This window comes from Rhineura floridana, chromosome 8, assembly GCF_030035675.1.
Source record: "Rhineura floridana isolate rRhiFlo1 chromosome 8, rRhiFlo1.hap2, whole genome shotgun sequence".
NCBI lineage: Eukaryota > Metazoa > Chordata > Lepidosauria > Squamata > Rhineuridae > Rhineura > Rhineura floridana.
In genome coordinates this window covers 54,111,650-54,255,828 of record NC_084487.1, presented here as the reverse complement: position 1 = coordinate 54,255,828, position 144,179 = coordinate 54,111,650, and the positions used below count along the sequence as shown (strand labels likewise).

The 144,179-nt window shown below is 41.8% G+C and overlaps 1 long non-coding RNA gene across 1 annotated transcript; it reads left to right on the top strand.

Moving 5' to 3' along the window:
- Positions 1 to 60,535: 60,535 nt before the first annotated feature.
- Positions 60,536 to 136,807, top strand: LOC133390596 (uncharacterized). The gene is made up of 4 exons (XR_009764433.1): positions 60,536 to 60,635; positions 130,140 to 130,278; positions 132,561 to 132,634; positions 133,871 to 136,807. It is a non-coding gene; the product is annotated as an uncharacterized LOC133390596 (long non-coding RNA).
- Positions 136,808 to 144,179: the final 7,372 nt, after the last annotated feature.

Here is a 144,179-nt window from a genome sequence, read left to right as displayed (position 1 = left end):
GTGGTTGAGTTCCAGATACATTGGTGGTGATGGTGGGGGAAATGGCAGGCAAGAAGGCTGCCATGTTTCCCTCCAACAATTCATCTGGAATTATGCTATTTCACAATGCAGCACAGAACTGTTTAGTATGGCGGAGAAGACATGACTGCCATGCTGTTTGCAAGAGCTCTGCTGATACCACTGTGCCCCCCCCCCAAAAAAACCCACACTTCAAAAAAAGGGAGAAAGACTGCCTGGGACAGAGGACTCAGAGCCAAGTGGGGAGATTTGAGGGCCCCCCAATTAGTGTAGTGACGGGTAGAGGGAGATATGGCATTGTGATGAGGACTTGCCAGGTAAGGGGAACGTGGCCCGGGCAGTTAACGGCTGTGCCTTGTTCCGGTCCTCCTCACACCCACAGGCTTGTTGGTTGCCCTATCAGCCAGCTCTCAGACTTCTGGATGCTGCTCCTAAATGCCAGATCGGTGCATAATAAGATCTGCCTCATTCATGATTTCATTGTGGATGAGGCAGCCAATCTGGCATGTATAACCGAGACCTGGGTGGGTGAGCAGGGAGGAGTCAGTCTCTCCCAGTTATGCCCACCAGGGTACCTGGTTCAGCATCAGGGTAGACCTGAGGGTCGAGGAGGGGTGGTTGCAGTCGTCTATAGGAGCTCCATCTCCCTCTGCAAGCACCCTGTCCATGTGACTACTGGTCTGGAGTGTTTGCACCTTGTGTTGGGTCAGCGGGACAGACTATGGATTCTGTTGGTGTACCGCCCACCTCGCTGCCCAACAGACTCCCTAGCTGAGCTGACGGAGGTAGTCTCGGGTGTACTGTTGAAATCCCCCAGACTGTTGGTTCTGGGGGATGTCAACATCCATGCCGAGGCCACCTTATCCGGGGCGGAACAGGATTTCATGGTCTCCATGACAACCATGGGACTGTCCCAATATGCCATTGGCCCAACACATGTAGCAGGGCATACTCTAGATTTGGTTTTTGCATCTGGACATGGAGTTGGTGATCTGAATGTGGGGGACCTTACATCAGTCCCTCTGTCATGGACAGATCACTGCTTGCTGAAGTTTAGACTTACAGTGGCTTTTCCCCTCTGCAAGGGTGGGGGACCTATTAAGTTGGTCCGCTCCCAGAGACTAATGGATCCAGATGGTTTCAAAAGGGCTCTGGGGAGTTTTCCGGCTGATAGGGCTGGCGCTTCTGTCGAAACTGGTTGAACTGTGGAATACAGAAATGACCCGGGCGGTTGACATGATTTCCCTCTCCTGTGTAGAGCTCGTACGGCTGCATGATATACCCCAGAGCTGAGAGTGATGAAACAATATAGGAGACTGCTTGAGTGCAGATGGAGACGAACTCCTAGTGGATGCAATTATACACTTGTAAGTGCCTATGGTAAGCTGTATTTAGGGGTAGTAAGGGCAGCAAAAAAACAATATTTTGCTGCCACTATCAAATCATCAATCTGTCGCCCAGCGGAGCTCTTCAGAATTGTCTGGGGCTATTGCACTCTGGCCCCAGGGACATGGTAGAACCATCTGAGGCCCGCTGTAATGAATTTGCTAGGTACTTCCAGGATAAAATCTTTAGCATCCGCCAGGACGTAGACTCCAGTGTTATAGCAGGTGAATCAAACGAGGTATCCAGAGCACAGCCTTGTCCCGATTTCTTGGATGAGTTTCAGTTGGTGCAGCTTGAGGACGTTGACAAGGTGCTTGGACAGATTCGTGCAACCACTTCTGTGCTGGATCCTTGCCCTTCCTGGCTAATAAAAGCTAGCAGGGATGGAACAGCCGGCTGGGCCAGGGAAGTGATTAATGCCTCTCTGCGAGAGGGGGTAGTCCCTGGCTGCCTGAAAGAGGCAGTAGTGAGACCACTCCTGAAGAGGCCCTCCCTGGACCCAGAAAATTTTAATAACTATAGGCCGGTAGCAAATGTTCCATTCCTGGGCAAGTTCCTGGAATGAGTGGTTGCAGGCCAGCTCCAGACACTCTTGGATGATACCGATTATCTGGATCCATTTCAGTTGGGTTTCAGGCCTGGTTTTGGCACAGAAACAGCCTTGGTCGCCCTGTATGATGACCTTTGTCAGGAGAAAGACAGGGGGAGTGTGACTCTATTGATCCTCCTTGATCTCTCTGCTGCTTTCTATACCATCGACCATGGTATCCTTCTGGGGAGACTGTCTGAGTTGGGAGTGGGAGGAACTGCATTGCGGTGGTTCTGCTCCTACTTGGCAGGTCGCCTCCAGAAGGTGGTGCTTGGGGAACATTACTCGGCACCCTGGACTCTCCAGTATGGGGTTCCGCAGGGGTCAGTTCTGTCCCCCATGCTGTTCAACATCTACATGAAACCATTGGGTGCGGTCATCCGGAGCTTTGGAGTGTGTTGCCATCAGTATGCTGATGACACGCAGCTCTATTTCTCCTTTTCATCTTCTTCAGGTGAGGCTGTCAATTTATTATTTATTTATTTATTATTTCAATTTATATACCGCCCTTAGCAGAATAGCTCTCAGGGCGGTGAACAAACAAGATAAAATACAATATATCATAATAAAAATCATAAAAACATATACAAACAAACAACAAAAACACTACAAAAACACAATACGACAAAAATTAAAAATACGGATTAAAAGATTAAAATGGTTAAGAAAATTAAAATGCCTGGGAGCATAAAAAGGTCTTTACCTGGCGCCGAAAAGATAAAAGTGTAGGGGCCAGGCGTACCTCTTCGGGGAGGCTGTTCCACAACTCAGGCGCCACCACAGAAAAGGCCCTAGATCTAGTAACCACCCTCCGGGCTTCCCGATGGGTTGGTCCCCGGAGGAGGGCCTTAGATTCTGAACGAAGTGAACGGGTAGGTTTGTATCGAGAGAGGCGTTCCACAAGGTATTGAGGTCCCACGCCGTGTAAGGCTTTATAGGTAAGAACCAGCACCTTGAATCTCGCCCGGAAGCAAATAGGAAGCCAGTGCAGACGCGCCAAGACAGGTGTTATATGCGAAGACCGACTGGTCCTCGTCAGTAGTCTGGCAGCTGCGTTCTGCACCAGCTGAAGCTTCCGAATTGTCTTCAGGGGCAGCCCTACGTAGAGTGCATTACAGTAATCCAATCTTGAAGTTACCAGAGCGTGAACAACGGAGGCGAGGTCGTCCCTGTCCAGATAGGGGCGTAGTTGGGCTACCAGACGAAGATGGTAAAACGCATTCCGTGCCACCGAGGCCACTTGGGCCTCGAGAGACAGGGAAGAGTCGAGAAGACCCCCCAAACTATGTACCTGTTCCTTCAGGGGGAGTGTAACCCCATCCAGAACAGGGTTAACATCCACCATCTGAGCAGGGAAGGCATTCACCAACAATGTCTCGGTCTTGTCTGGATTGAGTCTCAGTTTATTAGCTCTCATCCAGTCCATTATCGCGGTCAGGCAACGGTTCAGCACATTAACAGACTCACCTGAAGAAGATGAAAAGGAGAAATAGAGCTGCGTGTCATCAGCATACTGATGGCAACGCACTCCAAAACTCCTGATGACTGCACCCAGCGGCTGCATGTAGATGTTGAAAAGCATGGGGGACAAAACTGACCCCTGAGGGACTCCGCAATGGAGAGTCCATAGTGTCGAGTGATGTTCCCCAAGCACTACCTTCTGGTGACAATCCGCAAAGTAGGAGCGGAACCACTGCCAAGCAGTGCCCCCGACACCCAACTCCGCGAGTCTCCTCAGAAGGATACCATGGTCGATGGTATCAAACGCCGCTGAGAGATCAAGGAGAATCAACAGAGTCACACTCCCCCTGTCCCTCTCCCGACACAGGTCATCATACAGGGCGACCAAGGCTGTTTCGGTGCCAAAACCGGGCCTGAAACAGGATTGAAACGGATCTAGATAATAGGTTTCATCCAAGAGTGCCTGGAGTTGGCTGGCAACCACCCGCTCCAAAACCTTGCCCAGAAAAGGGACATTCGCCACCGGTCTATAGTTGTTTAAATTATCTGGGTCCAAGGAGGGTTTCTTTAAAAGAGGTCTCACTACTGCCTCCTTGAGGCTACCAGGGACCACTCCCTCCCTCAAGGACGCATTAACCACCTCCTTGGCCCAACCGGTGGTTCCAGCCCTGCCAGCTTTCACTAGCCAAGATGGGCAAGGATCCAGAACAGACGTGGTCGCCCGAACCATTCCAAGCACCTTGTCCACTTCCTCGAGCTGCACCAACTGAAACTCATCCAATAAAGAAAGATAAGGCCGTGCTCCGGACACTTCAATGGATTCATCTGTCACAACATCAGAGTCAAGGTCCCTGCGGATACATGCAATCTTATCTTGAAAGTGTCCAGCAATTTCATTACAGCGGGTCTCAGATGTTTCCATAGTATCGTGGGGGCCAGAGTGTAAGAGCCCTCGCACGACTTTAAAAAGCTCCGCTGGGCGGCTTAAAGATGATCTAATAGAGGCAGCAAAATAGAGCTTCTTTGCTGTCCTTACCGCTTTTGTATACAACTTATTGGTGGCACTTACCAAGGCATGATTGTATCCACTGGGAGTTTTCCTCCATCTGCACTCCAGCCTCCTCCTCTCATGTTTCATCGCTCTCAGCTCCGGGGTATACCACAGAGCTGCATGAGCTCTACAGCGAAGGGGACGCGCAGGAGCGATCGTGTCAATAGCCCGGGTCATTTCTGTATTCCACAGTGCGACCAGGGCCTCGACAGGAGCACCAGTCCTATCAGCCGGAAAATGTGCTGAACCGGTGCCTGGCTGCGACATTGGACTGGATGAGGGCTAATAAACTGAGACTCAATCCAGACAAGATTGAGATGCTGCTAGTGGGTGGTTCTTCTGACCAGATGGTGGATGTCCAACCTGTCCTGGATGGGGTTGCACTCCCCCTGAAGGAGCAGGTTCGTAGCTTGGGGGTCCTCCTAGAACCATCTCTGTCACTTGAGGCTCAAGTGGCCTCAGTGGCACGGAGTGCCTTCTACCAACTTCGGTTGGTGGCCCAACTATGTCCCTATCTGAACAGGGATAACCTGGCTTCAGTTGTCCATGCTCTGGTAACCTCCAAATTAGATTACTGCAATGCACTCTTCGTGGGGCTGCCTTTGAAGAAGGTTCGGAAACTGCAGCTTGTGCAAAATGCAGCGGCCAGATTGGTACAAGGGCCCAGACGGTCCGAACATATAAAACAGATTCTGGCCCGCTTGCATTGGCTGCCTTTATGTTTCCGAGCTCTATTCAAGGTGCTGGTTTTGACCTATAAAGCCTTACACGGCTTGGGACCACAATACCTGATGGAACGCCTCTCCCGTACACTACGTTCAAGATCAAAGGCCCTCCTCCGGGTGCCTACTCCAAGAGAAGCTGGGAGGGTGGCAACAAGGGAGAGGGCCTTCTCAGTGGTGGCCCCCAAATTATGGAATGAATAATATGATGAGGTGCGCCTGGCACCAAAACTGTTATCTTTTCAGCACCAGGTCAAGACTTTCCTTTTCTCCCAGGCATTTTAGCATGTGTTTTAAATTGTTTTAAATTATTTAATTGTGTTTTAAATTGTTTTTAAAATATGTGTTTTAAATTGTATATTTGTTTTAATGTTTTTGGTTGCTGTAAACCGCCCAGAGAGTTTCGGCTATGGGGCGGTATACAAGTGCAATAAATAAATAAATAAATAAATAAAGCTCTCCACACCTTTAAATAAGTTGTAATTTTTTCCAGCCCTCTCTAAACATGGAAGAAAACACATACACCCTTGTGTGGCCTGTGAGAGGGCCTACGGAGGTGGGACAGGGTTATTTTGGCACAGCATTAGTATGGGTGCGTATATTAAACTAATAAGAGTTTGTGATGGTCTGACAGCAAAAGATTACCTTACTGTGAACAGTGGCTGAAGCAACCGTGTAAACTTTTCCTTAGGTGAAATAGCCTGTCTTGCAGGTGAAAGTACAGCTGCAAAGAATCTGAAAACTAAATTGCATTTTTACATCAACACTTATATAGAAAATGAATCATTAAGTAATTGCTATTGTGACACAAGCTTTCTGCTTTAGTTGAAGTTTTTTGGCAGTGTTTTAACCACAAGCTACTCTGAGATCTATCCCATTCTTTAATTTTCTGATTGATTAAATGGATGATTTGACAGTTTCGCAGAGCTTCGAAATCACTTTGAAAGGCTCCCTACCCCTCATTTTTCTCTCACTCTCAGGATTTGTGAGCTGCTTCCACAACAAAGCTTTAGGATTCCATGAGCAAATGTGGGATTTGTTCACACACTTATTTGTAATGTTACATTGTCTGCAGTCCCTCACCTCCTTTCATCACAATGGCGAAAATGCAATTTTCTGATGTTACTGCACAAGGTACAAAGGAGATTACCTTCGAAAGACAAGCCTTTCACATTTACATCACTTAGTGCTGGTAGAAGAATTGAGCTGTATGAAAACTTGTCACTAGGCATGTTCTTAACACTTGACTGCTGGCATTTTCTAACCAAATGAATCCCTGAATAAATGTCCATGTGTGCCTGCAATAATGCTAATGACAATCTTTAGCTTCAATTTTCTGTTGTCCACTGTTGTCAGTGGGAGAAGTGGATGACTTAATACTAAGTATTTATGTAGACAACTTAATGGGCACAGCCGAGATGCTGCCAGCTGGGTTTGGAGGTCGTTGGTTTTCACCATCTTGACACTGATGCATCATCAGAATATATTCAACATCAGGTAATGAGAAGCAGCTGGGGTAGAGACTGCAGGGTCTGAATATGACTGCAGAGGCCAGGTCCATTAAAAACTTGCAAGCAATGGTTGATATCTAAACGTGCAACCTCTTCTACTGACGCAAACAGGCTGCAGCTGTGTAGGGCAGGAATAGAGACTCTCTAGGAAAGAAAATGGTGTTAAGGCAAGCAAATTTCATCTCTGCAGACCTTTTTTTCTTTTCAGAATTAAACATTCCTAAAACTGAAGGAGTTCATCAAGGCATTCAGAGCAGGCAATTCCCAAACAGTCGCCAAGCCAGCTTCCTTCTCTATTTACCACAGGCATTTTGGAAAATGGGGATGGACAATGCAGAGTAAGCCAAAGGGTTGGTGAGTACATAGGAACATAAGAAGAGCCTGCTGGATCAAGCCAGCCATCTAGTCCAGCATTCTGTTCACACAGTGGCCAACCAGATGCCTAAGGGAAGCCCACAAGCAGGACCTGAGTGCAAGAGCATTCTTCCCTCCTGCAGTTTCCAGCAACAGGTATTCAGAAGCATACTGCATCTGACTATGGTGGCAGAGTACAGCCATCATGGCTAGTAGTCATTGATAGCCTTTTCCTCCATGAATTTGTCTTAAAGCCATCCAAGTTGGTAACCATCACTGCCTCCTATGGGAGCAAATTCCATAGTATATCATATGTGCTGTGTGAAGAAGTACTTTCTTTTGTCTGTCCTGAATCTTCCCACATTCAGCTTCATTGGATGCCCATGAGTGCTAGAGTTATGACAGAGGGAGAAAAACTTTTTTCTATCCACTTTCTTCATGCCATGAATAATTTTATACACTTCTGTCACGTGACCACTTATTCGCCTTTTCTCTAAACTAAAAAGTCCCAAATGCTGTAACCTTTCCTCACAAGAGAGTCACTTCATCCCCTTAATAATTTTGGTTGCCCTTTTCTGAATCCTTTCGAGCTCTACAGTATCCTTTCTGAAGTGAGGTGACCAGAATTGTATATAGTATTCCAAATGCAGCTGCACCAGGGTATGAAAAGATCATCCTACTTTTCCCTCCCTGTCTTCTTTCTCTCTGGTCCCATCTGCACTATACATTTAAAGCAGTATCATACCACTTAAAACAACCATGGCTTCCCCTATAAGAATCCTGAGAACTGTAGTTTGTAAATGGTGCTGAGAGTTGTTATGAGACTCCTATTCCTCTCACAGAGCTACAATTTCCAGAGTTCCCTCAGAATAGGGATTTATTGTTAAACCACTCTGGGAGCGTTCCACTAAGTACCCTAGAACCTGTATTATTGTTGTTGTTGTTGTTGTTGTTGTTATTGAAATAACAAGGTGGTTCACAAACAAGTAAAAGCCAACAGCAAAATATCAAGAATAAAACCTATTATAAAAATGCAGCTATGTGGTGTAGTGGTTAAGGTGTTGGACTATGACCTGGGAGACCAGGAATCGAATCCCCACATAGCCATGAAGCTCACTGGGTGACCTTGGGCCAGTCACTGTCTCTCAGCCTCATGAAAACCCTATTCATAGGGTCGCCATAAGTCGGAATCGACTTGAAGGCTGTACATTTACATTTACCCATAATTAAAATATATAGTAAAACAACTACATTAAAATATCCATAATTAAAATAAATAATTAACAAGCCCATTAAAATGGCATAATAGTTTAAAAAGGATTCAGAGCAGGAGATTTAAGTGGGGAGATGAGGGAAATGCTTGTCTAAACAGGTTTGTCTTCAAGAGGCGGCAGAATGCCAATACCGAGAGGCCCTCCTGTATTTCAGCAGTGAGAGCATTCTACAACATAGGTGTCAGTGTAAACAGTGAAAAAGCCCACCTTTATGGTACCACAAGCTGATAATCATCAGGCAGAAGCAAACTAATTGGGTTCCATTTGTTGATCTTAATGCTTTTACCAGGCAGTAAAGGGGAAGACGGTATTTCAGGTCCAGCATTGTTCAAGGTTTCATGGGGGGTTTCAAGACAACATGGGAGGTGAATGAAGCAAGCCTGCCCAAGGCAGAGACAAGGGAGTATTGAATGATGGCGGAATGGAGTCAAGTGATGGTAGGGAGGGAAGTGCTCAGAGCTAGGGAGAGAGTGGCATAGTAGTGTGAGTTGTTAATAGAGATGGGTAGAAATTCATTTGTTTCACATTTTAATGTGAACCTATTTAATTTGTACATCCCAAACCAATACACAAGCTGAAATGCAGCTAGCCTTCAATATTCACACTTCTCAGAGTTTTATGATGTAGTTCTTCAACCCCCCACCCGCAAGAAATGCATACAAAAAGGTGTATATTGGCGGAAAGTGCACTAAAAATACTTATATTAGCAAAAATAATGTACAAAAATGCATTATATTAGGGAAAATGTCTTGCTATAGTGCATGTATTAGACACAATTGCATACAAAAAGGTGAACATGTGTGAAATGCACATGGAAATGTGTGTGAATTTACATGCAGACTTTTTTAAAATTGAAACTGATGTGGAACTGGAGAGAACTGAATTTAAGCTTGGAAAAATGAGTGAGGGAAACCAAAATTCATCCAACTAAGGTTGCCAGGTTCAGGGCCTAAGACTGATCCTGTATCTTTAGGAGAAGAAAAAGTCAGCCAAGTGCAGGTGTTCTTGCAACACTGTAATGGAAAAAACCACAAGGTGGAATTCTCCCTTCCCCCTGCATAACTTTTAAAGATACAGAAAATTTCTTGGAGGCCAGGCCTGGCAACCAAGAGGTCTTCTGTGTCTTTAAAAGTTGTGCAGGGAGGACGGAGAATTCCACCTTGTGGTTTTTCTCATTACAGTGTTATAAGAACACCTGCACTTGGCTGACTTTTTCTTCTCCTAAAGATACAGGATCATTCTCTGGCCCTGAACCTGGCAACCCTACATCCAGCCCTAATGGTCAGTAGACCAGTGCTCAATGAAAGTTTGATTAGTGGAGCTCACAAGAACACTACTCTATGGAAAACCAAGTAATGGTCAGAGAAGGAAAGTTGAAAGTCAAAGCAGATAGAAAACAGAATTACCAGATCAGCATGGATTCATAAATCTTTTTGGATTCATAAATCTTTGTTTCTGTGGGCAACAAAAAGACTGAGGTCAGATCCCTTTGTTCTCAGCTGAAGCATTGTGACCCCTATTGGGGTACAGGGGGTGGGGCAGATGGAAGGCCTTAAATAAGGCTTGCAGATATATGTTAATCTTAAATGAGGTAAGCAGATATTTGTAGTAGGGGTGTTAGTCCAATAACATATGTAAGTTTTGTTTTTAACAACATTAATAGCATTAATCTGCATTGCAGATTTCGGTTTGTAACGCAGCACTCTGAAGACACCAAAGCCCTTGTGGTTAGGCATCTCCAAAATAAAGAGAAGCATATGAAATCTGTTATTAACAAAGCTGAGGAAATTACCTGAGTAATTTTAGTAAATAATCCAGCAATTCTCAATGATTTATCATGCATATAATGATACTTTATATCATGTGAAGCACAGCCTAACTTGTTAATTATAGGCACTCAAGGGACTTGCAAAGAAGTTGTTATAATGATGATGTGTCATTAATTCTACAGAAATACTGCTTTTCCAGCAGAGCACCTGCAGAGAGAAATTTAAAAGCCAAGTCAACAAATATATCTATATTTAAGTGTTTTCACTTAAGCAGTTATGACCTTGAAGTCTTTGCTAGTGCAATATTTCTCAAATTCTGATATCCATTGGTTGCCCATGGCAATGAACAGTTGGTAGATCAATCATGGCATTGGGTACTGCGGTAACAGTTGTCATACAGCTCATTGGGAGCATAGCAATTCTGGCATTAAAGGGATAACATTTCAGAAAGGTCCAAAGGTCACCTTGTCCAACTCCATGCCAACATAATAATCTACCCACTAGCTCCCTACCAAAGACCAAATTCAGAAGATAGTATATTACAGGCACTGAGAAAGTGCACTGAACAAAAAGGGCATGCACTCAAAGGGAGCCAAAAGCTTCTAAGGTCTTAAACTTAAGCTTGGCGTAGGCAAATCTCTATGCTACTTATATACTAGTGCACAGATAACTCTATGACAGCTAATTGGAAGAGGGTAGCCCCTTACACATCACCCCAAAAGAGAAGATGCATCTCCAAGAAGGCAAAAGATGATATAGATTTGCATAAAATTTGCATATGACAATTTATAATAATAATAATAATAATATACCTACCCTTTAAATTTATATCCTACCCTTCTTCCTGAAGGAGCCAAGGGTGACACACATAAATGAAACAATTTAACAAGACAAAGAAAAACATAATAAAAAGAGTTACAAACATTCCAAAACAACAATTCCATGAAAAACATTCTAATGCACAGTTTAAAACATTCTAAAACACAGTAAAAACATTCTTTCATAGGTGAACTTTGGGTTGCCAGAAACAGTCCCCTTCAGCTATCAAAAGCCTGGGTAAATAGGAATGTTTTCAAATTCCTCCTGAAAGTCAGCAATGATGGAGACAGATATACCTCATTTGGGAGGGCATTCCACAAATGGGGAACCACCACTGAAAAGTCCTGTCCTGGGTCAGTGTGAATTAGAAATAATTGTTGTAATGTGAATATAAATACAACCCAATACATCTCACCATGGGGAAGGCTGTGACCAGATGACCTATGTGCTTGCTCACCCTCCTCTCCAGGTGCTAACTGTTGATGGGCAACTTTAAGACCTCTGCTCTACTATCTTAGGGTTCTTTGTCTTTCAACCAGACTCAGGCCTTCAAATAGAGGCCAGTCTTCTATATAGTTGGACAGATAACAACACTGAAATCTCTTTCTCTGACAGTGCAAACATCTGTAAGGAGGCCTTCAAGGCTTTCACAGAATTTCATGCCCTCATCATTCAAGTGTCCACATTCTGGGGAAGCCTTTGCATGAACAGCTATATATGTGAAGGCCCCCTCCCTAACGTTGTTGGTGCTGTATGCATGAACATCATGTGTAAGGCTGGATGCTTCATTATGTTGGGATAAGGCTACTCAGCATGGCCCCGCTTCTTATTCCCTATGCAGCAACACTGGAGCTAATTGTTATTGGCAAGACTACCCCCTTGCCAGTATATGCATAGGATTGAGGGTTCTTGCTTTCTCCCCCTGTATCTACACAGAGTCCTTGTATATCAAATGCTAGGTCACCTAAGCTCACAGGTTATGAACAGCAGTCGTCTAGTGTAGGTGGAGAATAGAAGAGACCACACTCAAGAATTCTTGAGTCTTGGGAGGTACCAGAAATTTTCTATTTGGGAGTCAGACTTTAGACAGCAGAACAGTCTTTATAATATATGCTATTTATTTATATCTTGCACACTACAACTAATAACTTGCATTTTCATTGCAGAATCAGAAAAGAGAAAAAGAGAAATATATATATCTGCACAAAAGAAATTGCTGGATATCCATTTAATATCAAACTATAAAACTCCGAAGGCACATCTTAATTAAAACAAGTTACAATAGTTGAAGGACTGAGTTAAACTTTAAGTCATATCACAGAGCCAAAGTACAAAGGATATAGGAATACATGTCACGATACATCACCCATCAGAAGTTATGGATGGAATAGATGGATGGTTCTCCTGCTTTCTTTGACCCCCTCCCCCACTCTAGCAAAGTGGAGGGGGCCCTGAGTGCTATGAAACCTGGCTTTTTATATACTTTCTTTTCTATGGGAATGTGTGTTCCCATGGCCTTTTTTCATGGATTCATTTCCACAGATTTGTCATAAATATTCTCATGGGACAGTCTTACAAACACCTTTCCTTTCTCATAGTTATCTGTTTTATAAACATAGATGTTCTCAGAGATTCATATAAGTTCATAGGTGAATTGGCCAGGTTACTGCTGGCCATTCAGAAAATCCTACTAAGATATTTTCCTGATCTCTTCCTTGTTTACATTCTAACTCAAACTTCTCAGACTTGTTGATGTAGAAGCTACTGTCTTGGCTGCATGCATAGACTTCCTGGAGGGGGAAAATGGGTACAGAAACATTTGTCTTTTTTAAAATGATTTTTCTCCAGCTCTGAAGGAGGGGGCAATTTCAAACTACTCCTGTTGTACTGTTTGGCTCTTGTACCTATAGCCAACTTTGTTCACCAGTTCAATAAGTCTTAAGCATCTTCTAAGCAAATTAAGCATATGTAAATGATTTCATCACATTATATGCATATTTTAAGCCATTTTCTGGATCTTACCATTATATAAAGCCTGGACAGAGATGTAATCTGTCATTCATCCCACCAATCACGTTACCGTTAATAGTGCAGAACATTCCAAAGTAGGCTTTCTTGAAAGTGAGAAAAACGCATACTATAACACTTATGGATATAGGTTAGGATCCAAAGAGACATGATGTAACCAGTTCCACCATCACAAAAGGGTTTTAGATTTGTTTTGAGTTCTTTTTCTCAGACAACAGCCTCAGTTTCAGGATTTGGGATTCAGCCATAGCTTAGTGGCAGAGGACATCATTTGCATGCAGAAGTTCTCAGGTTCAATTTCTGGCATCTCCAGGTAGGGCTGGGAAAGGCTCTTGGCTGAAACCCTGGAGATCTGCTGCCAGTCAGTGCCAACAATATTGAGCTAGATAGACTGATAGTCCAACTTGGTATAAAGCAACTGCCTATATTTTAGTTAAGGGTAGGCGAATGTGAGAATTTTGGTTTTTCTTAGTTTCTCCTTTTTCCAGCTTGAAGTGCAGTTCTTCACATTTTGAATTTAGTGTTTTTTTAAGGCTTCATAAAAATTTATCAGCATTTTAGTATGCATTTCTCCTAATAGGTGGATGTTTGTATGCAATTTACCCAAATATACACAAGTTTGCAAAGCAATTCTGAATACTTTGTGTTCATTATTTTCACTAATATATGCATTTGTTTACACACTTTGCCCTAGTATATGCATTTTTGTACACTCTACTTGGCTGGAGAACTGCAGTGCAAAATTTGAAATTTCAAAAGATGGCAAATTAAGTAGGTTTGCCTTTAAATGCAAACTTACTAAATCAAATTTCTCCCCTATCCATAGATGACAAACTGCTATTGAAACTGAGGGAAGCTAATGCATGCCCCCTTGTGTGAACCTAAGCATCTTGTTGGATCCAGCTCTGGTCTTACATAGTTCTTACATACAACATTCACCATTCTCCCTGCTCTCTCTCCTTTTTGATTTGACTTTAGACTTCCTTCTCCAGGCTGAAATGGCAAAACTGGGAAGTGGTTGTAAGTTGATCAAAGCATTTTGGCATCACATTGTGCTGTTCCAGCTTTCAAAAACTATTAAATTCAGTTTTATATGTTTCAGAAATTAGAAGTCAGTCATGTATCTCTTCAGAGACTCTAATTTTCTTCCTCTCCAGCATCACTATCTGAGATGAATTTGGCTGTTTCACAAAGTTATTAATGTACAAACTTTTCTTCTTGATTGGAAAGCATCTCCTGATTTACTGGCCCATGGATGAAGCATCATTTATGGGCATTTGTCTTAACTTAATCAGTTGCGCTCTCCTTTGCAGGATTTTTCAGGATGACGATGATAAATGAAACTACTCCTGGAAAAACCTCATGTGAAGCTGCAGAGCTTTCCCTGTCCAAAAAAGGAGAGATTCAGTATTAAATATCTTATTCAGTAGCATTTGATGACTATGCCTATATGGAAAAATCATGTTGAATTCATGTCTAACCGTTATTTATTTATATCCTGTCGTTCTACTAAAAACATAGGGTTGCATTCAATGGTGTCGCTCAGCTGGTGGTGTGCCTTCTGTCAGTGGAACAGGGAGGGAAGTAATATTCAGCAATTTCCCTCCCCCTTTCAGCCCCTTTCCACCTCTAATACACTCCGGAGGCCTCCCAGTGCTTTAGAGCAGATTTGGGGGTGGGAGTTGCAGGGAGAACAGTGGGATTTAGATGGCTCTACCACCTCCCTAGAGCCAGTATGTAATAAGCTCCTAGCCACTCTAAACAGTTTTCTTCTCTGCCTTCACTGTCACTGAGTAGGCTCAAACATGAGCATACACCAGCATTTGATTACATTTGTTGGGAGTTTTTATGCACCTCACTCAAGCTGTCTCTCTTCTCACTTCATTGCTCTTAGCTTTGGGGTATACTATGGAGTTTTCTGAGTTCTGCCAGTTGTGAGAGGACAATCAGGTGCAACTGGCAATTGCCCAGGTCATCTCTGTATTCCACAGATCAACCAGGGTTTCGACAGGAGCTCCAGCCTTATCTGCCGGAAAACTCACCAGGGCCCTTTGAAAACCAATAGGATTCATTAGTCTCTGGGGGTGGATCATCTTAATAGGCCCCTTACTCCTGTAGAGAGGAGAAAGTCCATTGTAAGTCTAAATCTCACCAGCACGGACTGTTGTTATGTCCCCCACCTTCAGATCACTGTCTGATATACTCCAACTGACCCTATTTACCTGGGATATTCACTATATTTTTGGTTCTTGTCATTACTAAATCATAGTCTTTATTTTGTCTTTATTTTGTCCTTTAGGGGAAATACATTAAAACATTTTGTTAATGTGAGTTGCCATTCATAAGAACATCTTAAATATTTCTAATAATTCCAGGCAATTTTATTTTCAGTATGTTTTTTTAAAAACATCCATTGGCAGAGATACTTCAAGTGGCTTAGGAACTGTATGCCATCATCACTCAATAAATTGTAGGATTTTGTCTACAATATTGCTAAAAACACCTTGCTTCATTTAAGGTAATCATTTTCTTCATCTACCCTCAGTGTCAATCGTAAAAACAAAACTACTAGGAGCTCCGCCTGTGCTTGCTTTGCTCACCAACCCTAGCTACTGTTGGCAGCACTCCCCCTCCTTTCCTCATGTGGGTCACCAGTGCTCCCCCTCCCTCCCACTTCTGGGTCACCAGCCCTCTCACCCTCCCACTTCCCCCCACATGTCACCCTCCCCCCCTCCCCATGTGTTGCCCTCCCCCCATGGGCCTCCCTTCCTCCCACCAACCAACCCACCAAGGGCCAGGGCTAGCCACCACAGCTGCGTCTGCCCCTCTTGCTCAGTCACTCAGTCACTCATTCACCCACATGCCACAGCCAGCAGGCACCTCATGTGCTGCTGCTGCCATTGGGCACCTCACGCCCTACCGCCACCTGCGCAGATGCATTCACGGGTAGCATGATGCTTAGAAAAATATTATATAGTAAGATAAGATTTAGACAATCAATTAGACATGGAAATCATGGTTTCTTTTTTTGTGTACACACAGTAAAAAGTTGGTTATGGCATCTGTTAGTCTTTTCAATTGATTGGCAACAGTCAGAGCAAGGGATAATGGACATGGTCATACTTGCTGTCTTCCAGTATCTTTTAACATACACGTAATTTAAAGCCACTTTGAAAGCCCCATAAGGCTGTTGTTGACAGTTGTAGAATGCAAAATACCTATTAACTGTTGACTACTGAAGGTGATTGAAGTATTGCCTGAAGAAAGACTGCAGTTTTACAAGCTGCATTGGTTTTTCATTTGCTGAAGGAATCTAGATTTTTAATAAGCTGCACTGACTTCACGAACTATACTTAGAACTTATAAAGATATGGGTTGGCTTCAAAATCACATGTAGATATGATAATAATTTCATTACTGGTGTGATTCAGAAGATTAAAATATCATCATTTTGCGAAGATTTATGAGCACGGATCCTATAATTAATCTTTTAAAAAAACTCTATTATTAAGAGCTGTTTGGAAGATAAGGATGAGTAGTATGTGTTTCAGCATAATGCAGAATGAACTAGATTGTTTCAATCCAAATGAACTTTCTACTAATCAGATGCTTAATTGTTTTCCATTAAGGATAATTTCCTCTAATTCAGTATGCTGTATACAGACTGGAAAACACTATAGCCACATGCAAGTTTAAGTCTGTTGAAATCAAAGGGTTTAACCACATCAAAGCCTGTGTTGGACTGTGGCCAAGAGGTGCAGAGTGGTCACTATGAGTTCCATTTCCAAGCAGTAGAGATAAGAGTCTACTAAAACAGCTGATAACATTGTATTTGGTGCATTGCACAGTAGGAATGGTGGAAAACATAAATTTGATACTGGATGTAAAGATGATACATTCCATTTTCCAAATCATTTCATGTCTATACATGATTTTAAAGTCTTCACCCACTCACGGATCCCTTCTATATGCCAGTTTAAAATAACTGATTGTATATTGTACCTATCTCAGATATTTTGCTTGCTAAAAGAAGCATTTTCCAAACACTGCCAGAATATCAATGCTTTAATATATTCTAGTCCAACGTGTTTACATTCTTGGTTTAGAACAGATACAGCTATCTCTGTTGTAACAAATAAAGGTTCCCATCTTATAAAAAATATTTATTTACTGCATTCTGGGGCTCCAGAGCCTAACAGTCCAATTATTAAGAACTACTTTGTCTTAACTTCAGTATCATTCTGACAGTAGCTGTTTTTTTTAAAAAAAAAACACATATGGAATTTACATTAAGATACATCCATGTCAATTTATGTATATGTGACTTACAGGGCATTCACATTCACTTCAGATATTGCCTTCCAAGATTTGAGCTTTTTTCCCTTTCTTTTTTTAATATCCAGCAGCTCTCTGTCTCTCAGTACCTTATCATGCAGTCAATTATCTATGTGCAAAAGCATGCTAGATATCTTATCAGCTGGAAAGCTGGATTAATGAGCTGCATTAGGCATAGTGGTACAGTGACCATCATAGTCTGTTCACTCATAGCATGGCCTTAGAAATTGAATTAATAGATTATAAATCAATAGATTTGATACAACCCTAAGAGCAGCCATGAATGAAAATGTCTGAAATGAATTGGTTTCTCCACAGACGTTTATATGATTTATATACAAAGAAGATTTTGAAATTGTATGTATTTATTTAATTTTATTTATTTATTAATTATTTGATTTATATCCCGCCCTTCCTCCCAGCAGGAGCCCAGGGTGGCAAACAAAAGCACTAAAAGCTCATCAAAGCATCATAAAAAAAGACCTTAAAATACATTAAAACAAAATTTTAAAAAACATTTTTTAAAAAAGCTTTAAAACTATCTTTAAAAAGGGGTTAAAAACATATTTTTTTAAAAAAAAAACATATTAAAAGCAATTCCAACACAGATGCAGACTGTTATACGCCTATTACAAAAAGGTTTTGAGATGGCTTATAATACAAAAATACATTGCAACATAAAATATACAAAAGATTAAAAAGAAAAGAACAAGCACTAGAATAATCACACACCAAGGGAGCAATCCAACTTGAGTTTATGCTGGTCTGGGAGGAGTTGGATGTGGCAGACCCCCAGATGAGCTGGCAATCTCCTGGTGCCACCAGGCTCTGCTGGGCTCCATTCTGGCTGAGTTGCAGAGATAGGGGGAGAAAAACCAGGATGTCAAGAGACAAATGTGGGTGAATCAAAGTCTGGAGATTTATTGTAAAAATATTTTTAAAAGGTATGCCCAACATTTGCCTCTTGACATCCTGGTTTTTCTCCCCCTTTTTCCTGCTAATTTGGATGTCAACCACTTTTGCTCCATTTCATTGAGTTGCGGAGATGCCAGGAGCCTGCTGTCACTGTCGGGGGTCTGCTGGGGATGGCAAGCTCGGGGGATGGAGCGCTGGCATAAGCTAGTGGTAGTCCCCAAAATGGGATGTTCTGGGGGTGTGGTGGGGGAGGAGCCATTGGGGGACTTACGCAGCATCCAAGTCCCTCTCAGAATGCTCCCACAGGTCCTGATCTGGCCCAAAGTTCTGCTGGCAAAAAGGCCAGCACAGTAAAATTATTCTAATGGTGGTCTATGGGGAGCAATGACTCCCTGGTAGGCCTGTTCATGGGAGCTGGCTCTTCCCTTCCAGCTCCCACACTCAGCTCCCAATGGAGCCTGCATTCAGCCAGGCCAGCAGCTTCCGAGCGGCAAGTAGATGCCACAGAGCTTTCTGCCAGCTCCTTCTCTGCTGGCCCCCCGTCTGCTGGCTACCTCTAAGTTTGATTGCTCTGTAATTCTTCAAGAAACCTCACCTTCCTTCAACCACATACACATGATCATGATCACCAAGAAATTAGCAAGCTAAAACATTCACAGAGATATCAGAGATGTTAACAATCAAACAAAATTCTTTGCCTAGTGCTGAAAATATTTTTTGCAAAAGATGTTCTTGCAAGCACCAGGTGAGTCTGCTTGGGGAGAGCATTGCACAAATGGAGTGGAGACCACTGTTGAGACATCCTTTTTTGCCACCTGGTGAGCTTCTTTTGGAGAGCACATTTGGAGGAGGGTTAAAGGAAAAAGCTAAAGAAAAGTTTGAAATTTGGATAGCCAAGGGAATATCTTGATCAATTAAAATATTTGATTTGTTCAATTCAGATCTAAAACTTGCATTCCATTGCACTAAAATTTGCTACTGCTATTCTAGTATCAAAGGCAGACCCATGATGTTTGATCTTCTGCTTGTTCTATAGAGAATATTGTGGTTGCAGAAGGATGGGAACTAGGATGAAATTACAAGAGCCCTGTGCTGCAGTGTCTGACACATCTCATAGGATCCTCATTAGGAACAGAAGCTTTGCTTTGGCTACCTAGTTTGCATTTTCTGAAACAATATGTGAACTGAAATGCAGCTGTCTTTTGAAACTTGCAGTTTTGCAATGCAGTTTTCCAGTCATATAGTGTGCACATAAATGTGTATATTAGGGAATATATAATATATAATAGGGAATATATATGTATAAAAATGCATATATTCATGAAACTTGCATACAAACATGCATTATATGAGGGAGAACTGCTTGCAAAAATGTGTATTTTAGACAATACTGCATACCAGAAGATTAGGGGAAATGTACATTAAACTGCTGACAAATTTTCATGAGGACTTTAACAAAATTAGCAAACTGATACAGATATGTGGCAAACTGACTGGAAAAAATTAGAAACAGAGAGAAACAGAAATGGATAGGTTTGTCCATCCCTATTAGAAGCCCTCCTTAGATCTTTTCGAATGGTGTCCCAAGTTATAGACATATACCTAGCCTAATATAGTTGAGGAAATGCGCATGTAAATGTTTCACCAGGATGAGGGTCCAATCCAGCAGTGTGTTCAATATTGCTGATCATCTGTTTACGGAAGAACTTTTGGCTCTTGCTTTCAGCCTGGGGGGGATGCAGCAAATGCTAGAAAAGAAGAGAGAAAATCTCCAGGTGCATAGAAGTATGTTTATTCAGCTCAATGCATTTTGGATATATATATTTTTTCAGGGGTATTCTTAAGCACAATTAACTTGAATCTTTGGTCTCTGTTCTGTTTTGCAACAGAGCTGGAGATGATCCAAGACTCAAGTTCAGGACTTCAGGAGCAACCAGCTCAGTGGGGTGCTGCTACTGAGCCATCCTCGTGACAGTGGCAGTAATGCTGCTTATCTGGATGGTGTAAAGTTGTATGGGTGCACTGGTGAAAGCGCTGGATAAGCTCTGCTGGTGTTCCTATGCAGCCCTGACCTGGCCACTGCCATGCCCCACCCTTGCTGCACCCAGGTAAGCAGCAGCACTGCCAGTGTCAGGAGGCATCACCCCACCCTCCTGGTCACTCCTGCTGCACTTGGAGGCTTGTTCCCTTTCATTCAGTCCAGGGAACTGCACGTCCAAGCCCTCTTTGGCTACATGTTCTCCCTATTGGATCGCCTATTTGATGCTTTTGATAAATCATACCAAATAACATCAGACACAAAGCTACACTAAATTCACAATGGGAATTGCAGGTTTACTGTGGCAATAGAATTGGATGAATTAAAAAATAATAAAAAAGATATATGTATGTTCTTAAAAACCTGTCTATAAACAAGTTGGACAGAAAGGCCTTATCCAGAGATCCATGCATCAGGCAAAAGATGAGCCAACCAAAAGTTAGTGCTCCCAGTCTAACAGGAGAAGACACAGGTGCTACTTGTGAGGAAAGACACCCAGGAATTGCATGCACAACCCTTCTTTAGGTGTGTGGACCTGATCTAAAATGAAATATGTGATGTTCCTACTGCATATGGATCACCTCCATGGACTAAAATAAGAAATATAAATTAAAAGATCATCTAGAATGTTGCCAGACACCATCATAAGTGAGCCTCCAAAGCAGGGATACTTGGGGAATTCTGTTTTTGTGGATTCTGATATAAAATTACCTGGTCTTCACTGACCACACCCTGAACTAATATGTAGATCAGACCTCAGCTGTCTTCAGACTTTTGCATCCTCCTAATGTTCCAACACATTTCTCAGCTCAAAAACACAGTTACCAATGCATGTTTGAAGTGAAAATACATTTAGAAATGTGTATTTTGAGAGGAGCTTATGTTTTAAAATATGGGTTTAAATGTGGATTTTAAATGTAGATTTTCAGATAGATTTTCAGAAAATTTCCAGATTAATGTGGAAAGTGGATGGAATGGATTTATGAATGAACACCTGCAAAAGTAATCACCCCACCTTCCTGGTCACTCCTGCTGCACTTGGAGGCTTCTTGCCTTTCTTTCAGCCTGGAGAACTGCACATCCAAGCCCTCCTTGGCTACATGTTCTCCCTAATGGATTGTCTGTTTGATGCTTTTGATATGTATCTAAGAAATAGATTGTTTCATGATTCCCTATTCCAAAGATCATCCCATATTTGGGATTGGAGCACCCACATACTCAATTAGCCATGTAGCAAGACTGACATAATTGTCACTCAATTCACTGCAGTTTGCAAGCAACCTAGGGTAAGCAACAGCAAGGAGTGGCACAACATCATTTGTGCTGTGATTTGTGTTGTACATAAGGTAAGGCATTTGTTGAGAAAAACCACCTTTTTCTTTCATTTTCTCTACAAAATGTTCAGAAAGTAGGCTAGATGTTTCTGCCAGGTTTACAGTCCTTTAATTAGAGAAACAGTCTTTATGCCAAGGCTTGAAGCCACTCATTCAAATGCCATGGAATTATTGTTAGAACAAAGTGACTCTATTTTTTACATTGAACATAGCTACAAAGGAAGGTGACCTGTTATCTCTCTTCCCCTTTGACTTGAAAATCTTGAATAGCTCTCAAGTACATAGTCACATTTTAAATAGGGCACTAAAAAAATCATATTATTTTGTACCATGCTCTTTAAAAATCAGCCGTATTTCTCGCTTGCCATCATTTCTTTGTGCACAGTGCTTGAAGAAAATTGGATTATTAACTATGGTAATCCAAAAGATTTTATTATTCCATTTTCCTCTGAAGAGCTGTTCTTTAAGGGACTCTAATTCCACACACCCACTAATTTCCTATTGTAATCAGTGATTTGTTATGTCTTCACCACAATAGAAACAGACCTTGGGGATGTTTTAGATAGATTTTTTTTTTTGCAGTTAAATGACAGTTTTCATTTCAGTGCCATTAACAATCCAATCCTTTACATGTTTACACAGAAGTAAGCCCCACTAACCTCAGCGCAGAAAATTTTACATGGTGTGGAGAAGATAGATAGAAGTTTTTCTCCCCCCTCATAATACTAGAAGTTGAGGCCATCCAATGAACCTAAATGTTGAAAGATTCAGGACAGACAAAAGAAAGTACTTCTTCAGACAGTGCATAGTTGATTGATTGATTGATTGATTGATTGATTAGGTTTATTTATAAGCCACCTTTCCACAGTGACCTGTGCCCAAAGTGGCTTACAACAAACACTCAAAATAAAAGCACTGGGGCAGGGGAGAGAAGTCAGTTTACAAAACATAGCAATACAAATAAGACAAAAATAAACAATTTAGCGAACATAAAATAAATTCAGTATTACAAAAGAAATAATCTAAACTTAAATACATAAGTACAATCCATCTCTTTGGCCTTTGTCAGTTCAGTTATGGCATTATCTCCCAAAAGAGGTAGTGATGGTTACTAACTTGGATGTCTTTAAAAGATTAGGCAAATTCATGGAAGATATGGCTATCAGTGATTTCTAGCTGCAATGGCTATGCTCTGTCTCCCTTGTTGGAGGCAGTATGCCTCTGAATGTTGGTTGCTGGGGATCACAAATGGTGAGAGCACTGTTCCACTCAGCTCCTGCTTTACGGCTTTTCATAGGCATCCAAGTTGGCCACTGTAGGAATAGGATGCCAGACTTGATGGACCTTTGGCCTGATCCAACAGTGCTCTTAGTCTCTTAAAACGAGGATAGGTTTGCAGCCTAGTGTTATAGGTATAGAGCCTCCCTTCCACTCCAAGTAGTTGTTTCTTATTGGCAGTGTTTACTCACTTTATTATTCTACTAAGTGAAACATGGGAGAAAACTGTTATGTGTCACTGCAGGAGTTGTTCGAAGTAGGAAGAAGGTAAGGGGGTGCCTGTCTCAGGCGATCTACTTAGCTATCCACTCAACAGCTGAAACAAAAAATAGAAACAGTTTGTCTGCACTCTTAATGCATGACCAGCATTGCGTTAAGGATCTTCTCGCTTTGTTTTTTAATGCACAGGTCAATTTGCAACATCAGTGCACATTGAACAAACAGTTTGTATGTGAGTGATTGTGATCAGATGCATCCATGCATATTTATCATATGACAGGGATAAATTATATACACAAATCTTACATCAAATGTGTGAAAGAGAATACAAATGCAATAAGAAGTAGGTGTTTATAAGTAGAAAAAATTGAAGGTGGTGATGCAAGCTGGAGACACTCCTTATCTGGAGCACCATTTGGTCTAGGGCCAGTCCTGACAGTATCCATTGTCTCTGCCATAATTCATCCATCTCTCCTTCTTTCCCTCCACTCACATGTATGTAGAACCCTACCGCATCCAGAGGGGGGAAATGTCCATATAACCCATTATTCTGTTTTCAACACTGGCCAGCCAGAAGCTTCTATACATGGACACCTATCATTTCCTGCTGTGTGGACCCAGCACCTGCTATACATAGGAACATCCTTGTCATCTAGGACAACATTTTACTTAGCTCAAGAGCCCAGAATCTTTGTGTTTGCTTGTCCCTGTGGTCTATGAATGTCTATGTTCTGTGATTGACGTGATGCAGTGTGCAGTGGCTCTCTTTAGGATTCCAGCCAGCCACATCATCTTCTAGGATACTCAATTCCATCCCCCATCCCCCAGATTTCCATCCCCTGCAACAGTTGGCCAGCATTCCATGCCGACCAAGTACTCTCAGACCTGCTGATATGTCCCTCTTGCCTGTGGATGGTACCATTTTGCATCCACATGAGGATCCATACTTGGAGAATGAGTTTGCTCTTATATAGTATGCTAAACCAAGTATCTCCATCTCATTCATATCACAGCAGGGAGGGGGGGAAAATCAGTATACATATTCAAGGAGTACCACTCAGCGCACATTTATGGCACAACTTTTTTTCTCTCTCAAAAGGAACACCTCACAGATGATATTCAGCTCTCCTGGGCTTTGGTGTGATTGCTGCTAAAGTGACCATTTACAGCTGGATTATAGTTTTATATTTTCACCTTTCAGTTTTAAAGGCTATTTAGAGTATTACATGCTAGCCCATAAAAACCAAACCTGAAAGGCAATGTTGCCTGCAATAATATAACCCAGTGAAATAACAGGTTTTTCCTGTTTCCTAATAGGTAAAGCTTCTCCCGAATGATGAAAATGCTCTTTAAACTCTGAGCTTTTCCTGTCAGTTGGAGATTTGACATTGGCTTCCATCATATTCTTATGATAACATTACTAGCCCAGTGGGGCTGTGTGTATATCAGATCTCTCATTTTTGAAAAAGTTTTGTATGATGCAAGATATTAAAATTAAGGATGATGTTTACTGTTCAGATGCACATATTCACACACTCACACAGCTAGATATTGTTTCTCTTGGAAATGCTGGCTGTCGCTTGCTAGTTACCAAATGCAATCAGATAGCTCTGCGTGGGCTGGCATACCAATTAAGGCCAATGTCTGGGTTCTCGGCTGTTCCTTCCCTCTGAAACTCAATAGTTTATCTTTAGATAAACAGGAACTAATGATGATGATAAGAAGAATAAAACCTTTCTCCACAGTAGTAGAAGAATTTTTTTCTTCAAAAACATTTTCTATGGGATGCACTGAGGGAGTAAAGAGTGTAATGGCCAAAAGAGTTAGACAGGATGAAAAAAAGATTAATGGCAAAAAGGATCAAGGAGGGGAAAAAAATTCAATTAGGATTTCACAGCCGTGCTGCAGATCACCCAGTCTTACTGTATATCTTGCCATTCCCTAAATCTGTTAAGATAGTTGGCATTTATACATTAAAATAGAACAAATAAAATTGAACATTCAAGAGGTTACCAAAATAATGGGATAAATAGTCTGACGTTATCAGTATTTAGGGGTGTGGGTGGGCGAACACCTTCATTTAAATTATTGGTTTGGGGAATCTGTAACAAACACATTTGTCAATAGACCTGGCTTCATTTTTTCAAGTCTATGCTTCCCTTCAAAAAGAATTTAAAAATGGAACCATGGAAACCATGAGGAGTGAAAGTCCAGGAATCAGAATGGTCAGTGGGCAGATCCCAGAAGGGTAAAAGGATGGATACAATGCACCCTGGAATGGGCTTTCCAATAAAAGGATGAAGCCCACAAAAACATGTTTAATGTGTTTACAACTACCCTGCCATCAGACAGTGCATTCCTTCAAGATACAGGAAAGGATTTACCCATTTTGCAGATGGGAAATGCTGAGGAAGAGAGTTTCTATTCTGAGGGACCATTCAAAGCTCATGGAAGGGAGCCAGTTTAGCCACAGACACAGCTCAGCACAACGTGCATAAATGTGGTCCAAGAATTAAGCAACTAGTAACCATTTACTCACACCCCTTACAACGCTTGGCCAGTAATCTGATATTTGTGCAGCCCTTTCCATGCACATAGACTGCATGCAGGTATAACAATAAATTACAGTTTATTTTGTTGCAGGAATAAGCTGCAGTGAGTATTCGACTCATGCACTCTGCCTTCCTCTCCCCTCCTCTGGCATGGCTATGAAGAGGACATCAAAAACATTCACTTCTGTCCAGAAAGCACAGAAGCAGATAGTCACTTTTTTGATTGCATTTTAGCATAATGTCTGAATGCAAAAATGTGTTAGTCCTAACTGATTTGCTGAAACAAACCACAGTCTGAAATGGTTTTCCAGCTGATTGACACCTGAACTGACCACATGACAGAAGGCATGGTTCGCAGAGTTCAGCAGTGCCATTTGTACCTTCTTTTTTTGGAGGACTTCCTCTTGTACCCTATGATGCCCCTGTATTTTGATAACTGTAAATATGGTAAGTGCAGGTTTATTAAAGTATACATGGTAAGTGGATTGAGTGAGAGGGGGGAGTACATGGGCTAGAATGCTAGAGAATGCTGTATGAAGATTGGCTGAGCGTTCGAGTGGCTGAAGGTATAAATGAGAGGTCGGTTGGTTGGGTCGGTTGGTTGTGGAGTGTGGATTGGAGTTGGTTGTGAGTTGGATTATATTTGGCTGGTATTGAGACAGATTATATATGTCTGGAAACATAAAGAGTGATACTATATGAAACCATATGCTTGTTAAATATAACTAAAGTAATCTTGTTATTTCCTGGTGTTTATAAATATATATTATTCTTGGTTTACCAAAAGCCTGATCCTTGGCTGGGGCTTTCACAGACCAGAAGGGTGGGCAGGGTAATTACCAAGGTGCAGAAACAGTATCAAATGGTGGCAGTGGTGAAGAGATAGTGTACCATCAAGTATCCAGGGCAACCCAGGGCTGTATGCTTTATAGGCACAAAGATACAGGGGGGTTGTGGCCTGCAAGTGCACCCAGACACAAAGTAACAATAAGCCAGAAGGGGACTAAGGCAAAGTCCTAAGGCAATATTGTGAAACAGGGAGTGGCTGGTGGTGCTGCCTAGCAGTGGGATCTTGCGAGATCTGTGCTAGAGCCGGTGAGAGAACAAATAAAATTGAGGATCCTGACTGGAGGGACCTGACAGGTGGTGGGCAACAGGTTGGGATCCTCACATACCCATAACCTCTGAGGCAGGGCCCAGTTTGTTTGATTTACTAGTAAAACTTGTAATTCTGAGAGAGGGGGGAGCCATTATAGTAAAAACATTGTTTTATCCAGTGATCTTTGGGTTTCCAGAAACAGTCTGCTTCAGTCATCAAATGCCTGGGAAAATAGGAATGTTTTCAAATTCTTCCTAAAAGTCAATAATCATGGAGATAGACACACCTCACTGCGGAGGGCATTCCACAGATGAAGAGCCACCATTGAAAAAGCCTTGTGATGGGTCAGCATCAGCCGATCAGCCCCTGGTGGCACCACCACCAATTGCACCACCTGTCGATTGTAAGGTTCTAGATGGTTGATAGTTGATGGGAAGCTGATGCAGGGGCATTCCCACACCATTTTGTGGTTCAAGCTCTTTTTTCTGCTCTTTTAGATGTGGCAACCATTTTTTTTGTTATGCCACATACCCATGGCAGCCATTTTGTCACTGGTACCCATGGCACTTTCTCAAAATTCCAGATGTGCCCACTGGGTCAGCAAGGCTAGCAACTTCCAGAGTAGAGAGTTTTGCATCCAATGAATTTTAATCAGCAATGACCGAGTTGCATGAAAGACAGAAAATGCTACTCTATTGACAATAACCGCAATGGCCATGCCCTTTATGCTGTTGCTTAAAGGAAGTAAACCACTGTGGCATTGATTTACCACTGTATCTTTTTATCCTGCCCTGCCTAAAGTCAATTAGTAATGTAGTCTTTCTTGTTATTCAGGAAGATGCTTCAGCATTTTTATTTTCTTCTTTGTCTGCTTAATATGGTTTCAGTCCCCGACACCCTTCTTCCTTTTCTGGACATGGCACACTTCCTGACTGTAGATTGCTCCATAGGTCTGATGCACTATCCATAGTCCAATGCTTCTCAGTCACTTTCTTCCTCTGTCTCTCTTTCATGGATGGAATTTATGTCAGCTGAAGGAAAACAGAAAATACCACCATAGTATTAATAACATTTTTTGAGATGTACATCCTTATTGATTTTAATGGGAAGCATAAACCAATACATAATGACCAGATAGGGATGGGGGAGAAGCTCAGTTCAGTGTGTGTTTAAAGGTTAACCTATCTAGCTTGCATGTTCTGAAACCAAATGCGAACTGAAACACAGCCACCCTTTGAAATTTGTACTTCTTGAATTTTGCAATGCAGTTCTCCAGCTAAGTAATGTTTAAGAAAATGCATATAATAGAATAAAGTTTGCCTAAAAATGCATATATTAGCAATGCATATATTATGGAATAACATACAAAACATTATTTTAGGGGATAATTGCTTTGCAAAAATGTGTATACTAGGCAGAATTGCATACAAAATGTGCATATTAGAAGAAATTCACACTAAATGTAAATGTACTGCCTTCAAGTTGATTCCTACTTATGGCAACCCTATGAATAGGGTTTTCATGAGGCTGAGAGGCAGTGACTGGCCCAAGGTCACCCAGTGAGCTTCATGGCTATGTGTGGATTCGAGCCCTGGTCTCCCAGGTCGTAGTGTTGGGGAAATGTGGAGAACTGAACTTAAGATTGGGAAAATGAGAAACTGAGAGAAACCAAACCCCACACCTATGGCCACTGCATTTTCTTAGAAACATATATAATATTCTGATTAGCAAGCTAGCTAAATGTGGGCTGGATGGAACAACTATTAGATGGATCCACAGTTGGCTCCAGAATCGTACCCAAAGAGTGCTTATCAATGGTTCCTTCTCAAACTGGGGGGAGGTAACGAGTGGGGTACCACAGGGCTCGGTCCTGGGCCCAGTGCTCTTTAACATTTTTATTAACGACTTGGATGAGGAGGTACAAAGCATGCTTATCAAATTTGCAGATGATACAAAATTGGGGGGCATAGCTAATAACGTGGAAGACAGAAACAAAATTCAAAGGGACCTTGATGGGCTGGAGCATTGGGCTGAAAACAACAGAATGAAATTCAACAGGGATAAATGCAAAGTTCTACACTTAGGAAAAAGAAACAAAATGCACAATTATAAGATGGGGGATACTTGGCTCAGCAATACGACATGTGAGAAGGATCTTGGAATTGTCATCGATAACAAGCTGAATATGAGCCAACAGTGTGATGCCGCTGCAAAAAAGGCAAACGCTATATTAGGCTGCATTAACAGAAGTATAGTTTCCAAATTGCATGAAGTATTCAGCACTGGTTAGGCCTCATCTTGAATACTGCGTCCAGTTCTGGTCTCCGCACTTCAAGAAGGATGCAGACAAACTGGAACAGGTTCAGAGGAGGGCAACAAGGATGATCAGGGGACTGGAAACAAAGCCCTATGAGGACAGCCTGAAAGAATTGGGCATGTTTAGCCTGGAGAAGAGAAGACTGAGGGGAGATACGATAGCACTCTTCAAGTACATGAAAGGTTGTAACACAGAGGAGGGCCGGGATCTCTTCTCGATTGTCCCAGGGTGCAAGACACGGAATAATGAGCTCAAGTTGCAAGAAGCCAGATTTCGACTGGACATCAGGAAAAACTTCCTAACTGTTAGAGCCATACGACAATGGAACCAATTACCTAGAGAGGTAGTGGGCTCTCCGACAGTGGAGGCCTTCAAGAGGCAGCTGGAGAGCCATCTGTCAGGAATGCTTTGATTTGGATTCCTGCATTGAGCAGGGGGTTGGACTCGATGGCCTTGTAGGCCCCTTCCAACTCTACTATTCTATGATTCTATGATATGAATATGCTTCAAAAAATTGCTGGGACACAAAGAAAATGAGAAACTACAGTCCCATACAATTGATCCTAGGAATCAATCTCAATAAACCTTTGGCTTATGTCCCACATCTGAAAATAGCTTGGAGGCCATCCACAGGATTTCAAAATCCAAAGATTTCTCAAGTAGGGAAAAGAAAAAGAAGAGTGAACACAGGGGATTTAAAAGGGTGGATTGGAAGGCAGGAGAGGAGAGGTAATTAAAGGCAAAGGAATCGCTCCAAGAGTATCCTGTGTAAGCGAGGCGTGGTATAAACAGGTCAATGAAAAAGAAAAGATTGAATGCTGAATGGATGGCCAGTTGTGAGGTCTGTGGTGTGCAATAGGACTGCACAGCCAGAGTTAATTTATAAGTGAAACCATAAGAATGAATGAAGGCAGCTAAAGAGAGGGAACAACAACAACAACAATACCCCCAGAACCAAGCACCATTATGGTCTCCTATGAGGAAGTGCTACGCTTAGAGAATGAGGGCATGTTTAAATGTATTATCTTTTCAGGGCTTTGATGCACTCTTTCGGTGCATTTGATCTTTTTACATACACAACTTCTATGAACTGCCTGCACTTATCAACATGGAAGAATTTGGGAAATTGTAGAGGAATTGCAGGGCCAACATGGATAAACCTGTGCACTCACGCCCACCCACATATTACTCCACACACCTTTGTGGTGAGGGACTGCTTCCTGCATGCCCAGGTTTTCACTGGGTGGCTAAAATAGTCCTCTGGAGGCATGAGAATAAGCTGTGTGGAAATCCTCAAAGACAGAAAGGCTGAGATGGCAAGAAATTTGGAGAAGTCAATATAATGGACGTCCAAGAACATGAGTCAAGGAAAGCATGTTGATCTTCTTTAAAGCTGGCCATCTTGTGTTACCTGCATAGGCTCAAATTGCGAGGTGATAATGGTGGTGAGTAGGGATGGGGGAGAATTCTGCCCACTTTGGATTTAAAACCGGAATTTGAAAGAGTTCAGCATGCTCATTCTATGTGAGGAGCAAGCATGTTTGTCATGAACTCAGAGGCTTTTCTGCAACACCGGATTAGCTGCTACACACCCCTATGCTGCCAGCCACACATCCCTTGCCTTGCCTGGGCCCACTCCTTCCTCACTAATGGGGGCCTGGAATCTAACCTAGCTTGGTGGAGCTGCAGCTGCCATGCTTTCCTTTCAGCTGCGGGGGCACATCTTCTCCTGCCTCCTGCTCCCCTTCCTGCTGAAGGGGTGAAGAAGTACAGCAATTAAAGGGTTAATTAAAGAGAATAATCTGGGAGTCTAGGATCCCATTAGTCTCTACAGTATTAACCCATTAAATGCCTTTTCTATCTCCTTCCTTCATCAAAACAGATCAAACCTGAAGCTGCTGGGGAAAATGAAGGCAGCTCAAAAATGCATTCCAGTTCGACAGAATGCTTGTGGATCAGGGCCAGCAAGTGGACTCCAGCCATAGTGGTGAGTGATTATTTATCAAAGACATTGTTTAAAACAGTCACTTTGTGGGGAGAATACTCTTAGGGCTCATCCAGACGACTGAAAAATGTGTGACACGCCCGCTATGTGTGTTCATTATTTTTTGGTCGTCCAAATGACGTCTCGCGCTGTTACGCATTTTCGTGGGTTAAATCCTCTCCTTGCAATACCGGCAAAAATGTGATTTGTTGTTTAAAATCGGGAATCATCTACTGTGCCTTCAGGAGTTAGGATGCAATACCGTGGACTTTACAGCTGATGGGTGGTTCTTGGGCGTTTCCCCTTGCTCCTTCTCCTCATTCCAGCCAATCACGTATCTGCACTTTTGCGCATGTGCGAGAATAAGCCCAGGAAAATAGAACCAATCATCGCAAAGGTGGGGTGGGGGTGGGGGTCTGCAACTACTGCGCAGATGCATTTTATTTTTTGCCAGCCTGCAAACTGGGCGGCCGCTCTGGGTGAGATCTGCAATGCACAGCAAGCGAGAAAGGGGTGTGTGGTTGGTTTCAGCCTGCCTCCGGAAAGCTTTGTCAATTTCATTCTACTTGCTGGGTTTTTTGCCTCAAATCAGAAAAGCACACATTTGTTTAAGTGTAATATCGCAAATACAAACAAGAAAAGGGCTGCTGGTCGGTTTCACACCTCCTCCGGAAAGCTTTGAGGGAAGGAAAGGGAGAAGGAGGTGGGGTGACATGTTTCTTGCTTTTTTTGGAGAAATAAGTGCAATTGCCAGCGTGTGTATCTCCTTAAATTTCAACAAAGGCAGAAAAGCATACATTCGTTTAAGTGTAATATCGCAAATACAAACAAGAAAAGGGCTTATGGTTGGTTTCAAGCCTGCTCCAGAAAGCTTTGTCAATTTCATTCTCCCTGGGAAGGAAAGGGAGAAGGAGGGGGGGTGACATGTTTCTTGCTTTTTTGGAGAAATAAGTGCAATTGCCAGCGTGTGTATCTCCTTAAATATCAATAAAGGCAGAAAAGCATACATTCATTTAAGCATAATATCGCAAATACAAACAAGGCAAGAGTGAAACCGACCAGCAGCCTTTCCTTCCGAGGCAAGAACTCCTTTACAGCCATATTGTGCTTCATTGCAAAGGGGGAGAGGAGCATACGTCATTTTTTTGCTGACCAATTGGTTGATAGGGGGAGGTTTTAGAGGTGGAGCTTGGAAAAAGCAAAAATAGGACTTCCGGGAAGGGTGACTTCGCTTGTGCCTGCTTTTTGAGACGAGCTCCCGTCTCAGAAGAAGCTTTTTCAGTTATAAAATCAGTCAGAACGTTCTTTTTGACTGGTAAAGATTTTCTCCCGAGCAGGGAGAAACGTAGAGATTAACCTCAAAAGCCTGTTTTTGTTGGGAGGACTGGATTTCATTAATTTATGAGAGAAGGTTCAGCCAGCAATGCCGGACGGACTTCCAAACAAGCTCTAACTGATTAATGCGACACGTTTATCTTTTCTTCAAAGAAAAATGGACTTTAACAGGCAAGCACCCTTCTTTCTATTTTTTTTTCACTTGGTTTAAATTGATGCAGCAAAAAGAGATTTGTCAATGAATCAGCTATAAAGAATTCCTGGGTGAGTTATAACTCTTCTCTGTTATTCACGAAATTAAGGAGGAAAGAAATTGAAAAAGCTTATCTTTGTTTCTATTGCAAAAAGCTGTCCTGGAAGTGCATTCTAAAGATATAAACGGAAGAGGGATTTCTATTCCGAGGAGAAAAAAAATAAATAAATTTGATTTATGAACTTTGGAACATTATATGTCTGGGACTATTTTCTTTTTGGTCTATTTCATTTTGACGAATCTGCTTGTTCACGACGCCACTAACTGTTTTGATGCTGGGAACTAAATCTGTTTTGTATTCCTGAACATATAAGAGATAAGGCAGGCTGTTCTGTTTACACTGTGATGTCATCAAGCCTGGAATATTAACCCAATTGTTGCTGAAATAAGAAGTGGTTTTTCTTTATTTTTGTTTTGTTTTGTTTTCGTGGTTTTAAGAATGGCAATCAAGAAAGTGGCTGAGAATCTGGAAGTAATTATGTTTCAGAAAATAATGGATGAGATTGAGATAACAAAACAAACCCTGAGACAGGGTAGAAAGGAGATGAAAATTGAATTGGGTAAAATGACGCAGGAGCTTAAAGAAATAGGGGATCTTGTGAGAGAGGAGAATGAGATCAGAGATGAGAAAAGAAAAAATAAAGGGAAGATACAAGCCCTGGAGATTGGAACAAATGTGGAATTGGAAAAAGATCTGGAGTTTATGGATATTAGAAACAAAATCTACTGTTTGGAATTCAACGTTGTCTCTGAAGAAATTAATGAAGATATTAGAAATAAAGTTATCAATGTCTTGGATAATTTTCTGGACTGGAATGATGTGATGGAGCTTGACATAGAGAAAATCTATGGAATTAACTACAGCCATGTGACAATGGAAAAACTCTCAAGAGACGAGCCAGTGCATTTTGTAAAAAAGAAGAACAGAGATATGACTTTACAACAATATTTCAGCAACATATTCAGAATTGATGGCAAGGAAATATTTGTGATAAAGGAAATTCCCATCAGACTCTTATTATATGACTATGGCTATGACAGCAAGATTATTATGGGATACTGATAATGGAAGAATGGACACTGAAATTACTGGACTTAACAGGACTATTGAAGATGGAAGATGGAATTAATATTGATAATGGAAGAATGGCTATTGAAATTATTGGACCTAACATATTTGATGAGATGGATTAATCGATATGTTTATTTGGACTATGGCTATGACAATAAGATTATTATGGGATACTGATAATGGAAGAATGGCTACTGAAATTACTGGACTTAACAGGATTAGTGAAGATGAAGATGGAATTAACATTGATAATGGAAGAATGGCTATTGAAATTATTGGACCTAATAGATTTGAATGAGATGGATTAATCGACATGCTTATTTGGAGAAAAAATGATAGATATATTTCTCAAAGAATTGAAACCTCTCTTTGACTTTTTGTGGAAAGAATAAAGTAATGTTTATGAGATTTGATGATTAATTAAGATAACTACTGGAGGAAAGTAATTTTATAATATAATTTAAGAGACAGGATTGTTATATATTGTAGACCTATAACTGATCTGCGACAAATCGGAAGTCAACATTTTATTTTACTGTTTAATCATTTTTGTTTTGTTTTGTTTTTTGTCTTTGAATGTTTTATGATTTTGTTTTGTTTGTTTCATGAAAATTTGAATAAAAATTATTGTAAAAAAAGGAAAAAGCAAAAAGAATGTAGGGGTCTTACCGCTGCGTGTGCGTGTGCAAAAAAGCATTTTTTTTAATTGGGAAAGAGCGAACTAAAAGGCAAAGTGAGGACTATCAGATGACAAACTGAATATGGAAACCGTGGATTATCCCACTCCGTTTGGATAAGCCCTTAGACCAGCCTTCACCAATGTGGTGCCCTCGGGATGTTTTAAACTACAACTCCCATCAGCTGTGCTGGCTGGGTGAATTGCCAAAAAGATCCAGGTAGGCAATGAAAGAAACACCAAGTTTTATTCATAGGCCTAAATATGGTAAAGCAAAAGCAGATAATCTTAGGGCTCTTTCAGTTGCTGGAGAATCATCTCTGGTTAGTAATGATTCCAAACTCCTATCACTCAAGGCTCATCCTCTTAAGGCCTCTCTTTCTCCAGATATGCAGTGGGTTCTCTTTCTAGGTGCACCATCTTAAGGCCTCTCCTACTCAAGGCATACAGCATGGGTTTCTGGGATCTCACTGAATTGGGACACTGTCAGGCTTATATACTATTTCACTATGCTACTGAAGCTTTGCCATTCATATTCCATTCTCATGATCATATTTTTGCCAAGTCATAGCCTAACTTCACTTCAGAGGGGTAGCAGCTAGCCAACAGACATAACCGTTTGTTCCTGTGCTATCTTATGCACATAGGATGCTTGGGAAGGAACCTGAAGCCTCCGGCTCTCTGAGCTATATCTTCTCTCTCTGTGGCCTTAACCTGCAGTCCACAGCCCCTCTTACTATGCTTTCTTATGACATCATGCATCATTACATTTTGCTGGTAAGAGAACAAGTAGTAATTTCATTACTTTTGAGCTGTAACTAATGTTTCCAGAGTTACTTTTGGGAGATACTTGGGGGAGGGGAACAGGGGAAGTCTCCTCCTCTGATTTGTAAATAAAAACCATGTGCTTCAAATTGGGCTTTTGTGCAGCGTCACTCTTCCCTCATGCTCTATGGGTGCTTAGGAGGCAACGAGGGAGGAGGTGGAGAATGAGATGGGGTAGAGAGAACAATTGTTTAAAAATGGTCAGGAATGGAGGGAAAAAAGAGCCGGAGGGCAAAGAGGCAGCAGAAAAATGGACATGAAGAACTGACTGTGGAGGTGAGAGACAACAATGTATGTGTGTGTCGCGCAAAGCTCAAGGTGGCTTCTGCCTCTCTTCCCACCTCTCCTCTCTTACCAGTGGAGAGAGACACAAGCCAAAAGCCACAGCTTCAGGGTGAGTGAGGGGCAGGCAGAAGTTGCAACAGCAAGCAGCCAAGGTCCTAAAGACCTGCTGCTTCCAGGAAGCTCTTTTGTGCAAATCCTCCTCCCCATGGCAAATACAAAGAGTTTCAAACAGGCACTTGTCCAGGCACTTGTTAAAAATGATTGTATAGCTGACTTACAGTACAATATATACACGTCTACTCAGAAGTAAGTCTGTTTATATTTAATGGAGCTTACTCCCATTTGCAGGGAGGGAGAGAAAAAATATGACCCTTTATAGTACAAAGATGCATCAATCTGGTTAATGCAAGTAAAATTTGATGCATGTAATAAAAGGACTAACCTGCAATGCAGTACATGTCTAAGAAGTAAGTCCTATTGGGTTTAATGGGACTTACTCCCAGGCAAGTGTGTATTGTGTACACACTTACCCTGGGAGTAAGTCCCATTGAACCCAATAAAGTTAACTTCTGAGTAGACATGTACTGCAGTGCAGCCTTAATCTCCTTCTTTCCCATTTTAATTCTGCCTTCTGTATCTTCACAACAGCCTTGTGATGTAGGTTAGGCTGAGAGTTAGGGATGGGGCCAAGGCAATAAATAAGCAAAAACAATGATGAGTAAAAATTTAAAATGTGAAAATGCTCATGCTCAGAGTATTTTTGTCACTCTTTGTCAAGGCTTTGTGTGGGGTTTTTTATGTCTACTGTCTCATAACTTTTTGCCTGAGAATGTCGTATTTCATACTGCTACAGATGTTCTTTTTAAAAAAAAATTTCCCCAAATTCTGTGGTTGTTTTTTTTTTTACTTGCGTTCTTTGCATGGTTTAGGGTTGGCATTGCAGGAGGTCAGGCTCATATGGACAGCTGTGGGGCAGGTAGAAATTAAATGGAGTAAGCCTTTTTTGTATGAAAATACAATTATGGAGAAAGCTTCACCTGTTAACATTCTATCTGTCAGACATCTTATTACTTGTGTGTGTGTCCCTCCCCAGATTTATTTTTGATTTGTGAATGCCATGACCATTGCCATGCCCTCCCCCCATTTATATTTGCAACAACCCTGTGAGGTAGCTTAGGCTGAGATAATATATGTACATAAGCTGCAGTTGGTAGTTGTAGTTGGTACAGCATTAATAAAGTATAGCCCCTGAAATGCTGAAATGTATTCTGGTGGAGTCCAGTCCTATATATGTCTACTCCAAATTAAGCCTCATTTAGTTAAATGGATAAGTATATAGGATTGCAGATTGTTTACCTCTGAAAGAAACGCACTGTCAGACATAGAATTTAAGAGATACTTTTCTAGATGTGTTTGAAATAGATGGGTATGTGGGAAGGGAGTTTTGTTAATCTAATTGGGTCTTCAACATAGTGCCCTCCAGATGTTGTTGGACTACAACTCCCATCAGTCTCAGATAACGACACTGAAGTTGGTTCCTAGTTCCCAGTTCCTTATTTGTTGAAAGTTCAAAACACTAAAAAGACAAGTTCACAGCTACAATAACTCCAAGACAAAGTTAACATGTCTCTGAACCCAAAAATATATGTTGGGGTACCCCATATCATATATCACTGTGATCTGGGGACTCTCCCTGGCAAGAATAACAACAAATTTATTCAATCAAAATGATCAGGCTTCTGAAATCTCATAATTGCATAATGATGTCATAAAATCATAAAAAAATAAGTAACTGGGTGTGCCCACCCCACAATCTGTTCTGAGCCATGACACCCCAGGGAAGGGGAGGGTGTCCTCTATGCGATGCCAGTGCATCCCGCCTGGCCCAGAGGTTTTGCTGGGTGCAGGGCAGGGATAAGGGCATCTATGCACAACCCAAAGGGACAAAAATATGCAGAAAACAATAAGAAACTCAGGGTGCCCACCCAAAAATCTGCACTGTGCCAGGCAGCAGTGTAGTGGCAAATTCAGAAGTGCAGGGTCCCTTCATGGTAGTCTCAGCCACAGCCAGACCCCCTTCCCTCCTTATTTTGCTCCTGGGTTCAGAATGTGGTCCTTGTTAATGCTTTCTCCCACAACAACTGATGTCCCTAGGAGATTATCAGTATGAAAGGGGAGAGCATTAGCTACTGAAAAGAGTCTTCTCAGTGGATGACTCACCTCCTTTCACTCTGATTGACTCCAATCAGCAGGAAAGGACAAGGAAGCATATTAGAAGTCTCTTCTCAGTGACTAACATACTCCCCTTTCATGCCAATCAGCTCATATGATGCTGGAGACATAGAGACCCTGCTCCAAAAAAAGTAAGGGGTCTAGGATTCCCTGAGCACCTGGACAACTACACCCCTGCTGCCAGGACAAATCATACATCCCAGGAAGGGGGAGGGTGGTCTCTACATGATTCCAGTACTTTCCACCTGGCCTATAGTTTCTTCTGGGCACAGGGCACTCATAAGGTCATCTGTGCAGAACTAAAATAATGAAGAGTAAGTAGAGAAAAATATGTAATTTGGGGTGACCACTCCAAAATCTGCTGTGGGCCATGAAACATCATTCACCTGAGCAAAGGGGAGAGTGTCCTCAATGAGATGCCATTGTATGCTGCCTGGAATGGATTTTCTTGTGGACACACGAAAAGGATATGTGCATCTATGCACAACAAGCAACGTAGAATGTACATAAGGAACTGCAGGTTTCCACCCCAAAACATGCTTTGGGTACTACAAGTCATACATCCATGCATGCAGGAGAGGGTCCCCACCCAGTTCAGAGCTTCTTTTGTATGTATGGTACAGGCAAGGGCATATATGTATTAGAAAAATAGCGAATATTTAGAGGAAAGAAAATAAGAAACTGGAGTGCCCATCCTAAAAGATTATTTGGGGCACCTCTTCTGGCCAACTCCACTTTTACTGAGGACAAATTCCCTCCGAAAGCCACCTCAACAATATCAAAAGAAGAAAAGCCTCACAAACATAACTCAAAGAAAAAGTATTTTAGAAAACCGCAAAAAACAATTAAATCGAAAAATATAAAAAATGTGAAGCGCCTTAAATATCGGAAGATGAATTTCCATAGACTGTTTAAACTACTCGAGGAATTACTTGCTTTAGAACGATCTAAAGGAATTTCAAATCGGACTGACCTGTCCCAAGAAGCAGGAGCACATATTTTAACATCTCAAGTCCCTGTGCAGCAGGCAACTTCCCAAGCTCCACTTCCAGTTCCTGATGTTTTTTCTTCTTCTCATCGATCCTCAGTTGACCCTCTCATTGAGGAAAAGCTAGATGCTCATACACACTGGAAACTACGACTTAGCCCCAAGACTTTAGTCTTGTCTCAAGTACCATATCACCTTTCATCTAATCGATATGACAATCACAACCCCTTCAATATCAAGACATATATTCATCATTTTTTGCAGACTCAAAATTTACATCTGTTTAATTTAAATGACATAATGAAAGCTGAAATTTTATCTAAAGCGCAGCCTGGCATGTCAATCCTACTCACTTTTAAAACTAGTAATACTGTGATCTCGCTTTTGAACAATAGACGTCGCTTTAGCAATCTGGGCATTGGACTGCATAGACATTTCATTAATGTTGCCAGCCCTCACCCTTTAATTTTGAAACGCACTTCTATGAATCAACAACCAGTCTTGACAGACCATTTAGCTGCATTGCCATCTAAACCTATCATTCCAGCTGACACCCCCAGATATACTGCTTCTATCTTAGATCCCCAGAACATTCCCCCAGCTACAAGACAAAAAAAGACGGCCAATGAAAGATCATCACTAAATTCTGACCACTACCAATTTCAATCTCCAAATTTTTTGGAAGACAAAGTTGATGACTTAACATCTAAATTCTCCAGTTTCTCTGATAATGCTCAAAACGACATCATCGACAACCTTCAAAACCTCTTGGTAACTTTACAGAATAAACAATCTTTGCCTCATTTTGAGACCGACACTGCTGATATACCCTTGGAAATTTCCCCTAACTCCTCGCCCTTGACCCTCGAACTAACAATAGAAAGACGTACTAATTCTATACATCCATCATGCTGAATCACTGAGCCAGGACCATATGAATCAAATGGATCCTCCCTAATATCCCCCGGTCTCAAAAAGGCACGGCCCAACACTAGTGTGATTAGATCTATACCCACTGTGCTAGGTAAAGGGAAACACAATCGTCAAAACAGTTCTTGACTTCAAATTAGCTCTTGTCCATCTCGCTGCTTAGCCACGCTAACTCGAGTGCATTTAAAAAAAGAAATATGCTACTGTGAAAATAAACTAACACATTCAGACTACTCAGTTTTATTTTTTAATGCGAGATCAGTTAACAACAAGACTGCCATTATCTATGACCTTATTAAAGACGAACATGCTGATCTCGTATGCATAACTGAAACCTGGCTGGAAGATGCAGGGGGTGTTAATCTAAATTGCCTCTGCCCCCCAGGATATTCCGCCTTCCATCAATCTAGATTAGATAATCGTGGAGGGGGTGTAGCCATTATTCACCGCAAAGCTATTTCTCTATCTAGGCTATCATCTCAGTACCATCCTGGTTTCGAATCTCTCGGTTTAAAATTTAATCACCAGAATCCCACTGTAATCCTATTAATCTATCGTTCACCTCACTATTCAACTACCTCCCTATCTGAACTACTTGACCTAATTTCAGGATTGATGCTGGAATCCCCGAATCTTCTAGTGTTAGGAGATTTCAACACCCATGCAGAATCTTTCTCCCTAAGATCAACAAAGGACTTCATGACTTCGATGTCAACTCTGGGGTTCCAACAATTAGTACTGACCCCAACTCACACAGCTGGCCACACCCTTGACCTTATTTTTCAGCCAGTTTCAGATACGAACGACTTTCAAATTGATGATATTGTCACTTCCTCATTGTTTTGGTCTGACCACTACCTGATCCAATTTAAGTTATCATTTATGCCTTCTCCAGCTAAGGCGCCGCCTCCTATCAAATTATATCACCCCAGAAGATTATTAGACCAAGATGTATTCTTATCCAGACTCAAAGACTACCCCAATGTCCATTCGGGAGAACCAATTGACATTCTTACCAACATCTGGAATAATAGGTTGTCTGAAACAATAGATACAATTGCCCCTCTCCGTCCATTGAAAATGGCCAGACCTAAACCTGCTCCCTGGTTCTCAATAGAACTGTTAAAAATGAAGCGTGTTTATCGGCAATTAGAGCGTCGTTGGCAAAAGACAAAGGATCCACTTGATCGGGTTGCTGTCAAAAAATTCGTTAAAACTTATACCTCAGCTAGACATGGAGCCCAAAGATCCTTTTACTCAACGGAAATTGCTTTAGCGAATAATCAACCAAAAGAACTTTATCGCATAGTGAATAATCTCCTGCATCTGCCACACTCCGCTTCGCATACAATTCATTCTCAGGCTCGCTGCCAAGAATTTGCAACATTCTTTGAGGCTAAAATTGATCAGATTCGTTCTATCTTAGATCATACCACCACAACAGACGAAAATAATACTACATCTGAAACTCATGACTCCTCTCTTTTTTCTACCTTTCAATTTGTTTTCCCTGAAGACATCTCCCAATCTCTGAAGGGTATGAATCCCACTACTTGCCCACTCGATCCATGCCCTTCCTGGCTCATAAAAATATCTAGAGCTGAATTAGCTAACTGGCTCAGTGTAATTGTCAACTCCTCCCTCCAACAAGGCTATTTACCTGAATGTCTGAAGGTAGCTATTATTACCCCATTATTAAAAAAACCTTCTCTTGATTCCGCACTGTTAAATAATTTCCGTCCAGTATCAAATCTGCCTTTTTTGAGCAAAGTCATCGAAAGAGCTGTAGCCACTCAATTACAAACATTTCTAGACTCCACCTGCGGCTTCGATCCCTTTCAATCTGGCTTTAGGCCGAATCACGGAACTGAGACAGCTTTAGTTGCTCTAATGGACGATCTTCGGCTAGAACTAGATAAGGGTAATTTATCCCTGCTAGTTCTATTAGATCTATCTGCCGCTTTTGATACTATCGATCATGACATCCTTTTAGATCGCCTATATCAAATAGGATTTAGAAGTATAGTCTTACAGTGGCTCCGCTCCTTCTTAGGGGGAAGGACTCAGAGAGTTGCCCTTGGGGATTATCATTCCACACCCTGGCCGCTACGGTTTGGCGTCCCACAAGGTTCTGTCCTGTCCCCAATGTTGTTTAACATTTATCTGAGACCTTTAGGTAAGATTATTCAGGAATTTGGAATTCATTATCACCAATATGCGGACGATACTCAGCTGTATTGCTCTTTTCCACCGAATGCAAAAGATGCTGTCTATCCCCTTAATCAATGTCTTGTGGCAGTACAAAACTGGATGAACAGGAACAAACTAAAGTTCAATCCAGAAAAAACAGAGGTCATTCTCATCAGAAAAAGTCCTCCACAAGAATTAGGCAATTTACCTTCACTAGATGGAGTTCTCCTTCCCCTAAAGACTCAAGTCTGTAGCTTGAGCATAATTTTGGATTCAGCTCTGACCTTAGAACCCCAGATTACGGCTGTTTCTAGAACGGCTTTTGCTAAATTAAAACTCGTTCGTCAACTTCGACCGTTTCTGGGAATGTCTGATTTAAGAAAAGTTACTCAAGCACTAGTGACCTCACAATTAGACTATTGTAATTCCCTATACATCGGACTACCTGCAAAATCGCTCCGACCTCTTAAATTAGTTCAAAGAGCAGCAGCAAGAATGATCACTAGAACCAGTCCGTGGGTCCACACCACGCCCCTTCTTTATCATCTACATTGGCTCCCCATCGAATTCCGGCACCAGTTCAAGATTCTGGTTCTAACATTTAAAGCCCGACACGGATTAGCACCGATATATCTGACTAATCGTCTTTCTGAATTCCAGTCTTCCCGTCCTATCAGATCGACCACCGAATCTACTCTGATTGTTCCATCAACATTTACCATCCGACACACGGCTATCAGAAATAAGACTTTCTCGGTTGCCGCTCCCTCCTTATGGAACCAGCTTCCGCCCGAGATACGACTTTCCACTTCTATCATCGATTTCCGGCACCGGATAAAAACATTTTTATTTTACCAAGCTTTTAACATCTGATTGAAAATGTTGTAGAAAATTGTTTTAGTAGATATACTTTTATATTTTTTAATTGCGTTATTTAGTATTTTGTATTGGACTATGCCTTACTGTTCTCCGCTCTGAATTCTAAATTTTTTGAACTAGAGCGGAATATAAATCCATTAAATAAATAAATAAATAAAATAAACATATCATACTTCCATGCATCTGGGAGAGTGTGTTCTGTGAGATGCCATCCATGCATACCTTAGAGTGTCATCTATGAAATTACATCTTCTTCAAGAAATCATTGTTTGTTAACCCTGCCACAAATCCTTCTGTCACCAACATCAATGGCTTTTAAAAATAATAATTGAGCTATAACAAAGTATGTAACAAGGAAGACCAATACAATTTAAAAAAAAATCCACATAGATCATAAGCACTGGCCGTAAGCACTGGCATAGCATAGAGGGCACCCTATCATTTTCTGGGGTGTCTGATTTGTCTTGGCCCAGATAAGATTTTGTGGTGAACACCCCTGGATATTTATTCTTTTCTTTACTTTTTGTCTCTTTTGGTTGTGCATAGATGCCCTTATACATGCCCTGAATCCAACAGAAACTCTGGGCCAGGTGGGAAGCATTGGCATCTTGTAGACAATATCCTCCTCTTTCCTTGGGTGTATGATTTGCCCTGGCCCAGAGCAGATTGTGGGGTGGGCACCCTCAGTTTCTTATATATATATTTTGCATCTTTTTGTCCGTTTTGGTTGTGCATAGATGCCCTTATCCCTGCCCTGCACCCAGCAAAACCTCTGGGCCAGGCAGGATGCATTGGCATCTCATAGAGGACACCCTCCCCTTCCCTAGGGTGTATGATTTGTCCCAGCCCAGAGCAGATTCTGGGGTGGGCACCCTCAGGTACTTATTTTTTATGATTTTATGACATCATTATGCATTTATGAGATTTCAGAAGCCTGTTAATTTTGATTGAATAAATTTGTTGTTATTCTTGCCAGGGAGAGTCCCCAGATCATAGTGATATATGATATGGGGTACCCCAACATATATTTTTGGGTTCAGGGACATGTTAACTTTCCTATGAAGTTGCTGTAGCTGTGAACTTTTCTTGTTTTTTTAGTGTTTTGACCTTCCAAGCAAATAAGGAACTGGGAACTAGGAGCCAACTTCAGCATCGTGACAACATAATCAATTATCAGGAAGATGGAAATTGTAGTCCTACAACATCTGGAGGGCACCACGTTGGCTATCCCTGATCTGTAAGGCCCCACAAGTAACTTTTGTTGTTTGTTGCAATACATACAAGAACACAAGAAGAGCCTGCTGGATGGCCTGCTGCCCATCTAGCCTAGCATCCTGTTCTCACAGTGGCCAATCAGATGTGCTAAAGGGAAGCCCATAAGCAGGACCTGAGTGCACGAGCAGTTCTCTCCTCACTTGTATTTCCAGCAACTGGTATTCAGAAGAGTACTGTCTCTGACAGTGGAAGCAGAACATCATTGTATGAATGTATGTTGTGAGTGAATGTGTATTTTTATGTATATAAGTTTTTCGTATTTATAGTTTATTATGTGCCTGGGGAAGAGGTTTGTCCATCAAGCGGGGAGACTTGAGGGGGCCCCAATTGCCGTAGTGATGGGCAGAGGGAGGTATGGTGTTGTGAGAAGGACGTGCCAGGTAAGGGGAACACGGCCCAGACATGTAGTGGCTGTGCCTTGTTCCGGTCCTTCTCATACCCGCAGGGTTGTTGGTTGTCCTCTCAGCCAACCCTCAGATCTCCAGTTGCTGCTTTTTAATGCCAGATCGGTACACAATAAAACCTCCCTCGTCCATGATTTGATTATGGACGAGGCAGCCGATCTGGCATGCATAACCGAGACCTGGGTGGGCGAACAGAGAGGAGTTAGTCTCTCCTAGCTCTGCCCACCAGGATATCTGGTCCATGTCCATGTAGTTTCTGGTCTGGAGTGTTTGCACCTTGTGCTGGGCCAGAGGGACAGACTGGGAATCCTTTTGGTGTACCGCCCACCTTGCTGCCCAATGGCTTCCCTAACTGAGCTGACGGAAGTGGTCTCGGAGGTATTGCTGAGATCCCCCAGACTACTAGTACTGGGGGATGTCAACATCCATGCCGAGGCTACTTTGTCTGGGGCAGCTCAGGACTTCATGGCCGCCATGACAACCATGGGGCTGTCTCAATATGTTAATGGCCCAACACATACATCGAGGCATACTCTTGACCTTGTTTTTGCTACTGGACATGGGGATAGTAATCTGGATGTGCGGAGTTTTACATCTCTCCCGTTGTCATGGACAGATCACTGCTTGCTGAAGTTTAGACTTTCAGTGGCCTTTCCCCTCTGCAAGGGTGGGGGACCTATTAAATTGGTCCGCCCCTGGAGACTAATGGATCCTGAAGGTTTTCAAAGGGCTCTGGGGGGTTTTCCGGCTGATAGGACTGGCGCTCCTGTCGAAGCCCTGGCTAATCTGTGGAATGCAGAGATGACCCGGGCTGTTGACACGATCGCTCCTGCGCGCCCTCTCCTATGTAGAGCTCATACAGCTCCTTGGTATACTCCAGAGCTGAGAGCGATGAAACAAGACAGGAAGCGGCTTGAGCGGAGATGGAGACGAACTCCTGACGAACGCAATTATGAGCTGGTTCGTGCTTCTACCAAGCTGTATGTAGGAGCGGTGAGAGCGGCGAAAAAACAACATTTCGCTGCCACTATTTAGTCATCTCTCTCCCGCCCAGCAGAGCTTTTTAGAGTGGTTTGTGGTCTACTCCATCCAGGCCTACAGGACATGGCAGATACATCGGTGGCCCGCTGTAATGAGTTTGCTGAGCACTTCCAGCATAAGATCCTTTGCATTCGCCGGGACCTAGACTCCCATTTAATAGCAGTTAATCCTAATGAGGTGTCCGGAACACAGTCTTGTCATGTTTTGTTGGATGAGTTTCAGTTGGTTCAGTTTGAGGATGTGGACAAGATGCTTGGACAGGTACGTGCAACCACTTCGGTACTGGATCCTTGCCCCTCTTGGCTAATAAAAACTAGCAGGGAGGAAACAGCTGGTTGGGCCAAGGAAGTGATTAACGCCTCTTTATGAGAGGGAGTGGTCCCTGGCTGTCTGAAAGAGGCAGCGGTGAGACCACTTCTGAAAAAACCTTCCTTGGACCCTGAGGATTTCAACAGCTATAGACCAGTGGCGAATGTTCCATTCCTGGGCAAGATCTTGGAACGAGTGGTTGCTGACCAGCTCCAGGCGCTATTGGATGAAACCGATTATCTAGATCCATTTCAATCGGGTTTCAGGCCCGGTTTTGGCACTGAGACGGCCTTGGTCGCCCTGTTTGATGACCTATGTCGGGAGAGAGACAGAGGGAGTGTAACTCTGTTGATTCTCCTTGACCTCTCAGCAGCTTTCGATACCATTGACCATGGTATCCTTCTGGAGAGGCTTGTGGAGTTGGGAGTCGGAGGCACTGCTTGGCAGTGGTTCCGTTCCTACTTAGCGGGCCGTCTCCAGAAGATAGTGCTTGGGGAACAGTGCTCGACTCCGTGGGCTCTCCTATGTGGGGTCCCGCAGGGCTCGGTTTTGTCTCCCATACTTTTTAACATCTATATGAAGCCGTTGGGCGCGGTCATCAGGAGCTTTGGAGTGCGTTGTCATCAGTATGCTGATGACACGCAGCTCTACTTCTCCTTTTCTTCTCCTTCAGGTGAGGCGGTCGATGTGCTGAACCGTTGTCTGGCCGTGACAATGGACTGGATGAGAACTAACAAACTGAGACTCAATCCTGATAAGACTGAGATGCTGTTGGTGGATGGTTTCTCTGATCGGATGGTGGATATATACCCTGTCCTGGATGGTGTTACACTCCCCCTAAAGGAGCAGGTTCGTAGTCTGGGAGTCATTTCAGACTCTTCCCTCTCACTTGAGGCTCATGTAGCCTCGGTGGCTCGGAATGCGTTCTATCAACTTCGGTTGGTAGCCCAGCTACATCCCTATCTGAGTAAGGAGGACCTCACATCAGTGGTACATGCTCTGGTAACCTCGCATCTGGACTACTGCAACGCGCTTTACGTAGGGCTACCTTTGAAGACGGTTCGAAGCTACAGCTAGTGCAAAATGCGGCAGCCACACTGCTAACAAGAACCAAGCGGTCAGAGCATATAACACCTGTTCTGGCTCACCTGCACTGGCTTCCAATATGCTTCCGGGCCAGATTCAAAGTGTTGGTATTAACCTATAAAGCCTTATACGGCACGGGACCACGATACCTGTCGGAATGCCTCTCCCAATATGCACCGGCCTGTACACTACAGTCTACTACGAAGGCCCTCCTCCGGGTCCCGACCCATAGGGAGGCCCGGAGAGTGGTGACAAGATCTAGGGCCTTCTCAGTGGTGGCCCCCAAACTATGGAATAGTCTCCCTGAGGAGGTGCGCTTGGTGCCAACATTATCATCTTTTCAGCGCCAAGTTAAAACCTTCCTCTTCTCTGAGGCATTTTAATTGAAGTTGACTTAATTTTAAATTGTTGTATCTGATTTTAGATTGTACAGTTTTTATATACTTTGTTCTATTAGATTGTGTAATTTTATTGTATTTTTTGATGTTCACCGCCCAGAGAGCTATTGCTAGTCGGGCGGTATATAAGTTTAATTAATAAATAAAATAAAATAAATAAATAGGTGCCGCTGATAGCTTTATCCTCCATGAATTTGTGTAATCCTCTTTTAAAGCCATCCAAGTTGGTGCCCATCACTGCTTCTTGTGGTAGTAAATTCCATAGTTTCACTATATGCTGGGCAAGACCACATTTTTAATTGCAGGAGAAGGGATAATGTTTATGCTGGTGGATTACTTTTGATATGTGCATTTATGTCTCTTAAGTTCTGCTTCTGACAGTTCAATTGTGCATACATGTCTACCCAGTGAGTTTAATGGGACTTACTTCCTGGTAAGTTACACTGTTGACAAAAAAAATTACAAAGCCTAGTAAAGTACTAAAGTTTGCATTTTTCTTTGATGATAGGGGATTGCCATATTGATCAAAATGTGTTTTAGTTGAAAGGGGTGCTGCGTTGTTTTTTGCAGCACAACACAGGCATGCCTGTTCAGTACTGGTGGCAACGTAATCTGTAAAAAGACATTATTTGTCTGACATGCTCTTTGAGCATCCTGTTCTTTTGAGACATAATAGAAATGTATTTTAAAAGCAGCATTTCAAGTGTAAAATTTGATTTCAAGTGAATTATATGTATGTTGAGGTATCATCACTGCTGGGGGTGGGGTGGGGGATGTGAGATTCTGTTATGCCATTCTGTTAATCTTACAGATAAAAAAAATATTCTATTACCCTCTGTGTGTGTTCTTATTTTTAATGTTGTTTTTGGCTACTTAGATGTGCAGCAGCCAAGACCAGCACCTTGTAGGCAAATTTTTAAAAAAGTAACTAAAATGTAATTGTAGTGATTACTTTTGAGTAAAAATAAAATGATCAGTTACTTTCAGAGCAATTGTAATTGTAACAGTAATTACTACTTTTCAGGGCCAGGCAACTGTAACTGTAATTTATTACTTTTTAAAAGTAATCTTCCAAGCTCTGATCATGCATTCTACACAGATTTTAAAAAGGACTACAACTCCCATTATCTCTGACCATTGGCCATGCTGACTGGGGCTGATGGGAGTTGTAGTCCAAAACATCTGGAGGGCACCACACTGGCAAGACACACCACAAGAAGATCTCAGGCTAGAATCAAAGCCAGTATGCAACAGGAACAAAGCATTCCTCTTTTTTTTCTTTTTTTTGCAGCTCATGTACATTGATAAACTAATTCTTTTTTTAAAATTGGTGATTTACATGTCCTTTGTGTCACACCTGAGATCACCCCCCTCAGGGTTATACATATATGTATTTTAATTAAAATATCATTTAAGAAGCAGTACTGTCCAAGAAACCTATTAATAGTAATCTATGTTAGTCACTTATCAGCAAGTCAGTTCAGATGAGACCTGGTTAACAGCTGGATATTGAACAGCTATGTGGACTTCCAGCTTTCTTTGATTAGTGATAGGAGACTTAGTCTGAATGTTCCAGGTGGCTGTCTTTATCTTTCTCATTCATGGTACCTTAAGTTTCTTCAAGGTGCAATCAGTGTTCATTCACCAAATTCAAAAGAAAGCTTTCTTAACAGAAAAAACTTAAACACCAGTTTTGTACAGAATTCCCATTCCTTGTGTCTTTCATTGCCAGTGCTTTTAATGAAATTTGTGTTTGAAAACAGCACATGCACACCCATGTATATTTAGTTTTTCTTCACATAAACCTGTCTCCTATAAATTCTAACAAGCATATATTTGTTCCTCTGAAAACTAACATAATACAAAACATTAAGTGTTGCAGGACTCTGTGATTTAGGTATAATCTTTTTCATTTACATCATGGGTATTAAAAAAATAAAGTGACATTGAATGTGGGGAGTTGACCAATGACCACTGTCCTGAGAGAGAACAGGGAGACCCTGATTTCATTCTTACCATGGTTAGATGTGGAGGAAGAGGTAATTTCACCAGGAGTTTTACCTTTCATAGACCCTTGGAAAACTTCAGCAAGACTCCAGCTCTGATTTCACAAAATCCCTCATTCTACCAATAATCTTTTTTAATTTTTTAAAATTAATTTAGAAAACTTAACCTACATCTTAACATGCCACATAATAATTATTGAAACAAAACATAGTTTTTTCAAAACAGTTGTAGCAAAACAGATTTTTCACACCACAGTAAGTACTAAGGGTATTAGAATTGATACAATGAGTAAGAATAAAGCATACAAGAATTTACAAGACTATATTATTTTCTTTATGCTACCAATATTCTGTTTCCACATTAGGGATGGAATTCACTCTTTAGTTCTGGTCTGTGTTTTGGTTTCTGCAACTGGCTTGTGATGCTGATCCGCACCATTTTCTTCCAATTTTTTCTTTGGGGGGGGTATTTCCAATCCACTTGTAATAGGTAACAAAATTGCTAATGCTGTTGGCAATCTTTCTACCAATGGCTCTTGGGTTTTCTATTTAAATTTAAATTAGGCAGATCATCACCTGTCAATTTGGCCTATTGCCTCAGGTTACTGTGGTGCTGACCAAAGATTGTCAACCCCCACCCCCATTAAGCAGCCACAGACAGATCACAGCTAGAGAGAGAAAGAGGGGCTCATTCCCTCTTTCATTGTTAAAATATCCAGGTGTGCTGATAGTAGTCTTAGCTAAATAGCTTCCTCTGCTTATGCCTTCCCCGCAAAAACCCAACCTCACTCAGTCAAGCAGGAGGGAGGAGCTAAGAACTCTTTTGTCAAAGAAAGGCTGCTGCAATCTACCGAGAGGGATGAAAGTTAATGGATGTTAATGGTGATTGTTATCACCTCAATGAGATAGAACTTCAAAGGAATACACATTGCAGTACTTCAGAGCAAAGCTGTTTATGTTAATAACAAAGCCATGGATTTCCTTTTTTAAAAAACCGGTGTCGCTGACAGTTGCAAACATTAGCAAGGAGTCAATCCCGATCCAAAGGCATACAGGATTTGCAGATTCTGACAGAATTCAGTAACAAATCTGAAAATGCGGAAAATCACCCCCATCTCTACTCCATATACATTTGCTAATAAGGCTGGGATAGGACATAACTGGAATATAAAGTAGGAACTTATGTGTGTGTGTCTGAAGGTGACTAAGAACTGTTCTTATGTTGTTGTAGCCTTTTCTGCACCTTTTGGCACTCATTTCAGAAAAGAAGTTATCTGCCTGGTGAAGATGGAGGTCTTACACTATTCTTCCACCATATACTGCAGTGTTGCCTCAGCTGAAGGCATGAACTGGGACAACATTGTTCACCAAAATGACATCGATTCACACATTTAGCAATTCTTGTTACCTGTAAAGTAGTTCAAGAATGAAGAAACCAAGTGAATTACATATGTGTGTGAACCGGACCTGGGGTGGGTTTGGAATAATAGTGGCTATCTAGAGGAAAATATTTATTATCTAAAAACATCTAAAATAGTAAAGCAAATAATACATCAGAGTAATAGCAATAATTCATCAGGGGCAATGGAAAGCTAACATGGGCAAAGGAAAGGTGCATCTTTCCTTCCTTCAGCCATATCATGGTTGAAGTCCGGTATTTATTTATTTGCTGGAGCAATTAAGGATAATTTAAGTCCTCTGAAAAGTTTGCAGTTGATTTAATGGTGCTCATTGGCATATAGGTATCATTTGTGACTGACATATTTGTCACCAAGGTTAAAAAAGGGGAACACTGCCTACTGTAATGCAAGAGAAAGCTGCAATCTAAAATCAGTATTATATTAATCACAGATTGCTCTAATTGGATTGAAACAGCAGAATGACTGATCTTCAGAGCAGTGCATTAGCTTGTTGTATACATTCAGGAGAATTACAAATCTCTAGTAGCATATATCTGTCAGGGGTGGGGAACCTTTGGCCTTCCATATTTGGCTGAACTACAAGTTCTATCAGTCTTAACAAGTATGGCCAAGGACCAGGGATGATGGGAGTTGTAGTTCAGCAACATCTGGAGGGCCAAAGATTCCCCACACCTGGTCTATGTATTTCATACTAACAGGTTGAATTTTTAGGTCCTAATTTTTCCCTCATTCAACAATGCACTCCTATGCATGCCTCCCCAAAATTAAACCCCAGTTGAGTACAATGGGACTTACTCCCAGGTAGGTGTGTATAACAGGTGTGTTGAATATTTGGCCCTCTGGATATTGCTGAACTAAAACTCCCATGAGATCCAGAGAGACTAGGAATGATGGGAGTTGTAGTTTAGCAACACCTGGAGGGCCAAAGATTCCCCACACCTGGTGTTTAAGATTGCAGCCTTAATGAGAATCGCAACCTTAATGAGAATGAGGCCGAGGGCCTGGGAGCTCACAGAGGCCCCTCATCCTCACGGGCTTTGCTTTCTGCCCCCACCAATGAGTCCAATCTCCGGGTGACTCATGACCCAGACCTTACTGGCAGTGCACACAGAAGATGAGGGTAGGAGAAAGAGAAGGTGCTGCTGTTGTTGTCTGGCTCACGAGCCAGAGTGATAAGAGGCTAAGGAGTAGGGCCAGAATGCTGTGGCATCAGGAGCTGGAGAGAAATGTGGGGCTTGGAACTTGCAGCAAAGGTAGCAGCAGCCACCACTGCCAGAAAAGGGGCTCCTTCAAGGGAATGCAGCTCTGGGAGCCAGCCAGCTCTTCTACCTTGCTGAGGCATGTGTGTGTGTGAAAGAAAGAGAGAGAGAGACAGAGAAGAGGAGGTGAGAGAACACGCAACAGCAGCAGCAGCCCTAGTGTGTCCCTCAGTCTTTTTGTCCCCTTTGCAGCCCTCCTTCCCATTCCTTCTCTTCCTTTCCTCACACTCCAAAGGCCCCTCTGACCATCTGCTGTCCATTTCCTCCCCTCCAACTTTGCTTGCTACAGCTTCACTCTCACCTCGCTCTCTAACCAGTCCTAAACACACTTATCTAAGTTTCAGCCCCACTGATTTTATGGGATTTCCCTCTGAGTAAACATACTTATGTCTGCAGTGTAAAGCATTAGAACACAACACCTGTCTCATTTCCCGTCTCACAAAGTTCTTTCCTGGCATATTCTGAAAAACAGACTTTGGGACTGGTGGCTGATGCTTCCCACAGTCACTTCTGCCTGGCTGCAAAGTCCATCACACATTCAGCTCTATATAGACATTTTAATGTTTTGGCATATTTTCCTCCCCCTTCCCTCCCCCTCATCATTTCACCCCCTTGACTTCCGTGCTTTTCATCTTCTCTCTCCAGCCTTCACACTTTCCCAAATCAGAGAAACCAGGCAGATTATGTGCATTTTATTTTTAAGAATATTAATAATCTTTTTTTAAAAAGAGCAGGGACATATAAGAGCACAGGAAGCTGCCTTATACCCAGTCAGACCTAGCTCAATACTGTCAGCACTGACTTGCAGCAGCTCTCCAGGGTTTCCAGCAGGGGCATTCCCAGCCCTACTTGGAGATGCCAGGGACTGAACATGGGACTTTCTGCATGCAAAGCAGGAGCTCTACCACTGAGCTATGGCCCTTCCCCAAAATGAGTTTGGAACAATTGAGACTTTGCTATGGAGAAGGGGTGTTATTTGCATTTTGCTCCCCACTTTGGATTTCTAAGAGAAGTAAATAATCCCAATAAATGACAGGCCTACTCAGAGGTAAGCCCCACTGAGCTCAATGGGACTTACTCCCAGGTAAGAAACTATAGGATTACCGATTAACCTATATCTACAAATTATATTGTTCATAAAAAAGTTTAAAAGGCATCCAAAAGATATCCAAAAGCTTGTATTGTCTTACTTTGGAAACAGGGGGCTTCTACATTGGTGAAGATTTATACGTCATTTTCCTTAAAAGGGCTGGGGCCAAGAGGGAGGAGTGTGATTTGAGTAGGAAAGGGACAAGGAGCCCACTGGTCGCCTATGCCCGAGGGCCCTCAGACACCTGGAACTGGCTTTGGTGAGAATGGCTTCTGATTTACATGGGCTTATATCAGAAGTGGATTCCTGTTCCTTATCTGTTCTATCACATATCAATGCCTTTGCTTCGGAAATAAATGGGTGGCAGGGAGGAAGATTTTGCTGAATTCTTTTAGGGTGTTTAACAACAGCCTTAATATATTGGGTAGGACTAATGAAAGCTGTGCCACTTCCATTCTGCTTCTGCCATCCTTAGGTGCAGTGCAGTGACATTGCCCTCCTGGATGAGATGTATAAAGGTGCAACAGATGCACAAAATCTTAGGTAAGGATGATTGAGGAATCTGATAATCTGAATTCTGATATGAATTGACCCGATCCACATCTTCTGAACCACTGTGTAGATTGGAACTTAGTTATCTGACAGCATAGGCATTTCACAAATGTTGCAATGCATTTCTTGGCTAAAAAAAAAAGTATCAAAATACAATTAAAACTGTATATATTGAGAGAAAATGAGTTTAGAAATGCATATGTTGGGACAAAATGCTTTAAAATACATATTTAAATGCAGATTATGTGCAGATTTTTAAAAAAAATTGCAGATGAATATAGTAATGAGGCAAGAATGGACTGAACATATGCAAAAGCATCATGGATCAGGAATAGGACAGATGCATTATATCCATCCCGTGTTCCGGATCTGCTCAGAACCAGACGAAAACTGGGGGACGCAAGGTTCCTACCGACCTTCGACTGCTGTTATGTAATGCCAGGTCTGTGGCTCAGAAAACCTCGCTCATCCATGATATGGTCTTGGATGGGCGGGCAGACCTGGCATGTATTACGGAAACTTGGCTAGACGAAGCCTCTACTCCCATTCTTGAGGCCATGTGTCCGCCAGGTTTCCGTTATGCACAGCAGCCGAGGGTGGGAAGGCGGGGAGGGGTTGTGGCAGTCATCTATCGAGAGTCCTTGGTTTTTGCCAGACCTCCTCTCCATAGGACTCGATTTGTTGATTGTATGTACTGGAGGTTGGGCCCGAAGGGCAGTTTAGGGATCTTGCTGGTGTACCGCCCACCCCGCTGCACAGTAGATTCCCTGGCCGAGGTGCTGGAGGTGGTCTCGGCTGTACGGGCATTGTCCCCAGAATTGTTAGTACTGGGTGACTTTAACGTGCATGCCGAGGCCGCCCTCACAGGAGCCCCTCGGGATTTCCTGGAAACCATGGCTACCTGGGAACTGCACCTAAGTAATATTGGGCCCACCCATGTAGCCGGTCATGCTCTCAACCTTGTGTTTGTCCTGGGAGAGGAGAGAAGTGGTCTGAAGTTGGGAGTGGTTTATGCCACTCCTGTGTCATGGTCAGATCACTACCTGGTAAATATGGACTTCTCGTTGCCATGCCCCCTCCGCAGGGGTGAAGGACCTATTAGAATGGTCCGTCCCAGGCGCCTGATGGATCCGGATGGATTCCTGACTGCGCTAGGGGAATTGGAACCTGCTGAAGGTCGCCCAGTCGAAACCCTGGTGAAGGAGTGGAATGAGGGGATCACCAGGGCATTAGACCGGGTGGCTCCGAAACGTCCTCTCCCCCTGAATAGAACTCAGCTAGCACCATGGTATACACCACGGTTGCATAGTCTGAGACAGGAGGTGAGACGACTAGAACGCCGGTGGCGGAAATCCCGCTCCGAAGATGTCCGGACACAGGTTAGAGCAGCAGTAGCTGCCTACCAAGTGGCAATAAAGGCAGGAAAGAAGGCTTTCTTTGCTGCCTCTATTGCGTCTGCGGAGTGCTGTCCCAGGAAGTTGTTCCAGGTGGTCCGAAGCCTGGTCGGTCCAGTTGCTCAGGAGCCCTTGGAACAGTCAAAGGCCTCCTGTGACTTATTAGCAAAGCACTTCGCTGATAAAATCAAACACTTACGGAGCTCGATCCCGTGCGCCGTGGATACAGTGGATGAACCAGAGTTGGCCAGTTGCACGCCGGTAAGTTGGGATCGGTTTCAGCTTCTCCCTTCTGAGGAAGTGGACAAGGTGCTTTTGTCTGTGAAGCCTACCACTTGCCTTACTGATCCTTGCCCTTCGTGGCTCCTTATGAGCTGCAGAGAGAAATTGGGCGAGGGGATCAAAGTGGTGGTAAACGCATCCTTGAAAGAGGGTGTGATGCCATCAGCCTGCAAGGAGGCAATTGTAAAGCCCATCCCAAAGAAGCCCTCCTTGGATCCCCAAGTTTTCAATAACTTCCGCCCAATTTCGAACCTACCATTTTTGGGCAAGGTCATTGAGCGAGTGGTGGCCAACCAGTTGTCAGCACACTTGGATGAAACAGATTACTTGGATCCATACCAATCGGGTTTCAGGACTGGTCACGGAACTGAAACAGCCTTGGTCGCTCTGGTAGATGATTTGAGGAGGGCATTAGATAGGGGAGAATTCACCTTTCTTGTCCTCCTCAATCTCTCAGCGGCTTTTGATACTGTCGACCACAGTATCCTTTTACTTCGCCTGGAGGGATTGGGAATTGGAGGCACTGTATTACAGTGGTTCCGTTCCTTTCTCTCCGACAGGTACCAACAGGTAGCATTGGGGGAGGAGGTTTCAGACCCTTGGCCTCTCAATTGTGGTGTGCCACAGGGTTCTATCCTCTCTCCCATGCTATTTAACATTTATATGAAGCCGCTGGGGACAATCATTAGGAGATTTGGGCTGCAGTGTCACCAATATGCAGATGACACTCAGCTCTATCTCTCATTTAAATCTTCGCCAGAGTTGGCTGTGGAGACCTTGTCCAAATGCCTGGAATCCGTGAGTGGATAGATGGGAAGGAACAAGCTGAAGCTAAACCCCGATAAGACCGAGGTGCTGCTCGTGGGGGACAAAAGGAGGTTGGGAGATGTTGACTTGAAGTTCAGTGGGGTGAGTCTACCCATGAAGGACCAGGTCCGCAGCCTTGGGGTTGTACTTGATTCCAGGCTGTCCATGGAGGCTCAGATTTCGGCAGTGAGCCGGGCAGCCTGGTATCAACTACACCTCATACAAAGGCTGCAACCCTACCTTCCTGTTCATCAGCTCCCACTGGTAGTACACACCCTGGTCACCTCTCGTTTGGATTACTGTAATGCGTTCTACGTGGGGTTACCCTTCAAAACGGTCCGGAAATTACAACTTATACAAAATGCGGCGGCTCGACTACTTACGAACAGTCGCCGCCGGGATCACATCACACCAGTGTTGTTCGATCTACACTGGCTTCCAGTTGTTTTCCGGGCCCAATTCAAGGTGTTGGTATTAACCTTTAAATCCCTAAATGGTTTCGGCCCAGTTTATCTTACGGAGCGCCTTCAACGCCACCAATTATGCCGCCCGACAAGATCGGCCACACAGGGCCTTCTCTCAATCCCGCCAACAAAAACAGCTAGATTGGCGGGTACTAGAGAGAGGGCATTCTCAGCGGTGGCCCCCACCCTCTGGAACTCCCTCCCACAAGATCTCCGGCACGCCTCTTCCCTAAATGCATTTCGGAAAGCCTTAAAGACCTGGCTCTTTCAGCAGGCCTTTGGGATCTCCAGGGAGGGTTAATTGCTATGATTGAAATGCCTCCTGCCCTGTTTTAATATTGTTGTTCCAGCTGTATTGCTTTTATACTGTTTTTATATTGTATTACTGTATTTTATCATATTGTGTTTTAACGATTTTGTACGTCGCCTAGAGTGGCCATTGGCCAGATAGGCGACACAGAAATTAAATTTATTATTATTATTATTATTATTATTATTATTATAGACTAATTCAGATTGAATCTTAGAGCTGTTATTACACATGAAAAGAATTGGTGGAAAGCAGTAATGAGTGCACTCTTGGTTCTGCCTTCCACTGTTTCTACTCTCAATTTGTCCATCATGAAGTTGTTGAAAGCCAATGCAACAATGGACCCTTCTCTCCCATTTGAGGAGTCAAATAAGTTCAGAAATAGTCTCGTCAACCTCTCCAAATAGTACAGTTACCCCCAATGACTTTAAGGACTTAAGAAAAGTCCTGCTGGAACAAAGAGTCCATAATCAAGCATTCTATTTTCTAGCCCAAGATATGCAAAGAGAAGACTGAGTGGTGGCTTTCACCATTCAAAAGTTGTAGCCAGTGAGCAATATTATGCCACTATGAAAACACTAGCCATCAAATGGTCCCTTATCATCCTTCTACTAGTGCTGCTTGGCCAGCACTTTTACCTTACCTTCCTTAGTGGCTGTAATTCGTGAATAACACCCCCCACCATGCTATGCTGGTATCTTGCTCACAAACATACCTATTCACTGTTGAACATCGGTCAAACATTGCATACCAGAATGCCAATGCCTTATCCCAGCTGAATGGAGCTACCCTTGACTCTAAATTTAGGTAGTGGGTGGGATACTTTGAACCATGTGTCTCACACCTTTTTGCCACATCCTACATAGGGTGCTGCCAACACTCTACCCTGCACTCAGCAGTGTTGGAGAAGCTCTCCTAATCATAGCACCTTGATGATGACACAGATCTCTGAGAATCCACCTTCATTCAAGGTCTTCTGAGCCTAGAGGGAACTGTAAAAAGTGTCAGGGATAACAGGGCATTCTTGTCTCTGTTGCTCATCAGTTCATTCAATCACTTTTCAAGCCTTGCAAAATATCAGCTGTAATTTTTTAAAAAACAAACAAACATGTATCGTATACTTTGAGTCTAAATGTTCTGGAACCTGTCTTTACTCTGAACTGTGTTGTTTTTGGTTTAATGTATTTCCTGAGGTGTTTTTTGGTTTTCATATTTTTGATTTCTTGTACTCACATTTAAAACAACATTCAATAAAAAATGTTATTGAAAAAGAAACAGGTACAGCAGATTTAATTGCCATATAACTGCAAGGCTTGACTGAAACTCACACTTTCTGAACTTTTGCACTAGCCTTAGTTTTAGGGGAATTGTAATTTTGTAAGAATCCTAGCAGCCTGCTTGGATACAAAGAGAACCTACATGCTCAAAGAAAACAGCACTTAATAAAAAGGTCTGGATCAAATCTTCTATAGCCACCCACTCATTTACAGGGCCATGATTAGTTTCAGTCAAAAGGTATCCCATCCCACAAGGATGTACTGCAAAAGGTTATAGTGATGATGAATACACAAAGGATACCAAAAGATCAAGGAAGAGATAAGTGTAGGAAAACTATGGATCGACTAAGTTTAATGTAGATTTCTCAGTAGAAAGAGTGGGGTGACTCACTAGCATGGCAATGTCTGACTTTCTTACATTCATGTTTTGTGCTAACTGACTAAAGATGGCTTTTACAAATTGCATATATACGATTTATTCTTTTTCTATATATCTCAATCTCAAACATATGTTTTCCAGTGAAAAGTTGTGAAGAATGTTCACATAAGTATGCAAACTGAATTAACTCTGAAAAGAATGTTTCACTGTAATTACATAGAATTACTCTCTGATTCACCAAACCTCTGCACTGGCCCATTTATTTTGCTGTTGCTGTTGTTTTTAATTTAGAGTTGCCATTAAGCATTTTTAGCTGAACTTTGTGCATATGAACTGTGTGCACCTGGTATATCACTAATGCTAAACTCAGGAAATATGTTTTTTTCCCCAGGATGTTAATAATATGAAACGGATATGATTGTCTGTAGTGTGAACTCTTGTCTCTGGTAAACAGGATTTATAGGGGTTTGTAGTTGTTCAAAGGGATTGTATGGTTCAAAAGAAATGTGTGGGCACCAATGCCTTTGCTATACTAGCTGGATGAATGGGACTCTACCATGGGTGTCTATTTTGTTGGTTTATCAAAAATATATACATCTGCTGTTTCCAGAGCTTGGAAGTAACTCGTTAGAAATAACAAGTTACTTGTAATTCATTACTATTTTGCGTAATGAGTGGGTAACTTTGTTACATTTTGTTTGTAACAGAACGAGTGGTAATTTCATTACTTTTCAGCTGCAAATGTAATTTTTTGCTTTACATTTGGACATTACTGGGGGGGAAGCAGGGAAAATCATCTGCTGCTGTGATTGGTGGAATGGTGGAGGAAAGACATGTACCTCAAACTGGGCTTCTGCACGGTGTAGCTCTTCCCTCATGCTCTATGTTAGGAGGCACAAGGAAGGAAGTGGAGAGGCAGACAGCGCTGGAGGGCAAGGAGGAGGAGAAGGCAGAAGCAGCAGAATGGAGGTGAAGAGCTGAGGAAGTGAGTGTATGTGTTACCCTTTCTGGCCTACTCGCCCTGCCCCCCCACTCGTCCTGCCTCCCCTCAGCCTGCTTGCTGGCTCCCTCTGCTTGTCCTGGTGCCCCCTGCTTGTCCTCACATCCCCTCCGCTTGTCCTTGCACCCCCTCTGCACCCCCTCTGCTTGTCCTTGCACCCCCTCTGCACCCCCTCCGTTTGTCCTGGCACCCCTTCCGCATCCCCTCCACTTGTCCTTGCAGTCCCTCCGCTTGTCCTTGCACCCCTCCTCACCCCCTCTGCTTGTCCTGGCACCCCCTCTGCTTGTCCTTGCACATCCTGGCACCCCCTCCACTTGTCCTTGCACCTCCTCTGCATCCCCTCCACTTGTCCTGGCACCCCCTCCGCTCATGCTGGTGCCCCCTCTGCTTGTCCTTGCACCCCCTCCACATCCCCTCCACTTGTCCTTGCACCCCCTCTGCATCCCCTCCGCTTGTCCTTGCACTCCCTCCACTTGTCCTCGCACCCCTCCGCACCCCCTCTGCTCATCCTGGCACCCCATCCGCTTGTCCTTGCACCCCCTCTGCATCCCCTTGGCTTGTCCTGGCACCCCCTCTGCTCATCCTGGTGCCCCCTCCACGTGTCCTCACACCCCCTCTACTCGTCCTAGTGCCCCATGCTCGTGCCTGTCCCCCTGTGCCTGTTTTCCCCCTCGCACCTGCCACGAGGTTGCAGGAGCATCCCAGCCGCTTGAGATCCTGTACCTCTTTCTGTGTGTCTCTGGTGGCCAAGGTGCCGGATCCCCTTCAAATCAATTCCTCTTCACACAGTACTTGCGCCTGCTGTGGCTGCTGCCTCCCCCTCATGTCCGCCATGAAGTTGCAGGAGCATCTTACTGTCGCCACTGCTCATCCCCCCCCAGTTTTACCTGAGAAGTTTTCTCACGTGGCTCTCCCTCTCTCTGGAATATTGTTGGAGTTTTGAGTCTTGTTTTAGTTTTTTGTCAGTCTGTTTTATTCCCATTTGTTAATGGTCAACTTGCTGTGTTAGATAAGCAGTCCAGTCCAGATTAGATGTGAGTCAACAGGAAAAGAAAGGGGGGGAGGCTCAAACAGGAAAGGATGTATTTGGAATCCATTGGGACAAGAGCAGCAAAATGTGTTTTGTTTCTGAAGCGAAAATTGGGAACTGGCAAGACTAGGAGGTAGGTGCAGTCTCACACTTCTGTTTGTGTGTTTTGCTTCAGTTATGTGCCTCTCATAGAGCAACTCTCACTAGGCAGCAAGAGATGACTACCCTAAGCAACTAATTTGGGGCACCATGCAACAAATTATTAGCTATTTTAATTTTTGGTTGTTGTATATTTACTGTCAGGAAGAGGTACTTGTGAGATTTTCTGCCTCAAATGCCAACATAACTTTTCAAGCTATGGTACTATACCTTGACTTGGGGGCAGGGCACCATTTGCTCTTCTGCTTCAAGTAGCAAAATGTCTTGGGCTGCACCTGCTTGCAGTCATTTCACATACTGGACAACTAACATGGCTTTTTGGTGAAGAGCAAGAGAATAAGACTATTATCTCAAAAACAGTTGTGCTTGAGGAAAAGATGGCAAACATATGTAGAACTGAACTTTTCTGCAATAATATAGACATTTGCATAGGGTATTTTTTTCTACTTATGGAATATTAAATCTTTAAGTCCTAAATCCTTTGTCATCCCCTCCCCCTTGTGCACACCTTTTACACTGTCTTTCTCCCTATGCATGTAGGTCAAAATGACAACTGGTGTGGTTTGGGAATTAACAGTATGAGAGCTGAATTACAACTAAAAAAAGAACTTCCCTGCTGGTGTCTGCTACTGATGTGGGGGACATTTTGTTAGGGAGAAGTGATGAGAGGGGGTAATTTGCTGCTGAAACTTTTTATCTGCAACCCCTTCCCTGGCCACTTTCCCCTAGCTGATGGAGGTCGATAAGGAAAAATATGGGGCATTGCAGTGGTAAAGTGGCAGGCATGGAAAGTTAAAACAGCCCCTTCCATCTATCTCCTGCTTCACCTCCCCAAATGCACCCCAGCAAATGCTTTGCACATTGACAGCACACATTTAGTTGGTTTTCTGGTATTTGCTGCTGAAAGTGTATTTCCGTGCTGGGTGCAGCTGGGATGTTCTGAGTTCATATTTTACCACAGCCATGAACTTGCTGGATGACCTTTTGGCCACACCCATGCCAGACATTTATGCCACTTTAAACAGTCATGACTTTCCCCAAAGAATCCTGGCAAGTGTAGTTTGTGACGGGTGCTGAGTGTTATTAGGAGACTCATACTCTCCTGACAGAGTTCCAACGGCCAGAGTGGTTTAACAGTCAGCCCCTCTTCTCAGATAATTCTGTGATTTGAGTTCTGTGAGGGGAATTGGGGTCTCCTAACAACTTTCAGGACCCTTCACAAATTACACTTCCCAGTATTCTGGGAAATCATGACTGTTTAAAGTGGAATAAATGTCTGGTGTGGATGTAGCCTTGGTGAGTCATTTTTCTTTCAAGCCTGCCCATCAATCATATGGACATTAAAAAAATCTGGACTATTATAAAAGTTAGAATTTTATTTGAAACACCTTTCAACGCTCTAAAAAGGACTGTCAGTCATTAGAGCAGTATGACAATGGAACCAATTACCTAGGGAAGTGGTGGGCTCTCCAACATTGGAAGCATTCTAGAGGCAGCTGGACAGCCACCTATCAGGTGTGCTTTAACTTTGATTCCTGCATTGAGCAGGGATGTGGACTCGATGACCTTATAGGTTGCTTCCAACTCTACTGTTTTATAATTTTCTGTTAGCTGAGACATCTCTCTCTCTCTCTCTCTCTCTCTCTCTCTCTCTCTCTCAAACACACACACACACTCACTCACTCTCTCTCACTCTCTCTCACTCTCACTCTCTCTCACTCTCTCTCACTCTCTCACACTCTCTCACACTCTCTCACACTCTCTCACACACTCTCACACACTCTCACACACTCTCACACACTCTCACACACTCTCACACACTCTCACACACTCTCACACACTCTCACACACTCTCACACACTCTCACACTCTCTCACACTCTCTCACACTCTCTCACACTCTCTCACACTCTCTCACACTCTCTCACACTCTCTCACACTCTCTCACACTCTCTCACACTCTCTCACACTCTCTCACACTCTCTCACACTCTCTCACACTCTCTCACACACTCACACTCACACTCACACTCACACTCACACTCACACTCACACTCACACTCACACTCACACTCACACTCACACTCACACACACTCACTCACTTACTCACACAGCCACTGAGCATTCCATAACAGAGCATGCTTAGTACTCATTTGGGCTGTTTTGGGAGTCATCCCCTTTCTGTTTTCTCTTTCACTTTTTTGGTATTCTGCAACACTTGGGGTTCCCTCTTGCCCACTAATACTCCTTATTATGTGTGGTATGTATGGTGATACCATGGCTACATAAGCAACAACACTTCCAGCCTGAGCTTCAGAAATAGAGGGAATGACACTCAGACCAGTTTAAGTGGTTAGTGTTTAAATCTGATTGGAAACTGTATTCTGTTCAATTTGACACAAGGTGGTTATTAAGCATGACCTAAAAACTGCAATTCCAAGCACACTTACTTGGAAGTAATTCCCATAGCGGTCAATAGGATTTACTTCTGGGAGTATAGAATCAATCCGTAAGAGTCTCCAGTAGACACCATACATGTAAGCACATGGCTTTTCCCCAATAATCTTGGGGACTGTAGTTTACTCCTCACAGAGCTACAATTCCCAGCAACCGTAACAAACTACAGTTCCCAGGATTCTTTTTTGGGGTGGTGGTGGAAATGTGCTTTAAATCTATCATGTATATGCAACTTTGGTGAGATAATAGCTGAAGGTAATCAGCCCAAAATGATAACAAATAATCAGCAGGCATTCCCAAAAGACATTCAAACAGTGGGTAAAAAAAAGTGAGAATTACAGAGGCAAACACAGAATGCAGTTAAGCAATAAAGTAATCCAAGAGAGAGGAGACACCTTTGTCTCTGCTCTCTCCCTCCTGAGCCATGAGGGCAACTCCCAAACCTGGGTGTTGAGCCTCAAAGTTAGTTAGCTAGTTAGAACTAGGTATGCCTTTCCTATCTACTATGTATTTCTATAAATAAAATAGCTTTTCTTATTTTACTAAGTCTTAAGTCTCAGTGATCTCAGTGCAGGGTAAAAGCCTGCCACTTAGGTAAACGCACACATTGGCACACACACATCTCAGACTGTTGACAATCTCTGCTAATATCTATACAAATTTACATAACATGCATCACCTGAACTCACATGATCTAGAGTTACCTTAGATCTTGCAACATTTGCAAATGAGAAGCAATAGGGTTTTATATTAGTTCTGATTGTCTATTGGGCTATTTTAGGGTATGTGTTTTTTGCCTTTTCTATGGCAAAAACTCCAACTTCAGTGGAATTTATGTGATGTGTTCTAATCTTTTGAATTTGGCTAATGAATGCTTTATTCTTTCATCAGAACTTTAGCAGTAGTACTAAAATACTAATAAAAAAGAAAAGGGAAAGAGAAAAAATACTTTACATACATCATTCAGCTGTATTGCTAATTATAGATATAAAGGATAAACGGCATTTTGTCAAAAGTATTTTTGTCTACATTTTATACCTCCTTCTGGGTTTTCCAAGCTTGGCATGGAATGCTTCTCATACAGAATTAATTTGAAATGCTGCATTATCATAATCTTCAGCTTCAAAATAAAAAATAAATGTACTGCCTTCAAGTTGATTCCGACTTATGGTGACCCTATGAATAGGGTTTTCATGAGAGACAGTGACTGGCCCAAGGTCACCCAGTGAGCTTCATGGCTATGTGGGGATTTGAACCCTTCTACTACTGCCTATGTGTGTGTGTTTAGTTTTAATATTGTTTTAGGCTACTTAGATGTGCAGCAGCCAAGGCCAGTACCTTGTAGGCGGTTTTTTAAAAAAGTAACTGAAATGTAATTGTAGCGATTACTTTTGAGAAAAAAGTACAGTAGGGCCCCGCTTTATGGTGTTCCGCTTTAAGGCATTCCACTGATGCGGCGGCTTTCATTTTCCAATTTAAAGGATTTTTTCCCTTTTGTGACATTTCACGCCGTTTTTGCGTCATTTTCACGCGACGCGGCCCATTCAAGTCAATGGGGTTCCGCTTTACGGTGGGGGTCCGCAATGGAACCCGCTGTATAAGTGGGGCCCTACTGTAATCAGTTACTTTCAGAGCAATTGCAATTGTAACTGTAATTACTACTTTTTTTGGCCAAGTAATTGTAACTGTAATTTATTACTTTTTAAAAGTAATCTTCCAAGCTCTGGCTGTTTCTGTGTACTGAACAGATTGTAAACTGTTTTTATGGTGTCACTGTAATGTACGTTACCTTGAGACATATGTGTGGAAGGTGATGAATAAATGAAAAGTAAAAACACTTTTGAGATTCTTGTTACCACATGTTCCCATCTATACAGGCCAATGACAACTCATGTAGATAGGAAAATAGGGAGTTGCTTTATAATGAGTCAGACCAGTGGCCCATGTAGCTCAATATTGTTTACATTGGCTGGCAGTCATTCTCCAGGGTTTCAGAAAGGAGTCTCTTCCAGCCTGACCTGAAGATGCCAAGGATTGAAACTGGAAGCTTTTGCTTGCAAGGGAGCCATGCCCATGTAGAGGAAGAACACATGTTTGGTTGTGAATCAAGAGCCACAGTACACCAGGGGAACAGCTTGACCTTTCTAAAAAGGAGCCAGGGTCAGTGCAATCAAAAATAGTTTATTACAGAAATAGAATGATTATGTGTGGAGGCAGCATTCAGCTTGGACTGGCAACAATTTGGTTAAAGAACTCTACAGAGAGCAGATGTGATTGGGGCAGATAGAATGACAGGGAGCAGTGCTATGAGTAGATTAGAGAGAAAGAGAGAAGGGGAGGGCAATATGTGCCAGACAGACATGTGGGAAGTTCAGTTGAGTTAGATTGGAGACGTTAGGAGGTAAATAACACTTGGCTGGCAAACAATAGCCCCATCTGCACGATATATTTAAAGCAGTATTATTCCACGGTAAACAGTCATGGCTTCCCTCAAAGAATCATGGGTACTGTAGTTTGTTAAGAGTCCCCTATTCCCCTTACAGAATTACAGTTCCCAGAGTTCCCTGTGAAGAGGACTTGATTGTTAAACCATTCTGGAAGTGTGGCTCTGTGAGGGGAATAGGGCTCTCCTAACAACTCTCAGCACCCTTAACAAAAGGCAGTTCCCAGGAGTCTTTAGGAAAAGCCATGACTGTGTAAAGTGGTATAAATACTGTTTTAAATGTATAGTGCAGATGCGAGCTGTGTGGTTGCTTGCTTGAAGTTTCAAAAGAGGAGAAAGGAAGCAGAGCACAGATATTACCTGTTCCAAATGAAGGAGGAAAAGGGCATTTTCTTCAGAGGAAAGCAGGAGGCCATCCTCTGGTGCCAAGCCACGAAGGTTGTGCTTCTCAAGTCTGCAATAAGAGAACTGGGCACAAATGAAGCTCTTTTAGCTCCCTGTAGCCTTATCTTGGATATAGACTTAGAGGGGAACATGACAGTATGCATTCCCCTGGAGCCTTAACTAGACAAAGTACAAAATAGTAAAGGTGGAGGTAGGGAAGGGAAACTTGGGAGAAAGGGTAGGGGAGTGAACAGAGCTATGTGAACCTGACCACAGTCCTGAAGAACTGAGTCAGGCTGGAGTAACTGCAACCTAACAGTGGTCTACTTGATTACAGGAGGGAGGGGTTACCCAAGATTCCTGAAGATGGTCCCACACTATGGTCTGAAGGCACATGAGGCCAGCAGCCATCAGGTCTGGTCAGTGCCTGGATGGGAGACCACCTGGGAACCATATGTAAGCTGCCTTGAATTTCTATGATGAAAAAAGGGTGGGGTATAAATGTAATTAAATAAATAAAATAAATAAAATGTGTTGACTTGTATAGTTTTGCTCCCCAGTCTTTCTTTCCATGGGGAAGATCTTACTTGCAGGCGCCCCCCCCATTGTCTACATTAAGGGTAGGTGACTGAGCTTTTCAACAAATGCTCTCTCTTTCTTCCTTCCTTTTTAGACTTGAAACACACTTTTCCTTTTGAAGGCAGCCTACAACAGATCACATAGGAAACAGTATGATTTTTGTCCTATCAGCCACTGTAGCTGAGCATGGCCTAAGGCAGAGGTGGGGAACCTATCACCCTCCAGACGTTGTTGGACTCCAGCTCCCATCAGATCCAGCCAGCATTCTCAGTGCTCAGGGATGATGGGAATTGCAGTTCAGCAACAATTCCTGGTCTAAGCAGTGGCTGCTGGCCTGGTCCAAGTATTTCAGCTGTTGCCTTGCATTATGATATCATTAGTTTGTGCTGGTGCAGACTGCTTCAGGCTTCATTGGAGGTGTTTTCTGATGTTACATGAGTGTTTAGCTCCTTTCCTTCCTCAGCAGCACATAAGGAGAAATAATCAACAAACACAATATTCAATAGAACATGCTGTATTGCCAGCTTCCCACTGCTGAGCATTAGCTGCATATAATTATTTATTCACTGCTTTTTTTACCACCTTTCTATTGGAGGCAATTCTTGGAAGGAAGAAACCAAATTGTCCCAGCGAAACTGATAAAGGTGTCATAACTGTCTCAAATAGCAGGACACTGATGTCCATATATGTCACATGGTCCACCTCTGCCAATATCAGACATGTTTAAAATTCATTATAAATGGAGTACATTTTAGTTCTTTTTGTCACTCATCCTTGCATACTGTTTGAATCATGAGTTTAATATGATCAGTGAGGAACATTTGTGATTACATAACTGTTCTGCAGCTACTCTAACCATCCAGCATAGTTACTTTTACACCTTACTGAGTTTGTTCCTTTTTCTACTGATCCAAAAAGGAACTAGCAAAGAAAAGTTGGAACATAAATTTGAGGTTTAGTGAAAATCATAGTAAAAGCTAAGTATCCATTCAATCTCTCTAGGGTCAGAAGAGACAAATCAATGGGAAAATATGACACTAAACCCTCATAGAAATGAGGTGAAGAGGGCAACAGTGAAACCAATTTCAAAATCGAATTGCTGCAATGCTAAGACACACAGATAACCTGTTAATATTTCAGTAAGAGAAAAGCAGGCAGACAGGGCCACCTTTCCATGGATTTATTTATGTCACCTTGTAAACAAAGAAATGCATATCAGTAGCTGAGCAATATTTCTTTATTTGACTGAACATATTACATACTAAAAAGACACTCAGTGGAGAGGCAATGACAAAAGACTATAAAGAGGGCTGTAAATGCAGCAGTGATAAAGGACCAGGAAAGATGAAAAAGTGGGGAGCGGAAGACTTGCGCAAATGGTGGTTTAAAGAGTGCTCCCAGATGGCAGTGGTGGGTTTCCTGAATCAGCAGCAGGAGCTTGGACTAGTTCAGGATTCCCTAGCCTGGTGTCTTCCATGTTTTGGACTACAAATCCCAAAAGCCACAGCAAGCACAGACTAAATGAGATCCTTCACTGAGATCCCTTTCAACATTATGATTCTATTGTTCCAGCTGATTGCTGCTTTGCTTGCCTAAATATTTATAGTTTGAACTCGGGTGAGGGGGTGAAAACTATCAGTGATGCATTCTTTGGAGCATGCCTTTATCTCCTGACCCTGTGCCAGATGTATCACAAATTTGATCCTTACAGAATGCAAGATCAAATCCTCTTACTGCAGGGATCACCAACCTTTTGGCTCCAGTGGGCACGTTTGGAATTTTGATAAAGTGCCCTAAGCACCAGTCACAAAATGGCTGCCTTGAGGACATGGCATAACACAAAATGTCTGCCACATTCAACAGAGCAGAAAAAGAGTTAGGACCACAAAATGGTATGGGCATATCTCTCCCCATCAGGTGCCCCATCAATGGGGGGAAAAGGCAACTACATCAGCCACACACTCACAGAGAGAAGCTCATTGCACCTCTCCTGTGTTCAGAAGGAATGGGTGGGTGGGTGTCCAATCCTGGCATCCAATGCAATGTGAGCATGTTTAAGTTGGTGTGTTCAGTGTAGGAGAGGCTGAGCCAGTGCAAACAGGAACTGATCAGGAATAGCAAACAGTCGGACTTCCCGGAAGATTGCTCCGCCTGTGGCTGCCTCTGAGAGAGCTCTGTCTCAGAGGAAGCTTTTTTCAGTTTAAAATCAGTCAAAAGGGAACTTTGACTGGTGTAAATGTTCTCCCAGGCAAGGGTGAACCGAATAGATTATCCACAGAAACTTCGTTGGGCTGTCGGTGGCTGGAATTGATCAGGAATTCCCTGGGAAAGGAAGGCATACCTAGCAGCCGAGGATGGAGTTAGGACTTCCAGCAAGCTGGGCTGAAAAAAAGCGAGACATTTTTTCTTTTAAACGATCCACAACGGGCGAGCTTTCTTCTGTCTAATCTTATCATTTGGCTTAAATTACTACAGTAAAAGAGATTTGTTTTAGAATCAGCAATTAAGATACCTGGGTGAGTTACACTTCTCTCTTTTATACAAGGAATTAAGGAGGAGGAAAGAAAATTTAAAAAGCTTATCTTATTTTTTATGGCAAAAAGCAGGCCTGAATTTGGAAACTATAAAGATTAAAATGGATGAGGGGCAACTTATCCGAAGAGAAAATCTGATTTAGATGATTATTTGATTGATATATGTCTGGGACTACTTTTTCTTGGACTACTTTCTTTAGACGAATCTGCTGTTTGTGTATGTTACTAATTGTTCGGCGTTGTGAACCAAATTTGTTTTGCATTCTTGGACGTGCGGGAGATAAGAACTGTGCTGGCCAGATGTCAACAGGCCTGGAATATTAACTCCCTTATTGCTGGAAAAAGAAGCAAATTACTCTTTGCTTGGGAATTGTGGCTATATTGGAAATTTGAAGGGTTTTTTTTTTCGGCTTTAAGAATCACAATCAAAGAAGTGGCAGAGACCCTGGATGTACCCTTGGAAGGGTTTTCCCCTCTGGATATGTTTCAGAAGATAATGGATGAGATTAAGATAACGAAACAAGAACTGGGACAGAGTAGACAAGAGATGGCAACTGAATTTGGTAAAGTGAAACAGGAGTTGAAAGAAATAAAGGATTATATGAGAAAAGAAGCAGATGGACAAGCAATAGAATATGAAAAAGAAATTAAAGGGAAGGAGCAAATTCTGGAGATTGGATCAGATATATCAAATGTGGAATTGGAAAAAGATTTGGACTTTATGGCAAAAATTGAAGGGAGGATGCAAGTCCTGGAGATTGGAACAGATTTATCAAGTGTGGAAATGGAAAAATATTTGGAGTTTGTGGATCCTGGAGATAAAGATTACTGTTTGGAATTCGACGTTGTCCCTGGAGAAATTGATGAAGATATCAGAGATAAAGCTATCAATGTTTCAATGGAATTTCTGGACTGGAATGATTTGATGGAACTTGAAATAGAGAAAATTTATAGAATTAATTCCAGATATGTGACAATGGAAAAACTCTCAAGAGATGTGCTAGTGCATTTCGTAAAAAAAGAGGAACAGAGATATGACTTTACAACAATATTTCAGCAACACATTCAGAATTGATGGCAATGAAATATTTGTGATGAAGGAAATTCCCATTAGACTCTTACTATATGACTATGACAGCAAGATTATTATGGGTGCAAGGATGGAAGTTGGAAGATGGAATTAACACTGATAATGGAAAAATGGCTATTGAAATTATTGGTCCTAGTAGACTTGATGAGATGGATTAATTGACATGTTTATTTGAAGAAAAATCGAGGGATATATTTCTCAAGGAGTGGAAACCTCTCTTTGACTTTTTGCGGAAAGAATAAAGTGATGTTAATGAGATTTGATGATTAATTAAGATAACTACTGGAGGAAAGTGATTTTGTAATATATTAAGAGACAGGTTTGTTATATATCATAGACCTATAACTGATCTGCGACAAATCGGAAGTCAACATTTTATTTTATTGTTTGTTTTGTTTTGTTTTGTTGGAAAATTTGAATAAAATTAATTATAAAAAAGGAACAGCAAACAGTCTCGCAGGCATTGTGGAGCGAATCTTTATTGATACCTTTGGGGGGGAAGGATAGGAGGTATAGGTGGATGCACCAGTGACTGCAAGCACTGCGTTGACGGCCCCATCTTACTGATATTGTCAGCAACAGAACTAGCCAGAAATAAGTTTTGTATTATCTGTGTCCATTTTTCCTACCTTGTGCTTGCATGCGGTTCAATAGGGACATTAAGCTGCCTGCCACTTTGGGAACTGGAAAAACCATAATGATACTTTGCATACTTTGTATAAAAGAAGGAAGCATTTTCTTCATAAGCTGGTTTGTGAGCTTTTCTCATGTGATCCTGGGCTTCTATTTCTTTATACCTCATCACCTCATACACTGTTGCTTGTGAAGAGCTGCTCATCCATTTTTCACTGCTTCATACACTAATATAATTTTATTGAACAAAAATGTGTCTGTCTTACCTTGTAACTCATTGTTCTTTTCTAGTTTTCATTGCTGGCCTTATCTTAAAGTGGCAAACACACTTTTTAATCATCTCTGTATATAGTACACTAAACTCTGTAGAACATGTAGCACACAATCTTTTGAAAAGTTTGGCTCTGATTGGTTTGTGTCTGTATGTATGAAAAGCAATCTTAGTGGCAGGAAACAAAGAGGTGTGCCAATTCCTTTTCTTTTCAGGTACATTTCATGCATGTAATACAGTTGTAAGGAACCATTGGCCCTCCAGATATTTCAGAACTACAACTCCCATCAGCTCCAGCAAGGATGATCATTGGCCAGGGATGATGGGAGTTGCACTTCAGCAACATCTGGAGGGCCAAAGTTTCCCCACACCTGGTATAATATATCAGTTACAGACCCTGGTCAGTCTATAAGCAAGCAATGATCCTTCATATCGGATGCATAATAGTCAATAAATAATGCACCCAGGATAATACACCAATAAGATATGAAAGCTTGTGGAACTCTTAATGGTCAAAGTGACTGCATATGTGAGTTCAGAGAGACAGTAGAAACTTTAAGAACATATAAGAACATAAGAAGAGCCTGCTGGATCAGGCCAGTGGCCCATCTAGTCCAGCATCCTGTTCTCACAGTGGCCAACCAGGTGCCTGGGGGAAGCCCGCAAGCAGGACCTGAGTGCAAGAACACTCTACCCTCCTGAGGCTTCCACAACTGGTTTTCAGAAGCATACTGCCTCTGACTAGGGTGGCAGAGCACAGCCATCACGGCTAGTAGCCATTGATAGCCCTGTCCTCCATGAATTTGTCTAATCTTCTTTGAAAGCCATCCAAGCTGGTGGCCATTACTGCATCTTGTGGGAGCAAATTCCATAGTTTAACTATGCGCTGAGTAAAGAAGTACTTCCTTTTGTCTGTCCTGAATCTTCCAACATTCAGCTTCTTTGAATGTCCACTAGTTCTAGTATTATGAGAGAGGGAGAAGAACTTTTCTCTATCCACTTTCTCAATGCCATGCATAATTTTATACACTTCTATCATGTCTCCTCTGACCCGCCTTTTCTCTAAACTAAAAAGCCCCAAACGCTGCAACCTTTCCTCATAAGGGAGTCGCTCCATCCCCTTGATCATTCTGGTTGCCCTCTTCTGAACCTTTTCCAACTCTATAATATCCTTTTTGAGATGAGGCGACCATAACTGTACACAGTATTCCAAATGCGGCCGTACCATAGATTTATACAATGGCATTATGATATCGGCTGTTTTATTTTCAATACCTTTCCTAATTATCCCTAGCATGGAATTTGCCTTTTTCACAGCTGCCGCACACTGGGTCGACATTTTCATCGTGCTGTCCACTACAACCCCGAGGTCTCTCTCCTGGTCGATCACCGCCAGTTCAGACCCCATGAGCGTATATGTGAAATTCAGATTTTTTGCTCCAATATGCATACTTTTACACTTGTTTATATTGAATTGCATTTACCATTTTTCTGCCTGTTCACTCAGTTTGGAGAGGTCTTTTTGAAGCTCTTCGCAATCCCTTTTTGTTTTAACAACCCTGAACAATTTAGTATCGTCAGCAAACTTGGCCACTTGACTGCTCACTCCTAATTCTAGGTCATTAATGAACAAGTTGAAAAGTACAGGTCCCAATACCGATCCTTGAGGGACTCCACTTTCTACAGCCCTCCATTGGGAGAACTGTCCATTTATTCCTACTCTCTGCTTTCTGCTTCTTTACCTTCAATTCATTATCCACAAGAGGACCTCTCCTCTTTTTCCATGACTGCTAAGCTTCCTCAGAAGTCTTTGGTGAGGTACCTTGTCAAATGCTTTTTGAAAGTCTAAGTACACTATGTCCACTGGATCACCTCTATCTATATGCTTGTTGACACTCTCAAAGAATTCTAATAGGTTACTGAGACAGGACTTTCCCTTGCAGAAGCCATGCTGGCTCTGCTTCAGCAAGGCTTGTTCTTCTATGTGCTTAGTTAATCTAGCTTTAATAATACTTTCTACCAGTTTTCCAGTGACAGAAGTTAAGCTAACTGGCCTGTAATTTTGAAGATTGGTGTTACATTTGCCACTTCCCAGTCCTCAGGCACGGAGCAGGACCTGAGGGACAAGTTACATATTTTAGTTAGCAGATCAGCAATTTCACATTTGAGTTCTTTGAGAACTCTTGGGTGGATGCCATCCAGGCCCGGTGATTTGTCAGTTTTTATATTGTCTATTAAGCCTAGAACTTCCTCTCTCGTTACCACTATTTGTCTCAGTTCCTCAGAATCCCTTCCTGCAAATGTTAGTTCAGGTACAGGGATCTGCTTCTTCAGTGGAACCCTATAAAAAGAAACAGAGCAGTTAGACTGGCACTGACCACTGTAACAAATTTTATGTTTTTGATATGCCTTTGATACGTTTGGATGAGTTACACTTATGTAATTCTTAAAAATTCAATACATTTTGTTTTTAAAAAATGCATTGTGTAGGCAGTTGGAATAAAAGCACGATGGTCTTATGCAAACTGGCATGGACTTTCAAGTCTCTTTTCAGACACATTTGTTTTTTTCTTTTGGTCACTGAAAAGCTTCCTTCTCTTTAAGGATGGATGGACCAGCCTGTTTCCATTCTATGTCAGTTTCACATATACAGTCCTGTTCTGTCTTGTTTTTGGCAGATTAATTTTTTTTCACATTTAAATTGTACACATTTTGCATGTATTTATAGGCATACTTTCCCTAAAATACACAAATGTGTGTGCTTTTCAAAGCATTTCTTCCTAAAATACATACTTTATATTCATTTTTCTGGAAAATATGCATTTCTGTGCACATTTTTTCTACTGAAACCACATAACAAAATTTATTATCTGCATTGTGATCTGCATTTAAGTCTAAATTAGATTCTTCACTTAAAAATGCAGACCAGACAAATGTTACCTCCATCCTTACATATAAGCCTTGAGTTGGCTAAATACTGATTTTATTAAGCCAATCATGAAATAGAGCTAATATTTTGTAAGGTAACTGACTGGACGTTACAGAATAGGAGCCTCCATTCTTAGCTCAGTATTTAGCCGAAGAAGAGAAAATGACAAATAACTCATTGGAGATCTCCAGATAGCCTATACAGATTTATTGGTAGATACTAAAATATAGTTGTTAAATGCATTATAATTCCACTAGAACAATAATCTAAGCATTAGCTTTTATGACTGGATGAGTGCCAAAATTCTTACTATGGATAGCTAAAAGTAATATTTGAAATTATTCCATTTCTTTCTTTCTGACACAAGCAGAAAGCATCTCCATCCAAATTATTTCTGATATTCTCTACCTTTGTAGAGAGAAGTTTGAAGTAGCAACTCTCTGTGCTTCTCTGTTTCCAATTCAATCTTTTTTTTATTCTTTTTTTAATTGTTTTGAAATCATCAATAGTGTGAGTGATACTTTTATGATCTACTTTCTATGTGAGCTCTGCAAATGTGTATTTCCTTTCACTGATGTCAGTGAAGTGTTCATTGTAACTAACAGACAGAAAGCAGCACAGGGGAATGAGGTGTTGAGTGTCAGCAGCAGGGGGAAGACACTGATTTGATCATCTGCCTTAATCTGCTCTGCAATGCACTTGAAAAGGAATGTAAACAGTCAATCATTACAGAGTTCAGAATAAAGATCGATACCAGTGGAGACTCATGAATAAATAGTGATTATAATATCAATAATTCTTTGCAAAGAAAAGAAAATATTGGAGAAGATTGGAAAAATGAAAAGATATCAGAGGAAAAAGGAGCCAGATCATTAACAGCCACCAGGGGGCCACACTTAAAATCAAACATAAAAAAGGAGAGGATTCCATGCCTAGTTCAGTGTCAAATAATGGCCACCCTCTTATATATTACAGATTGCCACCTTTTCTAAAGACTCTCATGCCTTTAAAAGCTATCATGATGGGCAGAAATGCAAGAACTGAGCCTGTTCCTGGCATGCAGATAAGGAATGTTTTCAGAAATTGCATTTCTAGCTGCCATGCTCCTGTTAAACAACAAGGAGTCCATTCATAAAAACTGGAAGAATGTACATTAACATCTTGTAAGTGGGAGCAAGTCAGACCCTGATACGGCTATCCCAGTTAACTTCAATTAAGGCATAATTATTTAGGACTGTGGCAGAAACCGAAAACAATTGTGAGTCCACAAAATGTTCTTGGTACTAAAAGTTATGCAGGATAATGTCCTAGGAAGCCCGATTGCTCCATTTAGCTCAGTAGTGACTGTCTACACTGTCTGGCAGTGGTTCTCCAGGGTTTCAGGCAGGGATCCCCCAGTCCTACCTAGAGATGCCACAGAATGTACCTGGAGCCTTCTGCATACTCTACATCTGAGATATGGCCCTTGCATCCTCTAGATTCTGCAGGCCCTTAACGCTGTGGAAACAGAACTTTTTAGACAAGCCTTTTAACATGAATTTTCTTTTTGTTTAAAATCAATGCAGTATTTGTTAATGCTTTTATTAATTGTTTTAATGATATTTTTATTGGTTTTTAATTTTATCATGCTTTTCTATGTTGTAAGCTGCCATGATGTACTTTTATGAAAAGTGTGGCTTATGAATACTTAAATAAATAAATGCACCTGGCTGATGTACAGTTTAACAAGTGCATGAACAAATTTAACAGGTGATGTGTTCAATTTTCTCAGTTGATGTGTGTCTCTATACCTGAAAATATTACACTTGTTGAGTTTCTTTGTTATGTTTCTGGTAAATGCACAGTGTGTTCATCATCAATGAAGGAGGCAATTCTAACAAGAAAGTGATGGGTAATGCCTCCAGGGGAAAAGGTGAGTGGATTCCTTGTTCTCCTTGAAATGCTAACAAAGAGAGCAAAGTTACCGGAGGTTGAGTGCCTAGTTTCAGTCAGACTACTAGGGTTTAAATTCTAGTTTTCCATTTCAAGTGAATGTAGAATGGACTTCAAGTCACTCTCGATAATGTTGCTCTGAAACCCTTGAAAGCAATATGTTAACTGAGTATGTTATATTCAACAATGTGAAATACTTATTCTGAAATAGGTATGTCACCATCACAACATGGGAAGGAATAATTATGAAGAGAAGCCATTAAAAACCTCCGCCTTCCATTTGCTTATAATTACCTGGCCATGGATTTTGAAAAGCTTTCCCTCTGACTGATTTTTTCCTTTTCTTCTGTTTTTGAATATTTATTTTCAGCTTTCTGTGCTTTGATTTAATTTTCGGACAGAGAAACTTGCCTATATCTGTCTATCAGGTCTTTCTTTAGGTTACAGAACACTTCTAAAAAAATCCTTTCTTCTTGTCTCCTTTTTCTCTCACCTGACACCTTGTTCCTCTGCTATTTCTTTTCCTTCCTTTGCTTCTGTTCATTAGCACACGTAAATAAGGTTATCTGAAATGAATAAAAGCAGGAGGAGGGAGTAGAACTTTTGAGAAGAAGCAGTTAAACATTGCTTTGGGTTTTCAGTGCATTTCACAGCCAATATTGGCTTTACCCAGATTTCTTTGGCATGTCATGTTCAGGAAATGTTTTAAAAAATTGATCTGAGAAGGATGGGCCAGTTCATTTATTTTTGTTATGCTTTGCCTTTTTTAAAAACAAACAAACATTGTTTCTACTTCCTCAGACCCAGTTTGCTTCTATATAACTCATGGCTCATGCACATGGTATGACTGCTCCAAGGAGAGTTTGTGGAGCAACCTTCATCAGATAGGTGTTTCACACTGAAGAAACAATGAACTGTGCATATGGAAAGAAATCTGGGGATTTGTATGCAACATCCAAATCAATAAAATGTTAAACTGATCCTAGTCTTTTCCACAGCTACATGAACAGTCTCCAAAAGCTCCTTGAGGCAACTCAGCCATAAAAAACTCTTAGAATCACAGAATCATAGAATAGTAGAGTTGGAAAGGGCCTATAAGGCCATCAAGTCCAACCCCCTGCTCAATGAAGGAATCCAAATCAAAGCATTCCCAACAGGTGGCTGTCCAACTGCCTCTTGAATGTCTCCAGTGTCGGAGAGCTCACTACCTCTCTAGGTAATTGGTTCCATTGTGGTACGACTCTAACAGTTGGGAAGTTTTTCCTGATGTCTCTGAGAGTTCTTATTGATGATCACATATTACAAATCTAAGAAATTACTCATAAATGTTTTTCTACATAACCAGTGTGCACTCATAGTCATTAAGGAGATTACCACCATGTTTACATACTGTTAGGTATGTTGCCTCTTTTTCTTTGGAATCTCACTTGGTGGGACAATCTTTGATTATAATAATCTAACATGCTTTTTTATTTTTAAACAAACTGTTTGTGGATGGTGCCAAATGTCTAAGGCTATAATTTTAGCAGATCTACAGGATGCCATATTTGTGATACAGGCAGTGCAAGAAGCATTCAGCTCAGCAGAGCTTTCAGTCTACATGACACAACCTATAATTCAGCCGAAGTACTGCCAAGAACCTTTTATTATGCATGTTATAACAAAATTCTCTGATTTATGCTGGCAGGAAGCCTCTACAAACTGTAATGAAACCTCTGCCAGGCTTCGATTTGATAGAGAAGACCAAAATAACCTTTTGTAGTCCTGTGGATGTTATATGGATAAACTCAGCAGAATTCTGCCTTAGCCCTCAGAGTGAAGTTAGAAGGTTATAAGCTAAGTTTCTGTCTATAGATTAGCTTTCCCCAATCTGATGCCCAGCAGATGTTTTGGACTAAAACTCCCATAAGCCCCAGTCAGCACTGTGCAAGCTCAGCTGATAGGAGTTGTAATTCAAAGTACCTGGAGGGTATGAGATCATGGAAGGCAGATATATAAATACTGTTTGTTCTTGATGTGCATGGGAAGACTTCAGAACCAACTGAGACATGTAGACAGGCTTGGAAAAAACAAGGCCACAACTTTATTATTATAGATTGGCATGGCATAGGGTGAGGATCACATGGCCAGGCAACCAGCCTGCTGGCTGATACTCCCTCACCAGCCCGCCAGCTGGGAGAAACAACAAGAAGGGCCTGTCCTGGTATGGACCATACTAGAAGTCACCCATCTGCTAGCCTGGGTGGGTGATGGCCAGCCTCAACCCCATATGCTGACTCTAGGGTCAAGGATCTGTCAATTTCAGTTCTCTCAGTTTCTCATTTTTCCAATCTTAAATTCGTGATCCTCATTTCTGTGAATTTTTTAGAATTCTTTTTTTAAAATCCTCATGAAAATTATTCAGCATTTTAGTGCAAATATATCCCGATAAACACTTTTTGCAAGCAATTACTCCTAATGTAATGCATTTTGTATGTTGTTTTCACTGATATATTCATTTTATGCACATTATCCCCTAATATATGCATTTTTGTAATTGGTTGGAGAACTGCATTGCAAAATTCAGTGAAGTGTGAATTTTGAAAGATGGCTGTGTTTGATTCTGATATTGTTTCAGAAATTTGATAAATTTGGCTTTAAATGTGAACTGAATTGAATTTCTCCCCCATCCTTAGCTGAGGCCAAGGCCTTAAGGATGGCACCCACCCAAGACCCCATATGGGGGTCTTTCTCAATGAGGAGTGCCACCCCCTGCTCACCCAGAACCTGGATAGGCTCTTTCCACCTGCACACATAGGAGACAGAAGCATGCCTACCCCCATGGGCTCCTTCTAGAAGGAAGGGCGGGATATAACTCAAATAAATAAATAATATATGACAACAAGCATGGATTTCTCTTTACCCCCATTCCCATCTATAAAGTGCAAATGTTTAAATCTTCCTTTGTTTTTTATGTTTTTTAAATAACAGTGAAATAACAGAATGTGATAGCACAACTGCAGCACTGTAATTCAACAATCTGTTACTGACTTTGTTCATGTTCTAGAATACATTAAACGTTTATTATTGTTGACTAGAAATAATTATATGCTTAAGACTGTATTGTACATTAGTGTCCTCTCTAGATAAGTCACATGCATTTTTTGTGAGTTATCAAAGTGATGTCTTCCTGATCCACATTTAGTTCCACAAGAATTCTAGAATTTGATGCAGTGCTGTTTAAGGCCATTTTTAGCAAACACTGGAACAATTCTAGTTCTGTGGCATTCAAACATCTTACCTTGAGATAATCTCAGAGTGATGTAATTTAGAGACACTTTCTTAAAGGAAACATAAGGATGGGAATTTCGAGATGATCCACAGAGGAAGGGGATGGAGTGATGGCCAGACTGAGAGAGGAGCTCCAACAGAAGCTGTATTTAGTAATTATATCTATTTGGCAATCAAATATTCTCTAAACTTTTCTTTGGTGTTCTCTTCATGGAATGAACACATTAAAAGCATATTGCAAACCCTTTACACATACATTGATCTGGCAAGCAATCTCACCGCATGTGTTACAGAACATCTTCACATTGTAAACCATACAGGAGCATATTCTCAGGTGCTTGTTCCAAATTGAAAATGTGCCCAACAGCATGTCCAGTTCCTCCTTGCAGTTGTGTATTACTGGGAATATCTGTCATGGAGGCCTTTACTGATCTTCCCAATGAGAAACCTTTCTCTTAAGGAAGGGACACTGATTGATAACCACTGCTCTAGTTTGCCATAAACAACAGACTTACAACCAGCATATGTATTCCTGCATTTATCTATGTCAACGTCTTTTATACTCAGGGGCAACACTTCATAATATTTGGGATATGGGATTATAACTATACTGTGATAATGTACATTTTTGTCACTTTTTGTCTTACCAGACAATAATTACCAGTACAAAAAGCATCTGACGTTTAAAGCATTTTGTTGCCTCTCCCTGCTTGTATGATTGTTTATCAGAGCTTGTACAGAAAGCTGGATGCATCCAGAGTGCTCTGCATCTCCACTGGGCCTTTCAAGGTCTCCATTATTTTAACAGTCATTCAAAGAATTGGTGTTTCTCATTTTCAGGCTTCTGGGAGATCATGTATCTGGAAAAATGTGTAGCAGCTTCTAGATCACTGGATTAATGAGCACACAAATCACAATCTATAGATGATGTCACAAATGCCATAAAATGCTTTGCCATGAGGCCAACATGATGTCTGAAGGACGTGACCAGAAATACATTACAATATTTATAAGCCCCTAATTCACTATGCAATTTCCACCAATAGATTTGATACCACTGCAAAGGTTAGCTAATTTGAATATTAATACTTTTTATTTTTAAACCCATTGTTTCCCAATACATCACATGCCCTTGACTTCATCCAGGATTAACTGCATGACAAATTTGAACTTTTAAGAGCAAGCCACTTTTGGAATTATGGGAGAGCACAAAAAGGTCACTTTGCTTATTACAAAACATGTACAGCTTCTCTAGTTCTGTAACATAAAAATAGCCCATACCATTTATTTCAAAGTTCAAAATAAATAAACAAGGAATTCAAACAGATCCTAGATTGAAAGAGAGAAAGTAATATGTATTCTGGGAAAGTCTTAATAACACTTACCTGGGAGAAAGCTGCTTTTAACATAGTGGGCCTTCCTGCTGAGAAAACCTGCATAGGATTGCCCTGCTGTGCATCAACTATATTGGGGCAGTGCTACCAAATTAGGGTTAGAGCACCTTTTTAATTTAATTTTTTCCTTTATAAGAATTCCAACACTTTTACGTTTACTTCTCCATTTTGCTTGAGCCTTGGTGCTTTTTTGTTCGGAATGAAGGGACCCACAGTTGAAGAATTAGCTAGTTCCTGAGATGAGTTCCAGATGCACAACTGCCAAAACATTTTTGTTGCTTCACCAAACACAACCTTTCTATCAGATGCCATTGTCAGTTGGTGGTACCACTGGAAGTGAGGAGTGTTCCAGGAATTTTCCCATGTCCCACTTCATGTAGATTTCATTCCCATAGTGGGCAACCTACAATTTTCTGCTCAGATGCCAAGAGGCACGGTGGAAGAATTCTAGCTCAAAGCCATATTGGCTACTGAGAGTTTGAGCAACTTGGTGGTGGGGTAGAGAAGAGTTCCCTCAGCAGCAGTAGGAACAGAAGAGGCTGCTTTTGACTGAGTCAGGCCACTGGTCCATCTAGTTCAGAACTGTCTACACCAACTGGCAGCAGCTTTCCAGGACATCTCTCAGTCCTACCTGGAGTTACCAGGGATTGAACGTGAGACTTTCTGCTTGCAAAGCGGATGCTTTACCCCTGACTGGTTGACAGCACAAACTAACAGGAAGTCAAATTGTTTATGTATTTTACCAGAATATAAGGTTTGATGCTATGAAACAATCTCCACAGTCACTATAATTTTTCCCAGATGCTCTCTAATTTAGTTTAGCTTCCCTCTTTAGCCCCCCCCTTTTGTAAGATTTTGATGGCCCAATAGTGTTAAAAGGGATAGAAAACAAAAAAACCTCTTCTTTGTCAATAACAATTTAGAGATGTTTTCAGCAATCTGTTTTGGAAAGACAGATATACCTTGTAGTTTTTTTTAACCTCCTGGCCTAGTATTTCTCATTGAAGTTGTTTATTTTGAGAGCAGCAAATAGTTATAATATTGAAAGATCCTATGTGCCATTATTTCTTGCTTTCTTAACATCTCCCATAGAAATTAAGCAGCTTTAGTCATTGCAATGCACTCGGTCTCTCTCTATTGTCCATTTTGTCTAATTTTCCAATAAAATTGTGCATTCTTTGTTGAGAATAGCAAAGCAATACTAAAAGAGATAGCAAGATTGCAAATATTTTGTTTGCTAAGCAAAGCAGACAGTGCCATTTTGCACTGAGATTCCCCTCACCCATGTTGGGGCTTTGTTTTATTCTTATAAATGCGTTCCCTAGTATGGGACTTTTTGTGTCACACCCCTCTGTGTTGGCACAGATCATAGTCTGGTTCTGCTGTGAGGTTTCGTAAAAGGAGAGACAATGTTATACATCTGAGTTGCCTTAGCTTCATGATATCTCAGTCATTTCAGCCCCCAAATGTTGCTGGCAAACTTCTTTCTGCTGAGTCAAGAGTCTTCTAAAAATTCTACAGCATTGTCATTGTGATTAAGTTCACTTGGTAAATTAATTTGGGTAACATTTCAGCTACTGTTTCTTAAACAAAGGTTGTTTGAGAAATGTAAGGAATGTTAACACTGTTCTGAAATGCAAATGTGGCATTTGCTCAGCTTAATGGGAAGGCCCCTAGTACCAGGCAACACCAACAGAACTGCCAATTACAATGGAAACTGGATTTTTTTTTTTAAAAAAAATCACCCTTCCACTTTATATGGCATTTATTCTGTTTTTGCAAGTGGCTTTGCTTCGGCAACCAGCACCCAAATGCCAACACTGGGCAGGCTTTGTTTTAGGTAAAGTTTACTATTTTTCCATGTCCCTGTTAAGGAATCCTCTGCCCCTTTTCTACATTATGACTAGATTTTAAAAATATCTTCTCCATGTAGGTCCATCAGTACAAGAGCTATCTGTTTCCTACAGAATGGGTGGAACTAAACTAATAATGTTGATTAGACAACAAACTTCTTTTATGCTATCATTTAACAGAGGAACAACATGATTCTCTCATAGGCATTGCATGTTAATAAATTATACATTAAGAACCAGAAAGTCATAATCATCTGTCTTTAAGATTGCACAAAATGTTTGCAGTCATGGAACAAGATGAGATATTTCCTTAAATTATTGTAATGGAGACTGTATCACACCATATAAAATAAGGCTCGCATGCATAAAATATCTTAGGTTGAGAATGCAATTGCATTGTGGTGGATGGCATGAATTAGTGTACAATAACACACTTCTCATATAATTCATTAATGCTATGCCTTTGCTTTGTATTACAATGCATGAAGTGGGAAACAATGAATAAAAGAAAAGGCTATAACACGCATATCATTATCATATCACTGATAGTCTGCAGTGCAATCCTATACATGTCTATTCAGAGCCCCACTGAATTCAGTGGAACTTACTCCCAGGTAAGTGAGTACAGGGCTGCAGCCTTAATGTACTTGCATATGAAAACAATGGAATGAGAGTGATAATGGGTTAGTCGCTGTCATGGTAGTATACAGTATTTGCTTTCCATTCTTAACATGCATTACACTTTGAAATGAAATCTTCAATAAAGGTGCAATAAATGCTTCAATTAGTGTACAATGCAGCTGCCCAATTGTTGATGGGTTCAAGAAAAACAGATCATATAACACCAGTTCTGTTCCAGTTACAATGCCTGCCTGTATGCTTCTGAGCCCAGTTGGAAGTGATGGTTTTGACCTAAAAAGCTCTTTATGGCTCAGGACCCCAGTATCTTGTGGAATGCCTCTCCTGATATGAACCTACCCGGATCTGTAGATCTTTTTCTGAGGCCCTTCTTCAGGTCCCCCCTCTGAGGGAGGCTTGGAGGGTGGTGACATGGGAGGGGGCCTTTTCAGTTCTGGCTCCCCATCTGGGGAATATGCTCCCTGGTGACGTCTGCCTGACACCTTCATTGATATATTTTTGGTAACAGGTAAAGACTTATATTTTCCCCCAGGCATTTGATAGGCCAAGATGATGTTGTTTGTATTAGTATGCTGCAAAAGCTGTGGTTGTATGGAGGTGTTATTTTAGAAATTAGTTTTATAGTATGATATATTTATTTTGATTTTTATAAATTTTGTAAGTGACCTGGAGACCTTTTGGTAACAAGCAACTAATAACTAATACATCTAATAAATAACAGTAGTAGTAGTAGACATGTTATTTAAGGACAGCCCCTAGATGTTTTGGATTACAACTCGACATCATCGGCAGCCAGCACAGGTTGGGAACCATGGTGTCATGTTGGATACCCAGGGATAATGCACAGTAACAGGAACTGAAATGTGGGATTGTTATGCCAAGAAGACCCATGGACTCGCCAGGTATGCTGTGTCCCTGGAGGATGAATTAGAGATGTGACTGAAGGGTTGTCATCACTCATAAATCCCACTGACACACATCCCTTTCTTCTCATCAATGTGGGAATGAATTATACTGCCAAGCAGCGCCAAGAAGAAATCATGTCAGACTTTGAAGTTCTGGGAAGGAAACACAAGGACTTTTATCACCCATCCTTCCAGTACTTAGAAGAAGAGTAGAAAGAAAAACAAAAATACTCCAAGTGAATGATTGGCTACAAAGGTGGTGCCAACGCAAGAGATATGGATTCTGGGACCAAAGGCTACACTTCCTGGAAGATGGACTGCTGCTGGCAAGTGATGGGTTGCACCTCACAAGGATTGGGAAGAATGTGTTTGGCCACAGCATGGAGTACTTCATCAGCAGGGCTTAAACTGAATCCTAAAGGGGAAGGGAGACATAAACCTGGAGGTAACAATTGACAAAGGCTTATGCACAGTAACAGGAATTGAGATAATGGCTCTAATGGGACCCAATAATAGTCTTCATAAAAATGTAGGAAGGAAGCCAGACCATAAGTCACATGGTCTTCAATGTCTGTATACTAATGCCCAGAGTATGGGAAACAAAAAGGATGAACTTAAAATCTTAATGCAGGAGGGTAAATACTAATTGATAGGTATAACTGAAACTTGGTAGGATGACTCCCATGACTGGAATACAGCAATTGAAAGATATAACTCATTCAAAAACAACAGCAGGGATAGAAAGGGAGATGGAGTTGCACTATATGTTAAAAACAAATATCCCTGTGCAGAAATACAGGAAGATGAGCTTGGTAGCCCCACCAAGAGTATCTGGGTTAAAATAAATGGGGCAGGTAATAAAAGGAACATGGTGGTTGGAGTCTATTACCAACCTCCCAATCAATGAGAAGATGAGGATGAAATTTCTGAAAAGCAAATTACCAATGTTTCAAAGAGGCATGATGTAGTAATAATGGGGGACTTCAATTACCCTGATACCTGTTGGGTAGCACAGAACTGCAGGGATGGTAATTAAAAATTCTCAGGCTAAAGTTGAGAATGAGCTGAATTTAGTGAGAGATGCTAAAAGAAACAAAAAATCTTTCTTTAGGTATGTGCATAGTAAAAGACAGCTACTCAGTGAAGATGGCAAAATGATAACAGATGACAAAGAAAAGCCAGAAGTGCTCAGTTCTTAGTTTGCTCAGTCTTCTCCCAAAACAGGGTCTATGACCCTCTTGGCAAATGTGAAGTACAAATAAGGGGCAGGATTGCAGCTTAAAATTGATAGACAAATTGTCAAAGAATACCTAATTACTTTGAGGATGGGCGAAGTGCTGAATGACTGGAGGAGGGCAAAAAGGAGGAACCTGGCAATTACAGACTAGTCAGCCAGACATCAATCCCTAAGAAAATTCTGGAGCAGATTATGAAGTGGTCAGTCTGTAAGCACCTTGAAAACAATGCAGTGATTACTAGAAGCCAACATGAATTTGTCAAGAACAAATCCTGCCAGACTAATCTTATCTCATTTTTTGATTAGGTAACCTCCCTGGTAGATTGTGAGAATGTTGTGGACATAATATAGCTCGACTTCAGGAAAGCTTTTGACAAAGTTCCCCATGATATTCTGATTAGCAAGCTAGCTAAATGTGGGCTGGATGGAACAACTATCAGGTGGATCCACAGTTGGCTACAAAATCGTACCCAAAGAGTGCTTATCAATGGTTCTCAAACTGGGGGGAAGTAACGAATGGGGTACAGCACAGTTTGGTCCTGGGCTCAGCGTTCTTCAACATTTTTATTAATGGTTTGGATAAGGAGGTGGAGGGAATGCTTATCAGATTTGCAGATGATACAAAATGGGAGGAATAACTAATACCCTGGAAGACAGAAACAAAATTCAAAGTGATCTTGTTAGGCTGGAACATTGCTATTTTAGGCTGCACTAAATATAGTTTTCAAATTGTGAGTCCTAGTTCCCCTGTATTTAGCACTGGTTAGGCATCATCTTGAGTACTATGTCCAGTTCTGGACACCACACTTTAAGAAGGATGCAGACAAACTGGAACAGGTTCAGAGGAGGGCAACAAAGATGATCAGGGGACTGGAAACAGAGCCTTATGAGGAGAGACTGAAAGAAATGGACATGGTTAGCCTTGAGAAGAGAAGACTGAGGAGAGATATACAACAACAACAACAATGGTTTATTACGGTCAGTGACCAGAAGAGAAAAACATAAAAATAACATATATATTACATATCTAAAATATATAATTGGCTATACAGACAATATTTAAAAGGGGCAAATATAAAATGATTTAACAGATAACATAAAATGTAACCATCCCTAGTTTACAAATATTTTCCGGAGATCCACAGCAGCAGCAAAAAATTGTGCAACTCTGTATGTGATGGAACGATCTAAGTCTGCAAATAAAAAACGCATATAGGAGGTTACATCCCTATGTGGCAGTTTCTGAAGCAGAGGGGAAATAAAGCGACTGCGGAGCTCATTGTAAAATATGCAGTCTAACAATACATGAGTTGCCGTCTCAATGTCACCCGAGTCACAAGGGCAGTAACGATCAGATCGTGGAATTTTATAATATCTACCCTCCAAAAGAGAAGATGGAAGAACATTGTATTTAGCCAGTGTAAATGCCTTTCTCAATCTTGGGTAATGGAGAGAGATTAAATACTGCGCTAAGGAAAAAGGCTTTAAACTTAAAGTGCAAACAGAATTATTATCAACAAGAGATAAATGCTGTTGGAATTCCATATCAAGGATTCTCTGCTTGATATCCGTCATGGCCTTTGATGGACCCGAGGCTAGGATAGATGGAGGGGAGAAACCTAGGCGAGCCAGTTTATAAAATAGAGATTTCTTCCATTTTGATTGGTGAGAATCCAGCAACACAAGGGGGGCCAATCCTACTGGAGCATAAACCAATTTAAACCAGTACCTGAATTTAAGTATCCAGATACGAGCCTCAATAAAAGGGAGACCAGCCTCTAGACGGAGCTGCACATTAGAAACACATGGGGGAGTACCAAAAATGCTCCTAAGAAATTTAGACTGCACGGTTTCTAGGGGAGCATAGGAACCATAAGAGCTTACGTGTGCGCCATATAATAATTGGGAAATCACCTTGGCAGTGAACACTTGAAGCGCAGAGGGCATGTAGTGGCCCCCATTCGAATAAAAAAATGATGAGGGCCTTGGAAGTCCTATTAGCAGTCGCACTGGCCATTTCTGCCTGACGGTGCCAAAGACCAGAGGAATGGAAGGTGATTCCCAAATATCTATATGAGGGGACCTGTTCGATGGGTGTACCATTTACTGCCCACCGGTGATGGAGTCGCTTCCTGCCAAAGACTACAACTTTAGATTTGCTATAGTTATCGTCAACATATCCTTGGTGCAGTGTGCAGCAAGAGCTTTCAATAAACGGCAGAGGCCAGTACTTGACAGCGATAGTAGGACCACATCATCGGCATATAATAATATCAATAGGGGTCTATTAGCTAAGGAGGGATAATGCGAGGGAATCAACATCAGGCTCTTGATTAGAGAGTTTATATAAAAATTGAAAAGAGTTGGAGCCAGTATGCAACCCTGTTTGACTCCCTTAAAGGTGGAAATGGGGTTAGAAAGATTACCCTCCTGATTGCAACTGATCCTAATTTGTGAATTATGATGGAGGCCTCGGATCAGGGCAAGTAGGCGCCTATCTCTAGAGGAGGATTCTAGTTTAGACCAAAGTTTGTCTCTTGAGATGGAATCAAATGCAGCCTTAAAATCAATAAAGGCGGCAAAGAGAGATCCACCTGGTTTGGCAATGTATTTGTCTATAAGGTGTTGTAGCACAAAGACATGGTCCAGGGTGGAGCCACCCAACCTGAAACCCGCTTGTTCCTCCTCGAGGATGTTTTCCTGCTCCATCCATGATTGTAACTTGCTCAGAAGGTGGCTAGCATATAACTTGCTCAGGACGTTCAGAAGAGTGATCGGCCTATAATTTGCAGGGTCCGATCGACTGCCCTTCTTATATATTGGGATGACAATAGCAGAGCTCCAATCTTTGGGGATACAAAGAGTTTGGTCGATGCTTGTAAAGAGAGAGGCTAGGATCGGTGCCCACCATTCGGCATTTGCTTTAATTACTTCGGGGATGATACTGTCAGGCCCGGGTGCTTTATTCGGTTTAAACTAGCAATTAAAGAATTGATTTCAGTGACCGAAACCGAAGGCCAGGATGGTAGAGTTGATGGCATAAGCTCTGCCCTTTTGGCTTTTAATAGGCAGGAAGAAAAAATATCATGGAAATATGACTCCCATGTATTGGCCGAAATATGGTAAGTCACTGTAGCTGTCGCATTTGCCCATCCCTTAGTCACCAGTCTCCAAAACACAGACATATTTCTAGATCTGGAAGCAGCAATCAGCGACTGCCAAAGTTGGGTTTGGGCTACTATATTTAATAAGGGCTTTATATTCCTTTTTCAGGGCAAGGCACTCAGCTGGGATACCCTCCAAATCCTGCGATCTATAGTCCCTATACTTTTTAACAAGGAGTTTCTTTAAAGTAACGCAGTCCTTGCCGAACCACGGTTTAGAAGCCCTGTGACAAGAGTCAGACTTTGGCACTAAGGAGGATGTCAGGCAGTGACTTACCTCTGCAATTAATGCCTGGTAAGCCGCTAACATTGGTTCTCCGGGATTGGCTATTAAAAGCTGCTCACGAGCACTAAGACAGCAGTGTGAATGTAGTGAAGATTTCATATTCTTTTCCACTTTTTGCGTCCATCGGACTCATGGGGCTCTTAAAGCTATGAGGGGAGATATGATAGCACTCTTCAAGTACTTAAAAGGTTGTCACACAGAGGAAGGCCAGGATCTCTTCTTGATCATCCCAGAGTAGAATAACGGGCTGAAATTATAGGAAGTCAGATTTCAGCAGAACATCAGAATAAAACTTCCTAACTTTTAGAGCAGCATGACAATGGAACCAATTGCCTAGGGAAGTGGTGAGCTCTCCAACACTGGAGGCAGTCAAGAGACAGCTGGACAGCCACCTGTTGGGCATGCTTTAACTTGGATTCCTGCATTGAGCAGGGGGTTGGACTCGATAGCCTTATAGGACCCTTCCAACTCTATTATTCTGATTCTATGGTATGCTTTCATAGACCATAGTCCACTTCATCAGAGGCATGAAGTATAATCCTAAATTGGTAAGCATGAATACACATGGCTGGGATGGCATGCAGGGGAGTGAGGTCAGAGGGAAATTCATTGCAAAAATAACAGTCAGCAATGATTACTTAAAAGCAAGATGGTGTTGAGTTGGTGATAACTCAAACCTCCACATCACAAAATATATTGTCTACAGCTGAGCCCTACAACACAACCACATTTCTTCAGTCTTGTACAAAGAGTTACAACTATGCCTTATTTGGCTGAGTCCTAAGCCAAATCAGGCCTATTCAGAGGTATTCAGGCATCAGGCAAATTGGGTTCAGATAGTCATGGATCACTACAGGGCAGGTTGGATGATCCAGAGTAATCTGTGGCTGTCGGAAATGAGGCATCAGCTAAGAAAGAAAGAATAGGCAGGTGGGAAACCCCTGTGAAAAGGCCAAGACCTACCTCAGATCGCCATCTGTTTCTTCCAGGAGAAGGTAGGCCCCCAGGATCAATCCCCCCCAGGATCAATCCCTTGGCAGTTCTTCAGGGTGTGGGCGATGTTCTGCATTGCGAATCCTCTTGGAAAATTCTTCAATGTTTTAGTGTCAATTCTTCCTAATAAACCCATTTTTGTATGCAGTGTTAACTAATATACATATTTTTGCAGCAAGTTCTCCAAATATAGTTTTTGTAATAGTGTTCGCAAATTTTTATATGTTGTTTTCACTAATATATTCATTTTTATGCACAGTTTCCCCTAATATATGCATTCTTGTAAATATTAGTTGAACTACATCACAAAATTTGGATAAGAGTGAATTTTGAAGGTTGGCTGTATTTTGATTCTCATATTGTTTTAGAAAGTGTGAATTTGACAGATTCAGCTTTGAATGAGAACTGAATCTAATTTCTCCCCCAACCATTCTCAGAAGGTTAGATGTTCCATAGCTAAGAGGCTGGGTGTTGGGATCAAGGCCCCAGGATTGCAAATTTAATATGTAAGAGAGAAGGAGAGAGAGGCAGAGAGATTTCAGAGTTCATTTGGAATTAGCTAAACTGGAAGAGCAGCTTTGGAGCTAGCTCAACAGAGGTGCTATGGGGAATCTGATGCAAGATTAGTGAGTGTACTAGTGGTTTATAGGAATGTAATTTGCTTTCAGCATCTTCTGCATATACATTTACAAATAAAGCTAATCTTGCTGCAAAAAGGGGGGGTTGTTGGTTTGTCCTGGGTTGATAACATTGATTTGCTTCACTCTTAGGGGGGAAAGACAGCAGTTAAAAAAGGAAACAATCACAAGCAACAAATGCTCTTAACACACCGTGGTTTTTCCCTGCTACACACACTAACTTTAGTCACCCCTATTTTTAAAAATCCAGAATAGCTAAAAAGATGCATAATTTTCCCCTGTAACAGTCTACATTTTTTCACACATTGCTAAAATAATCTTGTTTAACCCCTAAGATTGAAAAAGCTAATTTGTAACTAACTGTAAGTAAGCATTTCACACAATTAAACAGTTGGATTCATTTACCCATTAGTCATTGTCAAAATATATTGAATCAAAGTGATAAACCTGTGCACGTCTCTGTGTGTGTGCGTGTTTGTGTATGTGTGTGCATGCATGCGTGTGTGCTTATACAGACACACACCCCTACTTATTTCAAGGCACATTTCTTTCTGAATCAACAGCAAATGTTCCAAAAACTGAAATACTATCTTAACTTTGTGATTCATTTTTTCCCATCAACAAAGTAGAATTGCACAGAGGTAGTACTTGAAATTGTGAGACAGAGGTGTTGTTGCTGAAAGCAGCAAGGTTATTCACCTTGGCATAAAATTAGTAGCACTAGAGTATAATAAATGAATTAGACTAGGAACCCTTTAGTGAAGTTCAGGCCTTAGCCTACAATCCAATACTTGTATACTCAGAAGTAAACTCCATTGGATTCAATGGGACTTACTCCCAGGATTGCGGCCTAGATCACATAATTATTTACATGTTGTGTATTGCAGTCCAGGCTTGGGATGGAAGCAGGGCCGGTTCTAAAGGGCAGCCAGGTGGGGCACTGGCCTGAGGGCCCCTGGAGCTACAGGGGCCCCTGATGGACCCCTCCGCTCACCTCTGTTCACAGAGTATTACTATTACTGACCTTGCGGCATACTCTGACCTCCATCTTCTGCAGTTTAAAAGTTAAAAAAATGCCTGGCTGATTTTTAATTAATTTAAGAAATTTAACATTGAAGTCAATGATAAGAAAAGGCATGCTCAGTAAGATACTACTGTCAGTGTTCTAAAAGTCAGACTCACAGCTGCTGGGCTTGGCTAATCAGGGGACCACACCCACACCAGACGTTTATTTCACTTGAGACAGCCATGGCTTCCCCCAAAGAATCCTGGGAAGTGTAGTTTGTGAAAAGTGCTAAGAGTTGTTAAGAGAATCCTATTCCCCCAACAGAGATTCGGTGGCCAGAGTGGTTTAACAGTCAGCCCCTCTTCTGGGGATTGTAGTTCTATGAGGGTAATAGGGCAGCTTCTAGCAACTCTCAGCACCCTTCACAAATGACACTTCCCAGGATTTTTGGGGGGAAGCCATGACTGTCTAAAGTGAAATAAACATCTGGTGTGTATGTAGTCAGGATAGCTTTGGTTTAAATTTGGGTGGGAGACTACATTTCTCTGCTGTAGAAGAAAAATATGGGGGAATTCTTGAAAAACAATTATATTGTTCACAATGTTTTCCTTCTGGAAAGGAAAAGGGCTTCACCTCTGCCCAGTACCAACCAACCAATCTCCTCCTCTCCCTACCCCCTTCCTCCCCTTCTTTACCCCTTCCCCCTCCTCCCCTCTCCCTACTCCTCCTCCAGCTCAGTTTCACCTATCCTAAGCATGATTGCACAGGAGTAAATCCCACTGAACTCAAAAAGCATGCAAATGATCAAACCTGCACTCCCCTCCTTCTCCTTCTTCTATCCCCTCCCTCTTGCCCTTTGCCCTTCCTTTGCCCTTCCCTCCTCAATCCCCTCCCCTCCTCCCCTCCCTCTCCCCCTTCTCCTCCTCCCCGATAGTCAGTTTTACCTATTCCATGCATGATTGCATGGGAGTAAATCCCATTGAACTCAATAAGTATGCCAATGATCAGAACTGCCCTTCACCTCCCTGTCCCATTCTCTCCCCTCCTTCCCTTCCTCTTCTTCCCCTCCCCTCCTTTCTTCCTCTTCTCCCCTCCTCCTTTCTTGCTCCCCTCCCCTCTTCCTTCTTCCTCTTCACCTGCCTACTCCAGCCCTCCCTCCCCCTGTTCCTCCTCCTTACTTTCACCTATCTTAAGCATGTTTTCAGGGGAGTAAATACCACTGAAGTAAGCTGGTATAGCACAGTGGGGAGGAGAGCCTGGCTGGGAGTCCAGAGTCTGTGAGTTCAAATCCCCACTCATGTCTCCTGGGTGTCAAGGGCCAGCTAAAGATCATCCCCAGAGTGAGTGGCTCAGGGGTTACATGGCCTGCCACCTGTGCAGCCATGGGCAAGCTGCATAGTCCCAAGGAGCCCAGTTTCCCCCCAGCTGGCTTCAAGCTGAGCAGGCTCTAGCCAGCCGGGGAGGACTAGCCTCAGAGGGAGGCTATGGTAAACCCCCTCTGAATACTGCTTACCATGAAAACCCTATTCATAGGGTTGCCATAAGTTGGGATCAACTTGAAGGCAGTCCATTTCTATTTCAAATCCCATTGAACTCAATAAACATGCAAATGATCAATCCATTCTCAGCAAACTTGCACAGGATCCCATTTCTTACCTCCCGGATTAAAAAGCAGAAAAATTCACTAATAGGCAAAAACAACAACAACAACAACAGCAACCTTGTGGTTTAAGAATGTACCTATAGCCAACAGATATTTCTATCAAATTTTAAAATGCAGGGAAATTGGGCAGTTATAGTGCATGCATCAGGGGAACAGGAGACCCGACTGAGATATTGTACTGCCTATACATTTGTAAACCTGCAAACACAATTTGGGTTGGCCTTTCACAGTCCAATCCACTTCCTATGTAGCTTGGAATAATTTTGTAACATGTGCCTCTGTGCATATGGTCAGTGCTATCTATGACTGTATAGTGTGTTTATTAAGGCTAGGCTTTTGGAAATGCTACAACATCTAGCAGTCACATATTCTGAGAATTACGCAATATTGAAAATTTAGCATATATAGGTGGAACAAACAGTTGCAATATATTCACTGAGATATTTGGGTGTTGTCAAGTTAAGTATGAAGGCAACAATTTTTCAAATATTTATTCACAAGTTGAACTGAGCAAGCAGTTCCACTAATATTGTTTTGATGCAACTATTCCAGTGAATAAAGTTTTTTTACTTCCATAGCTATTGATAGGAAATAGTCCAAAACCCTCTGGACTGAACTATGAATTGTGTTTTATCTCTTTTTTATTTCATTGTGAGCTTTTGACATCAGGTGAAGGGTTTTTTCTATTGTACTATTCATGATTTATTTATTAAAAGCTCAGAAACAGTTTTCAATTCTCTGTATAAAACAGCAATAGACAACTGTTTCATCATTCAGCTTCACTGATATCATTAATCTCACTGATATATTTCTTTTTTACCTTTAGATTTCCCCCAACTTCCTTCTCTTTGATATTATTATGTCTATCCGCTTTCATTGATGTTGATATATGTACTCTATTTCCTCCCTAATAAACCATCTAAAATTCTTTCAAAATATTTGAAACGGTGGTCATTCCATTTTTGATTAATGCTATTGTTCTAACTTTTCCATTTACATGTGTTGATAGAGTGATCTCAAGACATTCCATTCATCTTTTGTTTGAACATCAACATTGAGGTGTTCTCTATAAGTGGCCTCCAACTGTGGCACTCCTTTCTCTAGGCATTAAGTTTGAGTTCTTATATGTTGGCATTCCACAACCATGGGTAGGAAGGCACTAGTGTATTTTAATTTCTCTATAATTTCTGTTTTAAATATGTTATTTTATCAGACACTGGTCCCACCCCGAGTGGAGTATAATGTTACACTGGTGTCATCTTGTGTGTGTTTGATGAAGGGTAGGTGCTAGAGGTGTCTCCATTGTTGTGAGCTCATTGGATGCTTCTGTGGGTGGATAGCATATGGGTATTGTTGCCAGCTCAGGCCATGGAAGTGGGCACTAGTAGAGTTTCCTGGGATGCTGTGGGTGAGTCTGACATTTCCCCATCATTTTTGTGTTTTCTCCTTGTATGTTCCCACCTCCTCCTGGAAGGAGCATGCACTGGACTAGACAGCCACCCCAATGATATAGAAATGAAGTATCTCTCCAAACTCCTCCCTGTAATACTTTGCCCTTCACTAAATAAAAACACAATAAAATAAATGCCAAAACATACAAAATAATAATATAAAAACACCAAGATTACTAAAGCAGCATCAGTCTACCAGTGATTCTCAAGTCAAGAGTTTCTATTCTTCTATCTTTTTCACACACATACATTCATGCACACATATATACACACACTAATGTATCAAAAAACCTTATTTTGTTATATTTAAACCCATTCTTTCTTTGCAGAGAGCTGGTTATTCTCTCATTTATAGGCATGCCCTTTTCTGTATTTGTAAACTTTTATTAGGACATCATTTTCTCTTATTACAGCTTTTATCTTAGATAAAAATACTTATCTCCTAAATATTTATTAATTTGGTACATTCTATAGCTGCTCCATAACAGAAATTCTCTAGGTGGTTCACAAAGCAAAAGAATGAATGAATACAACATTAAAATACAGTATAAAAACCAAGAATAAATATAATTTAAAGCTGAGAGGCCAAGATTGTGAAACATCCGTTATTTAAAGGTCTGGGTAAACTGAAGGTTCTCTACCTAGTTCTGAAAAGAGCATAATGATGTGCTAGAGAGGGGAATTCTTTGGGAAGCGTGCTCCATAACTGGGGTGTTATTGCTGAATAGGCCTTTTCCTTCCCTTCTTCGAGAAAGCCTTTGGTTGTTGAGAGAAAAACCAATGGAAACAAAAAGTGAGGAAAAACCCCCGTTATATACATGCAGTGCAATCCTATGTGTATTTTCTCAGAAGTAAATCTTAGTGTGTTCAGTTGGTCTTATGCCAAGATAAGAATGCACAGGATTGCAGCCCTAATGTTTGTGTATTCACACGTAAAGAAATGAGCAGAGCTTGGAAAAGTTACTTTTTTGAACTACAGCTCCCATCAGCCCCAGCCAGCATGACCACTGGACTGGGCTGATGGGAGTTGTAGTTCAAAAAAGTAACTTTTCCAAGCTCTGGAAATGACCATTCAAGGCTTGCTACGTCAACTTGGAATCTGTCATTTCAGAGATAAATACTGCACTGGTCCAACTTAGGGCTGGCCCAAGCCTTTTTCTTTTCTTCCTGAGGCACAGAACCAGATTGCTCCCACTCCATTCCACATACAGAAGCTGGATGGGCTGTAATCTTACCATGGGACAGTGTCCTCCACTACATCTGAAGAAAGCAGGCATGAGGACAGGCTGTTTGGTACACATAGCGCTGCCCTCAACACAAATGAACAGCAAGGGCTCTGTAGAATCACCCATGAAGGGCTACTGCAGCTGTCACCCCCTCCACACACACCAGCATCGGTTGGATGAAGCTGCCTCACTTTGCCTTCCCTGGGCCCACATCTTGTCTAATGCAAGTTTCCTATTTTTATGGCAACAATATGCTAGGTAGGCCCCTCTTTCACCAAATGCATCATCTAAAATTAGAGTGCCATCTTATATATGTCTGCTTGGAAGTAAATTCTATTGAGCTCAAGTGTGTATAGGATTAGAGGGATGCAACAGAACAAAAAAAAATAGGAAATTCAGAACTCAAAACAAAGAGATGGTCTAGCAGCAGCACTGACTGTATAGAGACAATGGATCTGGCAGAGACAGGCAGATCCATCAGCAACCACAATGGATTGAGTTTTGAATGCAGTGGATAATAGAGAAAATGACAATGGGAACAAATATATAAGACAAAAGGTACAAACTCTAGTGTAGTGTGACAGACTGAAAGGTTAAGAGAAAGTGCCTTGAGATAAAAAGATGACCATTAACAAAGTTCTGTGAAAAGTCACTGAGACATAGTCAATGGAGAGAAATAATTCCAGTTCTTTTTGGACACTTCCACGGAATGGAAAGCAAATCAGTTAACTGCAACTGGTTGCCCTCAGAAATGGTAGCCAATTTCCCAACATAATAAATATACAATTAATGTGGGGCTGCCCTTGAGGTTGGTGCAAAATGCAATGGCACTGCCCACTGAGGCAGGATATTGCCAACATGTTATGCTGCTGCTGAAAGAATTGCACTGGCTCCCCATTAGCTGCTGGGCCAAATTCAAGGTGCTGGTTTTGGTGTTCAAAGCCTATACTGCTTGGGACCAGGATACTGAAAGACTGTCTTATGTGATACATCATCAATCACTCCGTTCTGCAGGTGAGGGCCTCCTGCAGATACCATCTTATTAGGAGATCCATTCTGCACAACATAGGAAGTAGTGTTGTGGCACCTACCCTTTGGAATTCACTCTCTTTAAATATTAGACAGATGCCATCTCTGTTATCTGTTCAGTGCCTACTGAAGACCTTCCTCTTTCGACAAGTCTTAAATAGAGACTTTAGCCCAGTCTGCAACTATTTTGGAATTGCCTTTTGAGATTTTTAAAAAGATGTTTTAAAAGTTGTTTTTAAGACATTGTTTTTAAAACATCTCAAAAACAAAACATATTTTAAACATTTTAAAAATATGTTTTGTTTTTGAGATGTTTTAAAATGTTTTTAGTGTTTTGTTCTTTGTTTGCCACCCTGGGTTCCTTCTGGGAGGAAGGGCAGAATAGAAGTTTATAAATAAATAAATAATGCATGGAAGAAACCACTCTAGAGCTTTATCCTATCTCTTACTATGCTGTTAAAACTCAAATCCCACAACATCTCCCACTCAGTAACACTTTCTAGCACATATCCAAATTCGCACGTATCCAAATTTTGCAATTCACTTCTCCAACTAATCAATGTTTACAAAAATGCATATATTAGGGGGGACAGTGTGCATAAAATGAATACATTACTAAAAATAACATACCAAATGTATGAGTATAAATTGTTTGCAAAATGTGTACATTACTCAAAACTGCTTATAAAAATGCATTTATTAGGAGAAATTCACATTAAAATGCTAGAGAATTTTCATGAGGATTTTTTTTTAATCACAAATTGCTGTAGAAATGTGGAGAACTGAATTTAAGATTGGAAAAATTAGAAATTCAGATAACTGAAATTGACAGATCTTTCCATCCCTAGCAGAGACATGGCCTTCTTCGTTGTAGGGCCTGACACACCCTCCCAGAGATCTCTTTTCAGTGCCAGATGAGGATCCTTTGTTTGCCTAGTCTTTCAAGCATATTTTGTTTTTTACTGTTTTTATTGCCATCATCTATTTTTACTGTTTTGCTGTTTTAAATATTTGTTGTTTTATTTTGTGAATTGTTCTATTTTTGTTTCTAAGCCACCCTGTGAGATCTGCAAATATTTAAAAATACAAATAAATCAATAAGGCTCCTTCTCCTCCTATCTGGCCCCTAGAATAACCAAGCACTTATCTTGTGTGCAACTTGTGCAGCTTGTGGAAAGGTGACAGAAGTAAGTAAAAAAGCGAACCCCAAGTAAGTGAAAGGGAATGAAACGTATCCTCTCTGCCAGATAAATTATCATTTTCTAACCAAGCTTTAATTTATATTTTCACAATTAATTAACCATCAACCTAATCATTATACACATAAGGCGTTTAAATTGATCTATGGAGAATGATGGGGGAAGAATAATGCTTTGAAGATCTATTTCAAATTAGTTATTTGATTAATGAATATTCCACAAGGGCATTTTGGTGATGACCTTTACTGATAACTTAAGGAAATGCATGTCTGTTTAGATAATGAGGAGACAAAGGGAAGGTGACTTATCACAGTGAAAATGCTGTATAGAATTACAAGGATTAATCCACACACAATGTATTCCTTTTCTTGCAGCCTGTTTGAGATAGCGTAGAATTGTAGGATCGATAAATAAAGATTGGCATTTTAAAAGATTCTGCTAATGATAAATCACCATTTATTGTGCATGCCAGTTAGGTTTCTGTGGGTGGATGAGTGAGCCACATGAACAGGTGGTAAAATCTTCCCAGAATAAAGTTGATTGTGGGGCTTGTTTGTTTATTTGCCAGTCCTTAAACCTTCACACCATCTGGCATTTGGACTTCTGAAGCGTGAAAATGAAAATACTTAACTCTGTGCAATCAGGATTTAGATTACTCAAAATGCAGTGATTTTCCCCCTTTGATTACATTTTCACTTTATATCAACACTGTATAAAACCATGTTTAAATGGTAAGCTACTTTTATTTAGTCACTCTGGGTAGTTAATATACTGTATGTCCTGCTCTTCTACCAGTATCAAATAACAAGAATCACAATCACAACCTGGTCTGGAGAACCACCTGCTCCCATATAAAATGGTTTGATTGTTACGATCATCTATAATTAGTCAGATCTTTGTAGGGCTGGAAGATTTAATATATTCTTATAGTGTTTCAGTTCTCACTGGAGCTATAACAGATTACCCAGGAGACAGGAAATGTCTGGAGAGAAGCCTTGCATGCTCTTGCATATTTGTTAATCATTCACCTGTTGATAACCTTACTGTGGATGAATCTTTGTTCTTGAGATGGCTACTGTCTGTAAGATAAGAAACTGCTATTTCACATTGCCATCGTAACATCAAGGCCATCAAAGCTTTAAACAGGTTGTGACCTCTGTTGCAGCTATCCATGCTCATTTGATCTTATAGCTCCACTGAATTTATAAACAATTATTTTGACATCTTTCTTGTACTTTCCAAAGGACTCTGCTAGCTCAATTGCAATACATTCTGATTTTGTGCTCACAACAACCCTGTTGGATAATTTAGCCAGAGAGAGAGAGATGGGTTGTAACCAGTAAAGTTGTCCCATTAGAGCAAGGACTTCCGCCTGCTCAGTAGGACTTCCTCTCCCTCTCCCCTTCCTATGCACTTCCCAATGGATTCTGGGTTTCCCCCCCAAACCCTCCAGAACAGATGGGGGGCTGCAAGGAGAGGAGTGGCAGACCAGGATGACTTCCTGGGATACAACCCTATGTCTTAATTGGCTTGGCTGTATTTAGTTTGACTTTCTTCTATAAAAAGTAAACAATCTCTTTCATTTTATTTATTTTCAGATCGTAGATCTTCGCTTTCTAAAAACAACCCCTTTTTACTCGAAGTAGCTATTCTAGACATGTTTATAAGCTGCTTTGAAAAGTTGGAGAAGCAGGGTATAAACTAGGGATGGGGAACCTATGGCTCTCAGAAGTTGTTGGACTCCATCTCCCACGGTCCTTCACCACTGGCTATGCTGGCTGGGACTGATGGGAGTAGGGAACCCAACATCTAGAAGGCCAACCTTTACATGCTTATCAAATTTGCAGATGATACAAAGTTGGGGGGGCATAGCTAATACCGTGGAAGACAGAAACAAAATTCAAAGGGACCTTGATGGGCTGGAGCATTGGGCTGAAAACAACAGAATGAAATTCAACAGGGATAAATGCAAAGTTCTACACTTAGGAAAAAGAAACCAAATGCACAGTTATAAGATGGGGGATACTTGGCTCAGCAGTACGACATGGGAGAAGGATCTTGGAATTGTCGTTGATCACAAGCTGAATGTGAGCCAACAGTGTGATGTGGCTGCAAAAAAGGCAAATGCTATATTAGGCTGCATTAACAGAAGTATAGTTTCCAAATCTCGTGAAGTACTAGTTCCCCTCTATTCAGGCCTCATCTTGAATACTGCATCCAGTTCTGGTCTCTGCACTTCAAGAAGGATGCAGACAAACTGGAACAGGTTCAGATGAGGGCAACAAAGATGATCAGGGGATTGGAAACAAAGCCCTATGAGGAGAGACTGAAAGAACTGGGCATGTTTACCCTAGAGAAGAGAAGACTGAGGGGAGATATGATAGCACTCTTCAAGTACATGAAAGGTTGTAACACAGAGGAGGGCCAGGATCTCTCCTCGATCATCCTAGAGTGCAGGACACGGAATAATGGGCTCAAGTTGCAGGAAGCCAGATTTCTAACTGTTAGAGCCATACGACCATGGAACCAATTACCTAGAGAGGTAGTGGGCTCTCCAACACTGGAGGCATTCAAGAGGCAGCTGGACAGCCATCTGTCAGGAATGCTTTGATTTGGATTCCTGCATTGAGCAGGGGGTTGGACTCGATGGCCTTATAGGCCCCTTCCAACTCTACTATTCTATGATTCTATGATTCTACTCTTCTGCCATCCCTGGCATGTTTTAAATAGCTAAATACCGAAAACTTGCCAAAGGACTTTCGGTGAACTCCATGGCTGAGCTGGAATTAACCTGTTGTGTCCCATATACAAAGCCGACACTGTGTGCATTGTACCATACCATGACAACCTTTTCAGACACCTCCTTGGCATGACATCTACTAATCCCAGGGAATGTTAACACAATAGAAAATAAGTAAGGGACCAAGAAATGAAGGAAGACCTCTCTCCTTTTCAGCTGTTGCGCTTGTATATTTAAAATCAGCAGTATTGCCATTCCCATGTTTTCACAGTTCATTGATCTAGGTTTCAAAAACAGATTTTAAAAGACTGTATTATGCATTATGTATTATCTGGCTCTGGGTTACACCGGCATCATGTTGAGTGGTATATTTAGAAGGGCAACATACTGCATACTGATAAAATCTCAAAATCCAGCCAGGTTGTGTTACTGAGCAGCAGTCCTAATAAAACAAGCTTGTTACTCAGTAGTTCTTATCAGGGATCTGTAAGTTCTGCATTTTGCTGAAGTAAATTTAATAACTAATAATTTTTATTATTTGCCTCATTTGAGACTATGATCTTAATTTGTATCAATACAAGGACTCAAGCAGGGCAAATCAACCAGGATTTTCTGATATATAACAGTAGTCTTGCAGCAGTATATAACCAGTGTTTGACACAGGAATTAGGCCAATGTATCTGAAGATCTTTCTTATAGTAGTGATACATTTGTTCCAGCTGATAGAACTTTAGAATCAAATAACTCTTTTTTCTAAGGTACTATATTTTAGATCTTTACAGTTGTGGATTGTCTTTGTATCTACTGCTGATTGATGGTTACATAAACACTGTGATGACTAATACTTGATATCACCCAATCTATATATGTATGTGTCATTGAGCAGGAATACTGTTCCCTTTTTGAGAGTAAGATTGAACACAATGGGATATACTTCTGAGAACACATACATATTTTACTTTTATTTACTTAAACATTTCTGTCACACCCACCTAGTGCCAATGTACCACCCAGAGCAACTTACAACGATTTGAAATCACAATACCTAAAAAAAGAATACAACAATAAATATGTATACAACATAAACAACATTTTGCTGGCAGCTACACATCCAAACACATGCCCTTTTGACCCCTGTCCCTATTTTCTTATCAAATCTAGAAGGGGTGGGAGTTGACTGGTTGGGACCAGAGTGTGGTTAATGCTTCACTGCATGAGGGATGGTCCCTGCGGCCTTGAAAGAGGTGATGGTGAGGCCACTTCTAAAGACACTGGCTCTGGACTTTTTGAATTGGAATAACTGTCAACCAGGTGCAAATAGCCCCTTCTTGGGGAAGGTGGTGGAGAGTGTAATGGTGAGGCAGCTGCAGGCTTGGATGACACAGATTATCTACATCCATTCCAATCTGGGTTCAGACTTTGCCATGGGACTGAGCCAGCCTTAGTTGCCCTTATAGATGACCTCTATAGATAGCGGGACATGGGAAATGCTACCTTGCTCCTGCTTTTCGATCTCTCTGTGGCTTTCAATACCATTGACCATGGCAACCTCCTGGAACAGCTCCATGGAATGGGAATTGGGGGGACTGTGTTACGGTGGTTCCAGTTCTATCTACAGTGAGTCCAGAGAGTAGCGTTGAGTGTAGGGATGGTATCCGCATTTCAGGGCTGGTTCGATTTTTACTCTGTTGAACTTCCTTCCAGTACTGCTTTGTTGGGGGTCAATGTTCACTATTTGCAATAAATACTGTTTTGGTTTTCTTCTGCAAAAATATTAATATTAATATTGATATTTTTTAAAGTACAATTTTAAATAGATTTTTTTAAAAAATCAATATTTTTGAGATGAATTTTAAAAAATCTGCTTCAGCCACAGAAAACTGCTAGAAGAAAACCCGAACCACGAGGAACCCCCCCCCAAAAAATAAATAGGAAATTTGGTGTCAAATTTGAATTTTGTGGAATTCTAGCATATCCCTAGTCTGGTGATTGTTTTTCAGTCTCCTGGCAGTTGCACTATGGGGTGCCCAATGCTATTTACTATCGATATGAAGCTGCTGGGAGCGGTCATTAGGAGTTTTGGAGCTTACTAGTTAAACTCAGTTCTGCTTCTCCATAACATCTGAATCAGGAGAGGCTATGAGGGCCTTGGAGCAGTGTCTGGACATAGTGGTGGAATGGATGAAGGAAAATAAGCTGAGCTTGTATCTTGTAAGACAGAGGCACTGTAGATGGTAGTGCTTCCCGTGCTGAGAAATTGGTTAATTACCTGTGCTGGATGGGACTACACTCCCCCCTAAAGGAGTAGGTACACAGTCTGGGGGTGCTTTCACTGAAGGCCCAGGTAACCTTAGTGGCTAGAAGTGCCTTTTATCAGCTGCATCTGGCGAGACAACTACAACCATTCCTGTAGTTTATGCATTGGTGACTTCAAGACTGGATTACTGCAATGCACTCTATTTGGGGCTTCCCTTGCACTTGACCCAGAAACAGCAATTAGTGCAGAATGCTGCAGCCAGACTGCTGATGGGGATGTTACCCTGTCAGCATGTAACACCTCTTCTCATGGATCTGCACTGACTGCCAATTTGTTACTGGGCAAAGTTCAAGGTGTTACTACTACTTAACAGCTTGGGCCCAATTTACTTGCGAGACTGCCTTACCCCATATGTGCCCATTTGAGCACTTCATTCTACATAACAATCACTGTTACAGGTGCCACAGAATACTCATTTGTAAGAAATTGTTCTTTTAGTGTGGCAGCACCTAGTCTTTGGAACTCCCTGCCAACTGATATCAGGCAGACACCTTCACTGTATTCCTTTTGGTGCCTATTTAAAACATTTATGTTTATGCAAGCCTTTCCAGACACAGAGATGTTGATCTGTTTTAATTTTTTCAGTTTGTAGCTGTTTTAAATCTGATTCTAATTACTTGTTTTAACTGTTTTATTGATACTTTTAATGTTTTTGTAAAGTGCTTATACGTCTTTACATTCAGGCAGTATATACATTTTGTTAAAAGAAATAAAACATTTTAAAAGCAACAGTGGCAGAGATCACAGGTAAAAAAAATGATCTTTTCAGATAATATTTGGGCCAAAGTCTGGAATAAAGTCTGTAATAAAAAATATATTTACCAGCAAGCAAAAGACAGCTGGAGAGGGGGATCATCTGTGCTCCACAATTTTGGTGTAGCAACTGAAAAAGCCCTATCTCTTCTTGTCTCTGCCCTACGCAGGACACAGAGAAGGGCTCTCTTTCTGATCTTGAGGAATAGACAGGATGATGTGAGATTGATAAGACTTTTCCTCAGGTATCCTGGACACAACCTATTTAGAACTTTAAAGGTAAACACTAATATTTTGAATTCTCTCCAGAAGCAAATTAGCAGCCAGTGCATGTTGCGCTGTGTGTAATTTGTGTGCTTAATTTCGTTTAAAAGCGACACCACAGCAAAAGAGTAACAGCAGATGTTGAAATGCGAGTGTGCCAGCATGTGCGTGCGTTTACCTAAGAAAGCAGGCTTTTACCCTGCATCAGCATCACTGAGACTTGAGACTTAGTAAAATAAGAAAAGCTACTTTATTTATAGAAATACACAGTAGATAGAAAAGCATACCTAGTTCTAACTAACTAGCTAAGTTGGAGGCGTAACACCCAGGTGTGGGAGTTAGCCTCATGGCTTGGAGAGAGAGCAGAGACAAAGGGATGTCTCCTCTCTCCCAGACAGACAGAGAAGAAAGGAAGGGAAAGGGCGGAAGGAGGACAGGCAGGTAAGCTTCCCTAAAGAGGTAACAGTCTAGCGACAGAAGGAAGTCAGTCAGAGCATCACAGGTAAAGGTAAACAAGCCTATCCATTTGGAGGACCCTAGCTCTATTTCCCTTCTGGAGCACAAACAAAATAACAAAACAGGAGTTGCTCTTGCCCCACTTCTAACAGTGCAGACTACGGATGGGGGAGAAATTTGATTCCATTCTTATTTAAAGTTGAATAGACCAAATTCACACTTTCCGAACAATATGAGAAGAAAACACAGCCATCCTTCAAAATTCACACTTATCTGTATTTTGTGATGCAGTTCTCTAAACAATGTTTACAAAAATGCATATTTTAGAAGTGTGCCTATATTAGTGAAAATAACACACAACAATACATTATATTAGCAGAAACTGCTTGCAAGAATGTGTACATTAGTCAACATGGCATCCAAAAATGTAATTAGGAGAAATTCACACTAAATGCTGAAGAAATTTCATGAGGATTTTTTAAAAACAAAATTCACAAATTGCTGCAGAAATGTGGAGAACTGAAGTAAAGATTAGAAAAATGAGAAACTGAGAGAGAAAATTGTCAGATCCTTCCATCGTAGTGCAGATATTGCAGGACAAGTATAACCTGGTCCCATGGGCATGCACCCACTAATATCCTGGCTCTGGTATTCTGAACCATCTGCAGCTTCCAAAGATTCTTCAAAGTTAGCCTCATGTGAAGCACATATCAGTAAGCCAATCTTGGCATAACTATGGCATCTGTTACTATAGCTAGATCTGTCTTCTTCTGGAATGGGCACAGCTGGTGCACCAGCCTAAGCTGAGCGAAAGCACTTTTGCCACCTGGTCATCTAGACAGAAAGCTGTAAACAGAAAAACTACAAAACTGTGAACCTGATTTTTCATAAGAAGTACAACCTTATCCAAAACAGGCTGAATCCCTATTCCAGAATTTGTCTCTCTACTGACCATCCAGCCCTCATCCAGCCCATTACCACTTCTAGGTTCAGAAAGACAATGTCATGTGAATCATAGACCATAGAATCATAAAATAATAGCGTTGAAAGGGGCCTATAAGGTCATCAAGTCCGATTCCCTGTTCAATGCAAGAATCCAGCTTAAAGCACACCAACAGGTAGCTGTCCAGCTGCCAACTGTGCACTTGGTTTCTTTTTCCTAGGTGTAGAACTTTGCACTAATTCCTGTTAAATTTCATTCTGTTGTGTTCAGCCCAATGTTCCAGCCCATCAAGATCACTTTGAATTTTGTTTCTGTCCTCCAGTATATTAGCTGTCCCTCCCAATTTTGTATCATCTGCCAATCTGATAAGCATTCACTGTACCTCCTTATCCAAGATATTAATAAAAATGTTGAAGAGCATTGGGCCTTGGCCCAGAACCAAGCCCTGCCATTCCCACTCACTACATCCCCCCACTTTCAGAAGAAACCTTTGATAAGAACTGTTTGAGTACAGTTCTGTAGACAACTGTGGATCCACCTGATAGTTGTTCCATCCAGCCCACATTTGGTTTGGCTTGCTAAGCAGATAATCAGAGTATTGTGGGATATTTAGTCAAAAGCTTTGCTGAAGTCATGATATATTATGTCTACAGTATTCCCACAGTCTACCAAGGAGGCTACCCAATCAAAAAGTTGCTAACAGCTCACTAATCTCAGCTCATTCTCAGCTTTAGCCTTCCTGATGCCATCCCTGCAATTCTGTGCTACCTGTCTGTAGTCTTCCTGGCCTTCCTTCCACTTGCTGTATGTGTCCTTTATTGTTGTCAGTTCATCAATAAGCTTTTTCTGAAACCATATTGGCTTCTTCTGCTGTCTTCCACCTTTTTTCATTTTTGGAATTGTTTGCAATTGCTCCTTTAGAATTTCCTTTTTAGAAACTCTCACCCATCTTGGACTCCATTTCTGGTTGGGTCACTTTCCATGGAATCTTACTTATCATTGTTCTAAGTTTATTAAAACTGGCTTTCCTGAAGTCCAGGGTATGCATATGGCTACTGTCAGCCTTTGCTTCCGTTAAAATCAAGAACTCAAGTATAACATGGTCACTTTCCCCAAGAGTTACCATAACTGCCACTTCATCCACCAAGTCATCTCTATTGGTTAGAATCAAGTCAAGGATAGCTGATCCTTTAGTTGCTTTCTCCACTTTCTTTTTGTTCTTGTTATATGCTTTCAAGTCGATTACGACTTATGGCGACCCTATGAATTGGTGACCTCCAATAGCATCTGTTGTGAACCACCCTGTTCAGATCTTGTAAGTTCAGGTCTGTGGCTTCCTTTATGGAATCAATCCACCTCTTGTTTGGCCTTCCTCTTTTTCTACTCCCTTCTGTTTTTTCCAGCATTATTGTCTTTTCCAGTGAATCATGTCTTCTCAATATGTGTCCAAAGTATGCTAATCTCAGTTTCATCATTTTAGCTTCTAGTGATAGTTCTGGTTTAATTTGTTCTAACACCTAATTGCTTGTCTTTTTCACGGTCCATGGTATCCATGGTATCCCACCAAGTTTCAGTTATACCTATCAATTAGTATTTACCCTCCTGCATTAAGAGTTCAAATTCATCCTGTTTGTTTCTCATACTCTGGGCATTAGTCTACAGATATTGAAGACCATGTGACTTACAGTCTGGCTTCCTTCCTACATTTTTATGAAGACTATTATTGGGCCCCATTAAAGCCATTCTCTCAATTCCTGTTACTGTGCATAAGCTGTCGTCAGTTGTTATCTCCAAGTTTAAGTCTCCCTTCCCCTTAGGGTTCAGTTTAAAGCCCTGCTGATGAAGTTCTCCATGCTGTGGCCAAACACATTCTTCCCAGTCCTTGTGATGTGCAACCCATCACTTGCCAGCAGCAGTCCATCTTCCAGGAAGCGTAGTCTGTGGTCCCAGAATCCATATCTCTCATGTTGGCACAACCTTTGTAGTCAGCTGTTCACTTGGAGTATTTTTCTTTCCCTTTCTACTCCTCTTCTAAGTACCAAAAGGATGGATTAGAAAAGTCTTTGAGTTTCCTTCCCAGAACTTGTAAGTCTGATGTGATTTCTTCATTGTTCTGCTTGGCAGTATCACTTGTTCCCACATGGATGAGAAGAAAGGGATATTTGTCAGTGGGCTTTATGAGTGATGGCAACCCTTCAGTCACATCTCTAATTCATCCTCCATATTTATTTATTTATTTATTTTATTTATTAAATTTATATACCGCCCGACTAGCAATAGCTCTCTGGGCGGTGAACATAAAACAGCATAAAAATACAATAAATAACAAAACAATACTAAAATACAAGCAACAATCCAACACAATAAACATTTTTAAAATTAAATCAGTGTAACTTAAAATGCTTCAGAGAATAGGAAGGTTTTGACCTGGCGCCGGAAGGAGAGCAGAGTCGGCGCCAGGCGTACTTCCTCAGGGAGGATGTTCCATAGTTCGGGGGCCACCACTGAGAAGGCCCTAGATCTTGTCATCACCCTCCGGGCCTCCCTGTGAGTTGGAACCCGGAGGAGGGCCTTCGTAGCAGAACGTAGTGCACGGGCCGGTTCATATCGGAAGAGGCGTTCCGCAAGGTATCGTGGTCCCGCACCGTATAAGGCTTTATAGGTTAATACCAACACTTTGAATCTAGCCCAGAAACATATTGGCAACCAGTGCAAGCTGGCCAGAACAGGTGTTATATGCTCGGACCGCTTGGTCCTTGTCAGCAATCTGGCCGCCGCATTTTGCACTAGTTGTAGCTTCCGAACTGTCTTCAAAGGTAGCCCTACGTAAAGCGCATTACAGTAATCCAAACGTGAGGTTACCAGAGCATGTACCACTGATGTAAGGTCCTCTTTACTCAAATAGGGACGTAGCTGGGCTACCAACCGAAGTTGGTAAAACGCATTCCTAACCACCGAGGCTACTTGAGCCTCAAGTGAGAGGGAAGAGTCTAAAAAGACTCCCAGACTACGAACCCGGTCCTTTAGGGGGAGTGTAACCCCGTCCAGGACAGGGTATATATCCACCATCCGATCAGAGAACCCGTCCACCAACAGCATCTCAGTCTTGTCTGGATTGAGCTTCAGTTTGTTAACTCTCATCCAGTCCATTGTCGAGGCCAGGCAACGGTTCAGCAAATCGACAGCCTCACCTGAAGAAGATGAAAAGGAGAAGTAGAGCTGCGTGTCATCAGCATACTGATGACAACGCACTCCAAAACTCCTGATGACCTCTCCCAACGGCTTCATGTAGATATTAAAAAGCAGGGGGGACAAAACTGACCCCTGCGGGACCCCATATTGGAGAGCCCGCGGTGTCGAGCAATGTTCCCCAAGCACTACCTTCTGGAGACGACCCGCCAAGTAGGAGCGGAACCACTGCCAAGCAGTACCTCCAACTCCCAACTCCGCGAGCCTCTCCAGAAGGATACCATGGTCGATGGTATCAAAAGCCGCTGAGAGATCAAGGAGAATCAACAGAGTTACACTCCCTCTGTCTTTTTCCCGACATAGGTCATCGTACAGGGCGACCAAGGCTGTCTCAGTGCCAAAACCGGGCCTAAAACCCGATTGAAATGGATCTAGATAATCAGTTTCATCCAATAGCGCCTGGAGCTGGCCAGCAACCACCCGTTCCAAGACCTTGCCTAGGAATGGAACATTCACCACTGGCCTGTAGCTGTTAAAATTGTCTGGGTCCAAGGAAGGCTTTTTCAGGAGTGGTCTCACCACTGCCTCTTTCAGACAGCCCGGGACCACTCCCTCTCGTAAAGAGGCATTTATCACTTCCTTGGCCCAGCTACCTGTTCCATTCCTACTAGTTTTTATCAGCCAGGAGGGGCAAGGATCCAGTACCGAAGTGGTTGCACGTACCTGTCCAAGCACCTTGTCCACGTCCTCGAGTTGAACCAACTGAAGCTCATCCAACAAAACAGGACAAGACTGTGCTCCGGACATCTCACTAGGATCTACTGCTATAACTTGAGAGTCTAGGTCCTGGCGGATACATGAGATCTTATTCTGGAAGTGATCGGCAAACTGATTACAGCGGGCCTCCGATGATTCCACCGTGTCCGGAGGGTTTGAATGGAGAAGCCCCCGGACAACTCGAAAGAGCTCCGCTGGGCGGCAAAGAGATGATTTAATAGTGGCAGCAAAATGATGTTTTTTAGCTGCCTTCACTGCTCCTACATAGAGCTTAGTCGAAGCACTAACCAGCGCATAATTGTATCCGTCGGGAGTTCGTCTCCATTTCCGCTCAAGCCTCCTCCTATCTTGCTTCATCGCTCTCAGCTCCGGAGTATACCATGGAGCTGTATGAGCTCTACACAGGAGAGGGCGTGCAGGAGCGATCGTGTTTACAGCCCGGGTCATCTCCGTATTCCACAGAGCGACCAGGGCTTCAGCAGGAGCGCCAGTCCTATCAGCCGGAAAATCCCCCAGAGCCCTTTGAAAACCTTCAGGATCCATTAGTCTCCGGGGGCGGACCATTTTAATAAGTCCCCCACCCTTGCAGAGGGAAGAGGTTACTGAAAGTCTAAACTTCAGCAAGCAGTGGTCTGTCCATGACAAAGGGAGTGTTGTAAAACTCCCCACATCCAGATCACTTTCCCCATGCTCAGTAGCAAAAACAAGGTCTAGAGTGTGCCCCGATACATGTGTTGGACCACTAACATATTGAGACAGCCCCATGGCTGTCATGGAAGCCATGAAGTCCTGAGCCGCGCCAGACAAAGTGGTCTCGGCATGAATGTTGAAATCCCCCAGTACTATTAGTCTGGGGGACCTCAACAATATATCCGAGACCACTTCCGCCAGCTCAGTTAGGGAAGCCATTGGGCAGCAAGGTGGGCGGTACACCAAAAGGATTCCCAGCCTGTCCCTCTGGCCCAACACAAGGTGCAAACACTCCAGGCCAGTAACTGAATGAACATGGTGCTTGGTGAGTGAGATGGAACTCTTATAGACGACAGCAACCCCACCTCCCCGACCCTCAGATCTACCATGATGCTGAACCAAGTACCCCGGTGGGCAGAGCTGAGAGAGACCAACTCCTCCCTGCTCACCCACCCAGGTCTCGGTTATACATGCCAGATCGGCTGCCTCATGCACAATCAAATCATGGACGAGGGAGGTTTTATTATATACCGATCTGGCATTTAATAACAGCAACTGGAGATCTGAGAGTTGGCTGATAGGACTACCAACGACCTTGCGGGTGTGGGAAGGACCGGAACAAGGCACAGCCACAACATGTCTGGACCGCGTTCCCCTTACCTGGCACGTCCTTCTCACAGCGCCATACCTTCCTTTGCCCGTCACTACGGCAATTGGGGCCCCCTCAAGTCTCCCCACCTGATGGAGAAAACTCTCTCCGAAGCACATAATACAACTAAAATATACAACAATTAAACGTATAAAAACAGCTATATATACAGCCATATATACAGCATATAAACATACACACTCACTCAGACATACATTCATATAATCAGGCACCCATTCATCTCAAATTGCATCAACACACCAACAAAAAAGTAAAAAAAAATAAAAAAGTCTATGGGTCTTCTTGGCATACCTGGGTTTCAATCCCAAGCAGTAGGGAGCCTCCCATTACTACTACTCTTCTCTTCTTGTTGTGGTGGTGTGTGGTTTCAATGCCTCTGTTTGGCTGAGCTTCAGCCTTTCACTTGCTTTTGTGCAGGGTCTCCTGTAATTCTTCCTCTGCAGGCTGTCCTCCAGTCTCATCCTCAAACGCCTGAAAGCATTTCCATAGTTCCACTGGTGCAAGGTGTCTTCTAGCTCTTCTGCTCCAGTCACCCTTTCCTACTGAGTTTCTTCCACTTCATTATTCCTCTCCTCAACACTCTCCTGTTCTGCTTCAACATGCTGTTGTTCTTCCATGTCCTGTACTTCTCTTTGCTGTTCTTCCAGAATTCTGTCTAAGAACACATCAACTTCTCTTATACCCTTGAGTGTGCCCGCCTGCCACTCTAGGCCTCTAACTTTTTCTTTCAACAGCACTACCAGCTTGCACTTTTTGCATGTGTACACCATATTATTCTCAGGCAAGAAAACAAACGTTGCACACATCTTGCAGGTCACCATCACTGGAGTGTCCTTTCCATCCATAGTTGCTATTACCTTTTGTTTCTTTTTTTCTAATTATATGGGAATGTCCTGTGCTTGTCCTGTTTGTCTTGAAGGTTAACAGGTAAGTCCCACTGGCATGTGGTGTGTGCGACAATAATTCTTTTGTAAGGGACCTCCCACCTGATCTCCCCCACCAAACTCCACTACCAAACTCTTGCTAGATCTACTTGTTTGCTTGGTCTCTGAGAGCTGGCTCACTTGTGTATCCTCTGGACCAGCTGAGACAGCTCACTCTGCTCTGCATGGTTAGGAGTTAGGAAACAGAATGAACCTCCCAATGCACACAGCTGCTGCTAGTTGCACTCAGCAGTTATCAGGCCACTCCCTTTCAGTTAACTCTTATCAGGACATGCCACTTCCACTCAAGCTGCTATTGAGCACTTCAGCCTTTCCACCTCCCAGCTAAGCATACAGTGATTCAGAACAGCTAAACACATGGTCAGAGCACACAGTCAGAGCACTTGGTGACTCTAAACACACAGCCTCCTGGGGTTACTCCAGGTCACTCATCTCTTTGCCTGTGTCTCTCCCTCCCATACCTCCTCTGACAAACTCCTGTTAGCTCTACCTGTTTGCTCACTCTCCGAGAGCTGGCTCATTTGTATATCATCTGGACCAGCTGAGTTAGCTCCCTCTGCTCTGCTCAGTTAGGAGTCAGGAAACAGAATGCGATTCCACTGATAGTTACTTTTGTTGATATAGGTGGCAAAATTGATTTTTCAAAATTCAGTTGTTAAAAAGAAAAGTAGAGAACATCCTTGTTAGCAATTTACAAAATTCACACATTGAATAATATGATCAATAGACACAAATGAAAACAAATTTACATGTTGCATTCAACTATGCCCAGACATTTGTTAAAAAAGGGTAAAACTAGGAAGTTTCAGTAATCATACTATAATAAATTATTCCATCCTAATACTCATTTTGTAATCATTAAAGTCTAATGAGAACCTATCAAAAGAATAGAAAAGGACAGTATATCAAGGATGGTAGAAAATATGATTTCAATAAGACCCTTAAGTATGTAAGTGTTAGGCAAGAAAAATGCCACTTCTTGATTTATTGGAGAGCTTTGCTTTGCTAAGTGCCTAATATTGCATTTATTATAATGTATGTTCTGTCATGCCTTATTGATTAAATTAAAAGTTCATCATAAATTAAATATATTTTAAGAAACAAACTGAACAATTAGTTTGTTTCTAATTATTATCAATAGCAGCTGGTGCAAAAAGGCATGGATATCAAGTGCACAGACGAAAAGATCAGGGCTATTTTATCTTTTTATTCATTGCTCACATAATGCCTAATATAAGAAAAGGCAACCATGTGAGTGTTTCATTATGCAAATAGCATTATTGCATTTGGGTACAGATCAGAAGAATTCTAGACCTAGCAACATTATTTTCTGAGAAGAAGTAGATTGTTGACAAAGTGTATAAAAGCAAGTACCGATCAGTGTTAACGAATGGCCCATTAGAAAATGCCAGCTGGGAGCCAAAAGAATGTAAAATAAGTATTTTAACTCTGAGGCCTCAATCCTATGGTCCCTGTAATAATAATAATAATAATAATAATAATAATAATAATAATATATAGCCTGCCCTTCCTGCCAAAAGTGCCCAGGGCAGCAAGCGTAAAAAAGGATGTAACAAGAAAAAGAAAAACATACTAAAACTAGTTTAAAGCATTCCAAAACAAATTACAATTTTAAAAAATTCTAGAACACAGTTTAAAATATTGTTAAACACAGTTTAAACTGTTATAAAACACAGCTTAAAAATATTCTTTCATCTGTGATCTTCAGGTTGCCAGGAACAGTCCCCTTCTGCCATCAAATACCTAGGTAAAGAGGAATGTCTTCAAACTCTTCTTGAAAGTCATTGGTGATGGAGACAGATGCATCTCACTGGGGAAGACATTCCATAAATGGGGAGCCACTACTGAAAAGGTCCTGACATAAGTCAGCCCCTACTGGGCAGCCCTCAATGGCAACACCACCAACAAAGCCTTCGCCTGTCGATGGTAGGGTCCAAGATGTATCATAATGGGGAAAGCATTCTTTTAGATACTTGGGTTCCAAGCCATATAAGGCTTTATATGCTAGTACTAACACATTGGATTGGGCCCAGCAGCTCACTGGCAGCCAGTGTAGCACTTTCAGGATCAGTGACACGTGGTTCCGTTAGGCTGCCCCAATTACCAGCTTAGCAGCCACATTCTCAAATCAAGAGAAGTGTAAAGTCCAAAGGATAATTATGTTCTAATCCACACGTTAGTCCAGGAGGTGCGGATCAGGTGGTTGCATCGGAAATTCACAGAAATCAAATTCTTCAAGCACTCCTAGCTTGGTGAGAAAACTCCTAACTCTAGCCTTAGCCATGCAAAAGGCTAGGTGCTGTTGGCATGGATTTTAATGGATAAAGAATATGGAATATTAAATGGAAAGAGAACTGATGGGCTGCTTGGCTAAATAAAGCTGAACAGTATAATGAAAAGGAGGGACCTGAGAAAATGAGATGCCGAGGCAGAAGAATGGCAGAAACGGGAATGGAAGTAAGTAGTAGGGAAATGAAAGTCAGGTGAGCAACTGGGACAGAAGGGTCTGTGTGTTGTCTGCAGAAGTGAACATACACAGCATTACACTGTTCATGGGCCAGTTCAGTTCATAAAATTTAACTCTCCTGCCCCACAAATATATCAGCTCTTCAGTCCTCCTGGACCATAGTCTTCAATCTGCACACGTTTTGCACAGCATCTACATGATGTCCTCATCCAGGGCTGTGGAGTCAGAGTCGTGGAGTCAGAGTCGTGGAGTCAGAGTCGTGGAGTCAGAGTCGTGGAGTCAGAGTCGGAAGCAATTTTGGGTGGAGTCCGAGTCAGAAGAAATGTACTGACTCCGACTTCAAAATAAATTTTGATTGACAAATTTTTTAAAATATAAATTCAAAATGTCAAAGAAGCTTCCCATGAAGTCAGCTGTAGTTGAGCATTTCACCATAACTCAAGATGGAAAACATTTTGTGTGTCAGTGTATGACACAGGACACAGATGAAGACAAATGCTGTGATGCCAAGATCAGCACATATTCAGGCAATGATAAAAATGCTCCTATGAGAGCTTCCAATTTAAAAAGACATTTACAGCACTTTCCAGGGCTGTGGAGTTGGAAGCAATTTTGGGTGGAGTTGGAGTCAGAGTCGAAGGTTTGGCGTACCAACTCCACAGCCCTGTCCTCATCAAAATGCTGTTCCATATTATTTTCCTATTTAATTTGGATTTACTGCTTCCATGGAAAATCTAATAAGAAACACACACATACCTGCTAGAAACAGTAAATCTGCCACCCTGGGCTCCTGCTGGGAGGAAGGGTGGGATATAAATCAAATAATAAATTAATTAATTAATTAAAGGGGGGGAGAAATATGAGATGGCATTTCAATGAGAATGATGAGATGAGGACACTAAGAACAACTTATATGCGTGAGCATTATCAAGTCCACAATAAACCACCCTGTGGAAGTGCCTTGTTCCTTTCATTGCTAAATAAATAAATAAATAAATAAATAATAATAATAATAATAATAATAATAATAATAATAATAATAATAATAATAATAATAAAATTTATTTCTGAGTCGCCTATCTGGCCAAAAAACGGCCACTCTAGGTGACGTACAATCCATTAATAAAATACAATAACAATAATTAAACACAATAATTAATAGGTTAAAACCAAGAACTATAATTAACAGCAGCAGCAAAACTAACTCGCCACAGAAATCCCTTAGGCCTGCCTGAAGAGCCAGGTCTTTAAGGCCCAGCGGCAAACATTCAGGGAAGGGGCATGACGAAGATCGAACGGGAGGGAGTTCCAGAGAGTGGGGGCCGCCACCGAAAATGCCCTCTCTCTAGTCCTCACCAACCGAGCTGATTTAGCTGATGGAACTGAGAGAAGGCCCTGTGTGGCTGATCTTGTTTGGCAGCATAATTGGTGATACTGGTGGCGCTCCTCCAGATAAGCTGGGCCGAGACCATATAGGGATTTAAAGGTCATCACCAACACCTTGAATTGGGCCCGGTAAGCAACTGGCAGTCAGTGTAGATCTACCAACACTGGGGTGATGTGATCATAGCGATGGCTGTTCTTAATTAAACGTGCCGCCACATTCTGTATTAGTTGCAGTTTCCGGACCGTTTTCAAGGGTAACCCCACATAGAGCGCATTACAGTAATCCAAGCGAGAGGAGACCAAGGCATGTACCACCAGCGGGAGCAGATGAACAGGAAGGTAAGGTCGCAGCCTTCGTATAAGATGTAATTGATACCAAGCTGCCCTGCTCACCGCAGAAATTTGAGCCTCCATGGACAGCTGGGAGTCAAGAATGACCCCAAGGCTGCGAACCTGGTCTTTTAGGGGCAATCTTACCCCATTGAATACCAGGTCTATATCACCTAACCTTGCCTTGTCTCCCACCAGTAGCACCTCAGTCTTGTCAGGGTTTAGCTTCAGTCTGTTTCTTCCCATCCAACCACTCACGGATTCCAGGCAATTGGACATGGTCTTCACAGCCAACTCTGGTGAGGACTTGAACGAGAGATAGAGCTGAGTGTCATCTGCATATTGGTGACACTGCAGCCCAAATCTCCTGATGATAGCCCCCAGAGGCTTTACATAGATATTGAATAGCATGGGGGAGAGGATAGAGCCCTGTGGCACTCCACAAGTGAGAGGCCAAGGGTCAGAGACCTCATCCCCCAATGCTACCCGTTGGTGTCTATTGGAGAGAAAGGAGCGGAACCACCGTAAAACGGTGCCCTTTATACCCAATCCCTCCAGACGATCCAACAGGATACCATGGTCAACGGTATCAAAAGCCACCGAGAGGTCCAGGAGGACAAGGAAGCTGTATTCACCCCTATCTAATGCCCTCCTCATATCATCCACCAGAGCGACCAAGGCTGTTTCAGTTCCATGTCCAGTCCTGAAGCCCGATTGGAATGGATCTAAATAATCCACTTCATCCAAGTGTGTCTGTAGCTGATTGGCCACCACTCGTTCAATCACCTTGCCCAGAAATGGTAAATTTGAGATTGGGTGGAAGTTGTTCAGATCTTGGGGGTCCAAGGAGGACTTTTTAAAGATGGGTTTTATTATTGCTTCCTTGAGGTCTAATGGCATTACACCCTCTTCCAAGGATGCATTTACCACTGCCTTGACTCCCTCGCTCAACCTCTCTTTGCAGCTCATAATGAGCCACGATGAGCAAGGATCAAGTAAACAAGTGGTCGGCTTCACAGTTAAGAGCACCTTGTCCACATCCTCAGAAGGAAGAGGCTGAAATCAAACCCACAAGACTGGATTGCAATTGGCCGACTCTGGACCACTTACTGCGTCCACGGTGTACAGGATTAAGCTCCTTAAATGCTCAATTTTATTGGCAAAGTGCTTTGCAAATATGTCACAGGAGGTTTTTGAATATTCCATGGGCTCCTGAGTAACTGGACCGACCAGACTTCGGACCACTTGGAATAACCTCCTGGGACAGCACTCTGCGGACGCAATAGAGGCAGCAAAGAAATCCCTCTTTGTTGCCTTTGCTGCCACATGGTAGGCCGCTATTGCTGCTCTGACCTGTGTCTGATCATCTTTGGAGCGAGATTTCCGCCACCGGCGCTCTAGTCGTCTAACCTCCTGTCTCAATTTTCGCAGTCCTGGAGTGTACCACGGCGCCAATTGAGTTCTATTCAGGGGGAGAGGAGGTTTCGGAGCCACCCGGTCTAATGCCCCAGCGAGTTCTCTATTCCACTCCATCACCAGGGTTTCGACCGGGCGTCCTTCGGCAGGCTCCAATTCCCCCAGGGCATTCAGGAATTCATCTGGATCCATCAAGCGTCTGGGGCGGACCATCCTAATGGGTCCTTTTCCCCTGCGGAGGGTGTGTGGCATCAAGAGGTCCATGTGCACCAAATAGTGATCTGACCATGACACAGGGGTAGAAGAAATAGCCCCTATCTTCAGAGCACTTCCCTCCTCTCCAAGGACAAACACAAGGTCAAGAGCATGACCAGCTACATGGGTGGGCCCAGTAGTACTAAGGTACAGTTTCCAGGAAGTCATGGTTTCCATGAAATCCCAAGGGGCTCCAAGGAGGACGGTCCCAGCATGCACATTGAAGTCACCCATCACCAACAGTTCAGGGGGCATTGTTCGTACAGCTGACCAGCACCTTGGTCAGGGAGTCTGCGGTGCAGTGGGGTGGGCGGTACACAAGCAGAATCCCCAAACTGCCCTTCGGGCCCAACCTCCAGTACATGCAATCTATAAACCTGGTCCTATGGAGAGGCGGTCTGGTGAAAACCAAGGACCCCCGATAGATAACTGCCACCCCCCCTCCCTGCCTTCCCACCCTCGGCTGCTGTGCATATTGGAAACCCGGTGGACACTGTTGGTCAGTGAAGCAGGCTGTGAGACTCACAGACAGGGTTTTTTGCAAAGAGAGTGAAACCTGAAGCAGAAGGGTTAAGCCGTGAGAACAGAGCGCCAGGTTTGCCAAGGTCAGTAGCTGGCTGGGAAGCCTGATAAGGTCGGATGCTTGGAAAAGCTCAGTGTGGGGGAAAAGCTGTCTGTGAAGAGAACTGTGTTTAATGTCTTTGCCTAGTAAAGACTCTTACAAGAAACTTGCCTGGCCTGGCTTATTCCTGTTCTATGCGACTCTTGGATTCCATCCTTGTATGATCTATACACGCACACGCCAACAGACACATGGCCTCAAGTGTAGGAGCTGAGGCCTCGTCCAACCAAGTCTCCGTAATGCATGCCACGTCTGCACCCTCATCCAAGATCAGGGATTTTTTTGTGCTACAGACCTGGCATTACATAACAGCAGCCGAAGGGTGGCCGGAGTCCTGCATCACCCAGTTATCTTCTGGTTCTGGACAGGCCTGGAACAAGGGATGGGTATTACGTATCTATCTCTTGTTCCTTGAATATAACGTGGTCTGTCACCAGCACCATTCCAGTATCTGCCGCCCAACCTTCTTTTACCTTGGCCCCCCACCCTCCTCATAATGCTCCCCTTAGGTCTACACATGCCCCTATCCCCGTCCGCCAGTCAGGCAGGCCACCAACCCCAAAAACCACGCAATGCGCTCTACGTGGGGCTGCCTCTGAAGACGGTTTGGAAGCTGCAGCTTGTGCAGAATGCAGCGGCCAGATTGTTAACGGGGACCAGACGGTCCGACCATATAACACCAACTCTGGCCCGCCTGCACTGGCTGCCTATTTGTTTCCAGGCCCGGTTCAAAGTGCTGGTTTTGACCTATAAAGCCTTACACGGCATAGGACCACAATACCTGTTGGAACGCCTCCCCCGTTATGAACCTGCCCGTACACTACGTTCATCATCAAAGACCCTCCTCCAAGTTCCTACTCATAGGGAAGCTCGGAGGATGGCAACGCGGAAAAGGGCCTTTTCTGTGGTGGCCCCCGAACTGTGGAATGATCTCCCAGAGGAAATACGCCTGGCGCCATCGTTAATATCTTTTCGGCGCCAGGTTAAAACTTTTCTTTTCACCCAGGCTTTTTAATTAATTATGTTTAGTATACGCTGACATTGTTTTAATTTTTAATAATTTTTAACTTTTTATATGTTTTATATTGATACATGTCTTGTACTTTGCTATTTCTTGTCTTGTGAACCGCCCAAAGAGCTTCGGCTATGGGGCGGTCTATAAGCTTAATGAAATAAATAAAATAAATAAATTAAAATGCCCCAGTTCCCTTCTCAGTTGTTCTTGAAATCGACCTTATAGGCTAAAAGCTGTTGGACTGCTGAGCAGAGGAGGCAAATGAAAATATGATAGTTCTCTCCCCCTTACAGCTGATCTCAGCGCCAATCTTGTAGGCTGGGAGCTGCTGGACTGCTGGGTAGAGGAGACAATAAGGATGCTATAGTTCTCTCCCCTCCCAGCTGTTCCCAGCATCAGTTCTCAACTGGAGGCTGCAGATCTGCTGAACGGAGGAGGCGAATAGATACTATGATCTGACTGACTTCAGCTTATTCAAAAAACATATTTAATGAACTTTAAGATAAACAATTATATAAATTGGTTGACATGTTTTCTTATGATTAGTTTATTCTGTGGTCTCCATTGTTTTTCTCTTCAGATACAAATTCATCAGGGAAATGTTTGGAAGAGATTATTCTCAAATGGGTAATGCCTGATTCAAGAGATTCAGGTCAACAGATGAGTTTTACATTGGCCTGGTCAAATGGTTTTGACAAGCCGCATTGTAAAGTGGGGAGGAATAAATAAAATAAATGAAACTTTAAAGCAAAACTATCATTTTATGATAAGTAAAAGAGGCAAAACCTCAGTTGAAGAGATCAATGAAAATCAAATAGACTGCTGACATTCACGATCACTGTAATAAATACAGCTTCTAAAGTTTCCAAAAGGCACCTTATTTATTTGGGTAGCATGTACATTTTTACTTATTTTATTACCCCTTAGTAAACCAGTCAAGATTTCAGTGCATTACTCAGATTTGAATGTATATAAGCAATCATGATGCTCCAAAGCACTTGTGGCATATAAAATTACCAGGCATCCAGTAGCTTAAAATATGGCTGCTGGTGGCATCTTGTACTTGTCCACTAAAAAGACCTTGCCGGGAACTTATCACCACTGCGTTGCAAAAGCATACCAAATCGGTGCAAGAAGAATGGCCTGCTGTCACCACTGATTTGCATCATTCCCAGATTTGCAGTATAACAATGGCCTAGAACTGGAGCCAACATCTTGGCTGAAGGAGACCAGGATGGATGAATGGCCTCCCATAGCCAGGAATGGATGATTATTGATTATTATGTCAATTTCAGTTTGTCTCAATTCTCATTTTTTCCAGTCTTAGGTTCAGTTTGTCCCATTTCTCCATCAGTTTATGATTTTTTTAAAAGTCCACACAATTTGCATTTTCACACAATTTGCATGCATGCACATTTCTCATAATATACACCATTTTGCCTGATATACACATTGTTGCAAGCCATTTCCCTAATATAATGCATTTCTTACACTATTTTCATTAATATAAAGATATATGGATTTTTGGGTGTGCTCTTTCCTAATACAAGCATTTTTGTAAAATTTTGTTGCTGTTGTTGGAGAACTGTGTTGCAAAACTAGAAGTTGTATCTGTTGGTTTGAAAAGTGCAAATTAGGTAGATTCATGTAAAAGTAGAAGCTGAAAAAAATGGTCATTTATCCCTATCTGCAGCCAAAACCCAGATGTCTCATGAAGGGTGGAAGAGGAGCAGGGAATCTACCAAGAGTGCTGGAAGGCATCTTAAATTCAGCTAGGCTAACGCCTGGGGGGGGTTACCTTAGAGGAAACACACAAGAGAAAGCACAGGAGAGTGGAGGAGGATTCTGGGTAGCTGAACCCATCCACTCTATATATGGCACCTGAGGATGGGAAAAGGAGGCACTACCCAACACCCCTCCACTTAGTATCTACAAAGGAAATGACACAGGAATCTAACAGCCCTCAATATCTTTCATCAAGGGCCATAATCAGCTCTACCTGTCCCCTTCTGCTCCCAGCACAGCTGCACACCAAAAGAAAATGGGAAGTATTGGTGCATTGGCTCTGTGTCAGTGCTGAGCATGAGGCCGAATCCTAGGCTAGCACCAGCAAATAGAGACTAGTTGTGTGTCCTTCAGCAACTCTGAGACTTATGCCTCATTGTCTATTCTGAGCAAGTATCAGATCCCAGCAACATTTCAGCTTGGGAGTGCTGCAGTGCTTCATGTTATCCATTTTGGTGGCATCTGATCCTCCTGCTATGGCCCCTTTGATAGATGGGGGACTAGGATGAGAGGCCACAAGGTACTTCACACTTACAAAATAAAGAACAAGAAATGCAGGAGGACTCTGAAGGTGAATGGCTGAGTGGGTGCGACAGAGTTTCATCCCAACTGAGAGGGCATATGCACCAGCAGACCGGGAGGGGCATGGGGCATGCTTTTGGTGTGAAAGCCTTGCCCCAATAATGGTAGTTTGAGCAAAACACAACTTCTAGTAGAACCTATATAAAATTTAGGGTAAGGCAAGCCAAGCAGAAATTCAAGCAACAAACTAAAGATAAAAATGAAAAAAATATATTTAAAATAAAATCAGAAGCTGGAAACCACATAAATAGTATATCAGGCCCTTTTAAAGATTCTGAGAGGCCAGGGAGCAGAACGTCTTTTAAGGCCCTCCTTTCTTTTAATTACATTCTGCCATTCCCCCCCACAACTAAAAAACCCCATCTAAATGTGAATATAATCTCTGTTTGACAACAAGAGCAGTATGTTAAGATTTTATATCTCTAACATTCAAAGACAAACATTATATTGGATTCACTTGCAGAATAGGGATTGAAAGATATGTCAATTTCGGTTCTGTCAGTTTTCATTTTTCTGATTCAGTTCTCCACATTTCTGTAGCAATTTGCAATTTTTGTTTTTTAAAAGCTCCTCATGAAAATTCTCTAGCATTTTGGTGCAAATTTCTCCCAATAAACATTTCAATGGAATTTTTGACTAATGTACACATTTTTCATGCCATTTCTTGTCATACAATGCAATTTTGCATGTTATTTTCTCTCATATATTCATTTTTATGCACACTTTCTCCTAACATATGCATTTTTGTAAACACTGGTGACCTGCATTGCAAAATTCAAAAAAGTGCAAATTTCAAAAGAGGGCTGTGTTTCAGTTCATATATTGTTTCGGATACTATGAATTTGATAGATTCTGCTTGAAGTAGGAACTGAATCAAAATACTTGACCATTCCTATTGCAAAGTATGCAGGGGGTGGGAAAGACTTCTGCCTGAAACCCTGCTAGTAATTGCAGACAGTACTGAGTTAATGGGCCAATGGTCAGCATAAGACAATTTCCTATGTTCTCCTCTGACCACAAGATTACCTTCCTTTCATTTGCAGTATGTTTAAACTGCACCCTAAATGTCACCTACAGGGCAGATAAAGTCCAAGCTATGCAATGAGATAAAGATTGGGACTGTGGTGATGGGCAGGGGGGGCTTCTCCATGCTGTAGTCCCAACAAAAGTCACCTCTACCTGAAGCTGCCACTAGCCCTGGCAGAATCACTGGTGCCTACCCTTTGGGGGTTGGGGGAGACACTGCTGCGGCTCTTTGCATTTCTTAAAAAAAATGGTACATTAAATTGCATTCACACAACTAGTGTCGCAACTAATATTGCCCTGTGAGACAGAAGATTTCTTTAAGATGACATAGAGAATGTGAGACAGGAAAAAAAAGAATAATAATTTGCCAATAGAGAAGATTCAATATCTTTACATGAAAAAAACACAGTATAAATGCCTGAAAGGTCTTGAATTCTTGTGCAGGATTCCATTGATACAAGCAATGGATTTAGATGCTGGTTTTATTTCCAAGAGCTTATCAAATGTGTTTCACATTGGGCATACAACCTTTCCTGTGGCTGCATTTTCTCAGTCCTTTGAATGATTTAGTAATAGCAGTTAATGATGCAAAATGGGTTTCAATACTGATTTTACTAGCCAAATGAATCACAGGCTGATAAGGGAAATCAGCAGTCTTCTGATGCACACTAAATTGCTAAATGGCCGATTCAACATATCTCAAAGGAGAAGTTAACAGTAGGAGGTAGTCAGAGTAGAAAAATAGAGCAACATGTCTCCTTTGCAGTCAAAAAGGTTTTTAAATGCATTAAAATATGACCTCTGCTTTTCTTCAGAGTCACCCTCTGAATCAATTGCAGCTTTCTTTAAAATGACTTCACCTTTTTTATTCTATGCCAATATTCATCTTTGACATTGCTTATTTTTGCCCTTGCTTGTAAGATAACTTGCCTTCTCTACAATGAGAAAAAAACCAGATAATTATTTGAGAGCACAAGCCCCAACTGAGCTGATGCTCTCTAATTAACATAATGGTTAATCTGGCTCAGTTTTTAACCATTGTTTGAAAAAGATGCTGAAGAGTTATTTGTAAAAACAGCATAAACTAAACTAAACTAAACTCAGTATCTTATCATAGTATGAGAGACAGTGAAGCTGACACAAATGGAATGCATTACTCTTGGGACTCTCATCATGTCATGGCTATGGTATTTGATTTTAATTCACTTACAAAGAGTAAGCAGATTCTGTTTCTCAAAATGGTTCTTAAGAAGTGCATTATTAGGCAAGCATGTACTATTTACTACTGCACTGGGTACCATTTTATGGAGCAAAATATGTTTTAAGTTTTGAATAAATTTTACCCCCAGTGACAAGTTAATAGATATCTCACTAGGATATTTGCTATGAATTGATTTATGCCAGGAGTGGACAAAAATAATAGCTCACATATTCTTAGATAAAAGTTGAAGAGGATGGAAGGGAAGAAGACATATATTCTCTAGCAATTCCAGTTGTTTAAAGGTTGCAACTAAGGCTGCAGTGAACCTTCACATGGTCTTTTTTTCAAGGGTGGAAGCTGAGATGTCTGACAAGGGTGTGCGGGGTGGGGGTTAGAACTTTACAACAACAACAAAATTCAGGAGAGAAGGTGCATACCTTGTGAACTGAAAAAGATGGCTGAGGAATCTCCTCCCCCTCCCAGCTCAAACACATTTCAAAAGCCCTGTGCTCACAGTGGCATGGAGCAATTTGCAACAGATTTCTAGGCCAGCCCACTTCCTGGAAAGACCATGTGACCTAGGGTTGCCAGGTTCACGGCCTGAGACTGATCCTGTATCTTTAGGAGAAGAGAAAGTCAGCCAAGTGCAGGTGTTCTTGCAACCCTGTAATGGGAAAAACCACAAGGTGGAATTCTCCCTTCCCTCTGCACAATTTTTAAAGATACAGAAGACCTGTTGGAGGCTCGGCCTGGCAACCAAGAGGTCCTCTGTATCTTTAAAAGTTGTTCAGGGGAAAGGGAGAATTTCACCTTGTGATTTTTCCCATTACAGTGTTGAAAAAAACACCTGCACTTGGCTGACTTTCTCTTCTCTTAAAGATACAGGATCAATCTCAGGCCATGAACCTGGCAACCCTAATTGTGACCATGTGAGCTTGCCCCGTTGTTATGACCACCGAGCCAAGCACAAGCTTAGCATTGGTTTAGCAGGAGCTCCAAGGGATTTGGATCAGTGCATGAATTATTGGGAAGGGGGAGGAAGGGGGTTATTTATTAATTAATTGAAACATTTATATCCTGTGTTTCCTTAGAAGAGCTCAAGCTGTCAAACAGCAAAAATAAAGCCATAAGTTAACACTTTGAAATATCACCTTCAATCTAATGCAAATACGCAACTATATTAAAACAGCATCAGAAAACAGCAGTTCAGTAGCAAATGAAAAATATTTTTAAAAGAAACCCAGCAGGGACAGTTGAAACCAGTTCAGTAAAACAGCCAAAAGATATATGGCAGGCTGCATCAGTTCAAGATCTTAAGGCTTTAATTTCCCCAGCTTTTCATTGAGTGTTTTGTTGTATATTCTGCTGCTGGAGTTTTTAATGGCATGTTAAAATGTATTATGCTCAATCTTCTTTAATTTTATTCATTTTTAATGATATTTGACTTATTGTTTCGTATTATGATTTTATATATGTTGTACATTGCCCTGATAATTTGTTGACAAAGGGTGGTACAAACATATTTAAAATATTTAGTAGACATTTGAATATTTAAATCTTTATTAAATATAGTTACTAAATATTTAAATTTCAATGAATAAAAAAATGGGAGGGCAGGCTCATATGGGGAAAGGGGCATAAACTAAACTAAATGATATGGGACAATATGAATTTATGAAACCCACAACCCCACACCCCTGTTTAAGCCAAATCATACTTCTGTAGCCTCCTTAAAACATTAGCTAAGAGGGGAACCACAAAAGGTAATGGAGACACTAGGTTCAGAGCATTGTGGAGGCAAAATGGTGGCCAGGCTGCCAACATAGTTGCTGCTGCCGCTAGTTGTAATAGCAGATGAAAAGACCCTTAGAGAAGAGGAAAGGTGAGACTCAACCCTGAGAAACTATTGGGGAATTCCTTCCCCCAGAGAAATTTGGTGAATGGGCCCCTCCCCACACAGCTGTAGATTCAATGCACAGACCAGACTTTTCACTCTTTCACAGTAGCATAGCTCATCTAATATCCACATCTATATCCATATCTATATATAACATGATCCCACCATTTGCTAATAACTAATGGGAACAAACCAGGTATGGAGGGTGAATTTGACCCTTTCCTCCTTTGCTGCAGCCCTGAGGAAAAATTCCACTTCTGAAGCTGCTATTTGCATTGATGGTTTTGGTGGCGGCGGCAGCAGCATGTTGCTCAAAATATAGAACAGGAAAAACATTAGTGGAAAGAAAGCTAGTTCCCAAGAACTTGGGAGGGGAGTAAGAAGCATCCTCCTCCTCTTTCTCTTAGGAGTTGGGGGTCTTCTGCTCCTTCTGCCCCATTCTTGCTCCTTTCACCCTCTCTGCCCCGGTGTTTCTGGCCCACCAAGCTGTGGTCACCAGCTGTTTTGGGAAACAAAATGAAATGAATCTTTATTGCTCAAAGCCATAGGCTACCACAATTCCATGGCGCAGAGTGGTAAGCAGCGGTAACGCAGCCGAAGCTCTGCTCACAGCCGGAGTTCGATTCCAATGGAAGGAGGAAGTCGAATCTCCGGTAAAAGGGGTTGAGGTCCACTCAGCCTTCCATCCATCCGTGGTCAGTAAAATGAGTACCCGGCATATGCTGGGGGGTAAAGAAAGGCCGGGGAAGGAACTGGCAATCCCACCCCATATATACGGTCTGCCTAGTAAATGTCGCAAGACATCACCCTAAGAGTCGGAAACGACTCACACTATAAATGCGGGGACACCTTTAACTTTTTAAAAAGGAAAATAAAAAATACATATTAAAATACAAGTCATATTTCAACAAACACAGTTCAACAGCATACAGTATAGGGTCAACAGCACTAAATTTCAAATAAAATTTCCTCTCCTGGGCGAAAGATACACTGACCCATGACTTAGTAGATAAGTATTACAGCCATAATGGTGCCAGGGCATAACCCACCCAACCCACAAGGTTTTTGTTTTGGTATCTAGCTCTTAGTTTCCCTGCAGCTAGAGCAAAATTTGCTACCTGGGTAGTTCTGAATGTATTGTTGCCTGCCACAGTCAGACCCCAAGAGCTCTGGTGATGGTGGGCCTTTGCAGCCATGTTGGGAGGACCTGGCATGGCTTCAAAGCCCCTTCCCCCCTTTGGGGGTGTGTGGCCACGCACGTTGCATCATGTAGAGGGCGGGGCAGGGTGGCTATTTAAGCCCTGCTCCGTCCTCCTTTGGCCTCTTTCCGGCCTTACGTGACACCTGCCCACCATCCCTGCAGAGCAGTACAAGTTTAACTGGTCGCCTTGGGGCTGGGTAGGAATTTTTGGCTCGTCAGCCTTCATTTGCTGACAAGTTTTTTACCTACCCTGTACTATTCTTCTAATTTGGCTGCTTGGATTATATGTATTTGGCTATTTTGGCTTAATTCAGTTTGGCTGATTGGTAGCCTGGCCCAATAGTGTACTGATTCAAATATGTTATTTTGGACATGTTTGGTGGATATGTGTGGGAAATTCGCAGCGTAGGGCTTGGTGAGCCCCCTTAGGCACCCTTTAAAGTAATTGGTGGGTTCTGAGGCCTGCTTTCCAGGCCTGTTGGCAGGATAAGACTCACCTTTGGGGCTAACCTGTAACACCCACTCAGAGTTGTGCAGCCCTGAGGGGAGGTGGAGCAGGAAGGCCTCCCTAACCATCCTGCAGGGATGGGGCCTAGAGAAGGGAATTGGGCTTGGACCACCCCCTTTCCCATGGCAAAGTGTCCTCTCCTGATTGGGTAAGAGTTAGGTCCCACAATTTTCTCTGCAGATCATTTATTATGCAATCACTTAATGGCTTTATCTGAATAAACGTGGCCCTTGATGTACCCACACTTCATCTTGTCTTGCCTCTTCATTTCCTGGCTATATCTGCTCCCGGAAATATCTATTTGACAACGAGCGAAGGATGTAGGAAAGAAATTTAAGCCTTGAGGACTTGTATAGGGGGCAGCTTAGTAAATAATGTACAATGTCCTCAACTTCACCAGATTCACAGATACAAACTCTTTGATGAGTTGGAATGTTAAAAATTCTTCCATCCAAAAAAGCAGAGGGCATAGTCTGAAGTAGTAAAGCTGTGAAAGGCACCGCTGTCAGAAATACGAAGTATTGCTCCATGCCAAATGTTGTTTTATATAGTGGATACCAAATAGAAAATGACATTTGGGTTACTGAGTAGAGGTCCCACAATTTAGAATAAAGATGGATTCTTTCTTTGAACAACTGTTTAACTGTAACGGAAGAGAGGAAAGGTAAAACTTCTGTGTTGATCCCAGAAGCAGACAGAGTAGATTTAACAGAATTTACCCAGCAGCTTTGGGTTGGAGTTTGCAGTTGTTCTAGAAAGCATTTCTTTGGCAGGCGCAAATCATTCATACAAGCCAACTTCAGCCAATACAAGGCAAGTGCAGCATGAACACACAATTCTATAGAACATAGCTCTGTTTCTGCCCTTAATAGAAATGCAGGTGTACTTTGAGGGTCAGCTAACAGGGATCTCATGAAGGAAGTCAGCACTACCTTGAGAGAAGAGACATTTGTATACCCCCAAAGCTCTGAGCCATACAGCAGTTGTGGGACTATCTTCTTCTGAAACACCTCAACTGTAGATGCAACCAAGCTCCCCCCGTGGAACTTAGAGAAACACATCAATGATTGTATGGAATGGGAGGATTTCAAGTTGATTGAATCCAAATATGGCTTCCATGAAAGTTGGGCATTAAACCCCCATCCCAAGTATCTGAAATTACGTTGTTGTTCAATGGGTTTGTCATCCAATTTCCATTCATGGGTTTTTTCTTCCTCCCCAAAGCTACCACTTCTGTTTTGGCATGATTGATATATAGGTGCTCCTTTGAACAGAAAGTACTCAAACCTCTTAATTACCTTCACATCCCAATTAATGTGGTGGAAATCATAGCTATGTCATTGGCATACAAGAGAACAGAGAACTTGGCATCTAGGACTGAAACTGGAAGATATTCCAAGCCACTAAATTCATGACCTAAGCCATTGATATAAAAATTAAAAAGAAAGGGCGCCAAGAGGTATCCCTAGCATACGCTTCTGTTGGTTGGTATATTTTCTGATAGTAATCCATTTGCCCAAGCTTTACCCTGAAAAAAGACTGCAACATTTGTATTAAATACAGTAATCTTCTGTCAATGTTACTGGCAGATAACTTTTGCCACAACCAACCTCTGTCAATGAGATCAAAGGCAGAAGTAAAATAGACAAAGGCAACAAAAAGCTCTTTTCAACCATTTTGGGAGTATGTCTGGATCAGGTGATGAAGAATAAAGCATTGATCTATTGTGGACTTTCCCTTTATAAACCCTGCGTGCTCTTCAGCTATAACTAAGTTTTCAGTAGCCCAAGATTCTAATTTGCATAACAGATATTTAGAATACAATTTAGCAACAACACTGAGCAGGCTAATTGCCTAAAAACCATGCATTTTAGTATGTTTTTAAATTGCTTTTTAAAAAATGTGTTTTTAAATTTGTATATTTGTTTTTAATGTTTTTAATTGTTGTAAACCTCACAGAGAGCTTCAGCTATGGGGCGGTATACAAATGTAATAAATAAATAAATAAATGGTCTAAAAAAAATTGGATCTGCCTTAGAACCTCTTTTATAGATGGGGACAACTATACTTACTCCCCAACCCTGAGGGATTTTCCCATAATGGTTAATACATGTAAACATAGTAGCAAAAACTGGGCACCACCAGGCAGGATTTGATTTAAACACTTCTGCAGGAAGCATGTCCTCCCCGGGAGCTTTTTTTGGAGGCAGAGAGTTAATCAAAATATATATTTCATCTGGGGTTACAGGGTCCCATTCAAGGCAAGAGGAGAGCAGTAAAGAATCTATATTATGAGGAGTACCTAAAGGTACCCTGGTGAGAGGTGATTAAAAAGGGAGGAAAAATGTGTGTACCATTGTGATGAAGTAACTGGATTGTCAATGAAGCCTTTACCTCCTTTTATCCCTCTTGTTACCAAGGTCCAAAATCTAGCTGAATTCTTTTCTAAGGTTGCCAAACCTAACTCCATCCACAACTGGTGTATGTGCTTATCCTTTTTACTATGCAGCAAATTTTTATACTCTCTACGCAGTTGTATGTAGGAGTTAAAATTTTCTAGGGAATCCACTTTTCTTAATTTCCTTATAGCTTTTGCTAGGATGCGTTTGTGAGCAGCGCACTGCTCATCAAACCAACCTTGATGTGGCTGCCTAACTGAGTGGCCGGCTTTGGAGCTAATCACAAGAGGCCTAATTTCTTTCACTATTTTATCAAAATTTTTGAAGAGATCTGAAAAGAACAAAAGGTGATCCCTTAAAGTTAATATCCTAGGGGACATTAAAAATATATTTATTCCTTCTTGTACCTTCCCACTCCAGCAGACCCTTTTGTCACCTTGGACTGTCAGGTTTTCTGGAAGGGCTGGCACTGAAGGGATAAATCCAACTGGAAAGGAAAATGAGATTGGATTGGCACATGGTCACTCTTGGGCCTTGCAAGAACTTTAAAGATCATGAGGTAAGGAACAAGTTGTTGAGACAGGATCATAAAATCTATAACTCTCTTACCCCTTGATCCAATATATGTGAATAACTCTGATTCTAGGCTTCTGTCTGTCCCATTACATGTATACAGATGAAACTTGAAGACAAGAGCAAAAGGGGATTGGCCAGCTTTGTTGATACCTAGGTCTTTTGAATTCCTAATAGGGAAAGAGGTTAAGTCTTCTGGAGAAATCAGAAATCAGTCCTCCAGGTTTTTGCATTTGGGGGGCAGCAGAGGAAGTGAGGGAGGAGGACGGTAAAAAATTGCCAAGTCATTGAGAGGAAAATGGAGGATAAAACCTCTTCCCGCATATTCATTCCCAATTGTCTGGGGTTAAAGGCTAAAGGTGGGGGGAGGACAGTGGAGGAGAAAGGGTACCAAACTGGTTCAATGCCACTCCCATCAATAGTAGTAATAATAGCCTGCAGTTGGTTCACATGGAAATCAACAATACAAATTAGTAAAAAAGGAATCACATAAGAATCTGAAAAATCCTGGAATGAAGGAGCAGAAGCAGCTATATTACTACAAGTTGTGTCATGTGTCATGTAGGGATGGAAATATCTGTGTATTTCGGTTCTCTCAGTTTCCTACTTTTCTAATGTTAAACTCAGTTCTCTACATTTCTGCAGCAATCTGCGATTTTTTTAAAAAAAACTCATGAAAATTCTCCATCATTTTAGTGTGAATTTCTGCAAATAAACACATTTTTGTAGGCAGTTTTGACAAAGGTACACATTTTTGCAAACCATTTCTCATCATATCATGCTTTTGTGCCTGTTATTTTTACTCATATATTCATTTTTATGCACACTTTCCCCTAATATATGCATTTTTGTAAATATTGTTTAGTTGGAGAACTGCATCCCAAAATTCTAATAAATGCAAATTTTGAAGGATGGATGTGTTTCAGTTTTCATATTGTTTCGGATAGTGCAAATTTGTTAAATTCTGGAAATGCAAACTGAATCGAAATTCTCACCCATCCCTAGTGACATGTGACTCATGGCAAGTAAGAAGCAGCAGCAGCAGCAGCAGCAGTGGCTGGTGCCCACTGAGACTGTTAGGGCATAAGGCAGGCAGAGCCTACTAACTCTTGTTGTGTCCCCATCCTCCTCCCTCGTGAGTCCTACAAGGGAAAAGAAAGCCGACAGCCAGGACCACCCCCTGGACTGGATGTAAGTAACTAGTTAGACAGGTGCAGGATGGCTGAGGACACTCTGAGGTTGGTGGAGCACTGCCCCACTTGCCCTAGTGAACCAACCTCCACTGCGGGAGACCAACCCTAGGTGGAGCCAGAGCCAATGGCAGACAGATCCACTCTGACTGGTTGCTAGTAAGGAGGGAGGTGGAAGCCTGGCTGAGGATGTACTGAGGCTGACAGAGCAATGCCCCACTTGCCCTAGTGAACCAACCTCCACTGCGGGAGACCAACCCTAGGTGGAGCCAGAGCCAATGACAGACAGATCCACTCTGACTGGTTGCTAGTAAGGAGGGAGGTGGAGTCCTGGCTGAGGATGTACTGAGGCTGACAGAGCAATGCCCCATTTGCCCTAGTGAACCAGCCTCCACTGACCACAAAATAACACAAATATGGATTGGACCGTAGTTTGACCCTGTGGTGGCTTTAAGAAGTACTCTTTACACAAAGGATGGTGACCAAAACACTTCATTACAGCACACTCAAGCACACACTACGCATGAAAAAGACCTCCAGAAATCTATGTCCTCAGCTGCCTGGTCTCTAGAGCTGCTGAGCTTTGCATAAAACCTAGAATGGAAGTACTCCACTCTGGTGAACTGGAACACAGAAAACACTGGGTTGCCTAACAGTGCAGTGGTTACAATGTAGCCAGAGATAAGGATGCCAAGTTCTTAGACAATCTTTGACACATCTGAGTCAGTTTCTGGGCTTGGAGCCTGATATATCCAGGATATCTGTGTACTGGGGATGTGGGGGTGGGTAGAAACCATCTATAAATGAGGAAAGTTCATTGAAAACGTTGTTAGTGGAAATTTTGGAACACAAACCTTTTACCAAGTTAATTTATATCCCATCCTTTATTTTAGGTGACAGTCCATTACATGAATAAATATAAAGAGACAGGAACAAAACCCCATATGCCTCCATTAAATAAAGCAATGGAATAATTCACATGTCAACACTATTCTGTTCTCTTCCCCCCCCTTCATTTCTATTGCCTCAATAACATTATGCTTGTGCATCAATAACATTATGCTTTTGTCACTTCCAGTTTATTCTTCATTCCTGGGCAGTAAGTAATTATTCATAATGAGGATTTAGGACCTTGAAAATCTTGCAAACTGTGTAAGTAAAGCAGACTAACTTTTTTCATTAAAACTGTATACCGGAAAAACCTCATTAATCAGTCAGAATCCATTAGATATTGGTGTTAGAAGCCTTATAAGTTTTAAGCTTTAAATTTTCACTGTTACCTTTTTAGATTTATCTTTTATAATGATTAAAAACACACACACACAAAGGGCCCAATATAGTAGCATGTGTATATATGATAATGTTCCATTTGGGGCCCAACGCAATGCCCAGGTGCTGTGTTTCCACAGTATACATGGGGAGGGGTCACACCCTAGTGACAGAGCACATGCTATGTGTGTTGAAAGCCTCAGTTCAAAGGGAGACACCTCTATCTAAGACGTGAACAGCTACAGACTGTTGCACTAGATGGTCCAATGGTCTGAATCAGTAGAAGATTGCTTCATGTCTTTGTAGGTTCACATAGGTTCAAGTGGAAGAATCATGTCATGTTGATTTTTTGAGAAATATCTTCTCTTCAAATTAAAGCTTTGCAAGCAATCCTATGCTATGAATCTCCCTCTCCACAGGCAGAGGAAGAAGTCCAGGAAACAAAGCCCCCCTAGTACAATGCTGGAAAAGTCCACCTCCATCGCTTTGCTGCTGGCAGTGTGCCAGGGAGTGGTAGGGCCAGAAACAGGGTATTCCTGGGCTGAGTCAGGGCCAGAGTGGCAGACATCTTGGATCTGCCAGATACCAAGAACCCTCATTCTCCTGACATTCTGCAACAAAGGGCAAAATAGTATTTCTGACCTAGCTGGTGTACTTATTTTCCCTTCCATTAGTGTCAATGAGTGGGATTTTTAAAAATAAAATAAATAACAAAATAAAAATAAAGATCTTCTGCCCTGGCCAGCTTGTGCCAGTAGGGTTTAGGAAGTGGGAGGTTTCTTTGCAATAGAATGCCCACACACACTTTAGTATTGCTCTGCCTACTGGATTTTCTAGAAAACTTTCAATTCATGTATATATTGAATGTGACAGCATTCTAGTTATTGCTCTTGTATATGCACTAGATCCTGGGTATCCCTTTTTGTAGCTCTGCCTTCAGTCGATAGTGAATATTACTGAATCCATTTTACACAGTTTCTCATTTTTGTGCTTGATTGTAAGATATTTTAAATGCATATTTAAAGGCCCCAGAGTTGAAATGCAAGAGTTAAAATTAATTATTAAATAGACCCTTTGAAGAGCATTATCAGCCTGTTTCATGCCCTTTCTTTATTTCAGATTATCTAAATAAGTTAGTCATCTCCATGAACTTCAATGGGTCTACTCTGAGTCGGACAAGCATTGAATACCACCCCATGACATATTGTGAATGTAAATCAATGATTGATTTCAAAGTCTTTCAACTGAAAGCTTTTGGTCCAGCTACAGGGTTGACACTTGTTGCTTTTGTATAATTAAACAAATTTACAAGCCTAATACATTTTACAAATTAGCTATAGAGCAAGCCAGCCTGGACAAAATTGATGGTACAAGAGAGTCTAAGCCTCTTTAGACTGGTATTTTATTGCAGGTGTATTCTGCAACATATTCTTGACATTATAATAGTACATTAGTGGTGGATTTATTCTGCTCCAGTTTGTTCTTCCATGCTTCCCCAGTGACACTACATTATTGCTGCCTGGAGGAGCTATAGCACAACAAAAGCAGGACAAAAATAAACCAGAACATTTGTGGTATAAAAAGTCATGGTACTGAAGCAGGAACTTACGAAATGTGCACAGATTGGAAATGAAGCAGTTTGACTGCCCCAAAACCTTTGCAGGTACAAACAGTATTGAAAGCAGGATGACATTTGACCGCCACAATAACATCCTGAGCACAAATATCATGAATGCACAAGAAAAAAGATGTCTTAAGTACAAAGCATGAAAGTTTATCAGTAAGAAGGTACCAGCTGCTTTTTTATTTATCCATTACCAAAAGGCTTTGCTAGTGCCACTCTTTCAAAAACAAATCCTCTGGTGTACTTTAATGGATATAGACTTTTTGCATCATCTCATTGATTTTTCTGAATTAAATAAATCTGTAAGAATGTGAAGGAACAGTCATGGAAGTAACCCATTTTCTTTAGGAAAGAACATTAAAACTGAGTTGGATTTTTTATTGTTACATTTTTAACCTTTACAAGTGGACAGTTTGCTTGTCTAGCAAAAATTGGTCAAATAAAATTTATCTTCCTTTGTACTTTACCTTCAGGAAATGGCAAATGCTGGTGTAATGACAAGTAAGAGAGACTATCAAATGGTTTGGGGAAGGAGGAAGGGGGTAGAGATTTGCTGTCTTTAAAATGCCAGGATATTATATATGTCATTATGTCTTTCTATTTCTCGGTACTGCAGATATCAAATATCTGAATCTCTCTCCCCCCCCCTTGCTGGAAAAGTATAATTTTATGAATATCGGCATCTGGCAAACTTTCCTCGAAACTGCAGGCACAAATGTAGCTTTAGTATCCCACAAACAATTTAGTCAATGTGACCTGGTTTTATAACATCTGAAAGTTGTTTATCCCAAACTAAGATTAGATGCATAGTTCTTCATTTCAGAGAGGGCCTATAAGCATAGACAGGTCCATGTTGTTCCTTAAAGTAACCCAGCTTGCTCCGAATAGCTGGGATTAGGTAACTGATTGGGCCTTTCAGGTCAGAAGATAATGGGCTGGATCCAGAATAGGTTTATCATTCTTTAGGCCCATTGAAACTTATGGGACAAGTAAGTCATGACTAGGGATGGATGAATCTAAACCAGGCCATCCTGTCCTGTTTTGGTCTGCAGATGTCTGCAAATGCCTGCCCTGTTCCTGTGCAGATTTGTTTAGGATAATTCTGGGAAAATCCTAAAAAATCTCCACACATAAGACAAGGCAACCCTCCACCACCCCCCAACAAATTAAAGAATTCTTATGAGGTATAGTGAGAGGTGTTCTGTATTTGTTTCCCTTGCTTTTATCAGCGTAAACTGCTTGGAACAGCTTAAAAGCACGGCCCCTCCATCACTTGTAAAAATGATTTCAAAAACAGTGCAAGAAGTGGCTGCATGTTGCTTCCTGTGTAATTCTGTGCACAAAGTGCCATTATACATACAACAAAATGGCTGCCTCCTATTCTACTGCTGGTATTGATTGCAATGTACTAAGATAAGAACAAAGAAACTAGCTGGGAATTCTGATGTACTTGTCTATGCAGATGTAATTGGCAGATACCCAAAAGGTGATGACTTATCTTTAAGTTTCGTTTTACTAAACTGCTTGCTTGTAACTTTTTATTGTCATATAGCATCATTGAGATAAGATATAAAACAAGGCCTGTTCAGGAATATGGCAGGCAGCTCACTTTAAGCATAAGCGGTGAGTGTGTCTCTATTCTGCAGAATAAAACTTGGGTAACCCTCGTCTAACGTCTCGTTCTTGGTGGTAAATCAGAGTAAGCCTACCAGGGAAATGAACAGCATTTTTGCAACACTGGGAGCAGCCATTTCTTGTACTACAATGATGGACACTTCCTACATCATTTTAAAAAGCATTTCTACTCTGCATGGTGGAGGCGCCATGTGTTGAAGCCACTCCTAGCAACTTTACACGATTAAAGCAAGCAAGCAAACAAACAGAATAGTCCTCAGTACACCTTGTAAGTACAATGGTCGAACCAGCCGTTAGAAAGTTTCATAGTTCTGAATATTAAACTATAACATATTATATATTATAAACTATATTATATTATAAACTCATATTAAACTAATATTCAACTATGTTCCATCTGAGGACTGGTTGGACAGGATGAGAGAGGTGGTGGTAGTTCACTGTAAAATCTAGGCTGGATTGAAATTGTATATCGTTCCTAGAATTAAGTCTCATAGATTTCAATAGAACTAAATAATGTCTAAATTTAATCTCTATCTATTTGTGTAGGCTTGAGCGCCAGAATCTCTCCCTTTAGAAATTAAGTAGTGGCCACTGGTAGGATTTTCAGTTGAAACTCTCTGGCTTTGTACTAGTTGCTTTTCTCAAATTTATTCTCTCCACCTGCTAAACAAGAATACGTATTTGAACAAGCAACTTGCGATTGATTTGTTGTTGCTGACACAATGAATAAATCTGAAGGAGGGTGAAAATTGCCTGGTAAGAATGATTCAAATATCACCTGTCTTCTTGGGTGAACGAGCATTTATTTACTTCTTTCTCTTTTTCACAATGTACTCAGTGACCTTTAAGGAAATAGTGGGGATTGCACACATGCCAACATTTAAGAAATTAAGTTCAAGCTATCTGAAAACAAAAGTGAAGAATATACAGGAACTGCAGAGGGAAAATTACAATATAGCAATTTGGTAGGCTACATACATATAATTTCTGAACCTCTCTGGGATTTTCTAAATTAAGAGCAGTATCTCTTAAACCCAATAAATAAAATAATAGAAGAATGCAGATACAAAAGAAGGTGAAGACTCATATTTTCCCAATATGTAAAGAACCTGCTGTGTATTAAAAATGTAGATTGCAATCCTTCCTCTTTTTACCTGTGAGTAAACCCCACTGAACTAATTGGGATATATTTCTGAGTAGGCATGTATAGGATTGCACTGATGATCAACTTGAAGCTTGATTTCAGATTTATCAAGACAAATTGGCTTGTGTGTGTGTATTTTTGGAAGTGAAATGCATTTGGAGGCTTTAAACAGCCGTCTTGTGGGCAGTCATTCACATCATACCTAATTGAATGCTGTGTATAGCAACACACTTCCCACTTCTGTGCATACCCTCAGGGCCTCTTATACAAACATTAAACAAAGTCCATTGTACTGTGGTTTTCCCTTCTTGAAACAAGGCATACACATCAAATTGGTCTCTGGAGCCACTGACTCCAGAGTTCATAACTCCCCATTTTTATTGTCTTGTAATTGTTATATACATATATTTAAAAGAATATGATGTCATGATATTCAAGGTAGCATACACCATAAATAATAAAATAGTCAACTTTTAAAATAAAAATTGATGCCCTAGATAACATGAGCTGATAACAATACCATTGCAACCCAGTCAGCCCAAAGATGCCTCTGAAGAGGTAGATTTTGGCCATATGATGAAAATTGATCAGGGATTGGTTCAGGTGGGCTTCCTTGGCACAAGGAAGCTGAGGTTTTATGACCAAGAAGTTGTGTGCCAAACCTCAGATGGCAGAGAGACATGGAGCTGGGTTTGTGCAGTTGAAAACTGTGCAAAAGGTAGCAATCCTTAAGGTATCCTGGTTCTCGGCTGATGAAAACTTTAAAGGTAAAGACCAGCACTTTGAATTGGGCCTGGAAATATAGTAATGTTAATGTTGGAACCATATACTCTGTTTGCATGGTTCCAGCCAAAAGTCTGGCAATTGTGTTTTAAACCAGCTGCTGTTTCTAAAAGCTCTTCAGAGGTAAAGCTCATGTGGAGCCCATTACAGTAGCCCCATTTGGTGCTAAGGCAAGAGTAACTATCAGTAGTGTAGTGACAAATTCAGAAGTGCAGGGTCCCTTCATATTGATCACAGCCATGCCTCCTCCCCACTTTTTTTTGTGGGGTTGAGAATGAGATCCTTGTTAATGAATAGGAACCAGTAAACATGAAAGAGGAGAGTGTTAGCGCAGAGAAGAGTCTTGTCAGTGGCTGATTCCTCTTTTCATGCAGATTGGCTCCAATCAGAAGGAAAGAAGCATGTTAGAAGACTCTTCTCAGTGGTTAACACAATCCCCTTTCATACTGATTAGCTAATAGGATGCTGGAGACATAGTGACTCTGCTGGGACCCTGCTCCCAAAAAAGTAAAGGGTCTAAGACTCCCTGACACCCTGCATGACGACAGTCCTGGTAACTATGGCAAGTTTAATCCTATTCAAGAAGGGGCACAGCTGGCATCTAGTCCATCACTGACCTCAAGCACCAATTAAGACAGCTATCACTTCCCGAGGATCTAAAGAAGAAGAGATAGGGATTTCAACATACTGCTTGTTGGCACCACATCCTCCATCTCCATATGACCTCACCCAGCAACTTTGGAAGTTGTTAAAAAACATAGGATGACAAGTTGGATCATTAGCAATGGAAGGGAGCAGCAGCTGCCTCTCACCCCCTTCTGGAACTTATATTCTAAACAGTGGCGTCACTAGGGTTGGTGTCACCTGGTGCGGTAACTCATGGTGTCACCCCCATGGACCTCCTCCCATACCAGACCATACAGAATCCTTAGTAATGTTTTTTGTACTAATGTTACTCGTAAATCGTAATTCCCATATATCACTGAATGTAATGGCAATAGTAGTGACATAAACAACTAGCAAAATTAAAATTACACCTTTAAATTACAATATCATACGCACAGCCCAAATTCTTGCTCTTATCACTAATGGGAGTTAATTATCTTGTATATGCCCATAGTAAATTTTCAGATACTTTCAGACCCTCAGCAATTTTCAAGTGGTCTGTGTAGAAGAAAAGTTTGGGAACCCCTGGAATAAGACATCTGCTTATTTCCCTATGCTGTTCTCACCCCTCATTTAGGTGCCTGGGATGCATGTGTGTGGACATACCTCCTTACAATTATGGAAAGTGATTCTTAATAATAAGTCTCCGGGTCCAGACACAAAGTTACATAGGTATTTATCAGTTGTTTAGTAGAAAATTCAGAAGTGCAGAGTCCCTTCATGATAGTCGCAGCCACATACACCCTTTTTTGCTTCTGGATTAAGAATGAGATCTTTGTTAATGCATTCTCTCACAACAAACATCTCTAGGAGCCATTCAGCATATAAGTGGAGAGCGTTAGCAACTGCGAAGAGACTTCTCAGTGGCTGACCTCCATTTATTCTGATTGGCTCCAATCAGCAGAAAAGGCAAGGAAGCCTATTAGAAGACTCTTCTCAGTGACTAACACACTCCCTTTTCATGCTGACTGTAGGATGCTTGGAGACATAGCGACCCTGCTCCCAAAAAAGCAGAGGGACTAAGACTACCCTCCTGGTGCTTATGGACATGACCGTAATATATTTTGTGACGTGCAAGTTCGATATTATTTATTCAATGTGTTTAGGATTACACTGATGGCATTCCCAAATACGTACTTTCACACAGACTTTGGTTTTCCGTAACACAATGTTTGTCCAAGCCTCCACACTTGGGGGAGGCACTACTTGCACACCCTTTCCATAAGCACATCAAAGTTGGATACACACCTGAACCAAGACCCAGACAAAAGGGCACTCAAAACAAAAAGGTAATTACAGTGGCTGAGTAGATCTTGTACAGTGGTTATACTGACTGGGCAGCCACTGTCCTTCATATTTTACAAAATACTTTTTCCTATACAAAGATTAAATTTCTGTGTATGAAAAAGTAATATATGAAGTGGTCTCAATAATGAGAAAAGTAAACAAGTGAATGGTGATCCAAATGTTTTTCATTCTCACGTTATGAAGCTAGCTGCCAGATGATGTATCACCTTCCCTACACATGCAGCGTAGACTGAAAAAACAGCACCCAAGCCACCATTCAATACGTGCACGTGTTCTTTCCGACATGAATCTACAGGTCTCAAAAAGTAATGTGTGACAAAGTCCTCAAACACCTTATAACTTGGTCTCTTGTTCTACCAGCATGCCTTCACACCATCACTTTGCCAAAACATAAGGATAGGTAAATTGCTTTTAGGGAGGTTCACAATTATGATTTCCTATTTATTTAATCTCAAAATATTTAAAAAACATAAAAACAGCCAGGGGAAGATATTGGAGAAATATAAAATAAATACAAATAAAAAGGGGGGGGGAGGTGAAGAGACCTTAAATGTGCTACTCACTATCTCTCAGCCTATCCTCCCCTCAGGATGAAAACAATGGAGAACCATGACCACCCCCAGGAAGAAGGGCACACTTAAAATGTAGAGGAAAAAATCATCTGCAACCATAGTGTGAAATCAAATACTTACTGGGACACAATATGAAGAAATATTTATATAAACATGACTATCAAATATGTTTATGAATTACATGATCTGTAAATATATTTATAGTGCAATCTGATGTTTGTTTACTCAGAAGCAAGTCCCAATGTATTCAATGGGGCTTACTCAAACTGGGAAGTGTGCAGAGCCTCAAGTGATAAGGAACTTGTTCTTTCAACTTGTTGTTTTAAGTTGAGACCTTATCCCAGTCTGAGTCTGTGTTGGAATTGCTTTTTAATATGTTTTTAAGCCTTTTCTTTTTTTAAAAAAGGTGTTTTTAAAGCTTTTAAAAATATTTTCAAAGATGTTTTAATATATTTTAAAGTCTGTTTTTATGATGTTTTAAAGTGCTTTTAGTGCTTTTGTTTGCCGCCCTGGGCTCCTACTGGGAGGAAGGGTGGGATATAATCAGTCAATCAATCAATCTTTCAAGGCTAAGGTTTCTGCATTTGTTCCTCTTAATCCCATTATGGAGATATTCCCACCTATCTCAGGACCACTGAATAATAATGCTAGTGACTCCAGTAAGCAAGTATCACCTCTAAAGTTTGGAGTCTTATTCTTCCTCCAACAGTTTTTTTTAAAAAAATCCCTACCACCCTTCTTCCAGGACGGTGGTTGGGGTGTGCCCATATATGTCTCCCTCCCAGCTCACCTGCCTACATTATTCCTGATAGATATCAATCATCCCTTCTCCACCTAGCCTCTGGACCCTGGGCCAACCTCTCTCCCCATATGGGCAGGGCTCCCTTCTCTCCTACAGTAGGGCAGCTTGCGTGACCAACTCTTCTCAACCCTTCAGGTCTTTCCCTTCGCTCTTCCCACAACTGCAGGCAGTTAAGTTTATGCTGGCTGCCACCTTCTCTCCTGGACTTCAGCCCTGGGGAGGAGGCAAGGTCGTTGCTCCTCCTTATCCTCGCCTCCGAAACTCTTCCTTGAACTGCACCTCCCCTGCTGCCCCAGGCGGGGAGGAAAGCGTTTTTACCCACCTGGCTGCTGCTCTCGGCGGGCAGGTTCCTCAGCAAGATCTTGCGCCTGTTGCTCAGTTCCCGTCTTGCGCTGTGGAGCCTGCTGGCGATCTCTTCAGGAGAGAGAGAGCGAGGCGTCACTCCCGCCCCCGTGATGGACTCCCCCAAAGTCAAGGGCAGCTCTGTGGTGGACCCCGACATTGCCACCATCTTGCCGGCCCAGACGCGAACGCAACTCTCATACTGCCCGGGGGTGGGATGCTTCCCGGCGGTGCCAGGGGGGGTGGCTCATGGTGTCACCCCCATCTCAGGGTGTCACCCAGTGCGGCCTGCACCTGCCACACCGCCATAGTGATGCCCCTGATTCTAAAAATGACTGGAACAACCTCAGCGTAGTGACCCCTAGCCTTACATCTGTTGCTAACAGTATTGGGGAACCTCCAACCTGCAGGCCTATTTAGGTCCAGCAGGAGTCCTAATTTCACCTGCAAGGCCATTTTCCCCAAACCACGCCCATCTACTCCACACTTGGTATCATATGTGATGTCAAGTGTGGGACAGGTTAAGACACAGCTGCAAATGAATAACTGGAAGCCATACAGTGCACTCCCAATTTTTTCTTGGAAAGAGGAGCTTGTCTTTGGCACCTTTTAAATTTGGCACACCTCACTGGGATTGGTTCCAGTCAGGAGCTCCTAAGTGGAGCATATCCCTGCTGGAAGCAGGGTTTGCAGGTGTCACCCATTATCTGACTGGCAGCACCAGTAAAACACTCTGGTGTTGACTATATGCAGAAATTCCCAGGTGCAATCAATCACTGCCAAAGAGGGCTTTGCAACTGGAATCAATCAACTGATTGGCTGTGCCTGCCAACCCTGCTTTGGGTTCAAGCCACACCTGCAAAGGAAGAAAGGCAAGAATCAGAAGTGCATTTAGATTTTTTTTGCTTTGAAGTTGAGTCATCTGGCATCATGATGACATCAGGGGATTGACAGGCAGGTAGCCTGCAGGACTGGTTGAGCTCAGGAGGTAGGCAGCCAGCCAATCCTGTTCTCCCCACTCCAGTCTACAAAGAATGATACTATGGTTGATTGTATGAAATTATGCTAAGAGATCCCAGAGAGTCAATAGACTCCTTCCACCCTTCATTCAGTCCAGGTTATCCACGATGGTGATCTAGACCTTTGTTAAAATGTAACACTGTATGTCACTGCATGGACTACTAATTAGATCAGTATTATTGATAATTCTAAAGTGCAACTTTTTCGACATTCGAAGTTCAAAGTTAAGACCCCCTTGAAGATATCCCTCCTACAGTTATTAACATTTCATTGGATATCCTGGTCAGTAGGAAGTATGACCTGCTTTATGGTGTGGATGAGAAAACCCTTTAAGACTCAATAATTGAAACTAGGGGTGTACACCAATTCAGCTGAGTCCTGAGTCAAATCGGGCCTATTTGGACGTCTTCAGGCTTGGGCCAAGTCAGGTTCTGACAGCCACAGATCACGAAGGGTCAGATTTGATGACGGCTGCAGCTCTCCTTCCTGTCTGATGAGCAGAGGCAACAATCCTCCCAAGGTGCAGGAGCTGTTTTGCAAAACAGCATCTCCCAGGATTGGTCCCTCCTGTATGTTGCTGTTTTCCAAAGGACTTTCCTGCTTTGCAAAACAACTTCACAAAGCATCGGTCCCTCCACACAAGAGCTGGGGAAGTGATCCTGAGGAATGAGCATTGCTTAGGATAAACTGACAGTACCCCCATCCTCACCTAATGTTTGATTAGGGGTTTTTTAAAACCCTAATTAAACATGAGCCCTGCCCACTGAACTTATCCGGGAGTGACTCTGGGCCAGAGTGGGTGGTCCCCAGTTCAATCCAGGGTGGGTCAGTCTGATACCCCACTCAGGATTGGAGCCACAGGGTGGATGGGTGGATGTGTCTGTGCATAGCCATAAGGTTGGTCCAGAAGCTGCAGCTGGTGCAAAATGCAGCCATGCAACTGCTCACTGTGGCAGGATATCACCAACATGTTATGCTGCTGCTGAAAGAATTGAACTGGGTGCCCATTAGCTACCAGACCAGGTTTAAGGTTCTGGTTTTGGTGTACAAAACCCTATACAGCTTGGGACCAGGATACTGAAAGATTGCCTTACCCTTTATATACCCGGTTGATTACTGCACTCTGCAGATGAAGGCCTCCTGCAGATACCATCTTACCAGGAGATCCATTCTGCACAACATAGTGTAGTGGCACCTACCCTTTGGAATTCCCTCCCGTTAAATATTAGGCAGGCACCATCTCTGTTATCTTTTCAGCACCTCCTGGAGACCTTCCTCTTTCAACAGTCTGCATCTTTGTTGGAATTACTTTTTAATATGTTTTTAAAGCTGTTTTTAAAGCTGTTTTGTTTTGATGTGTTTTAAAGATGTTTTGTTTTAGTATGTTTTAAAGTCTTCTGTTTTAAAGATGTTTTAGAGTTTTAGAGTTTTTGTTTGCTGCCCTGGGCTCCTTCTAGAAGGAAGGGCGGGATATAATTTTAATAAATAAATAAATAAATAATTGAAACACAATCATTGGAAGTCTGAAC